At 45.0% G+C, this 144179-nt stretch overlaps 1 protein-coding gene and 2 pseudogenes across 1 annotated transcript; 2 read left to right on the top strand and 1 right to left on the bottom strand.

Moving 5' to 3' along the window:
• The first annotated feature begins 8998 nt into the window (after nucleotides 1-8998).
• On the top strand, nucleotides 8999-9924 carry LOC147965398 (uncharacterized; annotated as a pseudogene).
• A 9937-nt stretch (nucleotides 9925-19861) lies between these two features.
• Nucleotides 19862-72528, top strand: LOC147965399 (uncharacterized). The gene is made up of 4 exons (XM_087530443.1): nucleotides 19862-21110; nucleotides 21221-21320; nucleotides 28744-39150; nucleotides 72461-72528. Exons 3-4 carry the CDS (start codon nucleotides 37419-37421, stop codon nucleotides 72526-72528), a joined length of 1800 nt encoding a protein of 599 aa, XP_087386569.1. The 5' UTR covers nucleotides 19862-21110; nucleotides 21221-21320; nucleotides 28744-37418.
• Nucleotides 72529-74963: 2435 nt separating this feature from the next.
• On the bottom strand, nucleotides 74964-81662 carry LOC147965400 (uncharacterized; annotated as a pseudogene).
• Nucleotides 81663-144179: the final 62517 nt, after the last annotated feature.

Below are 144179 nucleotides of genomic sequence, written 5' to 3' on the forward strand. Positions count from 1 at the left end.
TCTCTTGTGTCCCCAACACACCCAATACAATGGTAAATTGTATAGGTGCACTAGTTCAGCGAAGAGATGGTGATACAACTGGTATATGGATAGTAGATAATAGTTTTTGTAATCTGAAAATATAAAAACAGCAAGGTAACTAATGATAAAAGTGAGCGTAAACGGTATTGCAATGCGTTGAAACAAGGCCTAGGGTTCATACTTTCACTAGTGCAAGTTCCCCCAACAATAATAACATAATTGGATCACATAACTATCCCTCAACATGCAACAAAGAGTCACTCCAAAGTCACTAATAGCGGATAACAAACGAAGAGATTATGATAGGGTACAAAACCACCTCAAAGTTATTCTTTCCAATCAATCCGTTGGGCTATTCCTATAAGTGTCACAAACAGCCCTAGAGTTCATACTAGAATAACACCTTAAGACACAAATCAACCAAAACCCTAATGTCACCTAGATACTCCAATGTCACCTCAAGTATCTGTGGGTATGATTATATAATATGCATCACAGAATCTCAGATTCATCTATTCAACCAACACATAGAACCTCAAAGAGTGCCCCAAAGTTTCTACCGGAGAATCACGACGAAAACGTGTGCCAACCCCTATGCATAGTTCATGGGCGGAACCCGCAAGTTGATCACCAAAACATACATCAAGTGTTCTCAAATCTTTAAAGACTCAATCCGATAAGATAACTTCAAAGGAGAAACTCAATCCATTACAAGAGAATAGAGGGGGGGAAGAAACATCATAAGATCCAACTATAATAGCAAAGCTCGCGATACATCAAGATTGTATCACCTCAAGAACACAAGAGAGAGAGAGAGATCAAACACATAGCTACTGGTACATACCCTCAGCCCCGAGGGAGAACTACTCCCTCCTCGTCATGGAGAGCACCGGGATGATGAAGATGGCCACCGGAGAGGGATTGCCCCCTCTGGCAGGGTGCCGGAACGGGTCTAGATTGGTTTTCGGTGGCTACGGAGGCTTCTGGCAGCGGAACTTCCAATATATTGTGGTCTTCGATAGTTTTAGGGTACGTGGGTATATATGGGTGAAAGAAGTACATCAGGGGAGCCACGAGGGGCCCATGAGGGTGGAGGGAACGCCCTAGGGGGGTGGACGCGCCCCCCTGCCTCGTGGCTCCCTCATTCCTTTCCTGACGTGCACTCCAACTTTTTCCGGTAGCTTTCCTTCCAAAAATAACTTCTCTAGTTGGTTTCATTCCGTTTCGGCTCCGTTTGATATTCCTTTTTCTTCGAAACACTGAAATAGGCAAAAAAACAACAATTCTGGGCTGGGCCTCCGGTTAATAGGTTAGTCCCAAAAATAATATAAAAGTGGATAATAAAGCCCAATATTGTCCAAAACAGTAGATAATATAGCATGGAGCAATCAAAAATTATAGATACGTTGGAGACGTATCAAGCATCCCCAAGCTTAATTCCTGCTCGTCCTCGAGTAGGTAAATGATAAAAAAGAATTTTTTTGATGCGGAGTGCTACTTGGCATAATTTCAATGTTATTTTTCTTAATTGTGGTATGAATGTTCAGATCCGAAAGATTCAAGACAAAAGTTCATATTGACATAAAAATAATAATACTTCAAGCATACTAACTAAGCAATTATGTCCTCTCAAAATAACATGGCCAAAGAAAGTTCATCCCTACAAAATCATATAGTTTAGTCATGCTCCATTTTCGTCACACAAGAATGCTCTCATCATGCACAAACCCGATGACAAGCCAAGCAATTGTTTCATACTTTAGTAATCTCAAACCTATAAACTTTCATGCAATATATGAACGCGAGCCATGGACATAGCACTATGGGTGGAATAGAATATAATGATGGGGGTTACGTGGAGAAGACAAAAAGGAGAAAGTTTCACATCAACGAGGCTAATCAATGAGCTATGGAGATGCCCATCGATTGATGTTAATGCAAGGAGTAGGGATTGCCATGCAATGGATGCGCTAGAGCTATAAATGTATGAAAGTTCAATAAAAGAAACTAAGTGGGTGTGCATCCAACTTGCTTGCTCACGAAGACCTAGGGCACTTGAGGAGGCCCATTGTTGGAATATACAAGCCAAGTTCTATAATGAAAATTTCCCACTAGTATATGAAAGTGATAAAACAAGAGACTCTCTATCATGAAGGTTATGGTGCTACTTTGAAGCACAAGTGTGGCAAAGGATAGTAGCATTGTCCCTTCTCTATTTTTCTCTCATTTTTTTGGGCCTTCTCTTTTTTATGGCCTTTCTCTTCTTCTTTTTTTATTCCTCACTTGGGACAATGCTCTAGAAAATGATGATCATCAAACTTCTATTTATTTACAACTCAATGATTACAACTCGATACTAGAACAAAAGATGACTCTATATGAATGCCTCCAGCGGTGTACCGGGATATGCAATGAATCAAGAGTGACATGTATGAAAAATTATGAATGGTGGCTTTGCCACAAATACGATGTCAAGTACATGATCATGCAAAGCAATATGACAATGATGAATGTGTCATGATAAACGGAATGGTGGAAAGTTGCATGGCAATATATCTCGGAATGGCTATGGAAATGCCATAATAGGTAGGTATGGTGGCTGCTTTGAGGAAGATATAAGGAGGTTTATGTTTGAAAGAGCGTATCATATCACGGGGTTTGGATGCACCGGTGAAGTTTGCACCAACTCTCAATGTGAGAAAGGGCAATGCACGGTACCGAAGAGGCTAGCAATGATGGAAGGGTGAGAGTGCGTATAATCCATGGACTCAACATTAGTCATAAAGAACTCACATACTTATTGCAAAAATATACAAGTCATCAAAAACCTCGGCACTACGTGCATGCTCCTAGGGGGATAGATTGGTAGGAAAAGACCATCGCTCGTCCTCGACCGCCACTCATAAGGAGGACAATCAAATAACACCTCATGTTTCAAATTTGTTACATAACATTTACCATACGTGCATGCTACGGGACTTGCAAACTTCAACACAAGCATTTCTCAAATTCACAACTACTCAACTATCACGACTTTGATATTATTACCTCCATATCTAAAAACAATCATCAAGCATCAAACTTCTCTTAGTATTCAATACTCTATATGAAAGTTTTTACTATTCTTGGATGCCTAGCATATTAGGATTATTTAATCAAATTGCCATGCTATTTAAGACTCTCAAAATAATATAAGTGAAACACAAGAGTTCATCTATTTCTATAAAATAAAACCATCACCGTGCTCTAAAAGGATATAAGTGAAGCACTAGAGCAAATGACAAACTACTCCGAAAGATATAAGTGAAGATCAATGAGTAGTCGAAGAATTATGCAACTATGTGAAGACTCTCTAACATTTAAGAATTTCAGATCTTGGTATTTTATTCAAACAGCAAACAAAACTAAATAAAATAGATTGACTCTCCAAGCAAAACACATATCATGTGGCGAATAAAAATATAGCTCCAAGTAAAGTTACCGATGAACGAAGATGAAAGAGGGGATGCCTTCCGGGGCATCCCCAAGCTTAGGATTTTGGTTGTCCTTGAATATTACCTTGGGGTGCCTTGGGCATCCCCAAGCTTAGGCTCTTGCCACTCCTTATTCCATAGTCCATCGAATCTTTACCCAAAACTTGAAAACTTCACAACACAAAACTTAAAGTAGAAAACTCGTAAGCTCCATTAGTATAAGAAAATAAAACACCACTTCAAGGTACTGTAATGAACTCATTATTTATTTATATTGGTGTTAAACCTACTGTATTCTAAATTCTCTATGGTTTATAAACTCTTTTACTAGCCATAGATTCATCAAAATAAGTAAACAACACATCGAAAACACAATCTGTCAAAAATAGAACAGTCTGTAGTAATCTGGATCAAACGTATAATTATGGAACTCATAAAATTCTCAAATAAATTGATGGTACTGAGGAATTTATCTATTAATCATCTTCAAAAATAATTAACTAAATAGCACTCTCCAAATAAAAATGGTAGCAATTCTCGTGAGCGCTAAAGTTTCTGTTTTTTACAGCATGATCATAAAGACTTCACCCAAGTCTACCCAAAGGTTCTACTTGGCAAAAACACTAATGAAAACATAAAAACTCAATAATAACAGAGGCTATATAAATTATTTATTACTAAACAGGAGCAAAAATTAAGGAACAAAAATAAAGTTGGCTTGCCTCCCAACAAGCGCTATCGTTTAACGCCCCTAGCTGGGCATGATGATTTCAACGATGCTCGCATAAAGGATAAGAATTGTAACATAAAGAGAGCATCATGAAGAATATGACTAGCACATTTAAGTCTAACCCACTTCCAATGCATAGGGATTTTGTGAGCAAACAACTTGTGGGAACAAGAATCAACTTGCATAGGAAGGTAAAACAAGCATAACTTCAAAACTTTAAGCATATAGAGAGGAAACTTGATATTATTGTAATTCCTACAAACATATGTTCCTCCCTCATAATAATTTTCAGTAGCATCATGAATGAATTCAACAATATAACTATCACATAAAGCATTCTTTTCATGATCTATAAGCATAGAATTTTTATTACTCTCCACACAAACAAAATTCTTCTCATGAATAATAGTGGGAGCAAACTCAACAAAATAATTATCATGTGAGGTATAATCCAATTGAAAACTAAAATCATGATGACAAGTTTCATGGATATCATTATTCTTTATAGCATACAAGTCATCACAATAATAATCATAGATAGCAACTTTGTTCTCATAATCAATTGGAACCTCTTCCGAAATAGTGGATTCATCACTAAATAAAGTCATGACCTCTCCAAATCCACTTTAATCAATATAATCATCATAAATAGGAGGCATGCTTTCATCATAATAAATTTGCTCATCAAAACTTGGGGGACAAAAAATATCATCTTCATCAAACATAGCTTCCCCAAGCTTGTGGCTTTGCATATCATTAGCATCACGGATATTCAAGGAATTCATACTATCAACATTGCAATCATGCTCATCATTCAAATATTTAGTCCCAAACATTCTAATGCATTCTTCCTCTAGCACTTGAGAACAATTGTCAGAATCCTTATTCTCATGAAAGACATTAAAAAAGATGAAGCATATGAGGCATCCATAATTCCATTTTTTTTGTAGTTTTCTTTTATAAACTAAACTAGTGATAAAAAAAGAAACTAAAAGACTCGATTGCAAGATCTAAAGATATACCTTCAAGCACTCACCTCCCCGGCAAAGGTGCCAGAAAAGAGCTTGATGTATACTACACAACCTTCTTCCTGTAGACGTTGTTGGGCCTCCAAGTGCAGAGATTTGTAGGACAGTAGAAAATTTCCCTCAAGTGGCTGACCTAAGGTTTATCAATCTGTAGGAGGCATAGGATGAAGAAGGTCTCTCTCAAGCAACCCTACAACCAAATAACAAAGAGTCTCTTGTGTCCCCAACACACCCAATGCAATGGTAAATTGTATAGGTGCACTAGTTCAGCGAAGAGATGGTGATACAAGTGGTATATGGATAGTAGATAATAGTTTTTGTAATCTGAAAATATAAAAACAGCAAGGTAACTAATGATAAAAGTGAGCGTAAACGGTATTGCAATGCGTTGAAACAAGGCCTAGGGTTCATACTTTCACTAGTGCAAGTTCCCTCAACAATAATAACATAATTGGATCACATAACTATCCCTCAACATGCAACAAAGAGTCACTCCAAAGTCACTAATAGCGGAGAACAAACAAAGAGATTATGGTAGGGTACGAAACCACCTCAAAGTTATTCTTTCCAATCAATCCGTTGGGCTATTCCTATAAGTGTCACAAATAGCCCTAGAGTTCGTACTAGAATAACACCTTAAGACACAAATCAACCAAAACCCTAATGTCACCTAGATACTCCAGTGTCACTTCAAGTATCCGTGGGTATGATTATACGATATGCATCACACAATCTCAGATTCATCTATTCAACCAACACATAGAACCTCAAAGAGTGCCCCAAAGTTTCTACAAGACAATCTCAGATTCATCAATACGCATGGCAAGACATACATCAAGTGTTCTCAAATCATTAAAGACTCAATCCGATAAGATAACTTCTAAGGGGAAACTCAATCCATTATAAGAGAGTAGAGGGGGAAGAAACATCATAAGATCCAACTATAATAGCAAAGCTCGCGATACATCAAGATCATATCACCTCAAGAACACAAGAGAGAGATCAAACACATAGCTACAGGTACATACCCTCAGCCCTAAGGGAGAACTACTCCCTCCTCGTCATGGAGAGCACCGGGATGATGAAGATGGCCACCGGAGAGGGATTGCCCCCTCCGGCAGGGTGCCGGAACGGGTCTAGATTGGTTTTCGGTGGCTACGGAGGCTTCTGGCGGCGGAACTCCCGATCTATTGTGCTCTTCGATAGTTTTAGGGTACTGGGTATATATGGGTGAAAGAAGTATGTCAGGGGAGCCACGAGGGGCCCACGAGGGTGGAGGGCGCGCCCTAGGGGGTGGGCGCGCCCCCTGCCTCGTGGCTCCCTCGTTCCTTTCCTGACATGCACTCCAAGTTTTTCCAGTAGCTTTCCTTCCAAAAATAACTTCTCCGGTTGGTTTCATTCCGTTTCGACTCCGTTTGATATTCCTTTTCTTCAAAACACTTAAATAGGCAAAAACAACAATTCTGGGTTGGGCCTCTGGTTAATAGGTTAGTCCCAAAAATAATATAAAAGTGGATAATAAAGCGCAATATTGTCCAAAACAGTAGATAATATAGCATGGAGCAATCAAAAATTATAGATACGTTGGAGATGTATCAACATGACATGACTGCACTTGTGTATCGCTATTTTCAAGATGTGATGATATTTGTGTTGAATGATGATGATGATGGTATGGCGAGACTACTGTATGTCTATGATATGATGAGAATAGTGCATGTTTAGTATGATCTGATGAAACTACTGCATATAGCATGTATAAATACATCACAAATACGTAGAGGGGGTGTAAATCTGTGAAAGCAGGAATACTAGCAGTAGCACTGGAAAGCATCTACTAGCAGCAGCGCTTCGTTTGTACAAGCGCTACAGTTAAGTTGTAGCAGTAGCGCTGGTCAGGGCAGCGCTACTGCTAACCATACTTACCAGTAGCGCTACCCATACCAGTGCTACTGCTACCACTTAGCTGTAGCGCGGTAGCTGTAGCGCAGGACCCAGCGCTACTGCTATGCATATTTAAGTGCTACTACTAGGGTTTTCCCTAGTAGTGCCTGCTTGCAATAATCACTATCCTTAGCCTTTCAACGCCGCTACCTTACATGGCAAGGACTCCTACCCTCTTTACAAAAGACGTGAAGATGTAGTAAAGTAATGGTTCGGAAGGAATGGCTTAATAATAGGTCGGTCATCCCATATAACCCACACCTCATGCGTCACTTCAATTGTCACATCAATGTTGAGGCATGTGGAAGCATATATAAAGGTTCTTAAGTACCTATTCAAGTACATATACAAGGGCCATGATCGGGCGTCTATTTCAACGAGCGAGGCTGCAAAGGCAGATAGCAATTGAGACATAGATGATATAAAACAATATAGAGATGCGAGGTGGGTGACTCCTTCGAAGGCCTTGTGGAGGATATACGGCTTTGAATTGAGTAAGAACTCACCACCTGTGATGCAACTACAACTCCATCTTCCAAACATGCACATGGTGTCGCTCAAAGAGGGCCAAGATATCCGACTAGTAGTTAACCATGAAGGTGCTTGGAAGTTAATGCTTACAGAGTACTTCGAGGTGAACAAGTTAAACGAGGAGGCCCGTTCTATCTTGTATAGGGACTTCCCTGAATGGTATACTAGCAAACACGTAAGAATAAATACTAGAAAAGAAGGTCACAAGACACAGGTGGACAACTTGGAAGAATTGTGTTCTCTCATCCGGCTGAGGGGGAACGCTATTACCCGCGGGTCCTTCTAAACCATGTCACCGGTGCCACCTCCTACGATGATCTAAGGACCATTAATGGCAAGATCCTGCCAACCTTTCGTGAAGCTGCAAAGAGAAGATGATTGGTCGAAGGGGTCAACACATTGGATGAGTCCCTTACTGAATCTACATTGTGTGAGATGACATCATCTCTACGAAGGCTCTTTGCAACAATATTGGTATTTTGCGAGCCAAGCGATGTACGCGGACTCTAGGAGAAGCACTTGGAGGCAATGTCAGAAGACTATTGGCACAACAATCCATCCAAAGTGGTAGTAGAGCAAATGGTTCTAATAGATATTAGGAATATGCTACAGTCAATGGGCAAGGACATAAAGTCATTTCATCTTCCTAATATCGATGAGGAATATGATAGTGCCACTGTGTTCCAAGGGAGATCTTCAAGGAGTCCACCATCGAGCTCAACCCCGAGGACACAAATATGTGAGACTCACTCAATATGGAACAGAGGGCCGCATATGGTGAAATTATGTCTACTATTGATGGTGATGAGGGTGGTGTGTTCTTTGTGGATGGACCTAGAGGCACCGGAAACACATATTTACAGAGCACTACTCGCAATGGTATGCATGCATAAAAAGATTGCTATGGCGACAACTACTTCCGGTGTTGCGACTTCCATAATGCCCGGAGGGAGAACAACTCATTCATGGTTCAAGATACCATTGAACATTGATGATGTGGGTTTTGTAGCTTCACGAAACAGAGCGAGACTACCAAGCTCCTAAAGTCAGCTTCTCTCATTATTTTGGATGAGGCTTCCATGACAAAGGGACAAGTAGTGGATGCTTTGGACAACAATATGCGTGATATAATGAGCTGACTAGACTTGCCATTCGGCGGAAAGACGGTTCGGTTTGGTGGAGATTTCAGGCGGGTCTTCCTTGTTGCCTGTAAGGGGTCAAGGGCTCAAATAATTGATTCATCACTACGTAGGTCTTACCTTTGGGATTGCATGCGTCACCTTAAGATGGTACGCAATATGAGGGCACATAGTGACCCGTTGTTTGCAGAATACCTATTGTGCATCGGTGTTGGTAAGGAGGAGACCAATGGTGATGGTGATGTTTGCCTTCCAAACGAGATATGTGTGCCATCTACTGGGAAAGACACCGACCTTAATAGACTAATAGGAAATATTTTTCCCAGTCTCGGTGCTAACATGTTAGACCCAAACTACATCACCTCCAGAGAAAACTTGTCGACACGGAATGCTTGTGTGGATAGGATTAATTTGAAGATGATCAATCGATTTGAGGGAGGTGAGATGGTGTACCATAGCTTTGATCATGCGGTGGACAACCCTCACAACTACTACCCCTCTGAGTTCCTTAACACACTAACCCCTAATGGGCTTCCCATACATGTGTTGAAGCTCAAAATTAATTGCCCTGTTATATTACTCAGAAACATTGACCCTGCAAACAAACTTTGCAATGGCACGAGGCTATTGGTTCGAGGATTCCAAAGGAATGTGATTGATGCCGAGATTGTGTTGGGCCAACATGTTGGAAAGAGGATATTCTTGCCAAGGACCCCCCCCCCCTTTGTCCCTCTGATGATGAGATGTTCCCTTTTCAGTTCAAGAGGAAACAATTTCCAATTAGGCTTAGCTTCGCCATGACAATTAACAAGGCACAGTGGCAGACTATACCAAACACGGGTATTTACTTGCCCGAGCCGTTGTTCTCCTATGAGTAATTGTATGTTGCGCTATCTAGATCCACAGCTAGAAGGAACATCAAGATTCTTGTCATTTTGGATGCTGGTAATAAGAAAAGGAGCTCAGATGATAGCAAAAAGAAGAGTTCAAATCACGGCATAAACAAGAACTCTGATTGTCCTATTGGTATGTACACGAAGAACATCGTATATAGATAGATCCTTACATCATTGGTGAGATATTTGACACTTATACTTTGAGTAATCGTATTTTATTTTTTTATAAATTATGTATACCTATATTTTGTAGAATGAAATTAGATAATTCTATATATTTTTAATTATGAGAGATTCGTTTGTTCAGGTCACCTCCATCATGCAGAATCATTTGTGTTTAACTTACAACTTGGCATTATGTTTACTGAGAAATCAAACCAGTTGGGATATCAAATAATTGTCCAATGATTGATCGATGAAATTGCTTAAATGTGATTTGCTGACATACAAGGACAATGAATGTATAGCTAAGATTCCACAAGTCACGCAAGATTTGCTCATGAAAATTGGGATAAATTATATTTAGTCGAAGTAACATTATTTTTTTATTACAACACTGTTAAACATATACAAAATGCAGTTTATACTATAACAATGTGAAGTTTGTATTTGAACAATCGTCTTGACTTATTTACATGTATTATCTCCCGCTTGCTGTTGTGAGTCCATATTTGTTTTTACTTGCCTTATGCTTTATCTCTTATTATTTGACAACTTTAACTTTACTTTTAGTTGTCAGTGCAGTGCTCAATAAGGTTGAGATATTTTGGACAATATAAAGACGATCCTACAAATATATGTTATACACAATTAATATTGAACTAATAGAATATGCATGTCCCGTGGCAACGCACAGTCATTTTACTTGTCTATTTGTAGAAACTTGAGCATCTCCAATTGGTCATGTAAAATAGGACTCCAAAAGTGGCTTGATGTAAAATATACAACACCAAAAACGTGCTTTTTAGGGCAACGAGAACAACCAACTCCAACAAGTGATGCAATTTAGCTCCGACGCGGAACCCTGAGCCTCCATCTGGCCATGTCGTAGGTGGGGGCGTCAATGTCAGCATTGTCGAATGTGATGTGCCAGTACCACACGCTGCCCCGCTGCATCTTGGCGGCGCACCGGCCGGACTTGTGCAGTCGGACCCCTTTGTAGCCGTTCTTGCTCTTGCACTTGTTCCTCTGTGCCATTGGTGGGCCGGAGGTAAGGGCGCGGCAGCAAGGCACGTCAACAGATGCAAGGGAATGGCGAGAAGGTGTGCCGGTGGCAGGGACGACTGTTGTTGGTCGTCGACGAGCAGGGCAGGGGGCGACTATTGGGGTAGATTAAGGCGAGGCGGCGGCGGCAATTCGGTGGCGATGGTGGGATTTGAGGAGGCGACGGCGGGATTAGGGCCGGTGGCGGCTGGACGGTGAGGGGAGGAGGTGGATGCGGCGGCAACAGAATTGTCTGAAATGGCGTCGGCGGTGGCTGCGGGCGAAGCGGCGGGAAGGGGAAGGAAATTTCGACACGGCAGTTTCACTGCGCACGCGGCATGTGCCTTTTGGGGCACGAGAAGGTGATGTATATTTACATCACCGGAGGTAAAATATACATCAGACCCTAATTTTTTTAATTTTTGCCAAATTTACATCACTGGCTGCAGTTGGAGAGCGTTTTTTGCTCCGTGGTGATGTAAAAAGTGGTTCATCCTTATTTTGCATCACCTATAGAAGATGCTCTTAGTAGGTACCAATGTCAATTACACCCAACAGGAGCTAGTCAATGGCTAAATTTTAGGTGATGATTGGATTTGCTCTAAAACCAGGAAATTTTATAAACTCGTTTATTAAAAAAAAAGGGGGGGGGGGAGGGGGGGGGGGCTATAGTGGAACCGTGCTTTACAAGTCCACTCTCACCAATAGGTTCTTCCCCGTGAGAAAGAAAAATGAGCATTATAAGATATCATTGCGACTGGCAGGACCATTTCAAAAAAGTTACTCCGTACTCAGCTGGACTAACATAAATTACCATGTCCATCCTTTTGACAATTCTAAATCTGAAAACCATAATAGTTCATGTCGACTGGATATTCCCTCACAGTGGCATACCACAACTACTCGTACTACTCAGTTCTTATAGCATTCAAGCTCATGCACAAGCCCGTCATGGTTACATTTTTGTAAGAGCGCTGCTATATGTATGATCAAACTTCATACGATTTTGCGTACGAGCAGACTGTTCTGGTGTAGTGGGCCTAAACGTTGGGAACGGGCCTGTGTCTTGTTGTATAAAATCGTATAAGAAAAATATCATACGCAAGGCAGTTTCGTTTTTGTAACCTCAGTTGGTGTTCATCATTAGTAGCATACACGCACGCATTGTTTTGGAAATGAAATGGGGCATCAATAATCCCGAAGACAGACGCACACATGAAATTTCTTGTGATCTATAATAAGTCCATAAAAATCACTTTAATCCCAGATTCGGCATGCACACCATGGCGATTCTTCATCTTTGTTCCTGTCGCAGTTTATATAGAATAATAACGAAACACTTTTTAAGTTTGAAAGCAACATGTGAAGAACAGGGCAAGTAGCATATATGCACCAACAAAAAAAATCGCACTACAAGATTTAGCGCTGCCGCTGTCCTTCTCCCGATGCTAGACATGTTATTGCGTGGTATAATTGAAGATATTGTTTTGTATTAAAAAAATTGTTAATTATATCTTATAAATATCAACTATGAGCACTAGTAGAAAAAGGGTCTATTGTCCCGGTTCGTAAGGGCCTTTTGTCCCGTTTCCTGAAGCGGGACTAAAGGGTCGGTACAAATGCCGTGTCCCTTTAGTCCCGGTTCAATCCAGAACCGGGACAGATGTGCCTCCACGTGACCTGTGCGCGGAGCCCAGGCAGGAGGGCCTTTGGTCCCGGTTGGTGGCACCAAGCGGGACCAATAGGCATCCACGCGTCAGTATTTCTGTGGCTGGAGTTTTTGTTTTTTGTTTTTGAAGGGAGGGGGGGGGTTTGGGGGTTTGTGGGGTTAATTTAGGTGTTTCATATATTGTGTTAGCTAGCTATAATTAATAGAGAAAAGTGTCCTCTCTTATGTCCGTGCTTGGTCAACACTACGTACTATACATACGTATAGAGAGGACTAGATACGCTAGCTAGCTAGTAAGCAAACAAAGGAAACAGAAGATCGTCATGAACATATATGTATACAGAGAGAAGTGATATCGACCACCTCTCCTTCTTCGAGAGATTGGTCGAACAACAAGTTCTCGTCTATCTATCCGACACTACCGACTACATATATACAATAATTATCTCTTACAAATATAATCTCCTAACATACGGACGCATGGTCCACATAGTATATATTCTCCGTCTTCAGCGATTACGTGGTCAAGAAAGAATGTCGCCAATTCCTCTTGAATTGCTCGCATGCGAGCTGGTGCTAGGAGTTCATCCCGCTTCTGAAACATCTAATTTGAAGAAGGGGGTCAATACATATATATATATATATATATATATATATATATATATATATGTATGAATGAAACTCAACACAAATGATGGTAATAAAATAAAATTGTGAATGTTGTTATTTACGCACTTCATATTGTTCGTCAGAGTAGCCCCGCTCACAAGTCGTGTGGCGGATGGACTCGCAAACGTAGTATCCACAGAAATCATTCCCTTGTTCCTGCCACAACCACTTTATAAGAAATAGAGGTCAATCAAACTGATAAGTAAGAATGCCAAATGGTATTGATGAAACTAGCGCTTGAATCACTAGGAGATGCGCGGAACATGCTACTATAGTACTTACTTTCGGGTATCTAAATTGCAGCTTCTTCGGGAGTCCCGGAGCTTTTTTTGGTGAATTTTTTCCAAACCCTGTCATACAAAGAAAACAATTACTTGATATATCAGAAAATGAACAAAGTTGCTGATATGGTGGATAATGATCGATTTAACTTACTTCTCGAGCATTTGAGTCATGTCCGCATAGTCCTGAGGATCTTTTTGTCTTGAGTCTAAGACGGTTACTAGTCCCTGCTCAAGCTTAATCTCTAAGAGAATATAGTAGAAACTGGACACGCATGCATAACTCATCAATTACATTACTATAACCTTGACTAATATATAAGGGAAACCAAATATGCACAAGACAGTAACACTCAATTGAAGTTGTAAGGAAAGAGTATTATATCTTTGTTTTCATTTATTACCAACGATCGTAGCAAGTTGGCCTCGGTATTTGCGGCATGAAATTTAACCTGAGTTGCATCTATGAGATTTGTGTTAATGAACCCAATATCACCGATTTGTCTTTTCTTCAATTCGACGATCTTCAATCTGCATAATATAGTGAGGATGATTATAAATACATGCAATGAAAGAGCTGAGCTATATAGAGAGACTTAATGACAGAAGTAGTACTACTTACAGACAGTAGCAGGTGACCGTTGCTTTATCGAGGGCCAATTGATTGAAAAAACTGAAAGAACTCCTCAAATGGAACAGGCAACAGTTCAATTCCAACGAGGTCATGCTCCTTTTTAACTCTCACATTCAAAGTACTCCTCCCCCCAGACTCTCTGCAGTTTTTCAAGTACCAATCATGCAATCTTCGCATCATCGTTGCTAGAGATGTTTCATCTTTGACGAGAGGCTTCCCGTACTCGTATCTTTGTATCTGCACCTCCATGAAATCATAATGTACATCGTCGGGCAGTAATCTCCAATATTGCTATAACCGGGCACCATCCTCGGATCATTAGCAACGATGTCGCTAGGCACCTTGAGCGGGGGGGCACGATTGCTTCGCTTGTTCGCCGAGATGGGCAATTTGTTTCCCAGCTCGTCGTTCTTTCAGCATTTGATCACTGACAGTACTTCCCGACCGCTCCGCTTCGGCAAATTCCTTTTCAATAATGCGATCATAGTGGCCTTTCGGCAGAGACTTGGATGGTTTGGTCAGGGCAGCCAGAGTGCACTTCGCTTTCACCGGATCCCTTCTCCTCTGGAGGTGGATGTTTCTTTGTTTTCACCCCTTCAAAGAAGTTCCTCACTTCTTCTCGCGCGATCTCGGCGTTCTCCTCCAGGGTCCTCTCGTATGGTAACTTCTTTGGAGTCTTCAGAGAAGGACCGAATCTGTATGTCCTCCCGCCTCTGGCTGTACTGCTAGACGCCGGCAGAGCAGACGGAGCGGTTGTCTTCTTTACTTGCTTACGAGGCGGAGGAGAAGGACTACGACACGCCGGAGTAGCCGGAGCGGCGGCGGGTCTCTTCCGCCCTTGCTGACGAGACGGAGAAGGAGGAGGCTGGCTGCTTGGGCGCGCCGGCGCAGGCGGAGAAGGAGGCGGAGTGCCGCCACGCGCCGAAGAAGGAGCCGGCCGAGTGCCCTGATCGTCACTCGCCGGAGGAGGAGGCGATGGAGGAGGCGGAGTGCCCTGACTCGCCGGAGGTGTGTCTGTCACCGTACATCCATTGCCGGTTCATCGGCGTGCATTATATATAATTAAGTATCCAAATTAATATAAGTTCATCATCACATTAAAACCAAAGTACATACATAGTTCTAATTTAACAACATATAGCTCTCCAGAGCATCTAATTAATTAAACCATACATTGAAACTATGTAAAACATTTCAATGCGATCATAATCGCAACCAAGGTAACAATTGATCCAACGGCATAATGATACCAAGCCTCTGTATGAATGGCATATTTTCTAATCTTTCTAATCTTCAAGCGCATTGCATCCATCTTGATCTTGTGATCATCGACGACATCCGCAACATGCAACTCCAATATCATCTTCTCCTCCTCAATTTTTTTATTTTTTTCCTTCAACAAATTGTTTTCTTCTTCAACTAAATTTAACCTCTCGACAATAGGGTCGGTTGGAATTTCTGATTCACATACATCCTACATAAATAAAATCTATGTCACTTTGGTCGGCATAATTTTTATAAACAATAAATGAACCAATAGTTATAAAGATAATATATATACAACATCCGAATCATAGACAGGACGAGGGCCGACGGGGGCGGATACCAAAACCATCGCACTATATAAGATGCAATAATAAAAGTAAGAAAATAATACAAATATCTATGTAAACATACAAGTAAGAATATTTTTTCCTTTCAGAAAGAAGATAAGAATAAGAGGCTCACCACGATGATGCCGGCGATGAGCTCGGCGCGGGTGATCGACGGCGGTGAAGACGGGGACGGAGCGTGACGGACCGCTAAACCTAGACAAATATTGAGGCAAATGGAGCTTGGAGAGGAGAAAGGTTAAGTAGTGTGGCTCGGGCATTCCATCGAACACCTTATATGCATAGAAGGTGAGTTAGAGCACCACCAAGCCCTCTTCCCTTCGGTCAGAAAAAAACAGAGCAGTGTGCTCTGCTCTTACGCGAGGGGGTATATATAGGCACTTCATTGGTCCCGGTTGGTGGCTTGAACCGGGACCAAAGGGGAGCCTGAACCGGGACCAAAGGGGAGCCTTTGGTCCCGGTTCAAGCCACCAACCGGGACCAATGGTGATGGGTCAGGAGTGAGACCCGTTGGTCCCGGTTCGTCCCACCAACCGGGACGAAAAGGTCCAGACGAACCGGGACCAATGGCCCACGTGGCCTGGCCGGCCCCCTGGGCTCATGAACCGGGTCCAATGCCCCCATTGGTCCCGGTTCTGAACTGAACCGGGACTAATGGGCTGACCCGGCCTGCACCGTTGCCCCCTTTTCAACTAGTGGAGGCATAATATATTTGTGTGGAAGCACAAAATCAGCAAATGTGGTTGATCCAATTTTAAACTGATGTTTGAACCATCCGCTCTCACTTCCCTACATCCTCCATCGCCATGCGGATCGGCAGTGACAAGCACCCGCCCGATTCGTCGAACCGGCAGCCAGATCTGTCGAGCCCGGACTAGGATTCGTCGGCCCCGACGTCCCCTACACCGCGTCCTCCGCATCTCCACAGCCGCGCCACCCTCGTCAACTTTCCATGGAAGATGCGAGAAGTGCCACACTAGCACATAAGAGCAGCAGTACGAGACACGCAGATTCATGAGCAAGCAGCGGGAGGAGCTTAGCGAGGTGGAACCATGGAAGTAGCAAAGGAAAGTATTAGTTGGTGGTTGAATTTTCATCGTAACTGGTGGCGTGGCTGACATCACCCTTTCTCGTGTTGGCTGGAGTCGATCTGAAGGTAGTCGCCACTGCTTATAAGAGACCGACTCGGTCGTCGCTCACAGCTCAAGTGGGAATTGGAACGGATGTGAGGTATCCTTGCCTCGTGAGTTAGGACTAATATTAAGAATGAGAGGCGTAAGGGCATCTCCAGCCGCGTCCCCAGGAAGACCTTCTCACACGATTTTTTCGCATCGGCGTCAAAAAAACGGCCCAGTCGCGTCCCCAGGAGTCCGATTTTCGCCGGCCTGGGCTGAAAACAGCGCCGACGGATTCAGGCCGAACCCGGCGCGCTGGGGGGCGCCCGGGGGCGCCGGGGCGAACTGTTTTGACTCGAAACAGCCACGGGCCCGCCGCGTCAGCGACACGGCGCCTCGTCTTCCCCCAACGGCCTCGGTTTCTGAGGAGAATCAATGGCAAGGCTGTCGCCGGTCAGCCTTGCCATTGATTCCTCACGGGCGGCGCGTCACGGGACGACGTGCCGACGCCTCCCCTCCCTCGCACGCGTACACACGGGTGCGGCGCGGCTATATAGCCGGTGGCCTACACGTGCCTGTGCCCACACCAGTCCCGCCCCTCGCCGCCGCCCAGCCCCTCCCTCTCCCTACCTCTCCCGAGCGCCGCCGCCCAACCCCTCCCTCTATCTCTCTACCTCTCCCGAGCCCGTCGCCATGGCAGAACGCTACCTCGGAGACGAGGCGGCCGCCGTTCGCTCCGCGAACAGGAGTCCTGGCTCCTGTTTCAGGCGAACATCCCAGCGCCGCCGGACATGCGCGCCGGGCCGACGGGGTGGAGGCTCAGCGCCGGGGGAGTGCCCATTCCCCCGTTGCCCGACGCCGTGGCGAAGCCGAAGTACTTCGCCAAGGAAGTCAAGGTCGTGCGCGCCTCCCTCACCGACGCCCAACTCTCCCTCCCCCAGTACGCCGCCGACAACCATGCGGCTTGGGCGGCGTATTTCAAGCGCCGCCAGCAGCAGCGCTTGGCGTCCACCAACGGCGCGCCGGTGGTCGGCGGCCGGCAGAACAGCGAGGGGCGCCAAGGAGGTTCGGGTCCTCCTCCTCTTCTTCCTCCTCCCGATCTTTATCCCACTCCTCCGGCACTCCGGCCCTGCTCGGCGTCAAGGCCGAGCCCGCGGCGGAGACTCCGCTCGGCCGGCGCACTCGCAGCGCCGGCGTCGTCATCAACGAGGGCGGCCGGCGCGCCTACTCGTCGGCTCCTCCTCCGCGCTTCGTCAAGCCAAAGACGGAGGCGGGGTTCGCGCCGGTGAAGACGGAGCCGGGGCTCGCGTCGGTGAAGACGGAGCCGGGGCTCGCGCCGGTGAAAAAGGAGCCGGCCGCGCTGGTGACGACGGAGCTCGAGGACGACGACGCGGCCCTGGAATGGGCGTGCAGGGACTCCATAGCGATGGAGAAGGAGCGCCTGGAGAAGGCGCAGGAGCGCCAGCGCGCCGCCCTGCTTCGCTTCGCGGAGCGCCGACGCGGCCGCGACGAAGGCGGAGTCGTCGTCATCTGCGACAGCGACGACGACGACGACGATGCGCCGCCACCAGTCCGCCATGGCGACGCCGGGCAGGGGTCCAGCAGGGGCGCCCGCGTCAAGGAGGAGAAGGCCGACAACGACGATGGCGGCGACGGCGGCGACTTCAGCCACTTTTTCCTTTAGATTAGTTTATGTATATGTGCTATGTAATGAAAATCCGTGAACTTCGCCGAAATGTGCCGAAATTTATCGTGTTTGGCCGAAATTTATCGTGTTTCACCGAATTTTATCGTGTTTAAGCCAAACTTCGCCGAACTTCTTTTATTTTAAAACGTGTCTGGGGGCGGCCCTGGGGCCGGCAGCTGGGGACCAACTCACCTCCAGGTCCAATTTTTGCGCTGGCTCACTCCCAGACGGCGATTTTAGGCGCCTCTGAGGGGCCAACGGCTGGAGATGCCCTAAGGGCTATGGATCGTAGAGAGCGGCTTTGGGCTGCTGGGTTTTTTTTCTCTGTTTTAGATTTTTGCATGACGCTAGAACTTTTAGGGACAAAATAGCGCACTATTACTCAACTAGGGCCGCAAGCAGCCATATTTGCTAGAACTTAGCGCCGGCTCTCCTAATACACTATAGCAACACTATAACATTCAAATAGCACTACCCACAAAAAAAACATTCAAATAGCACTCTATTTCTTTCATTGATACGCACATAAAGTCCATGCCTCTTTTCATTTGCCCTATTTTTGAAAGAACTTTCTTTACTTGTATATTTGTGCACAAATCAGTGGGTGTGTGTTTTGGTGACCGGGCTCCACTTTATTTCAAAATTTTCTAGTTTGAAAAATAGTGAAAAAATGTGCAAGTACGCAAGGACGAAATGTATGTGTCCGTGAAAATTCAGGATAAAATACCTTGAAATGTGACCCATAAAAAAACAAATTCATGAACTTTGAGAATGAATAGTGCCATGCGTAGAAAAGCCCTAGATTTGGTTTTTTTTTGCACAGCCCTCATTTCAACGTATTTCGTCTTGAAATTTTACACACATATACATTATGCCTCCATGTACATCTATATTTTATCAGATTATTTTGAAAAAAAAAATTGATGATTTTTTAATTTTGCAAACGTAAGCTCCATGGAGCTGCTCGTCCTCCAAAAGAAATTTTCGCACACAGATGGAGTATATGTACACATTCCGTTTCTCTCTCTCTCTCTCTCTGGTGGCTCGACAGTTGTCGGAGCAGCCATGTCACGTCGAACATGTGCGTGAAGCGATGGGAAGAAGGCGCGCTGCTCAAATTGCCACTTGTTGGCGCTCCAGCGACGCTCGGGACGGGCGGGCGGGCATCTCTGTGCTTCTGTTGTGGTCATCGATCGGCCGGTGAGTCAAAGCTGGTGGTAGAAGGAAAAAAGAAAAGGGTGGCAAGATTTGGAAAAATCTTATCGCGGGGTGGCCTCGCCTCTCGTGTCGTGTCGAGGGGCCACCGGCCCCGGCGCGGCTTTAATGCCCCAGCTTATCGCTTCGAGGAGATGAACCCCACACGCCTCCCCTCGCCTTCACTCACGGCGCCGCGCATGCCCGATTTTAGAAAGAGCCGAACACGATCGAGGAGGGGAGGCACGCCTGCCATCGATCCATCCATCCCAGCCTGGCCGCCGGGCGAGCGACGCCGCTGGCTAGCTCGATTCGATCTGGCGCGGCGCGGCGACAGCTAGCAGCTAGCTCGTTACCTAGCGCGGCCGCGTCCGCAGCGCCGGGCGCCATCGACCCGTCGCTCGATCGTGCCCTTGTTATGCGCTAGATCGATGCAACCAACCACCCCTCTCCCGCGCGGCGGGATCGGAGTAGGAAAACCCTAGCCAGCCAGCCAGCCAGCCAGCCGCGGAATGTTCCGGCGCTGCACGTTCTCCGCTCGTCGCTGCCATACCGCGGGCCCAACACGTGCGTGCCCGGCTACCTCCCCCAACCCCTCGGCCTATATATCCGGCTTCCCAACACCCGTCTCTCCCCACCTCTCCCATCTCCCCCATCGATCTCGCAAAAGAACGCCAGCGTCCGTGCCGCGTGCGGTGGCCGCGGCGGCGGTGTGCGTTGAAGGCGCGCGGCGCGGCTGCTTAGCTCGGCAAGGACCGGTACGGGCGCTGGGCGGTGACAGAAGAGAGTGAGCACACGGCCGGTCGTTACGGCACCGCCCGGGTGTGCCGTCGCGGCCGCGTGCTCACTGCTCTTCCTGTCATCCACTCTCCCGCTTCCCTTCCGGCCTTCGCCGTGGCTGGCTGCACGCGCTAGCACACCGCCGCCGCGTCCACAGCAGAGGCCGGCTGGCCGTCGTTTTTGCGTCATCGTATGCCGTACAGACTACCCCGCAATTTTGTGTTCATGGCGCTCTCTGCAAGTTTCCATTTCTGGGAGGCTAGAGCGTACGGCGCCGCGCGCGTGGGTACGCTTTCGCGCACGGATTCCCTCCCTTTTCTCTCGGTACGATACGAAGATGCTCCCTTTTGCTTTGATAAATTCTCTCATCTTTTCCAAGGGATTTTACCGTTAACCGCTGCTGCTCGCTCCGGCCTTGGGAAGGGAAAAAGGCATTTACTGCGGCGCCGCTGATTGATTCAGCTATAGCTGGTTCCAAGAATCTGGATCTTGGAGCAACCAAGGTAAAAATATACTCATGGATCTCCGTAAATTTTTGTCAGATCTACTACAGTATCGCATGTTTTGATTACGATTGCTTTCGGCTTATATTAGTCTGGAATGTTCATGGCAGATCAACCTACTGAGTAGGCCGGAGATGGACGATCTAGAGGCAAATGTGCGCATGGATCGATAGCTCAGATCTGCTTACCACTTGACTCTTTTCTTGCCAGGTAATTGCAGATTTCTTGCGCAGCGCTGCGCTGCATGCTGTCCCTATGTTCTTCAATTTCTTACACGTTGCGTCACTGTCGAAAGTAATTGCGTGGTGTAACATATATTTGTCTCCGATAGCCAGCTGCTTGCTGCTGGAGTAAAGGGTAGGGACTGCTACCTAGGTCATTGTCGGGCACGTCACTGTTCCATTGGTGACGTCTCGTACTTATCTCCAGGAAGAAAAGCGGCCGCGCCTAGTTATCTCTAGGATCGATTCTTCCTCTGAACACATGTGTGGAGTTAGATCCAGCGATCAGTTGATTTAGGCTCAGTTTACGGTTTGTTGCGCTATACTTCGTCGTGTTTAGTTCATAATTTGTTTAGGAAATTAGCCATGAAGTAGTCAAATGCGGATCAAACAAACATAATATAAGATTGCAAGAATTCGCAGCAATAGTAAACGGAGCCTTGGGATAGATCTAGATGTGCAACTCCTGTTGTTTCGTGTCTCTCTCTTGCTCAAGGATTTAGTTTTGCTTGCTGCCTCATTATAGACACGTACGATTAATTCAAAAAGGTGACCACACAAAAAATAGAGATCAATGGTAACGACATTAGATTACTCTTGAAAGGTGCTCCTCTCTCTTACAATATAGATCGGAGTGAACCATAAAATGTTCGTCTTTTTTCAACATAAAATGCATTACTCTCTATAAAGCGTGTTGTAAAAATAATAATAATTGTGCATCAATTTTTTTTTTGAGAAATGAGAAAAACAGTACAGATAAAGACACCCACAACATGTACGCATCCTCTACCCTTATGCATGAATGCCCAGTCCTGATGAGCACTCCAAGAGACTGAACTGAGATAACTTAAGATTAACAACGGGTTGGTCATACCAATAAGAAACAATATAGTTTGCCACCTCAAAAAAGAAACTACCTTTTTTCGAACAATCAGAAACTACCTTTTTCAGTTTGTTGAATGCAAGTTTTCTGTTAAAATGCATCATTTAACTCCTCTATTTCTTAGTTTCTCGTTAATTTATTAAGAACCATTCTGTGCTAGCATACTTGTGTATATGTTCCCAATATGCTATAGTTCTCACCTAATATGGAAGTTTGATTGCCGTTTCTATTCACTTTATTTTATATCTGTAGAATAATCCCTCCAAGTCGACATGTAATTAAGTCCTTGTGCACAAGATTTTTTTTTGAAAGCCTTGCGCCCAAGAGTTAGCTATGTCGGTAACATCCCAATATGACACCTTTGAATTATTCGCACAACTTTTTTTATCCTCACAAATACAACAAATATTCTTACGCATTGTCTTACGTCACATTATTTATAAACTATGGAGCCACCTCATGGTGGACGGTTGAGTTGTGCGACTTGACACTGCCCATGCTGCTGCTCACATTTACACACACGCCCACTCGCAGGTTTAACCCTGGTCTGCGTTATTCTAGTGTGACTAGGAGACACGGTAAGGGGCGTGTGTTTATTGTGCCGGCCAGCCCGGCCTGTGTAGTGGCGTTCTGTTTATACGTCTTTTTTTCTCTAAAGAATATCTGATATACTAGCACTCATGCACACAGGACAACATGCAAATTAAGAGCTTCTTTGATTTGTAAGATTCTAAAAGCATGGGAATAGAAAAAACATATGATTGAATTGAAATGGTCATCTCAATTCTACAATATTTTAGGCTTTTTGATTGCATTATATAGAACAGACAAATGATTTGTTTAAAAAGGTTTGAGCGGATGCTAGAAATCCTTTGGGAAGTAAACATAAATCCATCCAAAAAAGTTCTATAGGATTCAATCCTATGAATCAAACAACCAACATAGAAAAAAATTCCAAAAGAACTCTAGTCCTTCAAAATTTCTATGAAAATTCTTTGAATCAACCGAGCCTAATTGGTAATCCCTGTATAGGGACCACCAGTACGTATAGTAGAGCTTGGGTAGTGGAGGAGTTATGGACTTCTTAGAGTGAATAATCTCATAGGTTAGTATCATATATACGACATTAATGTATGTTATAGTAGTTTATGATACTTACTCTTAATTATATATTACCTCCGTCCAGAAAAAGCTTGTCTTACATTTATTAAGATATGGAAGTATCAAATAATAAAATGTCGAAAACACTAACGCCCATACGTGTGGGCGTCTGGCAACTCGCCCACATGCATGGATCCTCATCCAACTAATTCTACATGAATCTTGGTGCGTTCTAGCAGTTTTTGTGTGCCACGTAGGGCTAAGCTAGTGTGTGGGCATTCATCCGGTCGCTCACACGTCCTTTTTCACCACACGGGGGGCTGGTGTGTGGGTGTTTAGCAATTCGCTCACACACCAGCTTTCACGCACGCAGAGGGACGCACGCAGAGGGGGCTGGTGTGTGGACGTTTAGCAATTCGTCCACACGCCCATCTCCTCGCCTACACCCAAAGCTGGCAGTTGCCATGTGTTTCTGTAGGGTACATGGCAACTGCCCTACCTTTGCTTGTAAGCAGATGGCAATTCTCTTACCTGAGTTGCCATGTGTTTTCGCATGGTACATGGCAACTACCCTAGCGTGCACGTAAGCAGATGGCAACTTTTTTTCTTTACAAGGCAACTGCTCTAGCGTGCTTGTGAGCACATGGCAACTCTCTCTTTTACCCGAACATGTTTTTTGCCATGCCTTTTTGTAGTGCTACATGGCAACTGCCTAGTGTTAGTAGGTGGACACTTCTAAAGTTTTGAAATCATGGCAACTGCAGTAGACCAGACCATATATAACAACTGTAGTTGTCCGACATGGCAACAGAAGTTCAGCGACATGGCAACTGCAGTTAAACGAACATGGACGAGGGTCTGGACCATGGCAACTGCGGGGTGCGCGGTGACTGTCACGCGGGGCGTGCGGGACCACGAGGTATGAGGCCTGACGTATGGGGCGTGTTGGCGTTATCTATTTCGTCCACACGCACGCGTGTGAGAGGGACTGAGAGGGAAAAAAAGATGTGTGTGCATTACTTGTTTTGCCCACACGTAGGTGTGTGCGCTATTTCTCTTATACACCACACAAAATATGTGGGCAGATTCTCTAACGCCCACATGTGTGGCACTTATCAGCGTCCTAAAATGTTTCTAGACAGATCCGTATTTAGACAAATCTAAGAAAAACTATTTTGGGACGGAGGGAGTAGTATTATATTGGTTGTATTTTAGGGCATGCATGGCTAATAATAAACCGGCCACTGGCTTTATCTCATTGCATTGCATATCATTTGTAGTCAATCTAATAGTTCACTGATATCTATATCTATAACACTATATAGTGTATGAATAACTTTGAATGTCAGCTCTGGATGAAACCAGTTCAACTGTAGAGATGTGTCAAATTGGAGCGTTGTTGGTCATTCGATAACCTCTTCACTCTACCTAACTGCCACATGTACTATCTACAAGATTCCGTGGTTGATGAACGAACTTATAGAAAAAACAAGCACTTCTTTGTTTTGGAATGTTCTATATTTTAATTCTTCAATTTTTCCTTCTAAACAAATTACAATGTACAAACTTCAAATCATAAACACTTCTCTTTGTTCTAGACCCTTCTATGCACTTTCTTTTTAAAAAATTTCCATTAAATTTTAGTTTATGATTTTTTTTATGTCATGTCTATAATAGCGGTATATATATATTTTCTACAAGCAGTGGTAGTTACCACCACTTGCGTTTTGTATGTTGTATGTAGTATCTAACGAAACCGAGAGTATGTACGTGTAGTAGGTAGTATATAACAATGATTAGGTAGTATATATACTAATTTAATTTTTAGGTAGTATATACCTTGTTTTAAGTATACTCTTTTTTACATACAAATATGTATGTATTTCGCAAATATAACAAAAACTATGGGCTCATATGCAATTTTTTCATGTAACTTACTTTGAAATATCTTAGATAAGTATATGAACATATTTAAAATAATAAAATAATATATATAGTATCACGTGGTAATATATGAGACATGTGAGGTAACTACTCCAGGTGGTAGGATGGATTTTCCATATATATATGAAATACTGGCTAAGCCAGGGGCAACCCCGTGCATTCACAGTGCTATGATTCAAAGCTTATATGATTGCCACGTGCCCCTGGTTTGCATCTGCTTCAGGCAAGTTTTAGAGGGTCGCCTGCTGGTTTTTGATGGGTTAGTTCACCGCCTATATTTCACTCTGCAGTAGAAATATCTAGAGTCCGCTACCACCGCCACTGATTCCACCGCTAGCGAGGCCCTTTTTTTCCTTTTTGCTCACTGTAAAAAATAACGCCACGTTATAGCACGTATACCATTGTCTTATTAAATAAATTAGTGTACAATTTCTCACTAATAGAACAGTTCATTCTTGATTTTTAATGATTTTTTGGATTGCGCCGGTCTGTTCGGTCCACCAATCACTGTAATTTTAGGCTATGTATGGAGAACCAACCTTCTTAGGCTGACACACGTATTATTTTTTACCTGGTTCATTTCCGGCTTTTATTGATTTTTTTGTACTGCATTGATCTGCTATCAATTTTCCGACCAGTTGAAAGGATCGATATGATTGACTAAAGGAGGGTAAATAGGCAACTATCAATTTTTAGCTATTTTAAATAAATTAGGCTTGAAAATAAAAATAGGTTATACATGTAAAAAGTGTACACATCAAAGACAAGAGATAACTCTAGACTTGTGCAAAATTTCACGCTGAGATGACATCTAAAATTTTGCGTGAACAAATAATCACGGATGAACAAGAATTGAATGTGTTTAATCCAAACACACTTAAAGAATTTATTCTTACAATAATTACATGTTAACATTATTTTTCGTACATTTTTTTGAATAAATACAAATAAAAAATTTACACATCAAAGACAAGAGACCCTTCTAGATTTGTGCAAATTTCACGCTGAGATGACATCGAGAAGGTCGGTACAAAAGAGTCAAAACTAAAATTAGCTTCATCTTTTTAAGAAAATTCTCGGTGGTTACGTTTAGAACGACACGTGTTTATTCATTCAAATGGACACCACTTTCAATAGTATATCAGCTAACTCACTTTTATTAAAATGAATCTTAAGCCCAGATAGTTGTTTTAAAAGGAATAAAACTAATTTTATATTTCTCGCCTTTTCTAGATCATATTCCATGAAAATAATGGTGTCATCTGCGTATTGTAGAATGGACATCCCACCATCCACTAGATGCGGAATTAGACCACCTACACCTGGCCGTCCTCCTTAGCTCTATTAATGAAAACAGACAACATATGAGGAACAACATTAAAATAGGATAGGAGACATCAAATCCCCTTGATTCCTACGTTGCCTTTCTGTACAAAGGATTCGACATGCTTCGGCCGCACCAAAACCTTTCATACGCAAGGCTTGCTGTAAAAATCGTCACTTGACTTTATAATATGCCTTCTTGAAATCCACTTTGAAACCACAACATCAAGTTTCTTCGGATGGATTTCATGCAAGGTTTCATGTAGACCGACCACTCCCTCGAGGATGTGTTGCCCATGCATGAAATCCATTTTAAGTCGGATGAACCACAAAATGAACAATCTGTATTAGGTGATTTGTTCCAACTTTTGTAAATATTTAAAGCTACATTAGGCAGACATCAGTCTGAACTGCTGAATGCAAACTGCCTCTTCCTTCTTTGGTAACAATGTGATTGTCCCAAAGTTCAATTTTGATAATTGTAAATGGCCATTAAACAGATCATGGAACATTGCATGAAGTCACCTTTAATATTATCCCAACACTTCTTATAGAATTCTATTGGTAAACCATCTGTACCAGGTGCTTTGTTATTCTTCATTTGCGAAATTGCCTCAAACACTTCCTTCTCTATAAATGGAGCAGTAAGTACCTCATTCTCATCATCTCCCAGTTGTGCTATGTCCTCAACCATGTCCTTGTTGAGTGAGACATACTTCTCTACTAGGCCCCAAACAGCTTTCTACAAAAGCTGGAAATATGCATCTCTAGGTTCTCATGGCCTACAATTGTATCTTCATCGTGTTAAGTTGGATGAATTTTTTTCCTATGTTTGCCATTGGAATCATATGGAAAATTGTGTATTATTATCCCCTTAAACTACTTGACCCACTTTAGCTCTAAGGGCTCATTTGATTTCTTCTTCTCTAAGAAGTTTCACCAAACTGACCTCAACCACTCGTTTAGTTACCCGTTCATTTATGTCAAGCGAATTACACTAGTAGAAAAATGGTCTTCTGTCCCGGTTGGTAAGGGCCTTTTGTCCCGGTTTTTGAATCGGGACTAAAGGGTCGTTACTAATGCCCTGGCCCTTTAGTACCGGTTCAAACAGGAACCGGGACAGATGGGCCTCCACGTGGCCGGTGCGCCAAGCCCAGGCAGGAGGGCCTTTGGTCCCGGTTGGTGGCACCAACCGGGACCAATAGGCATCCATGCATCAGCATTTCAGGGGCTGAGATTTTTGTTTTTTTTCTTTTGGTCCCAGTTGGTGGCACCAACCGGGACCAATAGGCATCCACGCGTCAGCATTTCAGGGGCTGAGGTTTTTGGTTTTTTTGAAGGGGGGGTTGGGGGTTTTGGAAGGTTAATTTAGTGTTTCATATATTGTGTTAGCTAGCTAATTAATAGAGAGAAGTGTCCTCTCTTATGTCCGTGCTTGGTCGACGCTACGTACTATATATGTATAGAGAGGACTAGACACGCTAGCTAGCTAGTAAGCAAACGAAGAAAACAGAAGATCGTCATGAACATATATGCATACAGAGAGAAGTGATATCAACCACCTCTCCTTCTCGAAGAGATTGGTCGAACAACAAGTTCTCGTATATCTATCCGACACTACCGGCTACATATATACAATAATTATCTCTTACAATATAATCTCCTAATTATATACGAACACATGATCCATATAGTATTCTTCATCTTTAGCGATCACGTGGTCAAGGAAGAATGTCGTGAATTCCTCTTGAATTGCTCGCATACGATGTGGTGATGTGGTGCTAGGAGTTTATCCCGCATTCGAAAGATCAAATTTGAAGAAGGGGGTCAACACACACACATACATATATATATATGAATAAATGAAACTCAACACAAATGATGGTAATAAAATAAAATTGTGAATATTATTGCTTACACACTTCATATTGTTCGTTAGAGTACCCTCGTTCACAGGTTGTGTGGCGGATGGACTCGCAAACGTAGTATCCACAGAAATCATTCCCTTATTCCTGCCACAACCACTTTACAAGAAATAGAGGTCAATCAAACTGATAAGCAAGCATGTCAAATGGTATTGATGAAATTAGCGCTTGAATCACTAGGAGATGCGTGGAATATGTTACTATATAGTACTTACTTTCGGGTGTCTAAATTGCAGCTTCTTCGGCAGTCCCGGAGCTTTTTTGGTGAATTTTCTCCAAACCCAGCCAGACAAAGAAAACAATTACTTGATATATCAGGAAATGAACAAAGTTGCTGATATGGTGGATAATGATCAATTTAACTTACTTCTCGAGCATTTGAGTCATGTCCGCATAGTCCTGGGGATCTTTTCGTCTCGAGTCTAAGACGGTTACTAGTCCTGCTCAAGCTTAATCTCTAGGAGAATATAATGGAAGCTGCGCACGCATGCATAACTCATCAATTACATTACTATAACCTGAACTAATAAGGGAAACCGAATATGCACAAGACAGTAACACTCACTTGAAGTTGTAAGGAAAGAATATTGTATCTTTGTTTTCATTTATTACCAACGATTGTAGCAAGTTGGCCTCGGCATCGTCGGCACGATATTTAACCTCAATTGTATCTATGAGATTTGTGTTAATGAACCCAATATCATCGATTTGTCTTTTCTTCAATTCGGCGATCTTCAATCTGCATAATATAATAAGGATAATTATAAATACATGCAATGAAAGAGTTGACCTATATAGAGAGACTTAATGACAGAAGTAGTACTACTTACAAACAGTAGCAAGTGACCGTTGCTTTATCGAGGGCCTTTTGATTGAAAAACTGGAAGAACTCAAATGGAACATTCAACAGTTCAATTCCAACGAGATCATGCTCATCTCTAACTCTCAGCGGCAAAGTATTCCTCCCCCCAGACTCTCTGCAGGTTTTCATGTACCAATCATGGAATCTTCGCATCATCGTTGTTAGAGATCTTTCATCTTTGACGAGAGGCTTCCCGTACTCGTATCTTTGTATCTGCACCTCCACGAAATCATAATGTACATCGTCGGGCAGGTAATCTCCAAGATTGCTACAACCGGGCACCATCCTCGGATCATTAGCGACGATGTCGCTAGGCACCTTGAGCAGGGGGCATGATTGCTTCACTTGTTCGCCGAGATGGGCAATTTGTTTCCCAGCTCGTCGTTCTTTCAGCATTTGATCACTGACAGTACTTCCCGACCGCTCCGCTTCGGCAAATTCCTTTTCAATAATGCGATCATAGTTGCCTTTCGGCGGAGACTTGGTTGGTTTTGTCAGGGCAGCCAGAGTGCGCTTCGCGAGGCTTCCCGTACTCGTATCTGTGTTCCTCCACCTCCAATAACTCATAATGTACATTGTCAGGCAGGTAATCTCCAAGATTGCTATAACCGGGCACCATCCTCGGATCATTAATAGGCACCTTGAGTGGGGGGCACGCTTGGTTCGCTTGTTCGCCGAGCTGGGGAATTTTTTTCCCAGCTCATCGTTCTTTTAACCTTTGGTCACTGACAGTACTTCCCGACCGCTCCTCTTCGACAAATGACTTTTCAATAATGCGCTCATAGTTTCCTTTCGGCGGAGACTTTGCTGGTTTTTTCAGGGCAGCCAGAGTGCACTTCGCTTTCGGATCTACCTTCTCCTCCGGAGGTGGATGTTTCTTTGCTTTCACCTCTTCAAAGAAGTTCCTCACTTCGGCTCGCGCGATGTCGGCGTTCTCCTCTGGGGTAATCTCGTATGGCAACTTCTCTGGAGTCTTCAGAGAAGGACCGAATCTGTATTGCCTCCCGCCTCTGGTTGTACCGCTAGACGCCGGCAGAGCAGACGGAGCAGCTGCGACTGTCTTCTTTCCTTGCTTACGAGGCGGAGGAGAAGGACTACGACGCGCCGGAGCAGCCGGAGCGGCGGTGGGTCTCTTCCGCCCTTGCTGACGAGGCGGAGGAGGAGGCTGGCTGCCCGGGCGCGCCGGCGCAGGCGGAGAAGGAGGCGGAGTGCCGTCACGCGCTGGAGAAGGAGGCCGAGTGCCCTGATCGTCACTTGCCGGAGGAGGAGGCGGTGGAGGAGGCGGAGTGCCGCCACGTGCCGGAGAAGGAGGCCGAGTGCCCTGATCGTCACTCGCCGGAGGAGGAGGCGGTGGAGGAGGCGGAGTGCCCTGACTCGCCGGAGGAGGAGGAGGAGGAGGCAGAGGCGTCCAGTTCGGAAGGTTGATGAGCTCCTTCCGCCATAGGCATGGAGTCTTCAGAGCAGAACCCAGCCGAGTCTCCCCTTCACCGGTAAGTGGTCAAGCTAGAGGTCCTCAAATCCCTCCGTTATTTCATCCACCATCACCCTAGCATATCCTTCTGGAATCGGCCGGCAGTGAAAAGTTGCGTCGGGTTCAGTAGAAAAAACAGAGCCAACAGCCGCCTTGACCTTCAAATTCATCCATTGCGTCATAAGGTGACAATTTTGAGACTCCGTGATAGCATCCACGGGATAGCTGGCAGGAGCCGTCAAGACATGCTCCGGCTGAAGCAGCTCAGTGGAAGCCACACTGCTTCTGCGCTGAGATGGCGGGGTAGCTTCGGGGGAAGCTTCGGCAGTTCTTGCTGCGATTTGCTTCTCGTTCCTTTATCGCTTGTACCCTTGCGTGCCGCGCCTGCATTTGGGTCTGCTGCACTTTTTTCCCCTCTCCTGGCATTTGTAACCGCCTGCATCCAGAAACCCAGCCCTCCACGGAATGGAGCCTGGCGTGCCTCGTGTCCGTCCAGGGTGCTCATGATTCCCGAGGGCCATTGTGAGCTCGTCATTCTCTTTGTCTGGAACGAACGTCCCTTGCTGCGCTGCATCGATATAGTGCTTTAGCTTCTTGACTGGTATGTTCATTTGCTCGTTCATCCAAACACATTTCCCTGATACAGGGTCCACGGTTCCGCCAGCCCCGAAGAACCAAGTCCGGCAATGGTCTGGCCAGTTCATTGTCTCTGGTTCGATCCCTTTATCAAGCAGATCATTCTCAGCCTTGGCCCACTTAGGCCGGGCTTTGAGGTAGCCACCTGACCCCGTCCAATGATGAAGCTTCTTCTTTGCAGCATTTTTCTTGTTTGTCGCCGACATCTTCTTACTCTTTTCCGTTGTCTTGTAGGCCACAAATGTGGGCCAGTGAACTCTGATCTTCTCATATCTGCCGATGAATTCTGGTGTCTCTTCGTTGTCGACAAACGTTTTCAGCTCATTCTTTCACCTCCTGAATAGCTCTGCCATCTTCTTAAGAGCATGAGACTTGATTAATTGCTCTTTAACTGGCTTCTCTGGACCCTCCTCTGGCGGTAGGGTGAAATTTGCCTTCAGCTCAGTCCAAAGATCATTTTTCTGCATATCATTGACATAAGACACCTCAGGGTCTTCGTTCTTAGGCTTATACCATTGTTGGATGCTGATCGGACCCTGCACTGAGCAGAAAATGCTTCCTTTTGTCCGGATGGGTTCAATCGGCATGCCATTGCGCGCGATTTCTGTGATCTCAAACCTTTCATCCGAGCGCAACTTTTTCTTCATGCCTCGTCTCTTTACCGAAGTTGTGCTTGATCCGGAGGGCTAGAAAAAAGAAGAATTAGATGAGAGTTAATTAATATGTGTACATACCAAAACAATGAATGCATCAATTAGCTAGTCATCACAAGCTTAACTAATATATTTACCTGGCCGGACTCTGTTCGGTCACCGGAGCCGTCACCACGGGCTCCTTCTTGCACCAGCATTGGGTCACTGGAGCCATCATAATCATGTGTTTCCTCCTCCATTCTTCGATCACCGTAGCCTGCTTCTTCTTCACCCTGTTCTGCTTCCAGACCATCATTGTCGTTAAGATACGACATGACATCATGTCCGGCTAAGATTATGTCCCCCAACACCTGTTCTTGTTCCTCGTCTCATCCGAACTCCATTGTTTCTGCAAATATTACAACATGGAAATTATTACACAAACATGACAGCATGTGGATATATTAGTGGCAAACGTAGACCTAGCTTATTCCGGGTTTGGGGTGGCCTCGGCAACGCTTCAAGGGTATGGGCGCGGCGGGAGGGGGTAGGAGACCGACATCGTTTTTTCTAGGGTTTGGGTGTCCTTGAGAGTTTAGGTCGAGTGAGAGGGCCGGGGGGTGCTCCCGTGGTATAAGTCATCACGGTCGAAGTTATCCGGGAGGGGGTTATATCGACAACGATGACATACATACATGAGAAAATAATGTTATCGGGAAGGGGGTAGGTCAACCCCCCCACGTGTTGAAGTTATCGGGAGGGGGTATTGATGAAGACATGTACCTAGGGTAGGGACACGGGCCTGACCCAAGAGTCCTACTCTAGGACACCCCTGGGAGAAATCACCTTTCAATCGACTTGAAGGCATCCCACTCGACCAAGAAGCTATCACTCGACCAAGAAGCTATCACTTGACCGCCAGGAGATCAGCAGTCGCTCTGTAGGCAAACGGTCAGCCGTTAAGTAGTCTTCATGGTCATTATAGCACTTTATTAGAGGCGTTACCAGTAACGCCCAATATTAAATGTACTTTAAACCCTGCATTACTGAGGGCAGGAGGGGGCCGGCGAACTCTATATAAGCCACCCCCCTCCTCAGTAGGAAGGGTTCGCACCCCTGTAACCTATACACGCATAATCCAGTCGACCGCCTCCGGGCCCTGAGACGTAGGGCTATTACTTCCTCCGAGAAGGGCCTGAACTCGTAAACCTCGCGTGTAACAACTTCCCCATAGCTAGGATCTCGCCTCTCCATACTCACCCCCCTACATCACTATCAGAGTTAGAACCACGATAGTTGGCGCCCACCGTGGGGCAAGAATCTTAGCGCTTAGTTGGAGAAGTTGTGATTTTTCTTGATCCCTTTGATCATGTTTTCTTGCGGAGTTTTGGTGGAGGGCCGCGAGATCCGTCTCGGCGCGTTCACCTTCATCGTCGACGACTCTGCCTGGCTTCAGGAGGCGCCGCTCGACATCGACGCGCTCCCCGCCCGCGGTGCGACACATTTCCGCGCATGCGTTCGCGTCCTCCTCCTGCGGCAACCATCGACCCAATATGGGTCGGCCCCCGTATCGTCTCCCCACCATGTCTCCCACCAGCGCAAGCGCTCCGGTCGGTCAAGACTTCAGCGGTGGGTGAGGCACGCCGTGGCCAGCCAATCGGCAGCCCCGCAAGTCGCGGCCATCGAGCCCGTCGAATCCCTCTACGGCCTGTTCGATCTGTCGACTGGCTCCGTGGAGACCGCATCCGAGTGCGACAGCAGCGATACAGCGGCTGAGGTTCTGGCGGTCGATGGGACACACAGTCCCCCTGGTTTCCCTTGCACTGACGGAGGCGCGGGTGGTGGCGATCCGTCGCATCCCCACGACGAATATCACCCCGAACCTCTCACGTCATTGCAGCGAGAGGAGCCTCGCCGCCGGAACATGGACGCGCTCCGCACTCCTATCGTCGGAGAGACCCCCGAGGCCCGGGCCTTGGAGGACGCGCGTTTGGCCAACTTGGCCGAGCGCACTCGACTGGAGAATCTCCAGCGAGCACTCGACGAGCAAGCGCGTCAGCGGGCTCCCGAGTCTAGTCGACGCCAGCTCTTCCCGCCGACGCAGGTATATCGAACCCCAGTTCAGAATCTGGCCGCCGCGGCCCGTATAGCAGAATCGATTCAGCCCTCCCAGTCGGAGGCTGGCAGGGGCTTGTTACAGATCAGAGCATTGCTCCAGGCGGCGGGAGACCAGAATTCCGCTGTCTCTCAATCGCGGAATAGGATCCACAGTCGGCCTGTCGCAACAGATACAGTCGAGTCAGCTCACAGCCCGAGATCGCCCCCGAGGCGTGAGGGACGTGGTGGCCAGCATGATCAGTACAGGAGGAATGAGCAGTATGATCACCGATTCGACCGTGATGATCGACGTCGAGTGCCAACCCCTCCCCCGAGGAGTGGGTCATATGCACCTCAACGGTAAGATGACAGACGCCCTCATAGCGTTGGGCAGAGGATTCTAGTCGACCCCAGAGACCCAGGCTTTGATGCGAGATCCATCCTCGTTCAAGGTTTGGTTAACAGGAACAGAGCTCATCGAGAAGGCCACAACAGAGATGCTCCTGCCAGCAGTAGAGTACGCACTTCAGGGCCAGAGTGTTTCAGTCGAGCCATCAGAGCCGCAGTGATACCTCCCAATTTCAGGTTGGCGACTGGAATCGGCAAGTTCACCGGTGAATCTAAGCCTGACACCTGGCTCGAAGATTACCGAGTGGCTGTACAGATTGGCGGTGGCAATGACGAGGTGGCCATGAAGCATTTGCCTCTCATGTTAGAGGGCTCGGCCAGAGCATGGCTAAATCAGTTGGCACCCAGCAGCATTTACACTTGGGAGGACCTCTCCCGAGTGTTTATCACAACCTTTGAAGGAACATGCAAGCGACCCGCATGCCTAACCGAGCTGCGGTCTTGCGTGCAGAAGCCGAATGAAACTCTGAGGGAATACATCCAGAGGTGGATCACAGTGCATCACTCGGTTGAGAACGTGCCAGACCATCAAGCGGTTTGTGCCTTCAAGGAAGGTGTTAAATACAGAGAATTGAATCTGAAGTTCGGTCGAACTGGAGAGATGTCTCTGAATCGGATGATGGAGATTGCCACCAAGTATGCTAACGGAGAAGACGAAGATCGACTCCGGAGTGGCAAGCAGAAAGCAGTCGCCCAGGAAACTGGAGGCAATTCCAGTCGGAAGCAGAAGCGGAAGGCCGAACCGGCCGCTCCTGGGAAGGCCCTGGCCGTAGCCCAGGGAAGCTTCAAGGGAAAACCCAACGGCACCTGGAAGCCCAAAAAAGTCAAGGATCAAGATGGAAACGATGTTTTGGATCTGCCATGTCACATCCACACCAAGAAGGATGAAGAGGGTAATTTCATTTACCCAAAGCATACCACTCGACAGTGCCGGCTCCTGATCCAGCAGTTCCAAGGAAAACAGTCCAAGGACAAGGAAAAAGAGTCGGACAGAATCGAGGATAAGGAAGACAGTGACGATGGATACCCCCAAGTCAATTCCACCCTGATGATTTTTGCCGATGTCGAAAGCAAAAGTCGACTGAAAGTCATTAACCGAGAGGTGAACATGGTTGCCCCGGCAACACCCAGTTACCTGAAGTGGTCCCAGACTGCCATCACATTCGATCAGTCTGATCACCCGATGCACATTGCCACCCCTGGGAGGCAAGCTTTGGTGGTCGACCCAATTGTTGAAGGCACTCGACTGACTAAAGTCCTGATGGATGGAGGCAGTGGCCTGAACATACTATATGCTGAAACATTGAAAGGAATGGGCATTCCGATGTCCAGACTCAGCACCAGTAACATGAGTTTCCATGGAGTCATTCCTGGGAAGAAAGCCCAATCACTCGGCCAGATCGCTCTTGATGTGGTTTTCGGTGAATCAAAGAATTACCGCAAGGAAAAATTGACATTCGAGGTCGTGGACTTCCAAAGTGCTTATCACGCCATTTTGGGCAGGCCAGCTTACGCACGCTTCATGGCCCGGCCATGTTACGTGTACCTCAAACTGAAGATGCCTGGCCCCAAAGGTGTGATCACTATCACAGGCAATCGGAAGAAGGCGGAAGAGTGCTTTCAGAAGGGCTCAAAGATTGCAGATGCTCAGATGGCAGTGGTCGAGCTGCAAGAGTACCAAAAGACTGCCGACCCAAGCGAGTTGCTATGAGCCAAGAAGCCTACTTCAGAATCAACTTTTCAGTCGTCCGGTGAAACAAAAACAGTCAACGTTCACCTGACCGACCCCGATGCTGCCCCGACTCACATCTCAACGACGCTTGACTCCAAATAGGAGGAAGCACTCATCCAGCTCCTCCGTGAGAACTGGGACATCTTCGCATGGAAACCCTCCGACATGCCTGGAGTTCCCAGGGGGCTGGCTGAGCACCGTCTACGGGTCGACCCAAAATTCAAGCCTGTGAAGGAACATCTTCGGCGGTCCGCCGTCCAGAAGAAGCAAGCCATTGGCGAGGAGGTGGCTCGGCTCTTAGCAGCAGAGTTCATCCGAGAAATTTACCACTCCGAGTGGCTCGCCAATGTCGTCATGGTCCCCAAGAAGGACAAGTCACTTCGCATGTGCATTGATTTCAAACATATCAATCGGGCCTGCCCGAAAGATCATTTTCCTCTCCCTCGCATCGACCAAATAGTCGACTCGACTGCGGGGTGCGAGAGATTGTCTTTTCTAGATGCTTATTCCGGATACCATCAGATCCGTCTGTATGGACCCGACGAAATCAAAACAGCTTTCATCACCCCATTCGGATGCTTCTGTTATGTCACTATGCCGTTCGGCCTCAAAAACGCCGGAGCCACGTTCATGAGAATGATTCAAAAGTGTTTACTCACTCAAATCAGTCGGAATGTGGAGGCATACATGGATGATATTGTGGTCAAGTCACGCAAAGGTTCCGACCTGCGAGCTAACCTTGCCGAAACTTTTGCCAACCTCAGGAGGTATGATATCAAGCTCAATCCATCAAAATGCACATTCGGAGTTCCACGCGGAAAGTTACTCGGTTTTCTCGTTTCCGAACGAGGGATCGACGCCAATCCTGAGAAAATTGGCACCATACTTCGGATGAAGCGTCCTGTGCGCGTGCACGATGTCCAAAAGCTTACAGGTTGCTTGGCCGCTTTGAGTCGATTCATTTCTCGCCTCGGTGAAAAGGCATTGCCTCTCTACCGACTGATGAAGAAGTATTCCAAGGTGGATCTTCGTCCCGGACCACCCTGCCCAAGGGTTGGATTCAGGGTGATTGGATGCCATCGGTGCTCCGACACGAAGACCTCGACGACAAGTTCGAGTGGACTCCAGAAGCTGACGCAGCGTTTGCAGAACTCAAAGCTCTGCTCTCCACCCAGCCGGTGCTTGCTGCCCCAACCAGCAAAGAGCCTTTGCTGCTGTACATTGCGGCCACAGGACAAGTTGTCAGTACAGTACTCACGGTCGAGCGGGAAGAAGAAGGAAAGGCCTTTAGAGTTCAGCGCCCAGTCTATTATCTGTCTGAAGTTTTAACTCCTTCAAAACAAAGATACCCTCACTACCAGAAGCTTGTATATGGGATTTACATGACCACGAAGAAGGTTGCACATTACTTCTCTGACCACTCCATTACAGTCGTCAGCGACGCCCCACTGTCAGAGATACTGCATAACAGAGATGCAACTGGTCGAGTGGCCAAGTGGGCGATTGAACTCCTTCCCTTAGATATCAGGTTTGAAGCAAAGAAGGCTATTAATTCCCAAGCGATCGCAGATTTCGTCGCCGAGTGGATTGAACAGCAGCTTCCGACTCAAGTTCACTCGGAGCACTGGACCATGTTCTTCGATGGATCTAAGATGCTGAATGGTTCCGGTGCTGGGGTAGTTCTAGTCTCCCCCCGAGGAGATAAGCTCAGATATGTTCTCCAGATTCACTTCGATTCCTCCAAAAATGAAGCAGAGTATGAAGCACTTTTGTATGGGTTGCGCATGGCCATTTCACTCGGCGTCCGTCGCCTCATGGTCTATGGCGACTCAGATTTGGTGGTTAATCAGGTGATGAAGGAGTGGGACGTCAGAAGTCCAGCTATGACTGGTTATTGCAATGCAGTGAGAAAGCTAGAAAAGAAATTCGAGGGGTTAGAGCTTCATCACATCCCCCGACTCAAAAATCAAGCAGCCGATGATCTGGCAAAGATAGGCTCCAAGAGAGAAGCCATTCCCAGCAATGTGTTTTTGGAGCACATCCGCTCGCCGTCAGTCCAGGAGGATCCTTTCACAGAAGAAGCCCCACAACCGAAAAGTGCCACAGATCCGACTGAAGTCGAAGTTCCTGCTGTGGTCGACCTGATCATGGAAGTCTTGGCCATTACTCCCGACTGGACGATACCATACATCGCATATATCCTAAGGAAAGAGCTCCCAGAGGACGAGGAAGAGGCTCGACGGATCGTCCGCCGATCCAAGGCCTTCACGGTCATAAAGGGGCAGTTGTATAGAGAAAGCGCGACTAGAATCGGTCAGAAGTGCATAACTCCGGAAGAAGGTCAGATGATTCTTGATGAGATCCATTCGGGGACCTGCGGTCACCATGCGTCCTCCCGGACCATTGTAGCCAAAGCATACCGAGCGGGATTTTACTGGCCAAGAGCGAATGAGATGGCAAAGGAGATAGTTGACAAGTGTGAGGGATGTCAGTTCTACTCCAACATGTCCCACAAACCCGCATCAGCCCTGAAGACCATTCCACTCGTCTGGCCCTTCGCTGTCTGGGGACTGGATATGGTCGGCCCTCTGAGAACAGGCAGGAGCGGATTCACCCATGTGCTTGTGGCAGTCGACAAGTTTACCAAGTGGATTGAAGCTAAACCCATCAAGAACCTCGATGCTAGCACTGCTATTAGTTTCTTCAGAGGACTAACGTTCAGATATGGAGTCCCTCATAGAATCATCACTGACAATGGGTCAAACTTCGATTCAGACCAGTTCAGAGCCTTTTGCGCCTCTCAAGGCACTCGTGTCGACTATGCGTCAGTCGCCCACCCCCAGTCGAATGGACAAGCTGAAAGGGCAAATGGTTTGATCCTCAAAGGACTAAAGCCTCGGCTAATGCGTGATCTCAAGCACGCAGTAGGTGCCTGGGTCGACGAGCTTCCGTCAGTTTTGTGGGGATTAAGGACCACCCCTAACCGGTCGACTGGAAGAACCCCATTCTTTCTTGTTTATGGAGCCGAAGCCGTTCTGCCAAGTGATCTCCTTCACAACGCTCCCCGAGTCGAGCTTTACACCAAAGACGAAGCAGAACAGGCTCGGCAAGATGCAGTAGACCTCCTAGAAGAAGAAAGAGAGATGGCCATGATCAGATCGACCATTTATCAGCAAGACTTGCGTCGATTCCATGCCCGACATGTGAAGAGTCGAGCCTTCCAAGAAGGAGATTTGGTCCTCCGAGTGGATCAACAGAAACCTCACAAGCTTGCTCCTACTTGGGAAGGCCCCTTCATCATCACCAGAGTCCTCCACAATGGAGCGTATCACCTCTACAATGTTGATCGCCAGATCAACGAGCCGCGAGCTTGGAATGCGGAACTACTCCGCCCCTTTTACACTTAAGTTCCTTCCCATAAAGATGTAATAAGAGAAACTTCCGCAGTCCATTTTTATCAAAGTCAAGAGTGTTCCAATGATTGCTATCACTTCTGTTTACATACGAGAACCCCCAGTGGGCGACTTAGCCGCGAACCCGTTTCGCCTAAGTTTAAAAAATCCTACCGAGTGGAGAGCAAACCTCCCACTCGGGGGCTTAGCTACAGTCCAGCACTCGCCTAAGCTCTCCTACGAAGCGACTTAGCTGCGGTCAGCACTCGCCTAAGTTTAAAAAATCCTACCGAGTGGAGAGCAAACCTCCCACTCGGGGGCTTAGCTGCAGTCCAGCACTCGCCTAAGCTCTCCTACGAAGAGACTTAGCTGCGGTCAGCACTCGCCTAAGTTTAAAAAATCCTACCGTGTGGAGAGCAAACCTCCCACTCGGGGGCTTAGCTGCAGTCCAGCACTCGCCTAAGTTCTCCTACGCAGAGACTTAGCTGCGGTCAGCACTCGCCTAAGTTTAAAAAATCCTACCGAGTGGAGAGCAAACCTCCCACTCGGGGGCTTAGCTGCAGTCCAGCACTCGCCTAAGCTCTCCTACGAAGAGACTTAGCTGCGGTCAGCACTCGCCTATGTTTAAAAAATCCTACCGAGTGGAGAGCAAACCTCCCACTCGGGGGCTTAGCTGCAGTCCAGCACTGGCCTAAGCTCTCCTACGAAGAGACTTAGCTGCGGTCAACGCTCGCTTAAGTTTAAAAAATCCTACCGAGTGGAGAGCAAACCTCCCACTCGGGGGCTTAGCTGCAGTCCAGCACTCGCCTAAGCTCTCCTACGAAGAGACTTAGTTGCGGTCAGCACTCGCCTAAGTTTAAAAATCCTACCAAGTGGAGAGCAAACCTCCCACTCGACGGGTCATCCACAAAGAGATTCAACGACAAATCAAGTTCAAATAAAGCCTAAAAGATCCGAGAGACCTCAGATCAAAGTACTCGAGCCCACAGCTCGGCAGAGTTAAAACTGTTACACTTCCACTCGGCATTCCGAGGCGAATTTAAGGCAGAGTTCAACGGATTACAAAATACACTCGGCATCCCGAGGCAAGTTTTTTCATTCCTCAGGAGGAGGAGGACTGGCAGGGGCGACGAACTCATCCAAGTCGATCCCGTCTGCGATGCGGGTAGCAGCAATGAATGTCTCCATGAAGTCCTGGAAGTTGTGCTTCCTCGTGTTGGCGACTTGGATGGTGGCCAGCTTCTCCTCCCGCACCTCCTTACAGTGGACGCGGACCAGGGACAGAGCCACGTCAGCGCCACACCGAGCTGAAGACTTCTTCCACTCCTGCACTCGGTCAGAGATTCCATTGAGTCGAGTCATCAGAGACTCGAGATCATTCTGGAGCGTAGATTCTGGCCAAAGTGTCGGGTCGATCCGCGTCATGGCAACCTTCAGTCGAGCCAAGTAATCCACGACGCCGTCAACATGAGACTCCAGACGGAGCACGTTCATTGCGGCCTTGTCCTTCACAAGAGAGTTAACAGGGTCCAAGCTCGGCTCCACTCGACTGGTCTCCTCTTCAAAATTCTGGCAAAGCTCTGCATACAAGATTCAAGGATAAGACAATTTTCATAGAATGAGTCGACTCAAAAACCAGTCGGAACTGAATGCGCACCTTCAAGCTTGAGGTACAACTTCTTCGCGAGGTCCCCCAAGTAGCTCTCCAGGTCGTTTCTCCCGCGAGCGAGGCCTTCCAGCTTCTCGCTCAGGGTGAGGTTCTCCTTCTTCCAACGTGAACACTCCCTGTTGGCTTCATTCAGAGCAGTCTTGAGCTTGGTATTTTCTTGTTCTAAGTGGTCGACCGAAGATAGTTTCTGTGCGGCCAGAGCGGTCTTGTCTTCAGCCTCCTTGCGGGCAGCAGCCAAGTCCTGATCCTTCTTCGCCAGAGCTTCTTTCAGTGTTTCTACAAAAACGATGATTGAGTCGGAGAAAGCGAAGAAATACTAACCAGTTGACAAAGGCGTCTTACCTGCGGCGCCATCTCTGACCGTCTGCAGTTCTGTCCTGGCCAGCTCCAGATCAAGTTTCATTTGAATTTGCTGCTTCTCCAAGTCAGCCAAGTGGGCTCCAAGATCACAAGATTTCTGAAGCCAGAGAGGAGGAGTTACAATTTCAGTAAAAAGGAAAAAGCAACAAAGGCAGTAAACACTAAGACTACGGTCGACTGCCAGCAGTCCACCATAGTCTCGGGGACTACACCCAGTGGGTGCACTTAGCGTGCCCCCACCGGTTCCTATCCCACCCGACCGACCCCCGAAGTCGAGTCAAAGGCCACCCGACCGACCCCTGAAGTCGAGTCAAAGACAAGTTGCTTCCGAGCAGCTAAGAGATAATAAGCCTACACCTAGTAAAAAAAAGAAGAGAGAGAAAGCCGTCGACTGCCCGCAGTCGACTAGATACCGTTCCATTCGACATGGCCCGATCAGACAGAGCGAAGAAACTCAACTATGACTCAATTTAAAGACTACAGCCGACTGCCAGCAGCCGACCGTAGTCTTGGGGACTACACCTAGTGGGTGCACTTAGCGTGCCCCCACTCGTCAAAAACACACACACACACCCAGTGGGTGTACAAACTTAAAGACCTTCGGGAAAGAGAATCTTCAAAGGACATACCAAAACAGACCAAGTGTTGAAGTTGACTGACCTGGACATTGCTCTGAAGAGCCGAGCTTGCGTCGTAAGCTGCCTGGCAAGCCTCCCGAGCCACTTTTACCTGTTCCATCATGACTCCAGCCTGGCGTACAGCCTCCTTCACAGCAGCCGCTTGGTCCTCAGGGATGGGGTACGCAGCAAAAAGCAAAGACGGATCTGCAGTCGACGCTGAAGGCTGCGCACTCGTCAAAGGAACAACGAAGGTCACGGAAGCCCGAGTGGGTTCGCCATCATCCCGAACTGCAGCCTCAGGCGCGGGAGTGGATTGCGGAGTCTTGCCAGCCAACACCTTCTTCTTCCTCTTCACCCTCAATGGTGCGTTGTCGTCGTCGTCCGGGAGGTCGATAACATGAGGAGGAGCTGCAAGGATAACATTCAATCGACCAACACTTCAGTCGACTCGTAAGCAGGACGACAGTGATCGTACCAGGGTTGGAGGTGACAGCGTCCTCCATCTCTTGGTCGTCGTTCCTGGCAGAGACCTCAGAAGTTGCTCCACTACAAATCAGAAAAGATTAGTCAGTTGGCCCAGGGAATCGACCAAGGATCCGTCCACAGTCGACAAAGGAAAGCAAGTGTTGTGGTTACCCCGAAATGGTGGGAACAACTATCTTCATCTTGGGCAAGGCCTTGGGTGGCTTAGATGGCGCCGTTCGTGGGTGCTTGGGAGCCTTCCCGGTCGGCGGAGGAGAAAAAGTCCGAGGGCGTTTCGACGACTGCCCGACAGGAGCGGTTGCCTTGCCACGTTCCTGCGCTGGATCGTGGGCGAGCTTGGATCGTCCCTCCAGGCGGGAGGGTTCAGCTTCCTCCTCCTCTTCACTGGAGAAGATGTCGTCGCCCTCCTCTCCCTCACCGTCGGACTCCCACTCGACCTGGTCGTCCCCGCTCTCGCCTCCGCTCCCCTCGCCTTCCTCGGTCGGCCCTTGGGCTCCGTTGGGCGTCGAGTACATCTCAGTGGTAGCCTGGAAGACAACGGACAGGACGAAAGTCAGTCGACTTACACAAAGAAGACTAATACAGAAGATCAGATATCCGACACAAAAACATACCTGATCCACTTCATATGAGTGGTCGAGTGGAATCACCCTTCTGGCTCCTCGGGGGTTGTCTTTATTCCCCGTGATGCTTGACAACCACCCCTCCAGCATCTCATCGGTGACCTCCTCCGGGTGGATCCGAGTGGTGTCGTCAAGGCCAGAATACAGCCACAACGGATGGTCTCGCGCCTGGAGCAGTTGGATGCGCCTCTGGAGAAAGACCTCTAACAGGTCCATCCCAGTCACCCCCTCACGGACAAGTTCAACCAGTCGACCCGCCAATACCTTGACCTGGGCGCTTTCCTTCGGCGTGACCTTCAGAGAGATAGGCTTCTCGGCTCGGTCGAGTGAAAAAGGAGGAAGACCGGTCGACTGCCCGGGGGTCGCCTGGTCCTGGCAGTAGAACCAGGTCGACTGCCAGCCGCGGACCGACTCCGGGAAGGTGATAGAGGGGAAACAGCTCTTCCCCCTCGTCTGGATCGCCAGACCCCCGCACAACTGGATAACTTGCGTCTTCTCGTCACTCGACTTGGCCTTCTTCACCGACTGGGAGCGGCAAGTGAAGATATGCTTGAAAAGCCCCCAATGCGGACGGCAACCCAGGAAAGCCTCGCACATGGAAATGAACGCGGCAAGGTAGACTATGGAATTGGGGGTAAAGTGATGGAGCTGTGCTCCGAAGAAATTCAAGAAACTCCGGAAGAACGGATGGGGAGGCAGAGAAAACACTCGGTCGATGTGGGTGGCGAGGAGCACGCACTCACCGTCGCGGGGTTGCGGCTCGATCTCCCTCCCCGGGAGACGCGCGGCCTCGTGGGGAATGGCTCCTCCCTCGACCATGTCGTCGAGGTCTTCCTGTCGGAGCACCGATGGCATCCAATCACCCTGAATCCAACCCTTGGGCAGGGTGGTCCGGGACGAAGATCCACCTCGCGAAGACTTCTTCCCCTTCCCCGCCGCCGCCGCCTTCTTCGCGCGCTCCAAAGCAGTGGTCTTGCCCTTCACCATTGTCGCCGGGGAGATCTTGCACGGGCTCGCGGCGCTAGGGTACGGCCGAGGGTCGCAGGAGGGCTGGCGAAGGAAGAGAGGAAAAAAGAAAGAAGGAAGCAGAAGAGAGCGCACGGCTTAGAAACCCCGAGCCGGCAACTTATAAGGGGCCGCTCCCGAGTGGCTGGCCGGTAGGCCCAGGCCATCCAGTCAAATCCTGCAACAGACGCGCGCGCAGTATGTGGCGAAAAAGGCGACGCGGAGATCGAGGAACTTCCGCTTTATCGCTTCCGATTACTGCGGCCGCTCCCGTCCCGCGCGCTTCCCAAAATCGAAATCCCGCGACATCCACGGGCCGCAGAACAACTTGCTAAAAAACAGAAGCCGGCACTCGGTATGGCACAAACAAAGAAATTCACTCGACGGAAGGCCTGGAATGGATCAAGGCGACTGAAAAAGGTTGGCAACGTCATCCGTGACGATTGTCCCGAAACGAGGCGCTCACACAGCCCGAAGAACCAGTCGGAAAGATCTCCAACTCTTTCCCCACTCTAACCTCGATCCATTCGGGGGCTAATGATGAAGACATGTACCTAGGGTAGGGACACGGGCCTGACCCAAGAGTCCTACTCTAGGACCCCCTGGGAGAAATCACCTTTCAATCGACTTGAAGGCATCCCACTCGACCAAGAAGCTATCACTCGACCAAGAAGCTATCACTCGACCGCCAGGAGATCAGCAGTCGCTCTGTAGGCAAACGGTTAGCCGTTAAGTAGTCTTCATGGTCATTATAGCACTTTATTAGAGGCGTTACCAGTAACGCCCAATCTTAAATGTACTTTAAACCCTGCATTACTGAGGGCAGGAGGGGGCCGGCGAACTCTATATAAGCCACCCCCTCCTCAGTAGGAAGGGTTCGCACCCCTGTAACCTATACACGCATAATCCAGTCGACCCCCTCCGGGCCCCGAGACGTAGGGCTATTACTTCCTCCGAGAAGGGCCTGAACTCGTAAACCTCGCGTGTAACAACTTCCCCATAGCTAGGATCTCGCCTCTCCATACTCACCCCCCTACATCACTGTCAGAGTTAGAACCACGACAGGTATATCGACCCCCCTCGTGTTGAAGTTATCGGGAGGGGGTATATCGACCCCCCCCCATGTGTTGAAGTTATCGGGAGTTTATATCGACACGACATACGTACATGGAAAAATAATATTATCGGGGAGGGGGTATATCGACCCCCCCTCATGTTGAAGTTATCGGGAGGGGTATATCGACCCCCTTCATGTTGAAGTTATCGGGAGGGGGTATATCGACCCCCCCACGTGTTGACGTTATCGGGAGTTTATATCGACACGACATACGTACATGGGAAAATAATATTATCAGGGAGGGGGTATATCGACCCCCTCTCGTGTTGAAGTTATCAGGAGGGGTATATCGACGATGACAGACCCGATAAAACATAAGAAAACGAAGAAGAAATAAAAAGAGGAGAAGAAGAAAGGAATAGAGGAGAAGATCGAAGAAAAAAAGAAAAAAAAAGAGGAGAAGAAAAAAGGAATAGAGGAGAAGAAGAAAAAAAATAGATTTTTTATTTTTTTCTTCTTTTCCTCTATTCCTTTCTTCTTTTCCTCTTCTTTTTCTTTTTTTCCTCTTCTTATTTATTTCTCCTCTTCTTCCTCTCCTCTTCTTCTTTCTTTCTTCTTATTTTCTTCTTTCCTATCCTTCTTTTTCTTCTTCTTCCCTTCCTAGCTAGATTTATAAAACTTTTCTAAAATTGTAACTTTTGCATATATAAAACTTTTCTATGTATGAACAAAAAACTTTCTATGAACAAAAAAACATTTTTGACATATATATTTAGCATATTCAACATACACATATACATCACTTACACATATACATTATAGCCACATACACATATACATCACATATGAACAAAAAAATTAAACTAATAAAAATAAAAAAACATATAGCCACATATGAAAAAAAACATATAGCCACATACCACTAGTAGAAAAAGGGTCAAATGTGAAGCACATTAGTGCCGGTTTAAATTTGAGCCGGCACTAATGTGACCATTAGTGCCGGTTCCAACGGCTAGGCGGGCGGGCATCATTAGTACCGGTTCGTGGGCAACCTTTAGTACCGGTTCATGCCACGAACCGGTACTAATGAGGCCTGTGCGGCTGTGGTCAGGCTGGGGCCCTCACGAAGACCTTTAGTACCGGTTCATGGCATGAACCGGTACTAGAGTTTCTTAGTAAGCTGATTTTTAGTCCCACCTCGCCAAGAGAGAGGCAGTATGAGCGGTATATAAGCCGTGAGTGCAGAGACAATGACGAAGAGGCGCAATGCTCACCTGCACGTTGATTAGCTTCAAGCCTTTCGGAATAGCATAGATTGCACTGAGCTATGTGCAGTGCAGTCTACACTATTCCGAAAGGCTTGAAGCAAATTAACTAGCATTGCACCTCTTTTTTATTTTTAATAACTTATTTGAACTCCGGACTTCTTGTGTTCCGTATGCAGCATTCAAAGCGACGTCATCAATTTCCAACATGTTCTGACATCATTTGTTGTTTTTCAGTCATTTACCTAATTTTTTAGAGAGCTAAATGACCGTGAAATTAAAAATCACTACAAAATGAACTGTGAAAATGTTGAAATTTAGCATGGTATCATCATTTCACCCGCATAGCATGTGCGAAAGAGTAGATAGGGTCACGGCAAAAACTAGACGCACTTTGTGTATAAACTAGACAATCTCCTTCGGAGTATGAGGGTTTCGGACGAGAACTCATCTGTTACACGGGCACTTCAATGTTTTTTAAACTTATTTGAACTCCGGACTTCTTTTGTGTTCAGTATGCAGCATTCAAAGCGACGTCATCAATTTCCAACATGTTCTGACATCATTTGTTTTTCAGTCATTTACCGAATTGTTTAGAGAGCTAAATGACTGTGAAATTGAAAATCACTACAAAATTAACTCTAAAAATGTTGAAACTTGGTATGGTATCATCATTTCACCCGCATAGCATGTGCAAAAGAGTAGAGAGGGCCACGGCAAAAACTGGACGCACTTCGTGTGCAAACTGGACAAACTCTTTCGGAGTATCAGGGTTTCGGACGAGAACTCATCTGTTACACGAGCACTTCAATATTTTTTAAACTTATTTGAACTCCGAACTTCTTTTGTGTTCAGTATGCAGCATTCAAAGCAACGTCATCAATTTCCAACATGTTCTGACATCATTTGTTGTTTTTTAGTCATTTACCTAATTGTTTAGAGAGCTAAATGACCGTGAAATTGAAAATCACTACAAAATGAACTGTGAAAATGTTGAAATTTAGCATGGTATCATCATTTCACCCGCATAGCATGTGCGAAAGAGTAGAGAGGGTCACGGCAAAAACGGGATGCAGTTCATGTACAAACTAGACAATCTCTATCGGAGTATCAAGGTTTCGGACGAGAACTCATCTATTACACGGGCACTTCAATGTTTTTTAAACTTATTTGAACTACGGACTTCTTTTGTGTTCAGTATGCAGCATTCAAAGCGATGTCATCAATTTCCAACATGTTCTGACATCATTTGTTTTTCAGTCATTTACCGAATTGTTTAAAGAGCTAAATGACCGTGAAATTGAAAATCATTACAAAATGAACTGTGAAAATGTTGAAACTTGGCATGGTATCATTATTTCACCTGCATAGCATGTGCGAAAGAGTAGAGAGGGTCACAGCAAAATCTGGACGCACTTCGTGTACAAACTGGACAAACTCTTTCGGAGTATCAGGGTTTCGGACGAGAACTCATCTGTTACACGGGCACTTCAATGTTTTTTAAACTTATTTGAACTCCGGACTTCTTTTGTGTTCAGTATGCAGCATTCAAAGTGACATCATCAATTTCCAACATTTTCTGACATCATTTGTTGTTTTCAGTCATTTACCTAATTGTTTAGAGAGCTAAATGACCGTGCAATTGAAAATCACTACAAAATGAACTCTGAAAATGTTGAAACTTGGCATGGTATCATCATTTCACCCGCATAGCATGTGCGAAAGAGTAGAGAGGGTCACGGCAAAAACTTGACGCACTTCGTGTACAATCTGGACAATTTCTTTCGGAGTATCACTAGTAGAAAAAGGGTCAAATGTGAAGCACATTAGTGCCGGTTTGAATTTGAGCCGGCACTAATGTGACCATTAGTGCCGGTTCCAACGGCTAGGCTGGCGGGTATCATTAGTACCGGTTTGTGGGCAACTTTTAGTACCGGTTCATGTCAAGAACCGGTACTAATGAGGCTGTGTCAAGCTATGGTCAGGCTGGGGCCCCCACGAAGACCTTTAGTACCGGTTCATGCCATGAACCGGTAATAGAGTTTCTTAGTAAACTGATTTTTAGTCCCACCTCGCCAAGAGAGAGGCAGTATGAGCGGTTTATAAGCCGTGAGTGCATAGACAATGACGAAGAGTTGCAATGCTCACCTGCATGTTGATTAGCTTCAAGCCTTGCGGAATAGCATAGATTGTACTGAGCTATGTGAAGTGCAGTCTACACTATTCCGAAAGGCTTGAAGCAAATTAACCAGCATTGCACCTCTTTTTTTATTTTTAATAACTTACTTGAACTTCTGACTTCTTTTGTGTTCAGTATGCAGCATTCAAAGCGACGTCATCAATTTCCAACATGTTCTGACATCATTTGTTGTTTTTCGGTCATTTACCTAATTGTTTAGAGAGCTAAATGACCTTGAAATTGAAAATCACTACAAAATGAATCCTGAAAATGTTGAAACTTGGCATGGTATCATCATATCACCCGCATAGCAAGCGCGAAAGAGTAGAGAGGGTCACGGCAAAAACTGGACGCACTTCGTGTACAAACTGGACAAACTCTTTCGGAGTATCAGGGTTTCGGACGAGAACTCATCTGTTGCACGGCCACTTCAATGTTTTTTAAACTTATTTGAACTCCGGACTTCTTTTGTGTTCAGTATGCAGCATTCAAAGCGACGTCATCAATTTCCAACATGCTCTGACATCATTTGTTGTTTTTCGGTCATTTACCTAATTGTTTAGAGAGCTAAATGACCATGAAATTGAAAATCACTACAAAATGAATCCTGAAAATGTTGAAACTTGGCATGGTATCATCATATCACCCGCATAGCAAGCGCGAAAGAGTAGAGAGGGTCACGGCAAAAACTGGACGCACTTCGTGTACAAACTGGACAAACTCTTTCGGAGTATCAGGGTTTCGGGCGAGAACTCATCTGTTACACGGCCACTTCAATGTTTTTTAAACTTATTTCAACTCCGGACTTATTTTGTGTTCAGTATGCAGCATTCCAAGCGACGTCATCAATTTCCAACATGTTCTAACATCATTTGTTGTTTTTCGATCATTTACCTAATTGTTTAGAGAGCTAAATGACCGTGAAATTGAAAATCACTACAAAATGAATCCTGAAAATGTTAAAACTTGGCACGGTATCATCATATCACCCGCATAGCATGCGCGAAAGAGTAGAGAGGTCATGGCAAAAACTGGAGGCACTTCGTGTACAAACTGGACAAACTCTTTCGGAGTATCAGGGTTTCGGACGAGAACTCATCTGTTACACGGCCACTTCAATGTTTTTTAAACTTATTTGAACTCCGGACTTCTTTTGTGTTCAGTATGCAGCATTCAAAGCGACATCATCAATTTCCAATATGTTCTGACATCATTTGTTGTTTTTCGGTCATTTACCTAAATGACCGTGAAATTGAAAATCACTACAAAATGAATCCTGAAAATGTTAAAACTTGGCTTGGTATCATCATATCACCTGCATAGCATGCGCGAAAGAGTAGAGAGGGTCACGGCAAAAACTGGACGCACTTCGTGTACAAACTGGACAAACTCTTTCGGAGTATCAGGGTTTCGGACGAGAACTCATCTGTTACACGGCCACTTCAATGTTTTTTAAACTTATTTGAACTCCGGACTTCTTTTGTGTTCAGTATGCAGCATTCAAAGCGACGTCATCAATTTCCAACATGTTCTGACATCATTTGTTGTTTTTCCATCATTTACCTAATTGTTTAGAGAGCTAAATGACCGTGAAATTGAAAATCACTACAAAATGAATCCTGAAAATGTTGAAACTTGGCATGGTATCATCATATCACCCGCATAGAATGCACGAAAGAGTAGAGAGGGTCATGGCAAAAACTGGACGCACTTCGTGTACAAACTGGACAAACTCTTTCAGAGTATGAGGGTTTTGGACGAGAACTCATCTGTTACACGACCACTTCAAAGTTTTTTAAACTTATTTGAACTCCGGACTTCTTTTGTGTTCAGTATGCAGCATTCAAAGCGACGTCATCAATTTCCAACATGTTCTGACATTATTTGTTATTTTTCGATCATTTACCTAATTGTTTAGAGAGCTAAATGACCGTGAAATTGAAAATCACTACAAAATGAATCCTGAAAATGTTGAAACTTGGCATGGTATCATCATATCACCCGCATAGCATGCGCGAAAGAGTAGAGAGGGCATGACAAAAACTGGACGCACTTCGTGTACAAACTGGACAAACTCTTTCGGAGTATCAGGGTTTCGGACGAGAACTCCTCTGTTACACGGCCACTTCAGTGTCTTTTAATCTTATTTGAACTACGGACTTCTTTTGTGTTCAGTATGCAGCATTCCAAGCGACGTCATCAATTTCCAACATGTTCTAACATTATTTGTTGTTTTTCGATCATTTACCTAATTTTTTAGAGAGCTAAATGACCGTGAAATTGAAAATCACTACAAAATGAATCCTGAAAATGTTAAAACTTGGCACGGTATCATCATATCACCCGCATAGCATGCGCGAAAGGGTAGAGAGGGTCATGGCAAAAACTGGAGGCACTTCGTGTACAAACTGGACAAACTCTTTCGGAGTATCAGGGTTTCGGACGAGAACTCATCTGTTACACAGCCACTTCAATGTTTTTTAAACTTATTTGAACTCCGGACTTCTTTTGTGTTCAGTATGCAGCATTCAAAGCGACATCATCAATTTCCAATATGTTCTGACATCATTTGTTGTTTTTCGGTCATTTACCTAAATGACCGTGAAATTGAAAATCACTACAAAATGAATCCTGAAAATGTTAAAACTTGGCTTGGTATCATCATATCACCTGCATAGCATGCGCGAAAGAGTAGAGAGGGTCACGGCAAAAACTGGACGCACTTCGTGTACAAACTGGACAAACTCTTCCGGAGTATCAGGGTTTCGGACGAGAACTCATCTGTTACAGGGCCACTTCAATGTTTTTTAAACTTATTTGAATTCTGGACTTCTTTTGTGTTCAGTATGCAGCATTCAAAGCGACGTCATCAATTTCCAACATGTTCTGACATCATTTGTTGTTTTTCCATCATTTACCTAATTGTTTAGAGAGCTAAATGACCGTGAAATTGAAAATCACTACAAAATGAATCCTGAAAATGTTGAAACTTGGCATGGTATCATCATATCACCCGCATAGCATGCACGAAAGAGTAGAGAGGGTCATGGCAAAAACTGGACGCACTTCGTGTACAAACTGGACAAACTCTTTCGGAGTATGAGGGTTTCGGACGAGAACTCATCTGTTACACGACCACTTCAAAGTTTTTTAAACTTATTTGAACTCCGGACTTCTTTTGTGTTCAGTATGCAGCATTCAAAGCGACGTCATCAATTTCCAACATGTTCTGACATCATTTGTTATTTTTCGATCATTTACCTAATTGTTTAGAGAGCTAAATGACCGTGAAATTGAAAATCAGTACAAAATGAATCCTGAAAATGTTGAAACTTGGCATGGTATCATCATATCACCCGCATAGCATGCGTGAAAGAGTAGAGAGGGCATGACAAAAACTGGACGCACTTCGTGTACAAACTGGACAAACTCTTTCGGAGTATCAGGGTTTCGGACGAGAACTCCTCTGTTACACGGCCACTTCAGTGTCTTTTAATCTTATTTGAACTGCGGACTTCTTTTGTGTTCAGTATGCAGCATTCAAAGCGACGTCATCAATTTCCAACATGTTCTAACATCATTTGTTGTTTTTCGATCATTTACCTAATTGTTTAGAGAGCTAAATGACCGTGAAATTGAAAATCACTACAAAAGGAATCCTGAAAATGTTGAAACTTGGCATGGTATCATCATATCACCCGCATAGCAAGCGCGAAAGAGTAGAGAGGGTCACGGCAAAAACTGGACGCACTTCGTGTACAAACTGGACAAACTCTTTCGGAGTATCAGGGTTTCGGACGAGAACTCATCTGTTGCACGACCACTTCAATGTTTTTTAAACTTATTTGAACTCCGGACTTCTTTTGTGTTCAGTATGTAGCATTCAAAGCGACGTCATCAATTTCCAACATGTTCTGACATCATTTGTTGTTTTTCGGTCATTTACCTAATTGTTTAGAGAGCTAAATGACCATGAAATTGAAAATCACTACAAAATGAATCCTGAAAATGTTGAAACTTGGCATGGTATCATCATATCACCCGCATAGCAAGCGCGAAAGAGTAGAGAGGGTCACGGCAAAAACTGGACGCACTTCGTGTACAAACTGGATAAACTCTTTCGGAGTATCAGGGTTGCGGACGAGAACTCATCTGTTACACGGCCACTTCAATGTTTTTTAAACTTATTTCAACTCCGGACTTATTTTGTGTTCAGTATGCAGCATTCCAAGCGACGTCATCAATTTCCAACATGTTCTAACATCATTTGTTGTTTTTCGATCATTTACCTAATTGTTTAGAGAGCTAAATGACCGTGAAATTGAAAATCACTACAAAATGAATCCTGAAAATGTTAAAACTTGGCACGGTATCATCATATCACCCGCATAGCATGCGCGAAAGAGTAGAGAGGGTCACGGTAAAAACTGGAGGCACTTCGTGTACAAACTGGACAAACTCTTTCGGAGTATCAGGGTTTCGGACGAGAACTCATCTGTTACACGGCCACTTCAATGTTTTTTAAACTTATTTGAACTCCGGACTTCTTTTGTGTTCAGTATGCCGCATTCAAAGCGACATCATCAATTTCCAATATGTTCTGACATCATTTGTTGTTTTTCGGTCATTTACCTAAATGACCGTGAAATTGAAAATCACTACAAAATGAATCCTGAAAATGTTAAAACTTGGCTTGGTATCATCATATCACCTGCATAGCATGCGCGAAAGAGTAGAGAGGGTCACGGCAAAAACTGGAGGCACTTCGTGTACAAACTAGACAAACTCTTTCGGAGTATCAGGGTTTCGGACGAGAACTCATCTGTTACACGGCCACTTCAATGTTTTTTAAACTTATTTGAACTCCGGACTTCTTTTGTGTTCAGTATGCAGCATTCAAAGCGACATCATCAATTTCCAATATGTTCTGACATCATTTGTTGTTTTTCGGTCATTTACCTAAATGACCGTGAAATTGAAAATCACTACAAAATGAATCCTGAAAATGTTAAAACTTGGCTTGGTATCATCATATCACCTGGATAGCATGCGCGAAAGAGTAGAGAGGGTCACGGCAAAAACTGGACGCACTTCGTGTACAAACTGGACAAACTCTTTCGGAGTATCAGGGTTTCGGACGAGAACTCATCTGTTACACGGCCACTTCAATGTTTTTTAAACTTATTTGAACTCCGGACTTCTTTTGTGTTCAGTATGCAGCATTCAAAGCGACGTCATCAATTTCCAACATGTTCTGACATCATTTGTTGTTTTTCCATCATTTACCTAATTTTTTAGAGAGCTAAATGACCGTGAAATTGAAAATCACTACAAAATGAATCCTGAAAATGTTGAAACTTGGCATGGTATCATCATATCACCCGCATAGCATGCACGAAAGAGTAGAGACGGTCATGGCAAAAACTGGACGCACTTCGTGTACAAACTGGACAAACTCTTTCGGAGTATGAGGGTTTCAGACGAGAACTCATCTGTTACACGACCGCTTCAAAGTTTTTTAAACTTATTTGAACTCCGGACTTCTTTTGTGTTCAGTATGCAGCATTCAAAGCGACGTCATCAATTTCCAACATGTTCTGACATCATTTGTTATTTTTCGATCATTTACCTAATTGTTTAGAGAGCTAAATGACCGTGAAATTGAAAATCACTACAAAATGAATCCTGAAAATGTTGAAACTTGGCATGGTATCATCATATCACCCGCATAGCATGCGCGAAAGAGTAGAGAGGGCATGACAAAAACTGGACGCACTTCGTGTACAAACTGGACAAACTCTTTCGGAGTATCAGGGTTTCGGACGAGAACTCCTCTGTTACACGGCCACTTCAGTGTCTTTTAATCTTATTTGAACTACGAACTTCTTTTGTGTTCAGTATGCAGCATTCAAAGCGACGTCATCAATTTCCAACATGTTCTAACATCATTTGTTGTTTTTCGATCATTTACCTAATTGTTTAGAGAGCTAAATGACCGTGAAATTGAAAATCACTACAAAATGAATCCTGAAAATGTTGAAACTTGGCATGGTATCATCATATCACCCGCATAGCATGCGCGAAAGAGTAGAGAGGGTCACGACAAAAACTGGACGCACTTCGTGTACAAACTGGACAAACTCTTTCGGAGTATCAGGGTTTCGGACGAGAACTCATCTGTTACACGGCCACATCAATGTTTTTTAAACTTATTTGAACTCCGGACTTCTTTTGTGTTCAGTATGCAGCATTCAAAGCGACATCATAAATTTCCAACATGTTCTAATATCATTTGTTGTTTTTCGATCATTTACCTAAATGACCGTGAAATTGAAAATCACTACAAAATGAATCCTGAAAATGTTAAAACTTGGCTTGGTATCATCATATCACCTGCATAGCATGCGCGAAAGAGTAGAGAGGGTCACGGCAAAAACTGGACGCACTTCGTGTACAAACTGGATAAACTCTTTCGGAGTATCAGGGTTTCGGACGAGAACTCATCTGTTACACGGCCACTTCAATGTTTTTTAAACTTATTTGAACTCTGGACTTCTTTTGTGTTCAGTATGCAGCATTCAAAGCGACGTCATCAATTTCCAACATGTTCTGACATCATTTGTTGTTTTTCCATCATTTACCTAATTGTTTAGGGAGCTAAATGACCGTGAAATTGAAAATCACTACAAAATGAATCCTGAAAATGTTGAAACTTGGCATGGTATCATCATATCACCCGCATAGCATGCACGAAAGAGTAGAGAGGGTCATGGCAAAAACTGGACGCACTTCGTGTACAAACTGGACAAACTCTTTCGGAGTATGAGGGTTTCGGACGAGAACTCATCTGTTACACGACCACTTCAAAGTTTTTTAAACTTATTTGAACTCCGGACTTCTTTTGTGTTCAGCATGCAGCATTCAAAGCAATGCCATCGATTTCCAACATGTTCTGACATCATTTGTTATTTTTCGATCATTTACCCAATTGTTTAGAGAGCTAAATGACCGTGAAATTGAAAATCACTACAAAATGAATCCTGAAAATGTTGAAACTTGGCATGGTATCATCATATCACCCGCATAGCATGCGCGAAAGAGTAGAGAGGGCATGACAAAAACTGGACGCACTTCGTGTACAAACTGGACAAACTCTTTCGGAGTATCAGGGTTTCGGACGAGAACTCCTCTGTTACACGGCCACTTCAGTGTCTTTTAATCTTATTTGAACTGCGGACTTCTTTTGTGTTCAGTATGCCGCATTCAAAGCGACATCATCAATTTCCAATATGTTCTGACATCATTTGTTGTTTTTCGGTCATTTACCTAAATGACCGTGAAATTGAAAATCACTACAAAATGAATCCTGAAAATGTTAAAACTTGGCTTGGTATCATCATATCACCTGCATAGCATGCGCGAAAGAGTAGAGAGGGTCACGGCAAAAACTGGAGGCACTTCGTGTACAAACTGGACAAACTCTTTCGGAGTATCAGGGTTTCGGACGAGAACTCATCTGTTACACGGCCACTTCAATGTTTTTTAAACTTATTTGAACTCCGGACTTCTTTTGTGTTCAGTATGCAGCATTCAAAGCGACATCATCAATTTCCAATATGTTCTGACATCATTTGTTGTTTTTCGGTCATTTACCTAAATGACCGTGAAATTGAAAATCACTACAAAATGAATCCTGAAAATGTTAAAACTTGGCTTGGTATCATCATATCACCTGCATAGCATGCGCGAAATAGTAGAGAGGGTCACGGCAAAAACTGGACGCACTTCGTGTACAAACTGGACAAACTCTTTCGGAGTATCAGGGTTTCGGACGAGAACTCATCTGTTACACGGCCACTTCAATGTTTTTTAAACTTATTTGAACTCCGGACTTCTTTTGTGTTCAGTATGCAGCATTCAAAGCGACGTCATCAATTTCCAACATGTTCTGACATCATTTGTTGTTTTTCCATCATTTACCTAATTGTTTAGAGAGCTAAATGACCGTGAAATTGAAAATCACTACAAAATGAATCCTGAAAATGTTGAAACTTGGCATGGTATCATCATATCACCCGCATAGCATGCACGAAAGAGTAGAGAGGGTCATGGAAAAAACTGGACGCACTTCGTGTACAAACTGGACAAACTCTTTCGGAGTATGAGGGTTTCAGACGAGAACTCATCTGTTACACGACCGCTTCAAAGTTTTTTAAACTTATTTGAACTCCGGACTTCTTTTGTGTTCAGTATGCAGCATTCAAAGCGACGTCATCAATTTCCAACATGTTCTGACATCATTTGTTATTTTTCGATCATTTACCTAATTGTTTAGAGAGCTAAATGACCGTGAAATTGAAAATCACTACAAAATGAATCCTGAAAATGTTGAAACTTGGCATGGTATCATCATATCACCCGCATAGCATGCGCGAAAGAGTAGAGAGGGCATGACAAAAACTGGACGCACTTCGTGTACAAACTGGACAAACTCTTTCGGAGTATCAGGGTTTCGGACGAGAACTCCTCTGTTACACGGCCACTTCAGTGTCTTTTAATCTTATTTGAACTACGGACTTCTTTTGTGTTCAGTATGCAGCATTCAAAGCGACGTCATCAATTTCCAACATGTTCTAACATCATTTGTTGTTTTTCGATCATTTACCTAATTGTTTAGAGAGCTAAATGACCGTGAAATTGAAAATCACTACAAAATGAATCCTGAAAATGTTGAAACTTGGCATGGTATCATCATATCACCCGCATAGCATGCGCGAAAGAGTAGAGAGGGTCACGACAAAAACTGGACGCACTTCGTGTACAAACTGGACAAACTCTTTCGGAGTATCAGGGTTTCGGACGAGAACTCATCTGTTGCACGACCACTTCAATGTTTTTTAAACTTATTTGAACTCCGGACTTCTTTTGTGTTCAGTATGCAGCATTCAAAGCGACGTCATCAATTTCCAACATGTTCTGACATCATTTGTTGTTTTTCGGTCATTTACCTAATTGTTTAGAGAGCTAAATGACCATGAAATTGAAAATCACTACAAAATGAATCCTGAAAATGTTGAAACTTGGCATGGTATCATCATATCACCCGCATAGCAAGCGCGAAAGAGTAGAGAGGGTCACGGCAAAAACTGGACGCACTTCGTGTACAAACTGGATAAACTCTTTCGGAGTATCAGGGTTGCGGACGAGAACTCATCTGTTACACGGCCACTTCAATGTTTTTTAAACTTATTTCAACTCCGGACTTATTTTGTGTTCAGTATGCAGCATTCCAAGCGACGTCATCAATTTCCAACATGTTCTAACATCATTTGTTGTTTTTCGATCATTTACCTAATTGTTTAGAGAGCTAAATGACCGTGAAATTGAAAATCACTACAAAATGAATCCTGAAAATGTTAAAACTTGGCACGGTATCATCATATCACCCGCATAGCATGCGCGAAAGAGTAGAGAGGGTCACGGTAAAAACTGGAGGCACTTCGTGTACAAACTGGACAAACTCTTTCGGAGTATCAGGGTTTCGGACGAGAACTCATCTGTTACACGGCCACTTCAATGTTTTTTAAACTTATTTGAACTCCGGACTTCTTTTGTGTTCAGTATGCCGCATTCAAAGCGACATCATCAATTTCCAATATGTTCTGACATCATTTGTTGTTTTTCGGTCATTTACCTAAATGACCGTGAAATTGAAAATCACTACAAAATGAATCCTGAAAATGTTAAAACTTGGCTTGGTATCATCATATCACCTTCATAGCATGCGCGAAAGAGTAGAGAGGGTCACGGCAAAAACTGGACGCACTTCGTGTACAAACTGGACAAACTCTTTCGGAGTATCAGGGTTTCGGACGAGAACTCATCTGTTACACGGCCACTTCAATGTTTTTTAAACTTATTTGAACTCCGGACTTCTTTTGTGTTCAGTATGCAGCATTCAAAGCGACGTCATCAATTTCCAACATGTTCTGACATCATTTGTTGTTTTTCCATCATTTACCTAATTGTTTAGAGAGCTAAATGACCGTGAAATTGAAAATCACTACAAAATGAATCCTGAAAATGTTGAAACTTGGCATGGTATCATCATATCACCCGCATAGCATGCACGAAAGAGTAGAGAGGGTCATGGCAAAAACTGGACGCACTTCGTGTACAAACTGGACAAACTCTTTCGGAGTATGAGGGTTTCAAACGAGAACTCATCTGTTACACGACCGCTTCAAAGTTTTTTAAACTTATTTGAACTCCGGACTTCTTTTGTGTTCAGTATGCAGCATTCAAAGCGACGTCATCAATTTCCAACATGTTCTGACATCATTTGTTATTTTTCGATCATTTACCTAATTGTTTAGAGAGCTAAATGACCGTGAAATTGAAAATCACTACAAAATGAATCCTGAAAATGTTGAAACTTGGCATGGTATCATCATATCACCCGCATAGCATGCGCGAAAGAGTAGAGAGGGCATGACAAAAACTGGACGCACTTCGTGTACAAACTGGACAAACTCTTTCGGAGTATCAGGGTTTCGGACGAGAACTCCTCTGTTACACGGCCACTTCAGTGTCTTTTAATCTTATTTGAACTACGGACTTCTTTTGTGTTCAGTATGCAGCATTCAAAGCGACGTCATCAATTTCCAAAATGTTCTAACATCATTTGTTGTTTTTCGATCATTTACCTAATTGTTTAGAGAGCTAAATGACCGTGAAATTGAAAATCACTACAAAATGAATCCTGAAAATGTTGAAACTTGGCATGGTATCATCATATCACCCGCATAGCATGCGCGAAAGAGTAGAGAGGGTCACGACAAAAACTGGACGCACTTCGTGTACAAACTGGACAAACTCTTTCGGAGTATCAGGGTTTCGGACGAGAACTCATCTGTTACACGGCCACATCAATGTTTTTTAAACTTATTTGAACTCCGGACTTCTTTTGTGTTCAGTATGCAGCATTCAAAGCGACATCATAAATTTCCAACATGTTCTAATATCATTTGTTGTTTTTCGATCATTTACCTAAATGACCGTGAAATTGAAAATCACTACAAAATGAATCCTGAAAATGTTAAAACTTGGCTTGGTATCATCATATCACCTGCATAGCATGCGCGAAAGAGTAGAGAGGGTCACGGCAAAAACTGGACGCACTTCGTGTACAAACTGGATAAACTCTTTCAGAGTATCAGGGTTTCGGACGAGAACTCATCTGTTACACGGCCACTTCAATGTTTTTTAAACTTATTTGAACTCTGGACTTCTTTTGTGTTCAGTATGCAGCATTCAAAGCGACGTCATCAATTTCCAACATGTTCTGACATCATTTGTTGTTTTTCCATCATTTACCTAATTGTTTAGGGAGCTAAATGACCGTGAAATTGAAAATCACTACAAAATGAATCCTGAAAATGTTGAAACTTGGCATGGTATCATCATATCACCCGCATAGCATGCACGAAAGAGTAGAGAGGGTCATGGCAAAAACTGGACGCACTTCGTGTACAAACTGGACAAACTCTTTCGGAGTATGAGGGTTTCGGACGAGAACTCATCTGTTACACGACCACTTCAAAGTTTTTTAAACTTATTTGAACTCCGGACTTCTTTTGTGTTCAGTATGCAGCATTCAAAGCGATGTCATCGATTTCCAACATGTTCTGACATCATTTGTTATTTTTCGATCATTTACCCAATTGTTTAGAGAGCTAAATGACCGTGAAATTGAAAATCACTACAAAATGAATCCTGAAAATGTTGAAACTTGGCATGGTATCATCATATCACCCGCATAGCATGCGCGAAAGAGTAGAGAGGGCATGACAAAAACTGGACGCACTTCGTGTAAAACTGGACAAACTCTTTCGGAGTATCAGGGTTTCAGACGAGAACTCCTCTGTTACACGGCCACTTCAGTGTCTTTTAATCTTATTTGAACTACAGACTTCTTTTGTGTTCAGTATGCAGCATTCAAAGTGACGTCATCAATTTCCAACATGTTCTAACATCATTTGTTGTTTTTCGATCATTTACCTAATTGTTTAGAGAGCTAAATGACCGTGAAATTGAAAATCACTACAAAATGAATCCTGAAAATGTTGAAACTTGGCATGGTATCATCATATCACCCGCATAGCAAGCGCGAAAGAGTAGAGAGGGTCACGGCAAAAACTAGACGCACTTCGTGTACAAACTGGACAAACTCTTTCGGAGTATCAGGGTTTCGGACGAGAACTCATCTGTTGCACGGCCACTTCAATGTTTTTTATACTTATTTGAACTCCGGACTTCTTTTGTGTTCAGTATGCAGCATTCAAATCGACGTCATCAATTTCCAACATGTTCTGACATCATTTGTTGTTTTTCGGTCATTTACCTAATTGTTTAGAGAGCTAAATGACCATGAAATTGAAAATCACTACAAAATGAATCCTGAAAATGTTGAAACTTGGCATGGTATCATCATATCACCCGCATAGCAAGCGCGAAAGAGTAGAGAGGGTCACGGCAAAAACTGGACGCACTTCGTGTACAAACTGGATAAACTCTTTCGGAGTATGAGGTTTTCAGACGAGAACTCATCTGTTACACGACCGCTTCAAAGTTTTTTAAACTTATTTGAACTCCGGACTTCTTTTGTGTTCAGTATGCAGCATTCAAAGCGACATCATAAATTTCCAACATGTTCTAATATCATTTGTTGTTTTTCGATCATTTACCTAATTGTTTAGAGAGCTAAATGACCGTGAAATTGAAAATCACTACAAAATGAATCCTGAAAATGTTGAAACTTGGCATGGTATCATTATTTCACCCGCATAGCATGTGCGAAAGAGTAGAGAGGGTCACGGCAAAAACTGGACGCACTTCGTGTACAAACTGGAAATAGAAGAAAATAAATAGAAGAAAAGAAATAATGCAGAAAATAAAAAAACTATACAAAAAAATTACTCAAAAATAAATAGAAGAATATAAATAATGCAGAAAATTAAAAACTATATTAAAACTACCCAAAAATAAATAGAAGAAAATAAATAATGCAGAAAAGAAAAAACTATATAAAAAATTTGTTGGCGCGCTACCCAGTGGGCCTGCCAGACCTAGGGTGTGCAAATGCAGGCCCAGAAGGGCCAGCAGGCTCACAGGGCAGCGCGCCCTAGTTAATTAGGCCTAGAAGCCTGCTATATAGAGAAGCTCGAAGGAGCAGCCGTGGCTGGGTTTATAAACCAGTGCGGCTGCCCTTCGCTCGTCGAGGTGGGACTAAACATTGTGCAACGCCGGTGGCAGCGCACAACCTTTAGTACCGGTTGGTGGCTCCAACCGGTACTAAAGGGGGGTCTTTAGTACCGGTTCATGGCACGAACCGGTACTAAAGGGGTCGTTTCCTGCCCCTTGGCCTGGCGAAAATTGGCCTTTAGTACCGGTTGGTGGCTCCAACGGCACTAAAGACCCCTCCTATATATATGGAACCTACGAAAAAATCAGTTTCATCGACCACCAGTAGTTCTTCTCGATCCAACTTCTTCGCCGCGCCCGTTGCCCCATCACGCGCCGCCCCCGCCGCCCGTCGTCGCCGTCACCGCCGTCGCCCATGCCACCCGTCGTCGCCGTCACCGCCCGGCCCGTCGCCCCCGCCGCTCCCGTACGTCGCCGCCGCCTCTCGCCCGCCGCGTCCGTCCCCGTCGGCCCCCGCCGCCCCCCGTACGCTGCCGCCCCCCGGTCGTACACACACACATAGAGAGAGAGACACACACACACCACACACACACATTATTTGTACTTATTTTCTATTTTCTGTTGTTTAGATTAATGTTAGATAAATTACATAGATAATAATGTTAGAATGTTAATGTTAGATGAATTATATGGAAAAGATGTTAAATATTAATGTCAAATATATTTTACATGAATTAGAACAAGTTGAACTAGTTGAATTGGTATAGCTAGATATTAATTAGGTATATATATGAGATTTGAACTAGTTGAATTAATATAACTAGTTTATTTTTAGTATGAAAATTAATAGAACAAGTTTAATTTTAGTAAGAAAATTTAGGTATATGAGATTTGATGATCTAATCAAAACATTACTATATAGAACTACCTACTTTATTTTAGTAAGAAATTAATAGAACTAGTTTATTTTTAGTAAGTGCTTAGTTGAATTAATAGAACTAGTTTATTTAGTTGAATTAATAGAACTAGTAAGTGTTTAATGTTTCACCTATATATGAACATATATGTTAGATATTAGATATAAATTATATGTTAGATATATATTTAATTTAGTTATATGAGATTTCATTATCTAATTAACATTTTATTATATAGAACTAGCTACCTTATTTTTAGTAAGAAAATTAATAGAACTAGTTTAGTTGAATTAATTAGTTGAACTAGTTAGTTGAATTAGTTCAATTAATTAGGTATATTCTTCGTAAGTGCTTAGTTGAATTAGTTCAATTAATTAGTTGAACTAGTTGAATTAATAGAATTAGTTGAATTAATAGAACTAATAAGTGTTTAATGTTTCACCTATGAACATAGGAATGTCGTCTGACGACGAACACAATTTAATTATGTGCGAATACTGCGAAGACCAGCGCGGCCTGTGCGGCAGAAATTTTCTAGTTGATGATAGACGCTTCAACATCAAGCTGGATGAGAACTTCGAAGTGGATATAGTAAGTCACAACGACAAGTCCTTTTTCATAATTAAGCATGACTTATGCTTCATTTGCTTCAACTTTTAATTTTAATTTCTCACTATTCTACTAGCGTATCCCCTGCCATGCAAGAATTTTTGTCTTGGATAAGATAGGTTTCAGTCCTAACGAAACTATGGAGGTAAAAAGAGTTTACTTGAAGACCGAGCATGGTTATACCTTCAACGTCAAATTATACAATGTAGACACATACACCTATTTTGAATGCAAAACTTGGCAAGCACTATGCAAGGCTTATGCATTTGAGCCTGATATGGTTATCACTTTTGATATTCGTCCGGAAGATGATATTGAAGGTAATAGAGACATCTGGGTCGATGTGCAGATGCCTCCAGTTCTACCATTATGTGAGTTTCTCAACCATATTTATGTCTTCGATATGAGATTATTTGAACCAGTTGAATAATTAATAGATCTCAATTTATATTGACAGCTTACTTCCAATCAAGCAAACATGTCCGACGCTTGGTAGACAGGACCGTCCACTGTCCCGAGGCTGAACTAAACTGCGAGGAGACAAGTCATTATGTTTCATGGCTTGAGGATCTTGATGCTGTCAAGACAAATTTCTTTCCTGCACTTAGAAATGTTAGTACTCAAAACATGCGACCAATAGTGTTCGTATTGAACTACGGTCACATATATTTAGGAAAGATGGTAAGATTTCTACTATTTCTCCTCAGTGCATCTTTTGCATACATTGTTTTTTAAGCTAAACTTCATTGCTAAGTATGTTACTATACGATGTTCTTCAGCAGAGACTCCCGATGAATGTTGTGCCTGATTGGATCGAGACTAAAGGTACCATGAATATTGTTAGCTTACGGCCAAGATATCTACAATGCACTTTAGTGCATTCAAGATTTCTAATAGCGAGGAATGCTTAATAGTAAAAGACTGGAGCAAAATTGTGAACAATCACAGAGAAGTACTAGGGGGCAGCAATCAGAAGCGCAACCCACGATTAGGAGACAGGTTCATCTGCATGCTCCAATATGATGAATCAGCAAAGCTATACATGTTCTATGCTATTTTACCTGAGAGAGAGCAGCAGGAGTGATTAATTAGCTAGTTCATGCTCTTAGTACTTGTCCTTTCATGTCCGTGTTCTTCGTCCTGAACTTAATCTCAAACAGTGATTTGCTTTTGTGGTGTTATGAACGCTTATAATATCATTACCATGTTGAACTCGATGATATCTTTGCTATGAAAACCGTTGGTGATGATATATATGATGCAAGAGTTTTTATATTAATTAATATGATGATGATGATGATGATGACGAGTTATTATATCATTTATGAAAGAAATTGCATATTTGTTTCAACTGGATGGATTCTAACTAAATGATCAAGTATATGCCATATCCATATTACCTCGATCACTTAAGTAGGTGATCAAGTATATATAATATGGATATGACATATACTTGATGACTTAGCTAGGATCCACACGCATCCAGTCAAACTAATCACCTAATGATTTAACAACTCATTATAATGTAAAACAATCACTAAATTAAATTGAAAACACAAAACTAAAGTAAAAATAAAAATAAAACCAAAACACACCAAAACATTTAGTACCGGTTGGTGTTACGAACCGGTACTAATGTCCTACGCGCCCACGGAGCTGGCTCGTGCCACGTGGTTGACCTTTAGCACCGGTTCGTGCTGAACCGGTACTAAAGGGGGGGGGCTTTAGTGCCTACAATTTAGTGCCGGTTACCGAACCGGCACTAAAGGCCCTTACGAACCGGTGCTATTGCCCAGTTCTGCACTAGTGTATCAGGGTTTTGGATGAGAACTCATCTGTTACATGGGCACTTCAATGTTTTTTAAACTTATTTGAACTCCGGACTTCTTTTGTGTTCAGTATGCAGCATTCAAAGCGACATCATCAATTTCCAACATGTTCTGACATCATTTGTTGTTTTTCAGTCATTTACCTAATTGTTTAGAGAGCTAAATGACCGTGAAATTGAAAATCACTACAAAATGAACTATGAAAATGTTGAAATTTAGCATGGTATCATCATTTCACCCACATAGCATGTGCGAAAGAGTAGAGAGGGTCAGGAAAAACTGGACGCACTTCGTGTACAAACTGGACAATCTCTTTCGGAGTATCAGAGTTTCGGACGAGAACTCATCTGTTACACGGGCACTTCAATGTTTTTTAAACTTATTTGAACACCAGACTTCTTTTGTGTTCAGTATGCAGCATTCAAAGCGACGTCATCAATTTCCAACATGTTCTGACATCATTTGTTTTTCAGTCATTTACCGAATTGTTTAAAGAACTAAATGACCGTGAAATTGAAAATCACTTCAAAATGAATCCTGAAAATGTTGAAACTTGGCATGGTATCATCATATCACCCGCATAGCATGCGCGAAAGAGTAGAGAGGGTCACGACAAAAACTGGATGCACTTCGTGTACAAACTGGACAAACTCTTTCGGAGTATCAGGGTTTCGGACGAGAACTCATCTGTTACACGGCCACTTCAATGTTTTTTAAACTTATTTGAACTCCGGACTTCTTTTGTGTTCAGTATGCAGCATTCAAAGCGATGTCATCAATTTCTAACATGTTCTGACATCATTTGTTGTTTTTCAGTCATTTATCTAATTCTTTAGAGAGCTAAATGACCGTGTAATTGAAAATCACTACAAAATGAACTCTGAAAATGTTGAAACTTGGCATGGTATCATCATTTCACCCGCATAGCATGTGCGAAAGAGTAGAGAGAGTCACGGCAAAAACTGGACGCACTTCGTGTACAATCTGGACAATCTCTTTCGGAGTATCAGGGTTTCGGACGAGAACTCATCTGTTACACGGGCACTTCAATGTTTTTAAACTTATTTGAACTCCAGACTTCTTTTGTGTTCAGTATGCAGCATTCAAAGCGATGCCATCAATTTCCAACATGTTCTGACATCATTTGTTGTTTTCAGTCATTTACCTAATTGTTTAGAGATCTAAATGACCGTGAAATTGAAAATCACTACAAAATGAATTCTGAAAATGTTGAAACTTGCAATGGTATTATCATTTCACCTGCATAGCATGTGCGAACGAGTAGAGAGGGTCACAAAAAAACTACTCAGAAATAAATAGAAGAAAATAAATAAAGCAGAAAAGAAAAAAACTATATAAAAAATTATTCAAAAATAAATAGAGGAAAATAAATAATGCAGAAAAGAAAAAAAAACTATATAAAAAATTACTCAAAAATAAATAGAAGAAAATAAATAATGCAGAAAAGAAAAAAACTATATAAAAAATTTGTTGGGGCGCTGCCCAATGGGCCTGCCAGACCTAGGGTGTGCAAATGCAGGCTCAGAAGGGCCAGCAGACTCACAGGGCAGCGCACCCTAGTTAGGCCCAGAAGCCTGCTATATAGAGAAGTTCGAAGGAGCAGCCGCGGCTGGGTTTATAAACCAGTGCGGCTGCCCTTCGCTCGGCGAGGTGGGACTAAACATCATGCACCGCCGATGGCAGCGCACAACCATTAGTACCGGTTGGTGGCTCCAACCGGTACTAATGATTGGGCCTTTAGTACCAGTTCGTGGCACGAACTGGTACTAAAGGGACCGTTTCCCGCCCCTTGGCCTGGCGAAAATTGGCCTTTAGTACCGGTTGGTGGCTCCAACCGGTACTAAAGACCCCTCCTATATATATGGCACTTACAAAAATTCAGTTTCATCGACCACCACTTCTTCTCGATCCAACTTCTTCGCCGCGCCCGTCGCCCATTGCGCGCCGCCCTCGCCGCCCGTCGTCGCCTTCACCGCCGTCGCCCCCGCCACCCGTCGTCGCCGTCACCGCCGTCGCCCCCGCCACCCGTCGTCGCCGTCACCGCCGTCGCCCCCGCCACCCGTCGCCGCCGCCTGGCCCGCCGCCCGTCCCGTCGCATCGCCCGCCGCCGCCCGTACGCCGCTGCCCCCCGCTCGTACACACACACACATACACACACACAGACACACACACACACACATACACACACAGACACACACACACACACACATTGTTTTTACTTATTTTCTATCTTCTGTTGTTTAGATTAATGTTAGATAAATTACGTAGATAATAATGTTAGAATGTTAATGTTAGCTAGATGAATTATATGGAAAAGATGTTAAATATTAATGTCAATTTTAGATGAATTAGCTAGATATTAATTAGGTATATATATGAGATTTGAACTAGTTGAATTAATATAACTAGTTTATTTTTAGTATGAAAATAATAGAACAAGTTTATTTTTAGTAAGAAAATTTAGGTCTATGAGATTTGATGATCTAATCAAAATATTACTATATAGAACTACCTACTTTATTTTAGTAAGAAATTAATAGTACTAGTTTATTTTTAGTAAATGCTTAGTTGAATTAATAGAACTACTTTATTTAGTTGAATTAATAGAACTAGTAAGTGTTTAATGTTTCACCTATATATGAACATATGTTAGATATTAATGTCAAATGTTAGATGAATTAGATATAAATTATATGTTAGATATATATTTAATTTCGTTATATGAGATTTCATTATCTAATTAACATTTTATTGTATAGAACTAGCTACCTTATTTTTTGTAAGAAAATTAATACAACTAGTTTAGTTGAATTAGTTGAATTAATTAGTTGAACTAGTTAGTTGAATTAGTTCAATTAATTAGGTATATTTTTCGTAAGTGCTTAGTTGAATTAGTTTAATTAATTAGTTGAACTAGTTGAATTAACAAAATTAGTTGAATTAATAGAACTAATAAGTGTTTAATGTTTCACCTATGAACATAGGAATGTCGTCTGACGACGAACACGATTTCATTATGTGCGAATACTGCGAAGACCAGCGCGGCCTGTGCGGCAGAAATTTTCTAGTTGATGATAGGCGCTTCAGCATTAAGCTGGATGAGAACTTCGAAGTGGATACAGTAAGTCACAACGACAAGTCTTTTTTCATAATTAAGCATGACTTATGCTTCATTTGCTTCAACTTTTAATTTTAATTTCTCACTATTCTACTAGCGTATCCCCTGCCATGCAAGAATTTTTGTCTTGGATAAGATAGGTTTCAGTCCTAACGAAACTATGGAGGTAAAAAGAGTTTACTTGAAGACCAAGCATGGTTATACCTTCAACGTCAAATTATACAATGTAGACACATACATCTATTTTGAATGCAAAACTTGGCAAGCACTATGCAAGGCTTATGCATTTGAGCCTGATATGGTTATCACCTTTGATATTCGTCCGGAAGATGATATTGAAGGTAATAGAGACATCTGGGTCCATGTGCAGATGCCTCCAGTTCTACCATTATGTGAGTTTCTCAACCATATTTATGTCTTTGATATGAGATTATTTGAACCAGTTGAATAATTAATAGATCTCAATTTATATTGACAGCTTACTTCCAATCAAGCAAACATGTCCGGCGCTTGGTAGACAGGACCGTCCACTGTCCCGGGGCTTAACTAAACTGCGAGGAGACAATTCATTATGTTTCATGGCTTGAGGATCTTTTTTTGAGCTAGGAACACACGTTCCAAATTACTTAACCACGCGCAGTGTTGTCGCTAGCAAGCAAGTCAACAACACAGTCCGGGACATGCTCCATCCACCAGGAGTTAGACACGCCCACCCTGAATCCGAAAGCAGCCAAGCTATGGGCAACCCTATTACAGGAATGTTTACAAAACTTGAAATCAAAGGCGTCGAAGGACGCAAAGCAGATGCTTCGAGCTTCTCGTAGCAGGACTCCAATGGAGGACTTGTCATACTCGCCCGTCTTCAGAGCATTAACCAGCTGCAGCGAATCTGACTAAAAAGTAACTCGATGGATGCCCAGTTCGCTAGAAGCTTCAATGGCCTTGATGCATGCAGTAGCTTCTGCTTGAAGTGGTGAGGCAAGGAACTCAAGTTTTCCAGCACAAGCAGAGATAACCTCACCTTGGTCCGAGCGGGCAACACAGCCCCAAGCCCCGTGCCCCACAACCACGTGAAAAGCTGCATCAAAATTTATTTTAATGAATCCCTCCTCTGGTCTGCTCCAAGCTGCAGGGTCTGGTGTTACAACCTGCACCCTAGCCTTGCTTCCTAGTGCTGCAAGTTCAGTCACAAGCTTCGTGACAGTAAAACAAATTTCCTCGCATGTACGAGTCCTTTCCCCTGCATTTGTTTTATTTCGAACATTCCACCACTCCCACAACATGATGAGCGCTAGCTCACATCGTTCACTATCTAGAGCCCACAATTGGTCAAACATTGCCATGGGATTGTTTGACTGGAGGAGGTTCAACCTGATGTCCTCAATCGGTAAGGATCTCCAGACTTGTTTTACTTGTTTGCATTTAAGGAAGAGATGTCCGCCATCTTCGTCAAGACGCATGCACATCGGGCACCTAGTGTCCAGCTCAACATGCTTGCGTTTAATATTCATCCTCACAGGCAGGCTATTATACGCAAGTCTCCAAAGAAACATACAGATTTTGGAGGGAGGTTTAAGTTCCAAATCCTATTCCACTTCTGTGAATCCGCAGGTGCCGGTGCCGAGGGGCTCGCATCTCTGTTTTTCTTTGTCTCCCTGAGTTTGATCCCCAAGTGGTAGGCAGACTTAACAGAGAACACTCCTTTTGGGTCAAAATGCCATGCAACTTGGTCGTCCATGCCATGCTTCACTGGGATTGCCAATATCTCCTTTGCATCCTCCTGGCAGAACAACTCCTTGACTAGTTCTTCATCCCAAATTTCAGTGACTGGATCCATTAGATCGCTAGCTCAATCAATCAGCACACTGCCCCAATGAGTTCGCGGCCTCCTCGTCTCTCCCTCGGAATCCACGGATCGTCCCAGATTTTGACATTCTCACCAGACCCAATCCTCCAAACAATACCTTCCTTCAGCAGCTCGATCCCCTTTAATATGATGCGCCATGTATAGGACATATATGTTTTTTCCACAGCATCAAGTACCGAATAGTCTGGATAGTAGCGAGCCTTCAGGATTTGTGCACAAAGCGTATCCGGCTCCTGCAGGAGACGCCAACCTTGTCGTGCTAACATCGCGAGGTTAAAGATGTGCAGCTCTCGAAAGCCCAAGCCGCCCTCCTTCTTGGATTTCGTAAGCTTATCCCAACCTATCCAATGGCACTTGTCCATCTTGTCTTGCTGGCTCCACCAATATCGATTAATTAGGGTACCAATTTCCTCGCACAGCTTCTTTGTTAGATCAAAGCATGACATCGCGAAAGTAGGGATTGCCTGGGCTACCGATTTTACCAAGGTTTCTTTGCCCGGTTTAGATAGTAACCTCTCGATCCAGCCCTGCATTCTCTGCCATATCACTTGCTTGATGTATTCAAATTCCTTGCTTGGGGCAGCACCAACGTGAACCGGTAACCCCAAATATCTTTTACAACACGACTCGTGGGGGATACCGAGGATATGTAGGACCTCACTTTTAACTGCTGCTGTTGTGCCATTGCTGAAGGTTGCCGAGGACTTATTCTTGTTTATCATTTGACCTGATTGGGACTCGTATAAAGCCAAGATAGACTGCAGTCTAGCTGCACCTTGAGCAGTTGCCTTCATCACTATAAGGGAATCATCCGCAAAGAAGAGATGGTTTATCTTTGGCGCCCCATTACAGATTTGGATGACCTGAATAATATCATCTTCCTCCGGTTGTCGCAGCAGGGCTGAGAAGCCTTCAACACACATGATGAACAGATATGGGGACAGAGGATCCCCTTGGCGCAGCCCTCTCTCGGGCATGATTAGATCGGTGAGGTTTCTATTCACTTTCACTCTATATTTTACCGATCTAACGCACTTCATAATAGTGCCAATCCACACCTCTCCAAACCCCATCTTGCGCATCATGCACTCCAAGATTTCCCACTCAACACGGTCATATACTTTTCTCATGTCAAGCTTGACTGCCACAAAACCATCACGGCCCCCCTTCCTCTTATGCATCAAGTGGTTGATCTCATAAGCCAACAACACATTATCAGTAATCAACCTTCCCGGTACAAAGGCTGATTGGGTCGGTGAGATAATCTCTGGGAGCATTTCCTTCAGTCTATTTGCTAAGACCTTGGAGATCATCTTGTACAGAACGTTGCAAAGGCTGATCGGTCTGAACTCCGTTATCCTCTCAGGATTATTCTTCTTTGGTATTAAGACGATGGTGGTTTCATTCCAGGACTCGGGCATAGGATTACCATTAAGCACCCCCAACACCTCTTCTTGCACCTTCATTCCCACTAGCTCCTAGAACTTCTTATAAAACACAGCAGGCATACTGTCCGGTCCCGGTGCTTTCAGGTCTCCAATTGACTCAAGAGCTTTTTTTACCTCCTCTCCTGAATAAGGCCTGATGAGCTGGGCATTCATCTCAAGGGTGACCACGGTGGGAACCCTTGATAAGAGATCATTTGTGAGAATACCTGCAGAGGATGTGAACAAACTTTTGTAGTGGTTAGCAATATAATTCCCTAACGCCTCCTCTCCCTCCACTACACTCCCATCCTCCTTCCGCAGCCTTGTAATTATGTTTTTCCTTCTCCTCTACGATGCATAGGCTTGAAAGAACTTTGTGTTATGGTCTCCCTTCGTCAACCAATTAGCATGTGCACGCTGTCTCCAATACAGGTTATATTGATCTTCTAGTCTACTTAACTTGTATCGCAGCAAATGCTCTCGATTTACATGGTTCTGGCTCAAAGGACTCCTCCGACACCTCTCCAGATCCCTCCTAGCATTCCTTATACGGCCCTTCAACTCCCCAGCACCTCCCTATCCCATCTAGACAGCTCGGTCCCCACCCGCCTTAACCCTTCCATTACTGTTCGTCCTCCCTCCTGAAAAGCACTATTCCATGCCTCCTCTACAAACTTCCCACATTCTTCCTCTTGCAACTAGTGGGCTTCGAACCGGAATACATTTGGGCCTGCCATATGTTTATACCAATCAGACATACCATTCAGCTCTGCGATTATAGGCCGATGATCAGAGTGTCTTGGGTCCCCATTTATAATTTTGTGTGAAGGAAAGAGACCACGCCAACCCGCATTTGCTACTGCTCGATCCAGCCGCTCCCTAGTATACCCCTCCAGTGAGTGCCAATTGTTCCGCCATGTGAACGGGTCCCCAAAAAATCCCAAATCCTCGAGACCACAACCCTCCAAGGTGTTCCGAAAAGCATCCATACAAGGCTAGGCCCGGGCCGGTCCTCCCTCCTTCTCATTTGCGAACCAGATCTCATTAAAGTCTCCTAGGACAATCCATGGCAGATCTGCTTGTGCATGTAGATTTCGTAAGGCTTTCCATGTTTTCTCCTTCTCCCCCCATTTCGACTCCCCATACAGTCCCGTCAACCTCCACTTCACCCCATTTTCCTCCCATACCTCTGCATCAATGAAGTACTTGTCCTTCAACCTCAAGTTCACGTTCACTCCCCTGCGCCAGAACAGCGCGAGCCCGCCGCTCCGACCCACCGCATCTTTCACCACCATGTTTGGCATTCCCATTTTCCATCTCAGACTCTCCAATTCTCTCTCTGTCAGCTTTGTTTTAGAAACAAAGAGAATGTCAGGCTCTTCCGCCCCCCGGAGCTCCAGGAGGGCACGAACTGCCGGCGGGTTCCCAAGCCCCCGGCAGTTCCAAGCTACTAGCTTCATTGCTTCTCGCAGGGCTGATACGTCAGCCCCACTTCACTTGCTAAGGTGTCCTCTCCTATCCTCTTTGCTTTCTTAATAGCTTCTCCTTCAACTCCATCTACCTCCATATCCCCTCCATCTCTTTTGGTTCCCAGTTGTACGCCTAACTGGGTTTGATCTCCCTTCCCCCCTTGCCTATCCTTTGGCTTGAGGATCTTGATGCTGTCAAGACAAATTTCTTTCCTGCACTTAGAAATGTTAGTACTCAAAACGTGCGACCAATAGTGTTCATACTGAACTATGGTCACATATATTTAGGAAAGATGGTAAGATTTCTACTATTTTTCCTCAGTGCATCTTTTGCATACATTATTTTTTAAGCTAAACTTCATTGCTAAGTATGTTACTATACGATGTTCTTCAACAGGGACTCTCGATGAATGTTGTGCCTGATTGGATCGAGACTAAAGGTACCATGAATATTGTTAGCTTACGCCAAAGATATCCTACAATGCACTTTACTGCATTCAAGATTTCTAATAGTGAGGAATGCTTAATAGTAAAACACTGGAGCAAAATTGTGAACGATCACAGAGAAGTACTAGGGGGCAGCAATCAGAAGCGCAATCCACGATTAGGAGACAGGTTCATCTGCATGCTCCAATATGATGAATCAGCAAAGCTATACATGTTCTATGCTATTTTACCTGAGAGAGAGCAGCAGTAGTGATTAATTAGCTAGTTCATGCTCTTAGTACTTGTCCTCTCATGTCTGTGTTCTTCGTCCTGAACTTAATCCCAAAGAGTGATTTTCTTTTGTGGTGTTATGAACGCTTATAATATTATTACCATGTTGAACTCGATGATATCATTGCTATGAAAACTGTTGTTGGTGATGATATATATGATGCAAGAGTTTTTATATTAATATGATGATGATGAGTTATTATATCATTTATGAAAGAAACTGCATATTAGTTTCAACTGGATGGATTCTAGCTAAGTGATCAAGTATATGCCATATCCATATTACCTCGATCACTTAATTAGGTGATCAAGTATATATAATATGGATATGACATATACTTGATGATTTAGCTAGGATCCACGCATCCAGTCAAACTAATCTGCGGTACATTCACCTAATGATTTAACAACTCATTATAATGTAAAACAATCACTAAATTAAATTGAAAACACAAAATTAAAGTAAAAATAAAAAGTAAAACCAAAACACACCCAAACATTTAGTACCGGTTGGTGTTACCAACTGGTACTAATGTCCTACGTGCCCACGGAACTGGCTCGGGCCATGTGGTTGCCCTTTAGCACCGGTTCATGCTGAACCGGTACTAAAGGGGGGGGGGCTTTAGTGCCCACAATTTAGTGCCGGTTATCGAACCGGCACTAAAGGGCCTTACGAACCGATGCTATTGCCCGGTTCTGCACTAGTGTACATACGCATATACATTATATATATATGAACAAAGAAATTAAACTAATAGAAATAAAAAATACAGAGCCGGGGCGGCGGCTCACAGCGGGGGCAGGCGAGGGCGTCGGTGCGGGGGGGGGGGCAGGGGCAGGGCGACGGCGACGAGGAGCGGCCGCGACGACGGTGAGCATGTACGGGGCAGGGGCTCGGGGCGGGGGACGCGCGCGAGCAGGGGAGCTCGAGGCGACGGTGGGGTGGCGAGGGCGCAGGTGCGCGGGGGCGGGACGGGGCAGGGGCAGGGCGACGGCGACGAGGGGCGCAGGGCGACGGTGACAAGGAGCGGGCGGCGACGGCGAGCACGGGCTGCCTGGCGTCGTCGAGGAGGTCGATCGGCGTCGTCGGGGGCAACTGGCGAGGGAAATCTGAAAATTTCCCAAGTGTTGCTTATATAGAAAAGGCTTTGGTCCCAGTTCGTGGCATAAACCGGGACCAATGCCCCCCTTCAGTCCCGGTTGGTGCCACCAACTGGGACCAAAGGTCGACCTTTGGTCCCGGTTGGTGCCACCAGCCGGGACTAAAGGGGTGCATTGGTCTCGGTTCCTGGCACCAACCGGGTGCAATGGCCTTGCGCTGGCGCGGTGCGGTGGGAAGTTTAGTCCCACCTCGCTAGCTGAGAGAGCTCAGCACCTGTTTATAAGCTGTGTTGCGGCTCAGGTGCTGAGCTCCTCTCTAATATGCAGGAAGTACTTGCCTACCCTTGTCACTACCTTGTTGGGCCTATTGGGCCTGCGGGCCTGCATCCTGGCCCATGTACACATGAGTTTCTAGTCGTATGCAAGCCGTGTGGCCCAATAGGTGGCATTTTTATTTTTTCCGGTATTTGTTTTGTTTTTTGAATTATTTATTTTATTTTGATTCTTGCTTTATTTTTTTATTCTTTTTTCTTTTAGTTTTAGAAAAAATATAAACTTTCTCTTAGTGCCATTAGTTTTCAAATTTGAATAGTTAAAATTTGAATTCTTTGAAATTTATGTGAATCACAAGTTTATGATTAACTTTACTAGAAAAATAGTTTTTTTTTCCAGTTTTTTTGTTTTATTTTCTGCATTATTTATTTTATTTTGTTTTTTGCTTTATTTTTTAATTCTTTTTTCTTTTAGGTCAGCAAAATTATAAACTTTCTGTTAGTGCCATTAGTTTTCAAATTTGAATAGTTAAAATTTGATTTGTTTGAAATTTGTGTGAATCACAAGTTTGTGATTAACTTTACTATAAAAAAAGTTTTTTTTCCTGTTTTTTGTTTTGTTTTTTGCATTATTTATTTTCTTTTGTTTTTTTCTTTAATTTTTAATTCATTTTGCTTTTAGGTTAGCAAAATTATAAACTTTCTGTTAGTGCCATTAGTTTTAGAAAAATTATAAACTTTCTGTTAGTGCCATTAGTTTTCAAATTTGAATAGTTAAAATTTGAATTCTTTGAAATTTGTGTGAATCACAAGTTTGTGATTAACTTACTAAAAAAAAGAATAGATGCGCTTATAGAGAAAATTCAACCTAAATTCATAGTAAATTTCTATGAATTTCAGAGAAACTCATTCTTAATTTAGGTTAAACTTTTCTCTTTAAGGGCATCTATTTTCACTTTGAGAGGAGCTCAACAAGGCAGAGAGGGAAGGGCTTATAAACCGGTGTGATCCCCCTTCGGTTGGCGAGGTGGGACTAAACTCTGCCCGCAACGAGGACCAACCCTTTAGTCCCGGTTTGTGGCACAAACCGGGACTAATGGTCATGGGCCAGGGGCGAGGAGCATTGGTCCCGGTTGGTGCCATGAACCGGGACCAATGCCCCCTTTAGTCCCGATTGGTGGTACCAACCGGGACCAAAGGCCTTGTGCTGCTCACAGCCAAAAGTTTAGTCCCACCTCGCTAGTTGAGAGGGGCTCGGAGTGGTTTATAAGCCCCACTGCGGCTGCCCTCTCGAGCTCCTCTCAAATGCGGGCTTACGGGCCTAATCTCACACTATGCTGTCGGTGGGCCTATTGGGCCTTCTGCGGGCCTGAATCCTGGCCCAGGTTGGATTTCTAGTCGTATTCAGGCCGTGGTGGCCCAATAGGTGGCAGTTTTTTTTAATTTTTTTTCCTGTTTTTTGTTTTTTTGCATTATTTATTTTATTTTGTTTCTTGCTTTATTTTTTAATTATTTTTGCTTTTAGGTTAGAAAAATTGTAAACTTTCTGTTAGTGCCATTAGTTTTCAAATTGGAATAGTCAAAAGTTGAATTCTTTGAAATTTGTGTGAATCACAAGTTTGTGATTAACTTTACTATAAAAATAGTTTTTTTTCCATTTTTGTGTTTTGTTTTTTGCATTATTTATTTTCTTTATTTTTTGCTTTTTTTAATTCTTTTTGCTTTTAGGTCAGCAAAATTATAAACTTTCTATTGGTGCCATTAGTTTTAGAAAAATTATAAACTTTCTGTTAGTGCCATTAGTTTTCAAATTTGAATAGTTAAAAGTTGATATCTTTGAAATTTGTGTGAATCACAAGTTTGTGATTAACTTTACTATAAAAATAGTTTTTTTTTTCATTTTTTGTTTTGTTTTTTGCATTATTTATTTTCTTTTGTCTTTTTGCTTTTTAAATTCTTTTTGCTTTTAGGTCAGCAAAATTATAAACTTTCTGTTAGTGCCATTAGTTTTAGAAAAATTATGAACTTTCTGTTAGTGCCATTATTTTTCAAATTTGAATAGTTAAAATTTGAATTCTTTGAAATTTGTGTGAATCACAAGTTTGTGATTAACTTTACTATAAAAATAGTTTTTTTTCCAGTTTTTTGTTTTGTTTTTCGCATTATTTATTTTCTTTTGTTTTTTGCTTTATTTTTTAATTCCTTTTGCTTTTAGGTCAGAAAAATTATAAACTTTCTGTTAGTGCCATTAGTTTTAGAAAAAATTATAAACTTTCTGTTAGTGCCATTAGTTTTCAAATTTGAATAGTTAAAATTTGAATTCTTTGAAATTTGCGTGAATCACAAGTTTGTGATTAACTTTACTATAAAAATAGTTTTTTTCTTCAGTTTTTTTTGTTTTTTTGTTTATTTCTTTTATTTTTTGCTTTATTTTTTAATTCTTTTTGCTTTTAGGTCAGAAAAATTATAAACTTTCTGTTAGTGCCATTAGTTTTAGAAATTTTTTATAAACTTTCTGTTAGTGCCCTTAGTTTTCAAATTTGAATAGTTAAAATTTGAATAAATGGTATTACGAGGGCCGAACCATAAGACATTAAAGCATTCCAAATGAACTCTGAAAAAGTTGAAAGTTGGCATGATATCATAATTTCACCCACAAAGCATGTGCATGTACAAAACGGACAATGGTATCATACTCGTCTATTACAAAGTTGGCATGGTATCATCATAATAGTTGCGGGAGAAAGTCTTCACTTTTTCTTCGCTTGTGTCATTTGCTTATTGCGCCGTAACCATGGATAATTTTCATCGTTTATTAGGATGCTTGGGTCAGCCTTGAATTTGAAGGGAGGAATTTCATGAAACTTTTTATAATCTTCAGACATGTATGACTTGCCCTTCACTCCCACGATGTCCCTTTTTCCTGAAAGAACTATGTGGCGCTTTGGCTCATCGTATGATGTATTGGCTTCCTTATCTTTTCTTTTTCTCGGTTTGGTAGACATGTCCTTCACATAGATAACCTGTGCCACATCATTGGCTAGGACGAACGGTTCATCTACATACGCAAGATTGTTGAGATCCACTGTTGTCATTCTGTACTGTGGGTCTACCTGTACCCCGCCTCCTGACAGATTGACCCATTTGCACTTAAACAAAGGCCTTAAAATCATGTCTGTAGTCAAGTTCCCATATGTCCACTATGTAACCATAATATGTGTCCTTTCCCCTCTCGGTTGCTGCATCAAAGCGGACACCGCTGTTTTGGTTGGTGCTCTTTTGATCTTGGGCGATCGTGTAAAATGTATTCCCATTTATCTCGTATCCTTTGTAAGTCAATACAGTCAAAGATGGTCCCCTGGAAAACAAGTATAGCTCATCACAAACAGTGTTGTCACCTCTGAGACGTGTTTCCAACCAACTGCTGAAAGTCCTGATGTGTTCACATGTAATCCAGTCGTCGCACTGCTCTGGGTGTTTGGAGCGCAGACTATTCTTGTGTTCATTGACATACGGGGTCACCAAGGTAGAGTTCTGTAGAACTGTGTAGTGTGCTTGAGACCAAGAATATCCGTCCCTGCATATTATTGAGGCCCCTCCCAGCGTGCCTTTTCCAGCCAGTCTCCCCTCATACCACGATTTAGGGAGACCTATCTTCTTCAGGCCAGGAATGAAGTCAACACAAAACCCAATGACATCCTCTGTTTGATGGCCCAGGGAGATGCTTCCTTCTGGCCTAGCGCGGTTACAGACATATTTCTTTAGGACTCCCATGAACCTCTCAAAGGGGAACATATTGTGTAGAAATACGGGCCCCAGAATGACAATCTTGTCGACTAGATGAACTAGGATGTGCGTCATGATATTGAAGAAGGATGGTGGGAACACCAGCTCGAAACTGACAAGACATTGCGCCACATCACTCCTTAGCCTTGGTACGATTTCTGGATCGATCACCTTCTGAGAGATTGCATTGAGGAATGCACATAGCTTCACAATGGCTAATCGGACGTTTTCCGGTAGAAGCCCCCTCAATGCAACCGGAAGCAACTGCGTCATAATCACGTGGTAGTCATGAGACTTTAGGTTCTGTAACTTTTTCTCTTGCATATTTATTATTCCCTTTATATTCGACGAGAAGCCAGTCGTGACCTTCATACTGAGAAGGCATTCAAAGAAGATTTCTTTCTCTTCTTTTGTAAGAGCGTAGCTGGCAGGACCTTTATACTGCTTCGGAGGCATGCCGTCTTTTTCGTGCAAACGTTGCAGGTCCTCCCGTGTCTCAGGTGTATCTTTTGTCTTCCCATACACGCCCAAGAAGCGTAGCAAGTTCACGCAAAGGTTCTTCGTCACGTGCATCACGTCGATTGAAGAGCGGACCTCTAGGTCTTTCCAGTAGGGTAGGTCCCAAAATATAGATTTCTTCTTCCACATGGGTGCGTGTCCCTCAGCGTCATTCAGAATAGCTAGTCTGCCGGGACCCTTTCCAAAGATTACGTGTAAATCATTGACCATAGCAAGTACGTGATCACCGGTATGCATGGCGGGCTTCTTCCGGTGATCTGCCTTGCCTTTGAAATGCTTGCCATTCTTTCGACATTGATGGTTGGTCGGAAGAAATCGACGATGGCCCAGGTACACATTCTTCCTGCATTTGTCCAGGTATATACTTTCAGTTTCTTCTAAACAGTGCGTGCATGCGTGGTATCCCTTGTTTGTCTATCCTGAAAGGTTACTGAGAGCGGGCCAATCGTTGATGGTTACAAACAACAACGCGTGCAGGTTAAATTCCTCCTGTTTGTGCTCATCCCACGTACGTACACCGTTTCCATTCCACAGCTGTAAAAGTTCTTCAACTAATGGCCTTAGGAACACATCAATGTCGTTGCCGGGTTGCTTAGGGCCTTGGATGAGAATCGGCATCATAATGAACTTCCGCTTCATGCACATCCAAGGAGGAAGGTTATACATACATAGAGTCACGGGCCAGGTGCTGTGATGGCTGCTCTGCTCCCCGAAAGGATTAATGCCATCTACGCTTAAACCAAACCATACATTCCTTGGGTCACTTGCAAACTCATGCCAGTACTTTCTCTTGATTTTTCTCCACTTCGACCCGTCAGCTGGTGCTCTCAACTTCCCGTCTTTCTTATGGTCCTCACTGTGCCATCGCATCAACTTGGCATGCTCTTCGTTTTTGAACAGACGTTTCAACCGTGGTATTATAGGAGCATATCACATCACCTTCGCAGGAACCCTCTTCCTGGGGGGCTCGCCGTCAACATCATCAGGGTCATCTTATTTGATCTTATACCGCAATGCACCGCATAATGGGCATGCGTTCAGATCCTTGTACGCACCGCGGTAGAGGATGCAGCCATTAGGGCATTCATGTATCTTCCGCACCTCCAATCCTGGAGGGCATACGACCTTCTTTGCTGCGTATGTACTGTCGGGCAATTGGTTATCCTTTGGAAGCTTCTTCTTCAATATTTTCAGTAGCTTCTCAAATCCTTTGTCAGGCACAGCATTCTCTGCCTTCCACTGCAACAATTCCAGTACGGTACCGAGCTTTGTGTTGCCATCTTCGCAATTGGGGTACAACCCTTTTTTGTGATCCTCTAACACGCGATCGAACTTCAGCTTCTCCTTTTGACTTTCGCATTGCGTCCTTGCATCGACAATGACCCGGCGGAGATCATCATCATCGGGCACATCGTCTGGTTCCTCATGATCTTCAGCAGCTTCCCCCGTTGCAGCAGCATTGGGAACATCGTCTGGTTCCTCTTGATCTTCAGCAGCTTCCCCCGTTGCAGCATCACGGTATTCAGGGGGCACATAGTTGTCATCGTCCTCTTCTTCTTCACCGTCTTCCATAATAACCCCTATTTCTCCGTGCCTCGTCCAAACATTATAGTGTGGCATGAAACCATTGTAAAGCAGGTGGGTGTGAAGGATTTTCCGGTCAGAATAAGACTTCGTATTCCCACATTTAGGGCATGGCCAACACATAAAACCATTCTGCTTGTTTGCCTCAGCCACTTCGAGAAAATCATGCACGCCCTTAATGTACTCGGAGGTGTGTCTGCCACAGTACATCCATTGCCGGTTCATCTACGTGCATTATATATAATTAAGTGTGTCAAAAACCATTACAGAACATCATGAATAGATAATTAAGTGACCAAATTAATGGAAGTTCATCATCACATTAAAACCAAAGTACATACATAGTTCTCATCTAACAACATATAGCTCTCAAGAGCATCTAATTAATTAAATCATACATTGAAACTATGTAAAACATTTCAATGCGAAAACAAATGCGATCATAATCGCAACCAAGGTAACAATTGATCCAACGGCATAATGATACCAAGCCTCGATATGAATGGCATATTTTCTAATCTTTCTCATCTTCAACCACATTGCGTCCATCTTGATCTTGTGATCATCGACGACATCCGCAACATGCAACTCCAATATCATCTTCTCCTCTTCATTTTTTTATTTTTTCCTTCAAGTAATTGTTTTCTTCTTCAACTAAATTTAACCTCTCGACAATTGGGTCGGTTGGAATTTCCGGTTCAACTACCTCCTAGATAAATAAAATCTATGTCACGTTGATCGGCATAATTGTCATAAACAATAAATGAACCAAATAGTTACAAAAAGATAATATATACCACATCCGAATCATAGCCAGGACGAGGGCCGACGGGGGCGGATGCCAAAACCATTGCACTATATAATAACAAGCAATAATAAAAGTAAGAAAATTAGACAAGTATCTATCTAGCTAAAGTAAGAATTTTTTCTTTCAGAAAGAAGATAAGAATAAGAGGCTCACCACGGTGGTGCCGGTGACGAGATCGGTGCGGGCGATCGACGGCGGTGAAGACGGGAGTGGGACGTGACGGGCCACTAAACCTAGACAAATCTTGAGGAAAATGGAGCTTTGACGTCGAGCTTCGAGAGGAGAAAGCTTAACTAGTGTGGCTCGGGCATTTCATTGAACACCTCATGTGCATAGGAGGTGAGCTAGAGCACCACAAAGCCCTCCCCTCGCCGGCTAGAGAAAAACAGAGCACTGGCGTGCTCTGCTCGCGGGCGAGGGGTATATATAGGCACCTCATTGGTCCCAGTTCGTGGCATGAACCGGGACTAAAGGGAAGCCCGTGGTCCCGGTTCAAGCCACCAACCGGGACCAATGGTGGTGGGCCAGGAGCGAGGCCCATTGGTCCCGGTTCATCCCACCAACCGGGACCAAAGGGGCATGACGAACCGGGACCAATGCCCCCACGAGGCCTGGCAGGCCGCTGGCCTCATGAACCGGGACAGATGGCCCCATGGGTCCCGGTTCTAGACTAAACCGGGACTAATGGGCCACCTCGGCCTGGACCAAAGCCCTGTTTTCTACTAGTGTTAGTCTCAACTTTTAAATTGAGATCATTAATGATATTCAGAAACCTCTATTTTTGCTGCTTATATATACCACTATCGTGCTTAGCCCAACCCCTCAAGAACTGTCGGAGATGGTTGATCTTAAATTGCCATCTGTCAACATTTGAATCTCCCCTCTGCTCTGAGCCCCATTTCTTGGCTATCAAATGTAGGAAGTCCTCTCTCTTGAACCACGAAGTTTCAAAAGAGAAGATATCTTTTTTGCCGCAGTGAACTGCCTTCTCGGAATCAACAAGTAGTGTGTGTGATCAGAAATTCCTCTTTGTAACGCACGCACTGTTACCCAGGGGGACTTTTGCTCCCATTCTGTATTGGTTAGCACATGGTCTATATTGGTTAGCACATGGTCGAACTTCTCATACGTTGGATTCTCTAAATTATTTGCCCAAGTGTATTGCCTGCCCGTAAGGTCCATCTCTCTCAGGTCAAGACTCTCAATGATAGTTTTAAACATGAATGACCATCTCCCATCAAAGTTATGGTTATTCTTTTCTTCTCTCCCTCTAATAGTGTTGAAGTCTCCCGGACTAATATGGGTAATCTCCCTCCTCCCTCGCAAATCCTAACCAGGTCCACTAGGAAATCATATTTGAACTCTGGTTGTGCCGCCCCATACACAGTAACCAGTGCCCACCTGAAGCAGTCAACTTTTGACCACACATGAAATTTGACGGCATAATAACCTATAAACACGTTTATGACCGCAAGAGATTCGCAGTTGACCCCGAGAAAACTCGCGCTAGACATTCCTCAGGGTGGTAAACAATGCCAATCAAAATCCAAATCACCAGAAATAGTCCTATGAAACTATGAAGTGAAGTTATCATGCCCTGTCTCAAGCAACACAATAAAATCAAGCTTATAATCCTTCGAAGCCTCCGCCAAAAACCTAGGATTAGCCAAGTCCGCAAGACCTATGCTATTCCAAAATATTCCTTTCATGAATCATCATGAAATTTTTGTTTGAATTTAATTCTAGCACACTGACACATAGCAGAAAGGCCGTATACCTTCCTATTCCGTGTGCATTTGAGCTTATCCAGCGCGACCTCATAGTCCGCATGACTGAGATGATTACCTAAACCCTTGGCTGGTTGTAGAGGAGCTGCATGCTCCTCTACCTACAAGGTATCTGTATCCAAAATACTACTGGGTACCAGATCTTCGCACATGTATTCCATATCGCGAACACCCAACACATTTATCTCACTCTCTCCAATAGCTTTAACCGTCACAATATTTTTAAGCATATCCATAGCTCTATCTGCCTCTAGATCAAGTAACTCATTAATCAAAGTGGCAACTTCATGACTGTTCGCCTTGAAAGAGACCCTAAGAATATCAGCCCTATTAACTATATCATTTTTGGTGAAATGCAGAACTGAAAAACTAGTATTGACTAACATACCTGTAGTAGACTTGATGTCTTGTAACGTGGCCGCCCGCATGGCACGCCCCAGGTGCAGGTCGTCAGCACCTAGTTGAGCCTAAATACACAGACTTATCCGTCTATTGCCGGACATTGGGTTTGGGATCCCTCCAAAGGTCACCACCTCCTCCACAGAATGCCTGATCGTCGACCATCCACTTGAAGGCATCTCGATCGGTGACTTGGGCACTCCTGTCGCCAAGATGGGGTCGCGTTGGTCGGACTCATAAATCCGAACGAGAGGCTCCCCAGCTAGCACTAGTGGCGGAGCTGTTGCATGCTCCATAGTGGTCGTCACCACCGGTGACACCGGAGGCGTAGCCGTGGCCCCCTCACATGGTGTCGGTGATAAAGCAGTCGATGTTGAAGAAGGTGAGAGAGTTAAGGCTGCCAGTATTGGGCTCCGTCCTCTAGTCACTGACGAAGGAGAAACTTGTCCATCACCCCTTGCAGTCATGAGCACGCGCACATGGGAAAGCAGTGGTAGTTCCTGCTCCGTTGGATAACCTGTCTCGAGTCGGCCCCCCTAGAGGTGGCATGGCGTCAAGGCCGCCTCAAAGGATCTGAATCGAAGCCCTGACATGCGCATCGAAGAAGGTGATGTCCCCTTACTCACGGTGTCTCAAACGACTCACTTGTTCGGCCGGTGGAGGAAGGCCGATCCCCACGTTTATCGTGGTTCATCACCTTCCCACACGACCCAGAAACTTGTCCGTCACCACCGTCAGCCTTGTCATCATCACCTTTACCCTTGGTCGGGAAGGACTGCCTAGTATTCCACACATACTGAACTCAAGAAGCCTCTTGAGGTCAACCTTGGTCGGGAAGTCGACCTTGTCAAGCTGGTCCTCGATCCATACCAAAGACCACCGAAATGTCACCAAGACCAACCTCTTGAGCTGCTGAACCACTTGCTCCTTGATACGTCTCCGTCGTATCTACTTTTCCAAACACTTTTGCCCTTGTTTTGGACTCTAACTTGTATGATTTGAATGGAACTAACCCGGACTGACGCTGTTTTCAGCAGAATTGCCATGGTGTTGTTTTATGTGCAGAAAACAAATATTCTCGGAATGACCTGAAACTCCACGGAACATCTTAGCAAAAATTATAAAAAATCCTTGCCAAAGATGAAGACCAGGGGGCCCACACCCTGTCCACGAGGGTGGGGGGCGCCCCCCTAGGGTGCGCCCCCTACCTCGTGGGCCCCCTGGATGCCCTCCGACGCCAACTCCAACTCTATATATTTTCTTTCGGAGAGAAAAAAACCAGAGAGAAGAAATCATCGCGTTTTACGATACGGAGCCGCCGCCAAGCCCTAAAACCTCTTGGGAGGGCTGATCTGGAGTCCGTTCGGGGCTCCGGAGAGGGGGATTCGTCGCCGTCATCATCATCAACCATCCTCCATCACCAATTTCATGATGCTCACCGCTGTGAGTGAGTAATTCCATCGTAGGCTTGCTGGACGGTGATGGGTTGGATGAGATTTATCATGTAACCGAGTTAGTTTTGTTAGGGTTTGATCCCTAGTATCCACTATGTTCTAAGATTGATGTTGCTATGACTTTGCTATGCTTAATGCTTGTCACTAGGGCCCGAGTGCCATGATTTCAGATCTGAACCTATTATGTTTTCATGAATATATGTGAGTTCTTGATCCTATCTTGCAAGTCTATAGTGACCTACTATGTGTTATGATCCGGCAACCCCGAAGTGATAATAATCGGGACCACTCCTGGTGATGACCATAGTTTGAGGAGTTCATGTATTCACTATGTGCTAATGCTTTGTTCCGGTTCTCTATTAAAAGGAGGCCTTAATATCCCTTAGTTTCCAATAGGACCCCGCTGCCACGGGAGGGTAGGACAAAAGATGTCATGCAAGTTCTTTTCCATAAGCACGTATGACTATATACGGAATACATGCCTACATTACATTGATGAATTGGAGCTAGTTCTGTGTCACCCTATGTTATGACTGTTACATGATGAACCGCATTCGGCATAATTATCCATCACTGATCCGGTGCCTACGAGTTTTCCATATACTGGTTTACGCTTATTTACTTTCCCGCTGCTACTGTTACAATCACTACAAAATACCAAAAACATTACTTTTGCTGTCTTTACTTTTGTTGCCGCTACCACCACTATCATATTACTGTGCTACTAAACACTTTGCTGCAGATACTAAGTTTCCAGGTGTGGTTGAATTGAAAACTCAGCTGCTAATACTTGAGAATATTCTTTGGCTCCCCTTGTGTCGAATCAATAAATTTGGGTTGAATACTCTACCCTCGAAAGCTGTTGCGATCCCCTATACTTGTGGGTTATCAAGACAAATTTCTGGCGCCGTTGCCGGGGAGCATAGCTCTATTCTTTGAGTCACTTGGGATTTATATCTGCCTATCACTATGAAGAAATTGAGAGATCCAAAAACCAAGATCTATCCCTCAACTACGAGGGCAGGTAAGGAACTGCCATCTAGCTTTGCACTTGATTCACCTTCTGTTATGAGTACGTTTGCGACACCTACACCTTCTTCTGCTATTCGTTTTGATATGTCGCATGTTATTGATGATGCCACTAAAGCTATGCATGATACTTATGATGAAACTGCTTCTATGCCTGATACTACTGTGCCCCTTGGTGAATTTCTTGATGAACAAATTGCTAGGGCTAGAGAAAAAGAAATTATTGAATCTGAATATGATGATGATAGTGATGATGAAAATATGCCTGTTATCCCTAAGGGTTATCTTTTTGATATGGAATCTTCTGCCGCTATTTTAGCTTGCAGAGATAGATATGAGCTTAAGAGGTTATTAATTAAATGGAACAAAGAATCACTTAGAGATAAAATGAAACCCGACCCTCTTTTGCTACTTCACCTATTTGTGTTCCTGATAAGGATTATGAATTCTCTGTTGATCCTGATATAATTACTTTGGTGGAATCTTATCCGTTTTATGGCTATGAATCTGAAACTGTTGTGGCACATCTTACTAAGTTAAATGATATAGCTGCCCTGTTCACTAATGACGAGAGATCGCGTTACTTTTATATACTAAAAATATTTCCGTTCTCATTAAAGGGTGATGCTAAGATATGGTTTAATTCTCTTGATCCTGGTTGTGTGCGTAGTCCCCAGGATATGATTTATTACTTCTCTGCTAAATATTTCCCTCCTCATAAGAAACATGCTTCTATGGTTACCACTCATGTAGAACAAGTACTTAAGGCTCAAAAAGAAGTGCTTGATGAAATGAATAGTAAGAAAAATGATTATGTTGTTAGAGTGGCTACTAGAACTGGTAGAATGACTCAGGAACCTTTGTATCCTGAAGGCCACCCTAAGAGAATCGAGCAAGATTCTCAAAGAAATAATATTGATGTTCCTAGTTCTTCTAAAAAGAAGAAGAAGAAAAATGATAGAACTGTGCAAACTTCTAGTGAACCTATTGCTGAACCACCTGATAATCCAAATGATATCTCTATGTCTGATGCTGAAGCACAATCTGGTAATGAACATGAACCTAATGAAAATATTATTGATGATGTTCATGATGATGCTCAACCTAGTAATGATAATCATGTAGAAATTGAACCTGCTATTGATCTTGATAACCCACAATCAAAGAATCAACGTTATGATAAAAGAGACTTTGTTGCTAGGAAACATGGTAAAGAAAGGGAACCTTGGGTTCAGAAACCCATGCCTTTTCCTCCAAAACCATCCAAGAAAAAGGATGATGAGGATTTTGAGCACTTTGCTAAAATGATTAGGCCTATCTTTTTGCGTATGCGATTAACTGATGTGCTCAAAACAAATCCTTATGCTAAATATATGAAGGATATCATTACTAATAAAAGAAAGATACCGGAAGCTGAGATTTCCACCATGCTTGCTAATTATACTTTTAAGGGTGGAATACCAAAGTAACTTGGAGATCCCGGAGTACCTACTATACCTTGCTCCATTAAAAGAAATTATATTAAAATTGCTTTATGTGATCTTGGAGCAGGTGTTAGTGTTATGCCTCTCTCTTTATATCATAGACTTGACTTGAATAAGATGACACCTATTGAAATATCTTTGCAAATGGCTAATAAATCAACTGCTATTCCGGTCGGTATCTGTGAGGATGTGCCTGTTGTGGTTGCAAACGTTACTATTTTAACGGACTTTGTTATTCTTGATATTCCCGAGGATGATAGTATGTCTATTATTCTTGGAAGACCTTTTGTTAATACTGCAGGGGCTGTTATTGATTGCAACAAAGGCAATGTCACTTTTCATGTTAATGGTAATGAGCAGGTACACTTTCCGAGGAAACAACCTCAAGTTCATAGTATCAACTCCATTGGAAAAATTCCATCGATTATAATTGGAGGTTTTGAATTTCCTCTTCCTACTGTCAAAAACAAATATGATATACTTATTATTGGGGATGTGCATATCCCCATTGAGGTAACTTAGTGTTATTCGAAATTTCTCCGGTTTCATGATTATCGGAATGAGTTTGTTAACAATACTTGATCAACCTTGTTAGTGGATTCTTTTTGATGAGAATGAGATGGATGAAACTAGAAGCACAACCTTCTGTACCCTCTATATTTTCTGTTAATTAGTAGAAATAATGTAAAAATAGTATTTTTCTGCCTGTTGCATGACTTATCCATGCAATATAAAAATATCCCGAAAATAAAAGTCCTCAGAATGCCATGCCAATTTAATATGATTTTTTGGGAATATTTGAGGATTTCCTATGCAAAAATTACCGCGGGAGGAGCTGCCACCTGGCCACGAGGGTGGTGGGCGCCCCCCCTCTAGGGCACGCCCCCCTGCCTCGTGGGCCCATGGTGGCCCTCCTCCACTTATCCCAACACCCATCTTCTTTCTCTGTCTCACACAAACCCGAAAAACCAACTTAAGCACGAGTTCCAGCCATTTTTGCTGTGATTTTCGATCTCCTTGCTCAAAGCACCTCTCTCAAAACTGCTTGGGGAGAGTGTTCCTTGGTATGTGACTCCTCCATTGGTCCAATTAGTTCTTTTTCTAGTGCTTTATTCTTTGCAAATTTTTGCTTCTTAGGTGACCCTGTTCTTGAGCTTGCATGTCAAATTTATATGGTCAAAGGTAGTTTTGATGCATGATATAGGCCCTAGGCACTTGTAGGAGTAGTTGCTATCAATATTATTGAGTTTGGTTTACTTTTATTTTGAAGTTACTAAAAATTTCAGAATTTTTCAGAAAATGATGAGGAGATTATTGAGGGGATCATCGAGCGAAAGCTCGAAGGAAAAGGCACCGAAGCCTAAGTATAATTTGCTGCGCACCGCGGAGATTCGGGCGTGTCAATGGCCTTCTGATGATTTCTTGAGAGCAGCCGGTATCTATGAAGATTTTCATGAATTGGCTCACAATGCAGGCCTCACCGCTTTCCTCCACGACCAATGCGATCAGTATCTCTTACTCACAAATACCTTTGTGCAAAACTTTCATTTTCATTCTAGGAACTCACCACCTACGGTGGAGTTTCATTTATATGATGAGCACAAGGAGATGTCACTTTATGATTTTTGTCGGATTTTTTTATTCCCTTTTGAGGGCAAGACAGAAGAACCACATCATGATGATGTGGTTGGGTTTATTGATACTATCACTGTAGGAGAAACTAGGAAGGTTTCCGATGCACGAATCACTAGCATACATTTTCCTGTTTTACGTTACTTTGCATTATTTGCTAGTCGTTGTTTAATTGGACGCGAAAACTGTGGAAACCTTAGTATCCCTGATATAATTATTCTGCTCCACGGTTTATACAGTGATAACACTTTTAGTATGGGCGGTATTATTGCTAGACGGTTAAGTATGAACCGTACCAAAGGCCCCATCTTTGGAGGCATCTATGCTACACGCCTAGCCGTACATTTTAACATACCTATTAGGCATGCTGAGAAGGAAGAAAAGGTGCTTCCCCGTGTTTATCTAGATCATAAAAGTATGGTGGCACATGATTTTATTGTTAAGAATAGGGCAGGAGAGCTTAAATATCAATTGTTCTTTAACAAACATCATCCTGAGACTATTATCCTGCCTGCTCCTTCTTTGTTTGATTTGACTGTAGGCACATACCTTGTTCCGTTGATGGCTATTCACGCCTACCGGAACCCTGCACCAGTCGAGGAGACAGAACCGGAACCACAATTTGATCCTTCACGGCAGTCTAACTATCAGTGGGATCCGGAGATGATTGCCAGCCAGTGGCAATCGGAGCCTTCTTCTTCCTCATCACAGTACGACCCCAACAACTATTATTATGGATATCAGCCAGGCCAGCCGTGGCCATAGACCAACTAGGCCAAAAGCCTAAGCTTGGGGGAGTACGTATTTCTCGCCGACATTACATTTATGTTCACACACACTCGTTGCTAGATGTCGGTGCTCATACTCTTTCACTGTAATATCCATGCTAGTTTATTTTCTTTTTCCTGCTTTCTTCTTGTGTGTTTGTTAAACCTTAAGAAAAACCAAAAAAATTAGTAGTAGTTTATTTTTCTACTGTAGTAGTAATAATTAAAAATAAAACCCAAAAATATTTTCCGTTCTTCTTTTGCTTGTTGGTAGCTTTCCCGTGTAAATAGTTTTATTTCTTTTCTTTTCTTTGGGGGTCAGTAGGAGAAGACCATAATTAAATTATTGAAGTGGCTCTTATATGCATTATTATTGATTTAACCAAGAGCCCATATTGCCTTGTCTTCTCCTATTTATTGAATGCTCGCAGATTCCAGCTTAGTCCAATGCACGTGCACTCTTATTATTATTCACATCGTTCGGTCGTGCAAGTGAAAGGCAATTATGATGATATATGATGGACTGACTGAGATGAGAAAAGCTGGTATGAACTCGACCTCTTTTGTTTTTGTAAATATGATGAGTCCCTCGTTCTTGATTCAGCTTATTATGAATAAACATGTTTGCAATGACAATTAGAGATCGTAGTTGCTTGTGCCATGCTTGATTAGCTATGAGTTATAATGATTTACCTTGTGTGACCAACATGCTATTGCGATGATTATGATGTGGTATGATGGGGTGGTATCCTCCTTTGAATGATTTAAGTGACTTGACTTGGCGCATGTTCACGCATGTAGTTGAAACAAAAACAACATAGCTTTCACGATATTTATGTTCATGGTGGATTATATCATACTCATGCTTGCATCCAATGTTTAATAATTTTAATGCATGTACATGGCTGTTGTCGCTCTCTAGTTGGTCGCTTCCTAGTCTTTTGCTAGCCTTCACTTGTACTAAGCGGGAATACTGCTTGTGCATCCAATCCCTTAAACCCCAAAGTTATTCCACATGAGTCCACCATACCTTCCTATATGCGGTATCTACCTGCCATTCCAAGTAAATATGTATGTGCCAAACTCTAAACCTTCAAATAAACATTATTTTTGTATGATCGAATAGCTCATGTATCAACCAAGGCTGTCCTTATCTTCCGTGTTAGGTGGGTTATTCTCAAGAGGAGTGGACTCCGCTCCTCACTCACGAGAAAATGGCTGGTCATCGGGATGCCCAGTCCCATGCTTTATGCAAGCTAAATCAAAATTAATTGCAAACAAAACTCCCCCTGGGACCTGATGTATGTTGGAGGCACTCGTTGTTTCGAGCAAGCCATGGATTGATGCTTGTTGGTGGAGGGGGAGTATAAACTTTACCATTCTGTTTGGGAACCGCCTATAATGTGTTTAGCATGGAAGATATCGCCATCTCTTAGTTGTTACGTTGACAATGAAAGTATACCGCTCAAAATACAATTTATCTCTATTTCAAAACCGAGCTCTGGCACCTCTACAAATCCCTGCTTCCCTCTGCGAAGGGCCTATCCATTTACTTTTATGTTGAGTCATCACACTCTTGTTAAAAAGCACTAGTTGGAGAGCACAACTGTCATTTGGATTCATCACTATTAATCTATGTTGGTTGTGACTGTGATTGGATCTCTTTTACCATGAATTACAATGTCTAGTCCGTCCTTGATCTTTAAAGGTGCTCCGCATTTATGTTTTGCGGTCTCAGAAAGGGCTAGCGAGATACCATCTTGTTATATCATATTATGATTGCTTTGAGAAAGTGTTGTCATCCGAGATTTATTATTATGGCTTTCTAGTTGATCATGTTATTGATATGAGTAATTATAAGACCTAAGAATTATTGCAAATGTGGTTAGTTATGATCTATGCTGAAAACTTGAATGCTGGCTTGACATAGTTACAACAACAAGAGCAAACAAAGTTTGTAGAAGTTTTTCTTTCTTTCTTTCAGTTTGTCAACTGAATTGCTCGAGGACAAGCAAGGGTTTAAGCTTGGGGGAGTTGATACGTCTCCGTCGTATCTACTTTTCCAAACACTTTTGCCCTTGTTTTGGACTCTAACTTGTATGATTTGAATGGAACTAACCCGGACTGACGCTGTTTTCAGCAGAATTGCCATGGTGTTGTTTTATGTGCAGAAAACAAATATTCTTGGAATGACCTGAAACTCCATGGAACATCTTAGAAAAAATAATAAAAAAATCCTTGCCAAAGATGAAGACCAAGGGGCCCACACCCTGTCCATGAGGGTGGGGGGCGCGCCCCCCCTAGGGCGCGCCCCTACCTCATGGGCCCCCTGGATGCCCTCCGACGCCAACTCCAACTCTATATATTTGCTTCCAGAGAGAAAAAACCAGAGAGAAGAAATCATCGCATTTTACGATACGGAGCCGCCGCCAAGCCCTAAAACCTCTCGGGAGGGCTGATCTGGAGTCCGTTCGGGGCTCCGGAGAGGGGGATCCGTCGCCGTCGTCATCATCAACCATCCTCCATCACCAATTTCATGATGCTCACCACCGTGCGTGAGTAATTCCATCGCAGGCTTGCTGGATGGTGATGGGTTGGATGAGATTTATCATGTAATCGAGTTAGTTTTGTTAGGGTTTGATCCCTAGTATCCACTATGTTCTGAGATTGATGTTGCTATGACTTTTCTATGCTTAATGCTTGTCACTAGGGCCCGAGTGCCATGATTTCAGATCTGAACATATTATGTTTTCATGAATATATGTGAGTTCTTGATCCTATCTTGCAAGTCTATAGTGACCTACTATGTGTTATGATCCGACAACCCCGAAGTGACAATAATCGGGACCACTCCCGGTGATGACCATAGTTTGAGGAGTTCATGTATTCACTATGTGCTAATGCTTTGTTCCGGTTCTCTATTAAAAGGAGGCCTTAATATCCCTTAGTTTCCAATAGGACCCCGCTGCCACGGGAGGGTAGGACAAAAAATGTCATGCAAGTTCTTTTCCATAAGCACATATGACTATATACGGAATACATGCCTACATTACATTGATGAATTGGAGCTAGTTCTGTGTCACCCTATGTTATGACTGTTACATGATGAACTGCATCCGAGATAATTATCCATCACTGATCCGGTGCCTACGAGTTTTCCATATACTGGTTTACAAAATACCAAAAACATTACTTTTGCTGTCTTTACTTTTGTTGCCGCTACCACCACTATCATATTACTGTGCTACTAAACACTTTGCTGCAGATACTAAGTTTCCAGGTGTGGTTGAATTGTCAACTCAGCTGCTAATACTTGAGAATATTCTTTGGCTCCCCTTGTGTCAAATCAATAAATTTGGGTTGAATACTCTACCCTCGAAAGCTGTTGCGATCCCCTATACTTGTGGGTTATCACTCCTCCGTCACAGTACCATGTGTAACCTGATAACCCACAAGTATAGAGGATCGCAATAGTTTTCGAGGGTAGAGTATTCAACCCAAATTGATAGATTCGACACAAGGGGAGCCAAATAATATTTGAAGGTATTAGCAGCTGAGTTGTCCATTCAACCACATCTGGAGATTAATTATCTGCAGCAACGTGATCAGTAGCAAAGTAATATGATAGTTTTGATAATAGTAGCAGTAGAAATGGTAACGGTAATAGTGATAGCAGTAGTTTTGTGACAAGTTTAACAGTAAAAACAACAATAGTAACTTAGTAAGAACAATATAGGACAAATTCGTAGGCATTGGATCGGTGACTTGTTGGATGATATTCATCATCAGACAGTTATAACCTAGGGCGATACGGCACTACCTCCAGTTCATTAATACTCCCTTCGTCCGAAAATACTTGTCATCAAAATGGACAAAAAGGGGTGTATGTAGAACTAAAATACATCTAGATACATCCCCTTTTATTCATTTTGATGACAAGTATTTCCGGACGGAGGGAGTATTATGTAGGCATGTATTCCGTAAATAGTCATACGTGCTTATGGAAAGAACTTGCATGCACTAGTACAGTGAGGTGCTATACAAACAGTTTTTAACCCCTTTCCGCGACGACATATGTAACCATCCCCTAGTGAGTGACGGCGATAAGGGGGTCCTTCCCACACGACCCAGAAACCATCGGGGATATTTCCTCCTGGCACACACGCTCGGCAAAATGAGGTCGTGTGCGACCGACGAGCGCTCAAATACAGAAGTACGTATAGTAGAGCTAAAAAACTACAATTATACATGCGAAATTGTTTCCGGTCGCAAGTACATCCCACACAGTCAGTCCCCGCTAAACGTTTCTGTTCGTATGTACATCCCACACAGTCGCTCCAAGGAAAACGTTTCCGTTCACAGGTACATCACACACAATTTTTCCCGTTAAATCGTTTGTGATAGAGTTACCATTGCACACAATATTAATAATTTCATCGTTTGCGTTGTTGGATGCATCACACATGGTGCGTAGAAGAAACTGTGTGGCAAAAGTTGTCCATCACACACAACTTTTATGTGGTAAATGTTTGCGCCAGGTGGCCTAACGCAAACAATTTTAAAGAGGATGTCGTGTGTGACTGTTCATTAATCTAACATAGTTTATTGCTAGAAACTGTGTGCATTATTGAATGCATCATACACGGTGTTTTCTCAATAAATGTTTGCAATAGAAAAACCCAATTAGCAGGTTAATTATTCGATTATTAATAATCCATTTATTAATTTAATTGACATTTCATATTAAGCACACAATATATTTCATTTTCATAATTGAAATATATCAGAGTACAACATCATATAGCTTCAACACTCAGCTACCTCATTACAAAATTATACCAGCACCAAGTTTCACATGCAACATCTATAACCCTTCGAAATTAGCATCATAAATGGTACATGGACATATGTATCTCATCTGAAAAAGTGCTGAAGTAGAAGACGAATATTGAGCCTTCATTGATGTTGAAGGTCTTTGTAACTTTAGGCCAATGCCTGTGGATGATTGACCGTCCATCCTTCGTCCTTTTCAGGAATAGCTCAATATTGAACAGTGGGTGTTGTATGAATACCTTCCTCGCCTCCTGACCATACATGTGGTTTGAGAGGTAATCATTAGTGAACTGCTTTGGAAAGGCCTAAAAACAAGGATGTGCATAAATATCTTTTCTATATTGGAAATGGGGCAAAGGAATAAAAAAGGCAAGGTATAATAGTTAATACCATCTTGTAGTGAACTGATGTCTTCTTCATTGTACAGACAAAGATCTTGTTGTTTTTGTCGCTAATTTCTTCATCCTAACAATCTTTCTGAGTTTCTTGACTTGACTGATATTTATGGACAACTCATTTCTCCATATGCTAAAAGGGTCGAACAGTGGGTCAAAACCTCTGACAGCAGGACCTACATGTGCAAGATCAAATTGTTAAAAAGCTAAATATTAGAAAGGTTCCTGCAATTGTACACTAATGTGCTATTAGACAATGGATCATGCACATGCTAACCTCGATTCCTCAGTGCTTCCCATTGATTCCCTACAACACATATAAGGTAGTTAGTCATCGGGTTAAGTAAAGGTTCGCATGCTATCAGTAGAATATGTTGATGAATAATAAGCGCATTGCCAGATTAATTCAAGCCACATGGAAAACTATTTATCCAAACCAAGCATGATTAAGAACTAGGGAATTATAGCATGTGTATATGTTTCTCATGTATTAAGTGCAGCCAAATTTGATTTATTCCTCACATGCACAACAATACAAAATTCTACCCACGACAATTGGACATCGCATTCCAGAATTGAACCAAACAATTAACTAAACACCACAAAAAATAAACCGAACATTAACTGAGCACCACATTACACAATATAACATACTCCTAATAAAAGATCAGACAGTTAACCAAACCAAGCATGCTTAACAACTTGGAAATATAGAAATTGTATTTGTTTCTCACGTATTTAGTATAGCTAAATTCAATTTATTCATCATATGGTATAACAGAATGCACCCACAACAATTGAACATCGCATTGCAGAATTGAACCAAACAAAATAGTTAACTAAACACCACAACAAATGAACCAAACGTTAACTGAGCACCACATTGCACAATATAACACACTCCTAATAAAATATCAGATAGTTAACCAAACCAAGCATTCTTAACAACTTGGGAATATAGCAATTGTATTTGTTTCTCATGTATTTAGTACCGCCAAATTCGATTTATTTCTCACATGGTATACAATAACAGAATGCACCCACAACAATTAAACACCGCATTGCAGAATTGAACCAAACAACTCGTGTCGTCGGCGCGCGAGGCGTCGACGGTGGCCTCGACGGCGAGGTGCTCCTCCAACATCTGGGGGTCGACACGAATGGCAGCCATCGCGATCTCATCTGCACATGCAGCCGTGATTTGCTTCTCCGCTGCCAAATACTCCTTGAGATCCTGGCTATACTGCCCGCACCATGGCCTAGGGCGACACTTATTTGGTGGAGGGGTCGGTGATTTGGATGGAAGGTGTTGCGCCGGCGGTCGGGGCATGTGGGATGTGGAAGGAGGAGGATAATGGGGGCCGGGTGTGGATTACCTGCCTGGATAGGCGAGGCCGAGCAGCGTGAAGGAGGGTCACCGGTGAGGAGGCGGCGCTGCAAGCAAGGAGTGAAGGTTTCAACTTGGAAAGGAAGGCGGAAACAGGGGAAATGTGACTTTTGGCAAGTGGGAGGGGGCGGGGAGGTAGATATTTCCGCGGAAGCCGAAATTTTGGAATCGCTTCAGCGAAAAAACTAGCGCGCAAAGTGTCATCAAACACGGTCCCTTATTCAGAACTGTGTATGATATGTGAACATCACAAACGATTCAGATAGCTTGACCCGTGTGTGATGAGTTTGAACGTCAAAAATTTTGGTTTGAATTTCCGTGGTTACAGTGGCCATCCACGTCATTGCATAATTTGGGTACACAAAGGAGACTACATCATAACCACACTTCTTAATCGACCAAGTTCAGCAATTAAACAGAGCTAGCTGACCTAAACATTACTTTAACAAATTAAAGATCGACGCTCTTAATTAAACAAAATAAAGAGTACTACTACGGCTGGTGCTCGTCGATCTCCGCCGCCGCCTTCATGTCTAGTTCGCATCCGATGGTCTCCTGGGGAAGGGGCTCCATGACATCAATTGCACCATACTCGGCAAGCATCTCGCCATCCACATCCGCCATATCTTTGGAATAGGCCGCCACGAGATGGGTGTGGGCGGCCGCGATCTGGGCTTTGGCGGGCTCCGTCGTGGCAAGGTATGCCGCGCAGGAATGGACGGCTGCTCGAACTCTCTTGGTGATTGCCAACTCTTCGGCCGTGGGTTGCCGACCGTTGTCGGAGAAGTTTCGTTCGATTTGTGCAGTGACCGCCACGAGCTGGGCATGGACGGCCTCTACATGGTCGTGGGCGGCCTCCATCAGTGCTATGGCGTGCGGAACGGACAGCTGCGGTGCCGCTCTCGCCAGTTGCTATCCCTAAGGCAAATGATGCTGCCGCTGCCTGAGAAGCAACAACGGCCGTTGGGGCTGCCTTGGCCGCCTGGATGCAGATTGCGGTCGCCCTCACGAAGTTTGTTAGCACGCGCCTAGCGGCTGCGGCTGCGCTCTCGTCGGAGTGGGCCGCCGAAGTTTCCCTCACGATGCGGGTCCACGTCCCCATCTTTCACCAGTGACGATTGGACAGTGAAATGATATTTGAGGAGCGGGCTAGTGTGCTTGACACTCCGATGGTGCTCCAAGATATTTTGTGCTGCATCTCACACGGTTGGTGATAATAAACTGTGCGCGATCTACTTGATTTTTCATCTTGATTTGAATTGCATAATGGAGTCACAGCTGCGAAGGATGGTGTTTGAACATGCGGGTCCTCGTCAAAAAAATTGGAATTATCCAGGGTTCGTTTGGACGTTTTTATACATTAGCTGGGTTTTGTAGGCATTTTAGGTGTATAATGCAAATTTGAACTACATGTGCATGCTTCAGTGCATATAAATTGGTTGAAAAATCAAATCTGTGTCCTTGGTTGCATGCCTAGGTCACATGCAAGAAATGGAAATGAATGTCAAACACCCTGCCACCATCACTCGGCCGCAAACATTGATATACCCGATTTTTTAAATTCTAGTAAATCCAAAACTCATATGAAATTCATGAAACTTGGCATGCTATCATGGAGCGGCGTCAACATGTCGTGGTAAAAAAATTGTCCCATTTGAGGCAGGTTTGGGTATAAACTTCTCACAAACCAGAGCTTCTCACAATATGCGTGATGGTTTCTGCAGGGAACGTGCCACCTTTGGGGATGAAACAATATCCGTTGTCTCTTACTGCTTTCAAAAAATTTCTAGTGTCAACATAGAACAACAAGAGTGTTGTGTTTAATTTTGGAATTTTTCGGGGTTCGTTTGGACATTTTTGTACATTAACTTGGTTTTCCAGGCATTTCAGGTGCATAATTCAAATTTGAACTACATGCACATGCTCCAGTGCATATAAATTGGTTAAAAATCAAATTTGTGTCCTTCGGTGCATGCTTAGGTCCCATTCAAGAAATGAGAATGAATTTCAAACACCCTGCCGCCGTCACTCGACCGCAAACATTGAGATACTTGGTTTTTAAATTCTAGTAATCCAAAACTCGTATGAAATTCATGAAACTTGGCATGCTATCATGGAGAGGCATCAACATGCCGTGGTAATTTTTTTGTCCCATTTGGGGCAGGTTTGGGTATAAGCTTCTCACAAAACAGAGCTTCTCACAACAAGCGTGATGGTTTTGGTAGGGAACGTGCCATCTTTGGGGACGAAACGATATCCGTTGCCTCTTATTGCTTTCAAAAATTTGTAGTGTCAAGATAGAAAAATAGGAGTGTTGTGTTTAATTTTAGAATTTTTCGGGGTTCGTTTGGACATTTTTATACATTAACTAGGTTTTCCAAACATTTCAGAAGCATAATTGAAATTTGAACTACACGCACATGCTCCAGTGCATATAAATTGGTTGAAAAATCAAATTTGTGTCCATTGGTGCATGCTTAGGTCCTATGTAAGAAATGGGGATGAATTTCGAACACCCTACCACCATCACTCGACAACAAACATTGAGATACTTGGTTTTTAAGTTCTAGTAAATCCAAAACTCGTCTGAAATTCATGAAACTTGGCATGCTATCATGGAGCGGCATCAACATGCCGTGGTAAAATTTTTGTCCCATTTGAGGCAGGTTTGGGTATAAGCTTCTCACAAACCAGAGCTTCTCACAACAAGCGTGATGGTTTTGGTAGGGAACGTGTCACCTTTGGGGATGAAAGGATATCCGTTGCCTCTTATTGCTTTCAAAATTTTTCTAGTGTCAACATTGAACAACAGGAGTGTGGTGTTTAGATTTGGAACTTTTTGGAGTTCGTTTGGACATTTTTGTACATTAACTTGGTTTTCTAGGCATTTCAGGTGCATACTTCAAATTTAAACTACATGCACATGCTTCAGTGCATATAATTAGTTGAAAAAACAAATTTGTGTCCTTCAGTGCGTGCTTTGGTCCCATGCAAGAAATGGGAATTAATTTCAAACACCCTGCCACTGTCACTTGACCGCAAACATTGAGATACTTGGTTTTTAAATTCTAGTAAATCCATAACTCATATGAAATTCATGAAACTTGGCATGCTATCATGGAGCGTCATCAACATGCCGTGGTAAAAAATTTGTCCCATTTGGGGCAGGTTTGGGTATAAGCTTCTCACGAACCAGAGCTTCTCACAACAAGCATGATGGTTTCGATAGGGAACGTGTCACCTTTGGGGATGAAACGATATCCATTGCCTCTTATTGCTTTCAAAAAATTTCTAGTGTCAATATAGAACAACAGGAGTGTCGTGCTTAATTTTGGAAATTTTTAGGGTTTGTTTGGACATTTTTATACATTAACTTGGGTTTTTAGGCATTTCAGGTGCATAATTCAAATTTAAACTACATGCACATGCTCTAGTGCATATAAACTGGTTGAAAAATCAAATATGTGTCCTTCGGTGCATGCTGAGGTCCCATGCTAGAAATGAGAATGAATTTCAAACACCTACTACACTACTAGGAAAAGGCCTACTAATGGCGCACCTAATTTGGCCATTAATGGCGCATTAGTGGTGCGCCATTAGTAGCACGCCATTAGTATATTTTACTAATGGCGCACCACTGGTGCGCCATTAGTATCTGGTATACTAATGGCGCACCTCAGATGCGCCATTAGTATATACAATAGTGCGCCATTAGTATGCCTCCCAGGGGTCCATGTATACCCAGGTGCTTTGGCATACTAATGGCGCACGACAACAGGATGCACCATTAGTAACTTCGGCATACTAATGGCGCACTGTTTAATGATGCGCCATTAGTATCCTTTGGCATACTAATGGCGCACTATGATGTGATGCGCCATTAGTATGAATATTAGGTTTTTTTATTTTTTAATTTTCTGTTTTTTGCACAGGTTACAAAATGTATAATTGGACAAAATATAGACAGCACACATCAACAACAGATTCATCGAATACAATAGAAGATTAGTCTCTGAATACAATTCATCATTTTAGTCTTCGAATACAATTCATCATATTAGTCTCCGAATTGAAAAGACCGAACAAAGATAGAACATTATATTACAAGTCTCGAGACCGCGAGTTTGTCTTCACATTACAAGTCGATATCGATCATCTAAACTACCATCACATAGAAGAGAGCTGCGGTCATCACGATGAGCATCATCACGATGAGCATCATCACGATGAAACTCGTCTTCATCCGGTTCCTCCAACGCTCCCTCCCCTCTCCCGCTAGATAGCGGGCGTATCTAGATTCGGCCTCGGCCCTAGTGGCGTACCCTTTGTAACTGTTACCGCTGAATCGGTGAACCTGTCTCCGACACTCCTCCCAGTCGTCGTAGACTCCGGGAACCTTACCCTTGTACACGACATACCACGGCATCGCTATGCAGTAGCCAAATGAAACGCTAGTACCAATTCACAAACAATACATAAGCAATATATAAGTATGCAACAGAACGATTGGAAGAGAAAAGCAAGACATTAATAGCATCGATTACATCTAAGTTGAACGACTCTCGAAACCAAAGAGACATACTACAAGTTCATTAAAGTTTAATTACAACATGAGCCAATCGATGTTTCAGAACTAGACACAGCATCACTGCTTTCGACTCGACTCAAGGGACCGGAGCGTGGATGAAGCCGCCGTCTATCGTGGGAGTCATGAAACAACGGGCGTTGTCAGCCTGCATTTGTAGGATTGTGTCGATGTCACTGTTGGACGGTTGATTTCTGAGGTAGAACTGCCTCGCGGTACGAAGGACATCTTGATGGATGATTTCCGCAAAATCCGACTGGATGCGAAAGAATTCTTGTCTGATGTCCGCGTCCTGGATTGCCGACACGCTCGCGGCCCAATCTTTGAGTCTACTCGGTAGCAGAAGTTGATGATGGTCCCGTACGATCGCCCGCATGTGATGGATGGCGTAGTAGGCACCCTTCTAACCGCCAGGCGGCTGCTTGACGCAGCAGAACATCGTATTGTGGGAGAACACGTGCTTGCCGTACTTACGAATAGGCCTGGTGAAGGTGCCTCCAGATTTGACATAGCCGGGGAGAACATCATCAAGAACCTTCTTGACATTTGTGTAGTCTACGTTCGACTGACGGTCCGGGTCGAAATACGTGGCCATGGAATATTTGGGGCTTAGGAGGATGAGCGTGCAATGTGTGTCACTGCAGAAAACATGGAATGTTAAAAGAAAAACGATCGAAATCTAAGAATTCATATGTTACGGGGCGGTTGAGGGGAGGACTTAGTCGGGAAAGTAAGGCACGAGGAAGTTATCCTTATCTTGGTTTGCCAGAATGACGCCTTCGAGGTAAGAACTCGCGACTTGCCGGTCCCCAGCGCTGCCCAAGATCTTGGCACGCATGTAGAAGGGGTCGACTATCACGATGTCCGGGGTCTTGTCGCGAATGATCCGCATCTCCATACTCAGCGAAAATAGCCGAACGAAGGTGTAGTGCAGCGGATGAAGGTTCAACATAGCGTGGATGTCATCAAACCGCAGGACGATCGTACCCCCGATGGAGTTATCCACAAAGCCCTTGCCCTCTGGCACCTTGGCCGCGAAAACTGGGTATGCCACATCCTTCTCTCCGAGACGCCGCTTCTCCAAAGAAAGAACACTGTCATGCAGACTCCGCATAGCACCGGTTGCAGCATCGAGCATATTTCTCGGTAGCATCGGCCTACCCGCCACATGCACCCTCCTCGAGATATCCTCAGGTGAAGGTGGCCCGTCCTGAGCACGGATCGTACTCGGTGCCGGCTGGCCCGCACCCTTGTTAGTCTTTCTTTTGCGTGCCTTCTTCTTCTCCTGTAATGGGACCGAGTTCTGCTCACAGACCGCCTTCTTGAGTGTGTTGGGGCTGATCATATTTCGCACCTCGCCTATCTGAGGCTCGGTGAAGTCGGCAGCTGGAGGCGTCTCCTGAGAGCTGAACTGCAGACGACGCCTGTTGCAACTTGGCTTCTCCGCGGTACCAGCTAGATCGCGCACGTCTTTTGTTGGGTTGGGTTCTTGAGAAGGAGGCCCCATGAAGTCGTCACCGTACCCATGATCGGCAAAGTACTGATCGACGTTGGCAAATGTATCGTCGTCGTCGTCGTTCTGATCCTGTGCCACATGCATGTTTGGATCCTGTGGCATAGGGATGTCCGGCACCGTTGCGGCGGACTTGCCATGGGGCCGACTTGGCGCCGGCACGACTGGCGGTGTTGTCTTTGGGGTGGTGTCCCCCGCCCCCAAACGAATCTGGCTCTTCGGCCAAAGCAGGGGCCAGCTCAGGCAGGCGCTGAGGGTCATCACGTCATCATCGTCGGCCCCGACGGGTCGAATCGGAGGTAACAACTCGTCGCAGCCTGGCAGCACCCGAACCAGTTGAACCCTAAATAAGTTGGGTGGCATCTGGGTACCGTGGAACAAGGGGTTGCCCGGTTGAACGATTTTGCCCTTGGCGACATCGACCAACTCGTTGTTCACGAAGTGCAGGAGAGTGCACAGAACGACGGCGGCGCCCTGCGAAAACATGTAGGGCGTCAGGGATGCCCAGTCAAAGGCAAGGAGATGAAGTCCTTGGCCGAGAGAGGCTTAATTAGTTACCGTGATGATGGCATCGAGCTCGGCTAATGTCGAGGCACCGCCAACGGCAGGCGTGCAGTTGACGGAGGGGCCGCTTGATGCAGAGGTGCCGGCCGACGTACACCCGGGTGCATTAAGCTCCCGTGCCGGCGTCGGAGACACCAATGCCGCCTCCGCCGGAGACACCAATGGCCCGCCATCGCGTTCTGCGAGTTGCTAGACGTGAAGCTAGGAATCGGGGGCGGCCCCTGTTGGCCGCCCGCAATCCACGCACTAATCCCCTGGATCAAGGTGGGCACAATGGCGGTGATCGTCGCTCCGAGTTGTTCTTGCACTTGCTCTTGGACAATCTCCGGAATCCGCGCCACCTGTGCCCTGAGTTCTTGAACCTCGCGCGCCTGGCTTTCCGAGCTGGTCTTTTTCTCCTTTCGCCCACCAGTGTTATAGTATGACGACCATTTTGTCGACAAGCCTTTGCCGGCCACACGACCAGCTGACGTCGGCTTACTGAGCTTATCCTTGTTCTTCATTACATTCAACGCCCTATTTAGAGTGGTGTCCCAAGGGTTGCTCTTAGTCGACCCCGCGCTACTGCTTTCAGTCGCCTGCGGAAGGAATGTGAACCATTTAGAAATTTGGCTTCATTAATTAGAATGCAACCATATGGAGCTAATTACGCGGGGGTGTATTCCTTACCAGAACAAGCTCAAGCGCCCTGGTCTTCGGATCCGTGGTAAGCTCCTTTGTTTTCGGGTCCTTCTTGTACCGGGCCTTGACAAAGTTCCTGGTCTGCTTGTCACCGTATTTATCGAAGAGGGGCGGTAGGCCTTGCTCGGCACGGTCCGCCTCCTCCTTGTCCCATATAGGCTCCGCCACTCTGTAACCGCCGGGACCGAGTGTGTGTTCCCCTAAGTTCAGCTCCCGCATTTCTTTCCCCCACTTACTTGATTTGGAGTTTGCGGTGCTCGAGCAATTGATCTTGAAGTCGTTGTAGTCATCTTCGGTGATCGAACGATTTTTCTCCTTGATCTTCTCATAACTCTCACCTTTCTCGATCATTCTCTTCACATTGCTTTTCCAAGTAGACAGGGCCTTGCTCATCTTCATGAGGGCAGCATTGTTCACTTTATTCCCTTTGAGGCTTGTGTTTTCAAATTCAGCGGGGAACTTGTATCGTTCGTGCAGCTTTGTGAAGAGGAGGTTGCGCAAATTCCCTCGGTCAGGATGCCTCAGGTTCTCGGCATTGATCGAGACGGTGCTCCGGAGAATGCACCCGAGCTGAAGCGAGTACCCCTTGACTATTCGTTCGGGCGCCGTTGGATTCCCGTCGGAGTCCACTTCAGTAACTTCCTCCTTGAGGGTGCGGAGCACGGTCGGGCGCCGGTCCTTCCGTTGCCTCTTCGGTTGGCTGCCATCTGTGCGTGCGCCGCCATCATCAGTGGTGGCATCCTCGGCGGCACCATCAGTGGTGGCATCAGTGGGGTCATCCTCGGCGGTACCATCAGTGGTCTCAGGATCGGTGGGGAAGGCGGCGTCCTCATACAAGTGAGGTTGTTCCTCCATATCCTGGGACAGCTCCCAGAATTTCTTGCCGCCCGAACCCCCGGCCTCATCGTTGTTGGCCATGTTTCTCTATAAATAGGAACAAAGTTTGGTCAAAAAGTTGGTTATTGTCAAAGAACAAGATCATGGTCTCATCATTTAGGGTTTGTCGACACCGAGGCATCCTAAAAGCTAAGCTTTTATCATTGAGGGTTTTTCGACGCCGAGGCACCGTAAAAGCCTAAGCTTTCATCATTTCGGTTTTTATCGACACCGAGGCACCCTAAAAGCCATGCATTAGTCACAAGTACGCCGGGGCACTTGATCCTACGTAATTAACTACTAAGATACACCGGCCCATGCATTAGTCACAAGTACCCCATATGTCCTATTTTTAGCAAAGTCATGCTAAAATTCACGGAAAATTTCAGCATGACCTTTGCTAAAAATAGGACATATGGAGTACCCGAATTTGCCGGAACGGAAGTTAATCGACATTCCAGCAAACTCAAGGGCCTCTCGGGTGGACAAGGCAAAAAAGGCCTCCATCACAACATGGAAAATACATTGGCATGTGAAAAAAGGCCTCCATTGCTTAGGATGCACTGCCACTGAAGCATTGGGTACAAGACTGTTACATGAAAGTAAATGCAGCAGTTGAAGCAGAGATTGGTGTACAAGCAAGAACATAGCAAGTTCTTCTTATCCTCTGCAATTATAATTGGAGCAAGAACAGAGCAAGATCATCACGACACGATGGTCGGAGACATGACCTTTGCCTAACAGTTCTAAACTCCTGCCAAAACTGAACACAACACTGCAAAACAATTCCGAACTTCTGCCAAAGCATCTTGCCAGCTAGTAGACCAGCTAGTAGACCATCATTTGTCAGGCCAAATTGAGGCCAAATAGAAAACCAATGTGGCCATGGCACAAAGTCCATGACCCAGAACAGGAGACATCTGAAACTATACAACTATACAAGCCTACACTAGTATTACCACAATATATATATATATTGCTGTGAACAATCAGGCCAAAGCACATCCAAAGCACAATATGCAGGACAGATAGGCCATCAATATTTCCTCTATGCAAATACAATGGTAGCATCCAGAGGGCAACAACCTTGTACTACTACTTGACACAATCAGCACATCCATATCAAAATTAGTTCTAGCATATATAAGCAGTACCACATAGCAAATTCATAGGAAAACATCATACATTAGCAGCAGTTCATAGCAAAACTAGATGAATGTTTGGCCTCTTGATAAAAATCAGCTAGGTTTGCTCGGAATCAAAAAGCCCCAAAGTAGAACCCTCAGCATTATTAGATAGAACCAACAATTGAACCAGAGAACAGGTAATCTGTAGTGCAGTAGCACACCTTAGATGTGAGATAGCATAGATGTCTTGTTTTTGGCTACATTTGGTCTGCGTAGAGGCTCATGGAGTAAGATAGCATAGATGTCTGGGTTCTAGCTCATCGCATGCTTTTTAGAAATGAATGAGCTAGCTAGTCACTAACAAATCGAATTTCATCAACTTGCAATACAAGGCTCAAGCAATGGGTCGGGCGTCTTCTAACTATACCAGAAACTTGTTTTGGTCCAAAATGTCTTTTATACTACTCTAAGTAACAAGCAATACTTTCACCACTATTTTAATGGTAACATGCTAGTAAAAATAAAAAAATGGCATTATTCAGGAAAGGTAGTTTTTATAGTAAATCGAGTCATTTTTTTATCATGTGTTTTGTATGAAGTATTAAACATCAATAGTGGCCAAAACTGAAGAAAAAACTCCACACAAAGCATACTACGTATAGTTTTGAGCTGCCAAATTATAATAGTGGAGCAGCAAGTGAATCCCTCACATTAATCAACATCCTGATTCACTCACAGTTGACTGATCAGAACAAATTGCTTTACTTGTATTGGGCAGTCCTTGAAACATAGAAAAAGAGATCACACAATTGATTTAACACTGAAAATTGTATTGCTTTACTTGTATTGTGGCTTTTGATGGATGTACGGTATGCATCAGAAACTACATAGAGACCATCGAAACATGGAACTTCATCCGAGGACATGGAACAAACCTTTCTTTCTCTGCTTCCCCTTCTCACTCCAACTCCAGCCTACTTCTTCCGGTCTGGCTTCACCCGCTCCGCCTGCTTGTCCCCCTTCCAAGTTCCAAGTACCAACAAGATGGAAACAAGGCCGCGACCAGTGCTCTGCAATTATAGAAACTATCAGGGATCGCATGCCGAGCAGAGAGCCAAGAACCGAACACATAAAGCAGCAGTGGAGTATTTTTTCTTTGGGGACACACTGGAGTTTTCCCCTTGTAGTTTAAGACAACTATTTTGTCTCGGAGACACTAGAGTTTTCCTCTTGTAGTTGAAGACATCCAGGGTGGAAGTGGGAAAACATCAAAGCCTAACCTATCAGACCCTCTGACATAACAACTATTCCTAACCAATGGTTATGAGCAAAGAAACATAGGCAATATCAATTTACATCATCATAGTCGGCACTAGCTAGCAGAGGACTCTGGCAGCATGCAAACAACTTGATCAAACATTTCAGACAAATGACAGAAAATAAACTGCAGCACAGAGAAGAGCACTACTAAGCTTGCACGTTGATATAGAGTACTAAATGGCAGAATGATCAGCTAAAATGGCGGTAAATAATAAACCAATTCATTCTATTACATCGTGCAAGCTGCCTGCACCTCATCATAAAGCCCACTGGCGAATCTCAACTAGCAACGAAATCAATCACAGTAACTAAATCGATCCAGCATAGAAAACGAAGCCGACAGGTCCGTAGAGCCGGCCGTGAGGAGGCGTAGGGGAGGGGAGGGGAAGGGAAGGGCGGCGGTTGCTCACCTGCGCTTGGCGGCGGGAGGGGAGCGGCGATGAGGAGGACGACGAGAGGGAGCGGGAGCACGAGCGCGAGCGGGAGGAGCCCGAGGACGCGGAGCGGGAGGAGGAGCCGACGAGGTGGATGGGGCGGTGTGGACGGGGCGGCGTCCGGGCTGCCGGCGACGAGGGGGAGGAAGGGGAGAGGGAGGCGGCGGGGGTGCGTGGGCGGCTGCGGCGCAGTGGGTCAGGGCAGCTGCGGCGGCGGCACGGTGGAGGGAGGGAGAGGGAACTGGCGAGGGGGAGAGGGAAGGGGGGATCGGGCACAATACTAATGGCGCACCACCCCTCGGTGCGCCATAAGTACATCCATACTAATGGCGCACCTCACCGCGGTGCGCCATTAGTACTTTTTTTCTTATAGCAATGGCACAATACTAATGGCGCACCACTCCTCGGTGCGCCATAAGTACATCCATACTAATGGCGCACCTCACCGTGGTGCGCCATTAGTATTTTTTTTATAAGACAGTAATAATTTTTTAAACTTGTTTAAATCATAACAGTAATATTTTGTTTATAAGACAGTAACAGTAATATTTTTTTATAAGACAGTAATAATTTTTTAAAAAATATCATCAAACAGTAATGGCGGTGGAGCGGGGGAGGGTGCGCGGGGTGCGGGGGGTCGGCGGCGGCGGTTGAGTAGGGGAGGGGTGCGGGGGGTCGGCGGCGGCGGTTGAGTAGGGGAATCGAGGGTGCGGGGGGTCGGCGGCGGCGGCCGGTGGACTGGGGGGTGCTCGGCGGCGAGGGGGACTGGATCTGGCGAGGTGGGATAGCGATCGAGATGGAGGGGGATCGAGATCGAGTGTCCATGAAATTTAAAAATATTCATGATAGTTCAAAAAGTGCCCATGAAATACAATCGAGAAATGAAGGCTACGATTTAAATACAATCGATCTTAGCTAGCTATCTGTTCACAATCTTCTTGCCCTTGTTTTTCGCAAATGGAGTTCTTCTGTGGAACAGACGTCCTTTAGGTAGGGTGGTCCTACTTCTTCTTGTGGTGTATGCTGCTACTTCATCATTGTCGTCATGTTTGATCCTCGGGTCGCCATACTTGTCGAAGTCTTGCTCATTGGCTACTCCATCCATTCCGATGATCTTCCTTTTGCCTCTCCTCACGACAACACGACTGGGCTTTGACGGGTCGGTAATGAAGAAGCATTGGTCCACTTGGGAAGCCAGTACCCATGGCTCATTTTTCGCGGTGACGTTTGCGCCCGCGGTCTTGGATTTGGCTTCGGGTATAACCATGGTGGTGAAATACCGGTCTTCTTTTAGGACGCTCTTCGCCCATCTGACACGGAACATCGGGACCTTCTCTCCAGCGTAGCTCAGCTCCCAGATCTCCTTGATCCTTCCGTAGTATCTGTGCTTGTCGTTACCGGTGTAGGATTCCATCGTTACCCCGGAGTTCAGATAACCATCGCTCTTCATGTCCTTGGCCTCGGTGTAGAATGTGTAGCCGTTGATATCGTACGCCTCATAGGTCATCAGGTTGTGCTCGGCGCCCTGTGACAAGGCGAATATGAGTTGTTCTTCCGCGGAAGAATCCTCATGTAAAGGGTACGACAGAAGCTTCTGCTTGAACCAACGCGTGAAACATGAGTTGTGCTCTTTGAGTATATCTCCGCCGTCCTCTGTTGGCCTCGGTCATTGTACGTCTTCTTAATAAAGGTTTTGTGCTCTACCACCCAAGGATCGACCACGTCTATGTGTTGTAGCGTGACTAGGTTTGCTCTTTCAAAGTCGGCGAGTCGACCCTCGAAGTCGACATGCATTTCGCGGCGACCCTCACGGTGACCCCATCCAGCGAGCCTGCCGAGGTGCCTGTTGACGGGCAGACCAACGGGGTTCTCGATGCGTAGATAATTTTTGCAGTAGGAGATGCACTCTTCGGTCAGAAAGCCCCTGGCTATGCTTCCCTCTGGACGTGACATGTTGCGAACGTATCCTTTGATGACACCATTCATCCTTTTGAACGGCATCATGCTGTGCAGGAACGTCGGCCCGAGTTGGATGATATCGTCCACGATATGGACCAGCAGATGCACCATAACGTCGAAGAATGCGGGCGGGAAGTACATCTCAAGCTCGCATAGTATCACCACGATCTCTTCCTGTAGCCTTCTGAGTTGCCTCACGCCAACAGACTTCCGAGAGATGACGTCGAAAAAGTTGCATAGGCCAAATAGGGTTTCACGGACGTGCGCGTCCATGATCCCACGGATTGCAACTGGAAGTATCTGCGTCATCAGCACGTGACAGTCGTGAGACTTCATCCCGCTGAACTTCTGCTTCACTGGGTCTAGGTATCTGCTTATCTTCCCCGCGTAACCGTAAGGAAGTTTTACTCCTACGAGGCAGGTGAAAAACTGCTCGATCTCCTCCTGACTTAGAGTGAAGCACGCGGGAGGGTAGTCATTTCCGGTCTTCTTGGCCTTTTTGCCTTTGCGACGACTTTCCGTGTCCCGCCTCGCCTCATCATCATCATCATCATGATCATCATATATAGCGTGAAGCTCCTGCCTGATGCCCATTGATTTCAAGTCTGCCCTTGCTTTCGGCCCATCTTTGGTCCTCTCTGGCATGTTGAGCAGGGTACCAAGCAGACTCTCGCACACGTTCTTCATGATATGCATGACATCAAGGCTGTGAGGCACACGGTGGATCTTCCAGTACGGCAAGTCCCAGAAAACAGACCTCGTTTTCCAAACCTTCAGCAGCGGCTCTGGCGCCTTTCGCTTCTTTCCCGGCACTGGCGCTTTTTGCTTCTTTCCCGGCAGTGGGCAGTCTTTACAATTTTTCAACAGCTCGTCTATTTCCTCGCCGCTCCTCGTACGCGGGCGTCCTCGGGGTTCGGTTTCACCATCGAATAGATCCTTGCGTTTTCTCCACGGGTCATCATCGCGAAGCCACCTTCAATGTCCCATGAACACGGTTTTCGAAGACCCGGGATCTCTATCTAGCTGGCGATACGTTGTGTCATCCATGCACCTGAAGCATCCAGAAAATCCGTGGACCACCTGCCGCGCGACATATCCGTAACCGAGATAGTCGTGCACCGTCGTGAGCAGCGCGGCTCTCATAGGGAAATATTCTTTCTCTGCGGCGTCCCACGTATTGGCTGGCGTTTTCCACAGCGTGTCAAGCTCCTCTTTCAGCAGCCCTAGATACAGATTGATGTCGTTCCCTGGTTGTTTTGGTCCTTCAATTAGCATACTCATGTGAATGTACTTCCTCTTCATGCACAACCAGGGGGGAAGGTTGTACATCCACACAAACACAGGCCAGGTGCTATGTGTGCTTCTCTGGCTGCCAAACGGATTGACTCCATCGGTGCTCGCGCCCAGCACGATGTTCCTTGGATCGTTCCCAAATTCTAGGTCTTCGAAGTTCAACGCTTGCCACTGGCTCGCATCCTTAGGGTGACTCAGCATCTTGTCTTTTTTATCTATCTTCGGATCATTTGCGTCATCTTCTCGCTTCTTCTCCTCCCTATCCGCGTGCCAACGCAGGAGCTTTGCTACATTAGGGTCCACGAAATACCGCTGCAGACGAGGAGTGATCGGAAAGTACCACACCACTTTTCGAGGAGCTTTCTTCCTCTTCTTGTATCGAGTGACGCCGCACACAGGACATATGGAAGACTCCGCGTGCTCGTCCTGATAAATGATGCAATTGTTCATGCACACATGGTATTTCACGTGCGGTAAATCCAGAGGACACACGATTTTCTTCGCCTCCTCCAAACTAGTCGGGCACTTGTTCCCCTTGGGAAGACGTTCGTGCCAGAATGACATGTTCTCGTCGAAGCATGCGTCGGTCATTTTGTGTTTTACCTTCATCTCCAGAGCCATGAGCGTTACTTTCAGGCGGGTATCCTCGGGCCTGCATCCTTCATACAATGGAGTAACCGCGTCTAACTCAAGTTGATCCATCTTGGCTTTCTCTCGGGCGGCAGCTCTTGCGTTATCCATCTGCTTGAGAAGCAGCTCTTGAATATGAGGGTCCTGCACCTAGCCCATCGATGGTCCAACGTCGTCTACTCCGCCGGCATCATCATCTTCATGATCATGCCCGTCGTCTGCTCCGGCATCTTCCTCATCATCATGTCCTGCATCTTCTACATGATGACTGTGTACAGCATCACCGTCGTGATCATCTCCTGGGGATTCTTCGTCTTCTCGCCCGCCCGAGCCACGGTGGTTGTCTTGCTGCCCTTCCTCATTTCTTGCCCGGCCCCCATGGACGACTTCGTAGTCATCTTCATCACCTTGCCACCGATAGCCATCCATGAAACCACGCAAGAGCAGGTGGTCCCGCACCTGCCCGGATTCCGGGTCCGCAATAAGGCTCTTTAGCTTGCATCTTCGACATGGACATCTTATCTCCGTCTCGTTCTTTTGAAGCATCTCGGCCTTCGCGGACCTCAAAAACCTATTCACGATGCCTTCGGTCATCATGTGGACCATGGTCGCCTGCGGGGTAGAGCAAAACGATATTTTAGAACCAAGAAAATATTTGGCATGACTTTCCCTAAAAATAGGACCAAAAAGAATGCTTAATGCCAAAATTCTCGCCAAAACGGAAATGAATCAACATTCCGGCAAAATATTGGCAACTATCGCATTTCAAATACCGGTACACCTCCAAACACAAACACATATGCAACACCACAAACATATGCAACACCACGAACATACATAGAGCTAGCTAGGCCATAAAAAGTGCATGTGCACATTGTTGTAGGGAGAACAACATAAATATAGCTTCCCCCCTTACTTACCTATCAAAACAAGGTAATTTAACCACTTAAATTGAATGAATCTATGGTGGAAATGAGGTGAAAAAGAGGAGGCACCCGAGACAAGGAGGAGGTGGAGAGAATGAAGTGGGGAGAAAGTGAGTGTGGGTAGGAGAGGCTGTCCAAAATATCTTGTTGCTGCCCACTTACTAATGGCGCACCAACTCTAAATGCGCCATTAGTAATCCAGGTTACTAATGGCGCACCTTCTGGTGGTGCGCCATTAGTAGTTTTGCAAAAAAAACATACTAATGGCGCACTGTCCCACAGTGCGCCATTACTAGTTTAAACTAGTAATGGCGCACGGTGGAACAGTGCGCCATTAGTAGTTTTGCAAAAAAGGGAATAAAAAATATAATAAAAAAAACAACATTAGTGGCGCACTTTCCGGTAGGTGCGCCATTACTAGTTACAACTAGTAATGGCGCACTGTGTCTGGATGCGCCATTAGTATGTTTGGACAGGCGCACTAGTTAAATTTTTTTGATACTAATGGCGCACCCTGGGCCGGGTGCGCCATTAGTAGTTTCAACTCTAATGGCGTATCAGAAGGTGGTGCGCCAGTCTGGTGCGCCATTAGTGTCAATCCCATCTATAGCCCTTTTTCTAGTAGTGCTACCGTCACTCGGCCGCAAACATTGAGATACTTGGTTTTTAAATTCTAATAGATTCGAAACTCGTCTAAAATTCATGAAACCTGGAATGCTATCATGGAGTGGCATCAACATGCCGTAGTAAATTTTTTCCCATTTGGGACAATTTTGGGTATAAGCTTATCACAAATCACAGCTTCTCACAACAAGCGTGATGGTTTTGGTAGGGCACGTGCCATCTTTGGGGACAAAACGATATCTGTTGCCTCTTATTGCTTTCAAAAAAATTCTAGTGTCAACATAGAAAAACAGGAGTGTTGTGTTTAATTTTGGATTTTTTCGGGGTTCGTTTGAATATTTTTATATGTTAACTGGGTTTTCTAGGCATTTCAGGTGTATAATGCAAATTTGAACTACATGCACATGCTCCAGTGCATATAAACTAGTTGAAAAATCAAATATGTGTCCTTGGTTGCATGCTTAGGTCCCATGTAAGAAATGAGAATGAATTTCAAACACCCTACCACCGTCACTTGGCCACAAACATTGAGATAATTGGTTTTTAAATTCTAGTATATCCAAAAACTCGTCTGAAATTCATGAAACCTGACATGCTATCATGGGGTTGCATCAACGTGCCGTGGTAAATTTTTTGTCCCATTTGGGGCAGGTTTGGGTATAAGTTTCTCACAAACCAGAGCTTCTCACAAAAAGCATGATGGTTTCGGTAGGGAACGTGCCACCTTTGGGGACGAAACGATATCCATTGCCCCTTATTGCTTTCAAAAAATTCTAGTTTCAACATAGAACAACAGGAGTGTTGTGTTTAATTTTGGAATTTTTCGGGGTTTGTTTGGACATTTTATACATCAACTAGATTTTCTAGGCATTTTATGTGCATAATTCAAATTTGAACTACATGCACATGCTCCAGTGCATATAAATTGGTTGAAAAATCAAATATGTGTAGTTTGGTGCATGCTTAGGTCCCATGAAAGAAATGGGAATGAATTTTAAACACCAGGGCACTATTTATTGCCGGCAAAATGTTGATATACTTTGTTTTTAAATTCTAATAAATCCAAAACTCGTCTGAAATTCATGGAACTTGGCATGCTATAATGGAATGGCACCTGACATGATGTGGTATTTTTCATGTCCATTTTGAGAGAAGGCGCACTTGAACAACAACCAACAGAGGCATTTTGAAACAAATAACTGCCACTGTAACATCTCAAACGTTTTGTATAATTTAAATTGTGTGTGTTCTGTTAACCATTTATGTGACGCCACGCCTCACTCTTTTAATGGCTAGGAGGTCGTGAGGACCGGTGCTTGAGTGCTTAACTAAACGGGAGGCGTGCGAGCTGTACTCCAATGCGGAGGCTCTCCGGGAAGCGAGCCCTTTGACTTTCATGGCCGCCCGCCTTGCTCGCATCCTCTCCATTAATAGCGGCCAAACCATAGTTTAATATGATTTTTAAATATAAAACACTAATCGCAAATGTTTCAATTAGAACACCTGTATGCAAAACCGACAACTTCCCCAGAAAGCCAAGCAAAAATGTGCCTAACAGGATTTGTGCAGCTCTTGATCGCAAAAATTTTAGTTAGAACACTCGTATGCAAAACCGACAGCTTTCCCAGGAAGCCAAGAGAAAATGTGCTGAGCAGGATTTCTGCAGCTCTTGATCGCAAACGTTTTAGATAGAACACCCGTATGCAAAGTGAGAGCTACGGTCTTCCCCCTTAAGTCAAGGGAAAATTTGCAGCGAAGCATTTGTGCATCCCTTCAACGCAAACGGTTGTTTTGGATATCCCGTGTGCAACAAGAAGAGCAAGCGTCACAAGAGGTAGATGATGATCAGATGATCATTTATGCTAGTTAATCATGCATGTAATATATAGTTTACTTTATTGATGTGTGGAAATGTCATGTGTGTAGTATCCACCTATGTAATTATGCATGTGATAGTTTACTTTGGTGTGTGCAAATGCCACGGTTGTAGTAGCCACCTATGTAAGTGGATGTTTAATTTGGTTATGCAACCATGTACTTATAAGTGTGTGTGTGTGTGTGTCTATATATATTGTTGTTCTGTATGCAATCCCATCGCACAACACACACGTCTTATTAGCAGCAACCGTCTATGTTATTATCGGTCTTCGCACACATTTCTGATTACATACCTGTTTGCCGCGTATTACACACATCTTGTTAGATTGAATCGTTTCTGTTCTTTTGTCTCAATACAAATAGTCCATCCGAGTGAACCGCATGCCGTATATCGCACACACCTTGATCTGGCTGACTGTTTCTTTTTGTTGCCTAATCACAAACAGTTCATCCAAGTGAACCGTATACAGTATATTGCACACGCCTTCATATGGCTGCCCATTTCTTTTGTTCCGCCTCATCGCAAACAGTTCATTGAACTGAACCGTATGCCCTGCATCACACACGCAACTAAAATCTGAATCGTGTTTGATGCATCCTCCATCGCAAAGGGTTTGCACCTTTTTTGATAGTTCTTTTACACCACCGTTTGCGATTATTGCATCGCACACAGTTTCGTCGAAGGGTCTCTGATTGTGGTATTGCATTAGCAGCATCCTCCAGTAGTGATGACATCTTTTGTCCTACACTCCCATGGCAGCGGGGTCCCATTTGGAAACTAAGGGATATTAATGCCTCCTTTTAATAGAGAACCGGAACATAGCATTAATACACAGTGAATACATGAACTCCTCAAATTATGGTCATCACCGGGAGTGGTCCCAACTATTGTCACTCCGAGGTTGCCGGATCATAACACATAGTAGGTGATTATAACTTGGAAGATCGGATCTAGAACATGGATATAATGGTGATAACATAAACGGTTCAGATCTGAAATCATGGCACCCTGTAACACCCATGATGCGGCTATATCTCCCATGTGTCGAGGCACGACTTGGAGGCATAACCGCATGGTGGTTTTGTCGCAAGAGGGGTAATCTTCACACAATCCCATGTACTGAATAAGAAAGGGGTAAACAGTTGGCTTACAATCACCACTTCATACAAATAACAAGTTAAACATACATCATCCAGAATACAATCAAGGTCCGACTACGGAACCAAAATAATGGAAGACAACCCCAAATGCTAGATCCCCGATCGTCCCAACTGGGCTCCACTACTGATCATCCGGAAACGAAACATAGTGACGACCAAGGTCCTCGTTGAACTCCCACTTGAGTTCGGTAGCATCACCTGCACTGGTATCATCGGCACCTGCAACTGTTTGGAAGTATCTGTGAGTCACGAGGACTCAGAAATCTCACACCCGCGATATGAAGACTATTTAAGCTTATGAGTAGGATGAGGTAGTAAGGTGGAGTTGCAGCAAGGGCTAAGCAAATATGGTGGCTAACATACGCAAATGAGAGCGAGATGAGAAGCAACGCAACTTTCGTGAAGATAGAAGTGATCAAGAAGTGATCCTGAAACTACTTACGCACAAGAATAACACAAACCGCGTTCACTTCCCGGACTCTGCCGAGAAGAGACCATCACGGCTAGACACGCGGTTGATGTAATTTAATTAAGTCAAGTGTCAAGTTCTCTACAACCGGACATTAACAAATTACCATCTGCCACATAACTGCGGGCACAACTTTCCAAAGTTTATACCCTGCAGGCATGTCCCAACTTAGCCCATCACAAGCTCTCATGATCAACGAAGGATATTCCTTCTCTGGGAACAACCCGATCAGACTCGGAATCCCGGTTACAAGACGTTTCGACAATGGTAAAACAAGACCAGCAAAGCAGCCCGATGTGCCGACAAATCCCGATAGGAGTCGCACGTATCTCGTTCTCAGGGCACATCGGATGAGCCAGTCGCCGGGTTGGCATAGACCCTGGTTGCCCAGGGGCGCCGGACATCGCCCAGGTTGGACCAACACTCGGAGGAGCACTGGCCCCGGGGGGGGGGGGGGGGGGGTAAATAAGGATTACCCTCGGGCTTCAGAAACCCAAGGGAAAAAGGCTTAGGTTGTTAGGCAAATGTAAAACCAAGGTTGGGCCTTGCTGGAGGAGTTTTATTCAAAGCAAACTGTCAAGGGGGTCCCATAACACCAACCACGATAGGAACGCAAAATCAAGGAACAGAACACCGGTATGACTGAAGCTAGGGCGGCAAGAGTGGAACAAAACACTAGGCATTAGACCGAGCCTTCCACCCTTTACCAAGTATATAGATGCATTTATTAAAATAAGAGATATTGTGATATACCAACATAAACATGTTCCAACATGGAATATACTTCAACTTCACCTGCAACTAGCAAAGCTACAAGAGGGGTTGAGCAAAAGTGGTACATTGCCAAACAACGGTTTGCTACGAAGGTGGGTTAGAGGCTTGACATGACAATATGGGAGCCATGAAATAACAAGTGGTAGGTAGCAAGACATAGGGGTAGAACTAACAACTAGCAAAGCAAAGATAGAAGTGATATCAAGGGCATGGTCATCTTGCCTTAGATCCCACAAGGAAGAAGAAGGACCCCATGAAGACGACAAACGGACGTTGTTGAATGGATCCTCACAACTCCGGAATGAAACCGAAGCTAACGAGAGAAGCAACCCGGAAAGAAGCAAGCAACATAGTAAACAACCATCACATAAACATGGCATGATGCACAATCTAGTATGATGCATGTCCGGTTTAAATATGCATGGCATGGCAAAGTGCAACAAACAATACTACAAGTTAAGTGGAGCTCAATATGCAACGAGTTGCATACTGACGGAACTTCACAACAATTATTTAGTTCGCTCTCATTTATGTACCCAACAATATTAAATGTTGTTAAACATGGAAGGAGGTGAATCATAAGTAAACTAACTATTTAGGTAAGTTTAAATGAGGCCAGAAATAACAAACAACAATTCCAGAAAATCCCCACATGCAAATTTGAGAGTTGGTACTTTTCTGCCCTAAACCATATTTTAGAGTTGTTAAACATGCAAAGTAATGCCACCATGTTAAACTATGCATTTTTCTAAGCAAGTTACATATATAGTTTATTTAATTCGGAGCTACGGTTATTTAGTTATGAAATAAAGCATTTTAGCATGGCATATGAGCAAATTAATGCAAACAACAAGTTGGACATTTTTAACATGGATGAAAGTTGGATAATATGAACCTACAAAAAATTCTAAACATTTTACATATACAAGTTATTTACATAGGATGCACGGTTGTGGAGTTATTAAATGCATGATCTAGAGGGGCTTTTATGCAAAACTGGCGGTCTCTGCAATAATTAGCAAATTCATCCAGGGAATAAAGCATGTGTTGGGACGAAACTGAAAGGGGTGGGGGTGCTCACATTGGGTCAGGCCGGTCGGACGCAGAGAAGATGAGCTGAGGCAGCGGTTGGAGCCGGATCTAGTGGCGCTCACCATGGGCCATCGGGCCGGCTCGGAGCTGGGCTTGGAGACTGCTGGGCAGGGGCGAGGCCCATGATGCCAGGTCAACGGGCACAGAGGCCACACACGGGTGTTGACGAGATAACAAGGTGGATCGGGCGCGTCTCGTCGTCCTGCTCGAAGCAGAGGAGGAGGCGGTGGTTGACGATGTCGGGGACATCGACAGGGACGGCAGCGGACGAACAAGGCAAGGAGGAGGGCCGGTGGGAGCCACGACGAGGATCCGGTGCAGGTCGGGTCCCAGTGGCCAGATCCGGAGGTGGCCGGCGACGTTCAGCGCGGTCGACCCGAGCTGCAGGGGAGTGGGACGCGTGCTCGTCCTTGCACAAGCGCACGACGCAGGAGGAGGGAGGCGTCCATGGCAGGGAACGGTGATGACATCAGGCATCATAGGAGGTCCGGGACGAGGCACCGGCGAACTTGGGGATGGGGCGGACCCGGTGCATGGAGGCAGAGGAAGCAGAGGCGACCCGAGGTCGCAGGTGACCAAGGCGGCGTGGTGTGATTTCGTGAAGCAGAGGCAGCGGCGGACTGTAGGAGGCTGAAGAGGTCGGATCCAGGGCCGAGGCCGGAGGAACTTGATCCCGGTGACGACGGAGCTTCCACGGGCGGCCATGGCGTCTCCCACTCGTTCCGTGACAAGAGACAGAGAGGGTGAGACGAGAGAGATGAGAGATTTCGAGAGAGAGAGAGAGGAGCACGGGGAGCAAATCAAGAGAAGGTAGGGGCGCGGCAGGCTGGGGCCTCGGGCCCGAGGAGTGCCCTGCTCAAGGTGGTTGACGGGGAAGATGGCGCGTGGTCGAGGAGGTTGTGCCCATGGTCGCCAGCGTGGCGAACCACTACAAGAAATATGTCAACTAGTGACCTTCTGTCAGTGACCCTGGAAGAAATGGTCATAGATCTATGACCATTTCAGTCCAATTGGTCAAAAGCTGTTCGGGGGGCTCCAAACCCTAAACCATTGCGACCATTTTGGTTAGAAAGGTCGTAATTTCCTTACATGAAATGGTCATAAAGCAAACAACGCTAGTCCGCTGCCTTATTTCTAGTTGTTAACGGCCAATATAGATGGTCATAGCCTTGTAAATTGTGGTGGGTTGCTATGACTAGGCGCCACCTCATCAGTTTTGCCTATGTGTCATGTCCATGTGGCAGTTTTTGCCCTAGGTTGTGAAGCAACCTATATTTCTGTCATTCCCAAAATTCCCAAAAAAATCTCATAAATTCTTTGGGTCATATCTTCGTCAAATATGTAAAAACCTTCCTTGCCTAGTTCAAAAGTAATTCAAAAATATTCATTTTCCTATTCTGTTTAGAACAACAGTTTGTGAAGGAAGTACCACTTTGGCATGTCCAAATAGTATCCATTTTCTACAGTGCTTTCCTATGCCCAAATAACCATTCTCCACCAAATGCCAGCTCAATCCATTCATTATTTTGAGCCGAGCTTCAACATTCATATTTATGTCCAGTGTGGTAGTTTGCAAAGCAAGTACCACCTAGGCTCCTCCTTTTGAGCTGAAAATTTGTGAAGACGTTCTTCTTAGTAACTGATCATCCTCAGCCAAAACTCACGCCCATTAGCCATGTACATTTCCCGTACCGCTAATCAAACACTTGGTTGTTAATTCATGTTTGAGCATCGATCGGTCTCCTCGTGAGAATCTTATGTTGTAATTTTCTTCCTAGCACCTACCTGGGGAGTGTCCAACCCACTAGACATGCCTAGGCTGCCCAGAACACATGGCAACGCCACGGTCACGCGGTGACCACGCGGCGGGCATGCGAGTTTACGCGCTCTAGAGTTGGGGCCCTCGGATACCGCCCAAACCTCGATGTATCGCCACCAAACCATGTATTTATGATTAAATAGGTACTTATGTAACTAGAAATGATTTTTGGAAAAAATAAATAGCAAACTATGAGGCAGCTGCAGTTCAAATTTGACCCGCTTCCACCTGAATCGGCGGAAATTTGTCTTTTTCACGAGAGGTGGATCAAAACTTTTTGCACCCAACCATTTTGTGAAATGTGCATTAAATATGTCCTAGTATTTTAGAAAATTGATTTGGTCCAATTTTGCAACAATTATTTGGGAGGTCCTTCACAAAAAAACCTCCTTTTGGGCACTCGAAAAATGAAAAATTGTTTTTTCGTCCAAAGAAAATGAAAACTTCCTTAGGCAACATTGTTTTACATTCGAATATGCACCCTTGTGCACAATATGAGATCATTTGAACAAACTATGCCACGAATGTGGCCATAAGATTGATCATTTGGCTTGAAAGCCATTGATCTCCATACGTGATAGCTCGTTTCTGAGAACACTTTTTTAAAATAATTGTCATATTACAAGTTTGTTATTTTTCCTTGGAACTTGGCCACATATAATGACACAATGCGAAGGTTTCCCAATTTTTTAATTTTTTTAATTTTTTATGCCCGTTCCAAAATGCGGTCAAAACGGCGGGAATGACCGTTCCTAGCTAGTGGTTGAATCTTGGATTTTTTTTGTGTTTCTCTGATTAAATAGATACTGATGTACCTAGAAATGATTTTTGGAAAAAATAAATAGCAAACTATGAGGCAGGTGCAGTTCAAATTTGACCCGCTTCCAACTGAATCGGCGGAAATTTGTCTTTTTCACGAGAGGTGGATCAAAACTTTCTGCACCCAACTATTTGGTCAATTGTGCATTAAATATGCCCTAGTATTTTATAAAAATTATTTGGTCCAATTTTGCAACAATTATTTGGGAGGTCCTTCACAAAAAAACCTCCTTTTGGGCACTCGAAAAATGAAAAATGGTTTTTTCGTCCAAAGAAAATGAAAACTTCCTTAGGCAACATTGTTTGCCATTCCAATATGCACCCTTGTGCACAATATGAGATCATTTGAACAAACTATGCCACGAATGTGGCCATAAGATTGATCATTTGTCTTGAAAGCCATTGATCTCCATACGTGATAGCTCGTTTCTGAGAACACTTTTTTAAAATAATTGCTGTATTACAAGTTTGTTATTTTTCCTGGGAACTTGGCCACATGTAATGACACAATGCGAAGGTTTCCCAATTTTTTGATTTTTTTGAATTTTTTATGCCCGTTTCAAAATGCGGTCAAAACAGCGGGAATGACCGTTCCTGGCTAGTGGTTGAATCTTGGAATTTTTTTTTGGTATTTCTATGATTAAATAGATACTTACGTACCTACAAATGATTTTTGGAAAAAATAAAGAGCAAACTACAAGGTAGCTGTAGTTCAAATTTGACTCGCTTCCACCTGAATCAGCGGAAATTTGTCTTTTTCACGAGAGGTGGATCAAAACTTTTTGCACCCAACCATTTGGTCAATTGTGCATTAAATATGTCATAGTATTTTATAAAAATGATTTGGTCCAATTTTGCAACAATTATTTGGAAGGTCCTTCACAAATAAACCTCCTTTTGGGCACTCGAAAAATGAAAAATGGTTTTTTCGTCCAAAGAAAATGAAAACTTCCTTAGGCAACATTGTTTGCCATTCCAATATGCACCCTTGTGCACAATATAAGATCATTTGAACAAACTATGCCATGAATGTGGCCATAAGATTGATCATTTGGCTTGAAAGTCATTGATCTCCATACGTGATAGCTTGTTTCTGAGAACACTTTTTTAAAATAATTCCCATATTACAAGTTTATTATTTTTCCTAGGAAATTGGCCACATATAATGACACAATGCGAAGGTTTCCCAATTTTTTGATTTTTTGAATTTTTTATGCCCGTTTCAAAATGCGGTCAAAACGGCGGGAATGACCGTTCCTAGATAGTGGTTGAATCTTGGATTTTTTTGGTGTTTCTCTGATTAAATAGATACTTACGTACCTAGAAATGATTTTTGGAAAAAAATAAAGAGCAAACTACAAGGCATCTATAGTTCAAATTCGACCCGCTTCCAGCTGAATCGGCGGAAATTTGTCTCTTTCACGAGAGGTGGCTCAAAACTTTTTACACCCAACCATTTAGTCAATTGTGCATTAAATATGTCCTAGTATTTTAGAAAAATGATTTGGTCCAATTTTGCAACAATTATTTGGGTGGTCCTTCACAAAAAAACCTCCTTTTAGGCACTCGAAAAATGATTAAATATAGGTAGAAAGATCAGAAATGCATACAAATTGGTGCTCATCCATAAAATGTGGTATAAATCTAGTGAAAATTTGTGTGGTGCCCTTTTGCAAAATATTTTTGACAGCCGCTTCACAAAATCACTCTATTTTTAGCACTTGGAAACTATTTTAAATCACAGAATTTTCGAACCAATCAGGACTGTTCTCATGGATCACCCCCTTAGCCAATCTGGACCGTCCACACTTGACGAATTCAACGTCTCTCACTTGGTCTCAGCAGCCCAAACAAAACCCTAGCAACTCCCGGCCACCTCTCTCTCCCCCTCTCCCCGAGAACACACCTGCCGCCGCCTCTCTCTCTCCCCGATCCAGAATCCAGATCGACGACGATGTCCCTCCGTCGCCGCCTCTCTCTCCCTCTCTCCCCGATCCAGAATCCAGATCGACGACGACGTCCCTCCGTCGCCGGCCCCTCTTTCCCCATCCCAGTCGCAGCGCTCACCATCCCGCCCCCACCCTACCAAACTTCCTCCTCCTCCTCTCCCGATTCCCCAACCCAAGCCCCAGCCTCGCCGCCGACCAACTCCTCTCCCCCAACCCCGCCGCCGCCGTCCTCCTCTTCTCCAACCCCGGGCTCTCTCGAATCGACGCACCGCTGCCGCCTCCACCCTCTTCCCTTCCCAAGCTGCTCAGGCGGCGCCCAGATCCGCCACCACCGTCCTCTACAACCACGCCCATGCAGCGGCAGATGAAGGAGGAGTTAGGGGCGGAGCGGCAGGGCCCTTCCTCCGCCTCCGTGGTCCATGGCTTCTACGTGCCATTCCTCCGCCTCTACCTCGCCGGCACTCGCAGCCTCGGTCGCCGTCGCGTTCGCCACCGACCAGAGGAACGACACCTGCGGCACCGGGGGACCCTTCTTCACTGCGCCGATGCAGGACCTCCATGCCTCGGCCTGCCTGGAGGACCTCCGCCCCGGTGACCACTTCGAGATCCAGTGGCGGAAGAACAAGGATTTCCCCTACGATATGTATGCATTCTTGCTCTTGTTAATGGCTGCGCCATTGCGAAATTCCATCGGTGTAGAGTTCGGCACTTGGTAACGGATGATTTCTTGTGATGGATCACAGACTGGTGGTACGGCGTCGTGGGTCACCTGGAGCCGTGCAACGCGTACGAGCATCTCTGCCGCTGCCATGAAGACGGTTATTCATCCTCTAGTTGCATGTTTTTTGAGCCTCAGGGAAGATAAGAAGCATGTGAAATATATTCAGGAACATGTTGAGGGCATCAAAGATTCGTTATCCCATAGGATCATCGTCAACTTGCATGAAACGTCATGGCTACAGTCTGATCATTGCCCTCTCTCTCCCGTGATCTTGTGCTGTTCGTCCTATCCAGTATCCATAGTCTAGAGTGTGTTAATATATAGCATCTACTCTGTTCTTATCCATATCTATAGCATTTTCCACTTTTGTCATTGTGTGTGTGTGTGTTCTTATCTGAATTTTGTTGGGTGTGTGTGCTCTGTCAGATACAATCATGCTGGAGTTCAAGCACTACGCGACTGGGTCGAGGTGGAGGCAAACCACGGTGAGCAGGAAAGACCACCGGGAGAAAGGGGACGAGACGGGCGGCTTCTACGGCGGCATCAGGAAGCTGCAGACCAAAGATGAGATCTCCACGTGGCGGCGATTATGGCCGGTTGATGTGCTCAGCTTAACATTGAGATATCTGTCGCTCCGTTGTACAGCTGATTACCTACCAGTGGTTGCCGAGCTACGATGTTCCTATAAAGAATGCACCCACCTGGTGCTGCTGCTGACGCCGCCACCCTTCTGAATGTTTTTGGTACTACTGGAAAATTCAAATGGGTGCGTGGGATTTTAAAGTTCCAGCAGCAGAGAAGCAACGATAGGATTTTTATGTGAACGATGTTGTACAGCTTTACCAAGTCTTCAGTTTGCACCATGCTGCTGCCGCATCCTAGACTTGTAGATACTTGCCGCTTTATGATCTATGATAAGTTCACTTGTGTAAGAATAAGGCAACATTTAAGCAACGGGTAGCAGTATCAACAAAACTGAGTATTCTGTTCGTTTTCGTGTGTGCTTGACTGCTTGTGTATTGGTATAGGTGAGGAAGAACCGGCTAACGACGGGCAAGGGCATGGGGTACCTGGAGGCCAAGCACCACCTGCTGCTGAGCTACTGCCAGGGCCTCGTCTACTACCTGCTACGGAAGGCCAAGGGGCTGTCTATCGATGGCCACCCTGTTGCGTGCAGCCTTGTCGAGATCAGGTTGTTTCTTGAGAAGGTGTGTGTGTGCGTCAGGACCCCGATTCCAAGTCACATCGATCTAGCCGGTAACACCTCATATCACATTGCGGCCTCATGCACGGTATCCCCACGGGTGTCGCCTTACCATGGCCCGGGGCCGTTCGCGCCTTTTGGCTCAAGTATATGATAGTGTCACTAGCATCCATATGACAGAGAACCCGGGCCGACATGGCTAGTTGTGAACCCAAGGCGGCGCAGACCTATGGAGACAGGCATAAATGAATCACATCGAGCATGTCGGTCATCAGCGAGTGAATCTGAGCTGTAGCACTGGGCTAACAGGACTCCAGGGAACCCGGGCTGTAGCAGGCTAGGCAGGACTCCGGATGTCACCGCGTGACATTTCCCCGAAGGGACACTTGTTTTTTCATACATGAAACCATTACAAATGGATAGATTGAATTTTTCTGATCATTTTTCATATATAAATTGTTTGATTTGGAGCTATGGTTGATTTTCTATGATTTTTAGAAGTTTTGGCTATTTTCTGGAATTTCCTATTAAAGAATAAATCCAGAAAAGGATTTACTACATCAGCCTGACGTCAGAGTGACGTCAGCGGTCAATTGAGACGGTCTAGGTCAACCCTGACCTGTGGGTCCCATCTGTTAGTGTCAACTAACTAACTAAATTTAGTTAGTGTTAAACTAATACTAATCTAGTTTAATTAGTGGCCTCGGGCCCACACGTCAGTGAGTCAGGGGAATTCAAACTAGGGTCAACCCGGGTCAAACTCGCCAGAGTTGACCCGGGGCTCGTCGCCGGCAGGGCCAGGGACGGCGGAGGGGTGCGGGTTTTGCACTCCGGCGACCAAAAGGACGGCGGAGACCATCTACGTGATGCGGGGAGTGAGCCGCGTCGAGTGGTGGCAGTGGGTGGAGGTGGGGTGGCCGGAAACGTCGCCGGCATCGACCTTGGCGGTGGCCGGAGCTCGGGTGAGCTCGGAACCGAGGCTGCGGGGCACGGCGAGGCGCGTGGTAAGGCGCGTTAGACTCCTGGAAACGTGGTGAGGTTAGTGGACTAAGTGGCATGGCCATGGCATGGTCGGAGCCTCGTCGACGACGAGCTCCGCGGCGGCGCATTCGGGCGAACTCGTGGCGGCGCGTACGGTGCATGAGAGCTAGCACGGAGAGGGGGAGAAGGTCAGTAGCTCACTGCGGTTGCAGGGGAGCAAACGGTGAGCTCGGGGAAGAGCTGGAGCGAGCGGGGCGGCGAGGGAGATCTCCGGCGACCGAGGTTGAAGACGAGCTCGGTGCAGCGTCTCCGGGGCGAGCGAGCGCTCGGGGATGGGTCGAGGCGAAGCAGTGGTCGACGGCGGAGCTTCTTGGCATGGCGAGGCAATGAGTGGACGGCGGTGGCTGCGGTGGAGCTTGTTGGCGGCAACGGCTGCGCTTGGCAGGGAATGGGGAGAGTGCCAGAGAGGGGGAGAGGGCCACGGGGAGAGTTGGGAGAATGAGAGGGGGATGTGGGGGAGTGCGTGGCACTCGTAGGCGCGTCCGGGGCATCGGCAGAAGCAGGAGGTGGCCGGCGTGTGGCCGCGGGCGCCGGCCACGCGCTTCTTGTCGTCCTGGCGAGAGCAGGAGGACGACTGGCAGGAGCCAGTGGACTGGGCCGAGATGGTGGGCTAGGTGGGCTGCGCCAGGTAAGTCTCTGTTCTCTCTCTCCTTTTCTGTTTTGTCATTTATTCTATTATTTCTGTAACTTCAGGGCTTTATTAAAAATGCTAGGGCATTTCCATAAATCATAAAATTAATCATGGCTACTTCTTAGAATATATCCAACAACAAACATTTTAGTTTATGATTATTTGAGCATTTAAAATATTTTATAGCATTTAAATGCCCAAATGAAAATACTATAAGAATTAATCCAATGACCTTAAGATGTCCTAGAAAAATGTGCACCATTTTTGTCATAGATTTTAACCCAAAAGAAAAAGGGTGGGCTTTTTAGAAGGGCATTTCAGGTTCATTGAAAAAGTTTTTAGTAAACCCTAGTTGTTCCAGCGTGGGGGGGTGCTGGGGGTTCTGTAATCCCCATTTCAAATTTAAGATAAATTTAAACATGATGCACACTCTAATGCTTGAACTAGCTAGGGTGTGACAACTCACCCCCACTCAAAAGAATCTCGTCCCGAGATTTAGGATCCTGCGGGAAGAAGGTGGGGTACTTGAGTCGAAGACGATCCTCCATTTCCCAAGTGGCTTCTTTCTCGGAATGGTGTGACCATTGAACCTTGAGAAACTTGATATTATGGCGTCGAGTGGTACGCTCGGCTTGATCAAGGATACGAACGGGATATTTCCGATATGAGGGTTATCTTGTAGATCAAGCGTTTCGTGGGCCACTCCACGGATAGGATCCGCGAAGCAACGCCTGAGTTGAGAAACGTGGAAGACATCGTGAACTCTGGAAAGATGCGAAGGTAGTTCCAATTGGTAGGCAACTTCTCCTCGTTTGGCAAGAATGCGAAAGGGTCCGATGTAACGAGGAGCCAATTTTCCTTTGATACCAAAACGATGGGTTCCCTTTAACGGAGTAACCCGAAGGTAAGCCTTCTAGCCGACTTCATAAGTCATGAGCTTATGTTTACGATCATATTGGCTCTTTTGACGAGATTGGGCTGTTTTCAATTTCTCACGAATAACGCGAACCTGCTCTTCTGCTTCCTGAATCATATCCGGGCCAAAGAGTTGTCTTTCCCCGGTTTCTGACCAGTTAAGAGGCGTTCGACATTTTCGTCCATAGAGAACTTCGAAAGGAGCTTTGCCCAAGCTAGCTTGATAACTATTGTTATAAGGAAACTCCGCGAATGGAAAGCATTTCTCCCAACCCATTCGGAATGAGATGATAGAAGCTCGGAGCATATCTTCCAGAATTTGATTGACTCGCTCTACTTGACTGCTTGATTGAGGATGGAAGGCGGTGCTAAAGGAGAGACGAGTTCCCATAGCATTTTGGAAACTTTCCCAAAATCGAGAGGTGAAGAGACTCCCACGGTCTGAGTTAATTTCCAATGGGACACCATGAAGAGACACTATTCGGGAGATGTATAAGTCAGCTAGCTGGCTAGCGGTGATACTCTCACGAACAGGTAGGAAATGGGCTACGTTGGAAAGACGGTCGATCACGACGAAGATGGCATTATTCCCTCTCTTGGTCCTGGGAAACCCAGTGATGAAATCCATACTGATTTTATCCCATTTCCACTCAGGAATAGCCAAAGGTTGAAGGGTGCCAGCAGGCCGTTGATGCTCTGCTTTAACACAACGACAAACATCGCAATTAGCAATGTATTGAGCGATTTCTCTCTTCATCCTAGTCCACCAAAACCTCTGGCGTAGGTCTTGATACATTTTAGTACTACCGGGATGAATGGTGAGAGGGGATTCATGAGCTTCCTTAAGAATCAACTGGCGTAGATGTTGTTTCTTGGGAACCACCAAGCGGTTTTCGAAGAAGACAACACCTCGCTCATCCATGGAAAAACATTTAGCAACTCCGCTAGCAATGTTTTCCTTAATCTGGAATATGCCCTTATCACGCTTCTGGGCAGCTATGATTTGATCCGTAAGGTTAGGCTTCGCCACCAGGGTGGACAGGAATCCTTGAGGAACAATGTGTAGATTAAGCTTATGAAATTCCTCATGGATAAGTGGTTGACTTTGTTGTAACATCAGATTGTTACAATAGGACTTACGACTTAGTGCATCAGCCATGACATTGGCTTTCCCGGGGTATAAGTTATTCCTAAATCGTAATCCGAGATCAACTCGACCCAACGTCGTTACCTAAGATTCAAATCCGGTTGGGTGAAGATATATTTCAAACTTTGGTGATCGGTGAAGATCTCACAACGATTACCGAGGAGGTAATGTCGCCAAGTTTTGAGTGCATGGACTACAGCTGCAAGCTCTAGATCATGTGTGGGATACTTTTCCTCATGTGGGTGTAATTGCCGTGAAGCATAGGCAATTACCTGACGATCTTGCATGAGTATGCAACCTAGTCCTTGTCGGGAGGCATTGCAATAGATAATAAAGTCCTTGGAGAAATCTGGTGGTACCAGTACGGGAGCAGATGTCAGGCATCTATTCAGTTCCTGAAAGCTGAACTCGCACTGTGGGGTCCACTTGAACTTTTTATCTTTCTTGAGGAGTTCAGTTAGAGGTTTAGCAACCTTGGAGAAATTCTCGACGAAGCGGCGGCAATAGCTCGCTAAGCCAAGGAAGCTCCGAACTTGCTTGACCGTCTCAGGTGGAGTCCAATCAAGGACGGCTTGAACTCGCCCGAGATTGACAACAATACCCTTACCAGAGATTACATGGCCTAGATAGGTCACTTCTGGCAACCAAAATTCACGCTTGGAGAATTTGGCATAAAGGCGATGCTCTCGAAGTTTCGTCAATAGCAGCCTTAGATGTTCGGCATGTTCCTCTTCATTCTTGGAGTAGATGAGTATGTCATCGAGGTAAACTACTACAAATTTATCCAAATACTCCATGAAGACCGAGTTCATTAACCGTGAGAATGTGGCTGGGGTATTGGTTAAACCGAAAGACATAACGGTGTACTCGTATTGGCCATAATGAGTAACAAAGGCCGTTTTGGGAATGTCCATGTTTCTGATTTTGAGTTGATGGTAGCCCAACCTCAAATCCATCTTGGAAAAGACTGAGGATCCAGCGAGCTGGTCATACAGATCGTTGATCCTGGGAAGCGGATACTTGTTCTTGATGGTGACCAAGTTGACAGGTCGGTAATCTACAACCATCCGATCCGTTCCATCCTTCTTCTTGACGAAGAGGAGGGGGCAAGCCCAAGGAGAGGAACTAGGACGGATGAAACCCTTTTTCAAGGACTCATCGAGTTGGTTCTTAAGCTCGGCTAGTTCTAAGGGTGCCATCTTATAGGGTCTTCTAGAAATTGGAACGGTTCCTGGAACAAGGTCTATCACGAACTCGACATCCCTGTCAGGTGGAACACCTGGCAGTTCTTCTGGAAAGACATCCGGAAAGTCTCGGACTACCGGAATATCCTCAAGGTCTGGAAGGCGGTTGACATTTAGGGAGTAAAGCTGGCGCTTGGCCACTCGAGTTAAGACATTGACTGTCTTGCCCGATGGGTGAGTAAGTTGAACTGTTCTAGTGGCACAATCAATCTTAGCATAATGAGCTGACATCCAGTCCATACCCGAGATGATGTTAATGTCCGAGGACTTGAGAGCTATTAAAGATGCAAGAAAGACAAGTCTATCAACAAGAATTTCGTTCGCATGGCTTACTCTAGAAGTTTGCCATTTGGAACCTGGAGTTTGAATTACCATGGAAGTGGGCATGTCACAGAATGTCGTGTTATGCAATCGAGCATAGTTCTTGGATATGAATGAATGAGATGCTCCAGTATCAAAAAGAACAAATGCCGGATGGCAATTAATAAGGAGCGTACCAAGGACGACGTTACGATCCTCATGAGCCTCCTCGGCTGAGACATAGATGACATGGCCCCGTGCAGTGGTGACCGGCTTGGTGTAGAATGTCTTTCCCGCTGGCGTACCACGGCCAACGGACTTTCCAGACTGATTGGGGTTGTTGTTCTGGGGACACTCTCGGCTATAGTGACCCGGCTCTCCACACTTGAAACACGTCACAACATTGGGACATGGAGCAGCATTAGCAGCAGGGCCACCATAGGGCTTGGGCGGTGCAAACTGCTGGTTGGGACGAGGCGCCTCAAAGGATGGCCTCGGAATGAACCTGGGTGGCAGTGCCATGCTTGGAATCCACACCCGGCGCTTCTGAGATCTAGAGCCGGATGAAGAGCCAAAATCACGAGAGTGCTTGTGTGAAGCGTCATAGTCAGACTGGCCTGTCTCAGCACTCATGGCTTTATTGACCAACTTCTTAAAAGAGGTGCACTCGTGCAGACGAAGATCGCGGCGAAGCTCAGGGCTAAGTCCCTTGCGGAACCTTGCCTACTTCTTAGCGTCGGTGGATACCTCTTCAGGAGCATATTGTGCCAGATTCCCAAATTCACGACTATATGCATCCACAGTCAGTCTTCCTCGGGTGAAATTGCAGAACTCTTCCCTCTTGCGATCTAAGAGACCTTCCGGGATGTGATGCTCACGGAAAGCCTCACTGAATTTAGCCCAAGTAGTGATTTGGCCGACCAGACGCATAGCTTCAAAGTTTTCCCACCAAAGGCTAGCAGGGCCTTCGAGGTGATAGGCAGCATAAGTAACCTTATCGGCTTCGGCTATGTTGGCAGAACGTAGCTTGTGGGTGATGCTGCGAAGCCAGTCATCTGCATCAAGGGGCTCGACAGAATGGTTAAACTTTGGTGGGTACAGCTTGATAAAGTCATTGATTGACACCAAGTCATTTCGCTGATGGCGTGCAGTGTTCTACTCAATCCGCTCTAGCAGGCGGTTAGTCTCACACTTGTTTCTTTCCGCCTCCAGCATCCCTTCGGCCAGAGAAGGCGGGTGAGGCAGATTTTCACCCCTAGCTGCACTGGCTTCCCCTGCTCCGGGGCAGCAGGGTTGCTGCGGGTGTTGACCATCCTAGGAGAAAACAAGACAATGGTTTAGATAAGGATGGCACAAACTTAGCAAGGAAGTGCAGAATGTAATGGATAACATGGAATGCTAAGATGTTCATTGCACAACATGGTAATATCGAAACTGCCATATATATACCATTGGTCATACACACCATACATAGTTTAGTACAAGCCCAGGCTAGAGTACAACTACGGTGAAAGACATTACATCTCATCGAAGGCATTCCAAGATCCTATACATTATTTTTCTACACCTCCGGAATTGATTACTCCAAAGTCATATTCCACAAGTCAGGCAGGACAGTGGAGATACAACTACTACAATACTAGTGAAACTACTACTAGCTCAGACGGCTCCGTAGTAATCCTCATAGAATTCGCCACCAAAACCTGGAAGTGGAACATGATCATCTGGGAACAGACGGTCCTGCGGAATCTGCGGACCAAAGGGACTCGGATGTGGCCTTGGTCCCACAGGTGGTGGCAGACGGGGACCACGAGGAGGGGTGATGCCTCCCACATCGTGCCACTCCATACAATCTGGCAATCCAGATCGTACAGGGTACAGATCCCTCAGATCCATGTATCCTGCCTGTACCGCCGGTGCAAACCGAGTCAAAGTGGCCCAGTGATCAGCACGAGAGTTAAAAAGCTCCATACGCAAGGCCCGATTTTCGTGGTCCTTATCCTCGAGCATCTCGGCAGTGGTGCAGAGTAGTGACTCCTCATGTGTGGGGTCAGCATAGATAGCCTGGAGATACCCTTGTGCTCCCGGAAGTGAAGCTGGCATATAACGGAAGTCGGTGTTCCGAAGCAGGCCAGTCCGGACTCGCATGATGGTCGTCATGGAATAGGCAGCATCCTGCACAACCATCTCAACAGTAACCCCGAGTCCATAGGAACAGTGAAGGGGCTCAGTGGCGGCAGGATAAGAGGGATATATCCTGATGGTACAGAGGTACTGGCTCTGGTTGAAGTCTCTGAACTGCTCTTCGACAGTGTATTCAGGATACCAACGGTAACCCGTCTCGATCATTACCCGGACTAACATAGCAGTATGACCAGGCACATCGAGGCACCGGGTCAGGCGAACCACTTGGTTTTGAGCACGAGTGGCCATCTAAAAGCACAACCACAATGCAAAGGCATTAGAATTTCTAGGGAAAATTGGACAGCATAACAATTGTAAATGCTCAGAAAAAGATTTGAGACATCCACAACAGTTTGCAATACCACTCAACAACATCATATCAAGGATCTGATTCAACTGGCAACATACTAAAAGTAGTAGAAACTGTACTAAGGCTTGTAACAACAATCCTATAAGCTACTACGGATTAGTAACACGTGAACCTGATAGAAGAAGAGAGCCTAGTCCTTAACCCATATTGAATGAGAAGAGAATGACTCAGATCAAAGGGCATAAGGTAAGGAGTAAAAAGAGCTTTATGTTCCTTCCCACAATCAATTCCCTTACATATAACTAAAGCATTTCTAGACTCGACATTGACCAGTTTGGCTCAACGAACCAACGGGCAGTCCGGCTCTGATGCCAACGCTGTCAGGACCCCGATTCCAAGTCACATCGATCTAGCCGGTAACACATTGCGGCCTCATGCACGGTATCCCCACGGGTGTCGCCTTACCATGGTCCGGGACTGTTTGCGCCTTTTGGCTCACATATATGATAGTGTCACTAGCATCCATATGACAAAGAACCCGGGCCGACATGGCTAGTCATGAACCCAAAGCGGCGTAGACCTATGGAGACAGGCATACATGAATCACATCGAGCATGTCGGTCATCAGCGAGTGAATCCGGGCTGTAGCACTGGGCTAACAGGACTCCGGGGAACCCGGGCTGTAGCAGGCTAGGCAGGACTCTGGATGTCACCGCGTGACATTTCCCCGAAGGGACAGACATAGGAACAGAGTGAAACACATGCTGGCCAGTCAAGTGTCCTGAGCAGTAGTGCTGGGCTAGCAGGACTCCGATGAACCGGGCTGTAGCGGACTACTATGGCTCGAGGAACACTAGACTACATTTCCCCATAAGAAAGTGCCAAGGATAAACAACTAGATTGTCGGATCCCACTCATACCAAGCATTTCAATCATACACACAATATGCCCGATATGAGTACATACAACATGGCATCACAACAAAACTCTACAACTCAAGTACTTTATTTAAAGGCTCTAGAGAGCCATACATAACATGTTCATACAGATAGGGGTCACATGACCCGACACTCAAGTCATACAAGCATACAAGCACATGCGGAAGCAAATAGTCTGAGTACAGACACTAGAAAGCAAGAAGGCTTCTCGAAGCCTGTCTATCTACAAAGGGCCCTCCATGGCCAGGGTCACCACCTGGGTGGCGAGTTACTCATCGACGTCGAGGTCTACATAAAACCCATCGTAGGGGGCGGTATTGTTGTCTGAAAACAGTAATTAAGCAAACATGAGTACAAAGGTACTCAGCAAGTCTTACATCAGAACCTACTATACATGCTCATTCTCAAAAAGGTGGTGGGGTTATTGCAGCAAGCCAGCTTTGACTCTTGCCTAAGCTATCCTACGGAAATCCACTAGTAAAATTAGTTTTCGCACACGAGTCCACTACTCACCAACACAATACTCCACCGGGGATCCTCCCTCGTCATCCTACGAGAGGGCCATCCTCGGTACTCACACTTATCTTGAGTCTTTTAGTAGTATCCATTAGCTTGTCTATGAACTGTATAGGCAACCAAGTAGTCCTTTACCGCGGACATGGCTATTCGAATAGTTTTATACCCTGCAGGGGTGTACTTCGTCACACATGTTTCCACCACTTAGCGTCTACACACGACATGTGCTCGGCAGACTTCAAGCGAAAGCCGACGTGGGTGTAGACCACGACCTGACTAACCTCAGAAGTCTCTAGTCCAGGTTTATCGCCTATTCAGGTTCCATCCGCAAGGAGATCCGGCCGGGGTGTCCTCAACGGCCCCAAACGATGTGTGCAGGGTTCCCGAGACACCAAACGGGCGACTCGGTACACCATGCCACGGTGTATCTACCACATCATAGCCCACCCCTAGGGTCAGCGCTACGCACGGCCGCCAACACATAACCTACAAACACCAGAAACTAGTTGCAACTCCTGGACAGAGGACGAGAGGGGTCCATAAGTCGGGCGGGGTCATATTTCAGGGCTGAATCTTAAATCACGCATACAGATCTCAGTTCTTATGGACGGTCTCAATGAAACAACCCACCATGTACTCCTACATGGCCTCTCATCGATACCTTTACCAGATCATGTTCAACACATCCCTCACATTACCGACATAATCATTTCACTCTAGCCCATCACCCAGATGAATCAGACCTGACACAACTCTAAGCATAGCAGGCATAGCAAGGTAGGAAACACATACATGGCTCAATTAACTCCTACACATGCTAGTGGGTTTCATCTAGTTACTGTGGCAATGACAGGTCATCCAGAGGATAAGGGTTCAACTACCGTAGCACACAACAGTTTGAATCGCGTTGTCTTAATGCAGTAAACAAGAGCAGAAGTGAGAACATGGGTTTGTATCGGAATGATCAATGGCTGCTTGCCTGATGTAGTGGTAGTAGGGTACTGCCCTTTAGAAGGATACTCGGGGTTATCCTGGGAGGCAGAACCTACCACGAAAGACACACCGAACATAATCAACACATGATAATATGCAACAATATGATGCATGCTATGACATGGCAAAATGAAAGTGTCTTGGCCTAATGCAAGCTAAAACATAAAGGAATGAACTCATTTGAATCAAAGATTCAAATGTTAGCTCATTTAACATAGCCTTATTAGTGCATTATCTTATTTTGCTTAAACAGCAAGCTTAACTTGTTTTTTCATACATGAAACCATTATAAATGGATAGATTGAATTTTTCTGATCATTTTTCATATATAAATTGTTTGATTTGGAGCTATGGTTGATTTTCTATGATATTTAGAAGTTTTGGCTATTTTCTGGAATTTCCTATTAAAGAATAAATCCAGAAAAGGATTTACTGCGTCAGCCTGACGTCAGAGTGACGTCAGCGGTCAACTGAGACGGTCCAGGTCAACCTTGACCTGTGGGTCCCATCAGTCAGTCTCAACTAACTAACTAAATTTAGTGAGTGTTAAACTAATACTAATCTAGTTTAATTAGTGGCCTCGGGCCCACACGTCAGTGAGTCAGGGGAATTCAAACTGGGGTCAACCCGGGTCAAACTCGCCGGAGTTGACCCGGGGCTCGTCGCTGGCAGGGCCAGGGACGGCGGAGGGGTGCGGGTTTTGCACTCCGGCGACCAAAAGGACGGCGGAGACCATCTACGTGATGCGGGGAGTGAGCCGCGTTGAGTGGTGGCAGTGGGTGGAGCTGGGGTGGCCGGAAACGTTGTCGACGTCGACCTTGGCAGCGTCCGGAGCTCGGGTGAGCTCAGAACCGAGGCTGCGGGGCACGGCGAGTCATGTGGTACGATGCGTTAGACTCCTGGAAACGTGGTGATGTTAGTGGACTAAGTGGCGTGGCCGTGGCATGGCCGGAGCCTCATCGACGACGAGCTCCGCGGCGGCGCGTTTGGGCGAACTCGAGGCGGCGTGTACGGTGCATGAGAGTTAGCACGAAGAGGGGGAGAAGGTCAGTAGCTCACTGCGGTTGCAGGGGAGCGAACGGCGAGCTCAGGGAAGAGCTGGAGCGAGCGGGGCGGTGAGGGGGGGTCTCCGGCGACCGAGGTTGAAGACGAGCTCGGTGCAGCGTCTCCGGGGCGAGCGAGCGCTCGGGGATGGGTCGAGGCGAAGCAGTGGACGACGGCGGAGCTTCTTGGCACGGCGAGGCAACGAGTGGACGGCGGTGGCTGCGGTGGAGCTTGTCGGTGGTGACGGCTGCGCTCGGCAGTGAATGGGGAGAGAGCCAGAGAGGGGGAGAGGGCCACAGGGATAGTGGGGAGAATGAGAGGGGGACGTGGGGGAGTGCGTGGCACTCGTAGGCGCGTCCGGGGCGTCGGCGGAAGCAGGAGGTGGCCGGCGTGTGCCCGCGGGCGCCGGCCACGCGCTTCTCATCCTCCTGGCGAGAGGAGGAGGACGACTGGCAGGAGCTAGTGGACTGGGCCGAGCTGTGGGCTAGGTGGGCTGCGCCAGGTAAGTCTCTGTTCTCTCTCTCCTTTTCTGTTTTTTCATTTATTCTATTATTTCTGTAACTTCATGGCTTTATTAAAAATGCTAGGGCATTTCCATAAATCATAAAATTAATCATGGCTACTGCTTAGAAAATATCCAACAACAAACATTTTAGTTTATGATTATTTGAGCATTTAAAATATTTTATAGCATTTAAATGCCCAAATGCAAATACTATAAGAATTAATCCAATGACCTTAAGATGTCCTAGAAAAATGTGCACCATTTTTGTCATAGGTTTTAACCCAAAACAAAAAGGGTGGGCTTTTTAGAAGGGCATTTCAGGTTCATTGAAAAAGTTTTTAGTAAACCCTAGTTGTTCCAGCGTGGGGGGGGTGCTGGGGGTTCTGTCATCCCCATTTCAAATTTAAGATAAATTTAAACATGATGCACACTCTAATGCTTGAACTAGCTAGGGTGTGACAGTGTGCCCTCAGGTGTTGTTGATTGCTAAGTTGCCAGTCTCCATTTTTGCAGCTGTCTAATAGTAGATTGTCTTATGTTGAATTCTCTATGCTAGATTCGCCCAATAGACAAGAAGATGGAGACTAGATCTAGAAGCTCACCAATGCTGCAGATGGTGCGGCAGCCCAGGATAAGGCGCCAGGCGCCAAGGTCAATGGGAAGGGCAGGAAACAAGGCGAGGGCGACCGGTTGGGGTACCGGCCAAACCCGGATATGATGGATATCAAAATTTCTCCTAAAGGACACGTGAAATTCTCACTTACTAACTGATGTTTTCTCTTATATGTGTTAAGGTGATAATGTTCTGACTATTTGTCACACTCTTCACACAAACACACACACTAATCAGTTACCATCAAAATTTGTGCATTGAATTTACCAGCTTTTTTAGTCCAAACACTAATCAATAAATCTTATATATATTTGTATGACATCAAATCTACCCATCCTTACTGAGGTGTTCTCTGTAATATAGTTGTCAATTGGATGAGAAATCAATATTTCTAGTGCAGTGTCTTGTAGAATCTAATTAAGTTGGCTACTTAAAAACTTCTGTTGAATTAGAGATTATTACTCCATAACTTGGTTTATATGCCTGGTTTCAAGTGAACTTATCATAGCTTATATTGTTGCTTTTGTGGATACTGCTACCCGTTGCTTAAATGCTGCCTTAACTTGTTAGCATGTTCATGTGAATTGGCTAACTACTGCCTATTAATTACTACTACTCACTGCTGCTGTGTTCTATTAGCACAAACTCTGCTGCCTGTGTATTATATTGGTGCAATGTACTTGTTTTCCTTGAAAGTTTTCTTGATTATTATTCTTTTTATGTGCAATTTATCTTACACAACGTATTCATGTAAATTCTGTCAAGCGTGTTAATGTCTTCTTGGATTTAAATGTTATGATAAAAAATCTGAACTTAAGCACGCTGAAACTGGGTTACTTGCGTTGAGTACTTGTATTCTCAGTACCATGCTACTTATTTTGCCTCCTGAGGTTTCTAGTCTGCTATTTCTTGTCACACCATGAACATATACTGGTTAGTGTTAGTCATACTATTTATCTACATGGCATTTGCTGTCAATTTTTGCTTATAAGTTATTGGATTCCTCATTGGCTATTGTTTGATGTTCTGTACACATTCTTATTCTTATATTTTCATTCTTATTCTTTGCACATGTGAAGTGTGAATCAAAGTCTGAAGTTGTGAAGCATATCAACAAACAGTAGCATATTATGTGTTGTAAATGTAGGCAGTAGTAGGCATATCTGGCTTGTAGTATATTGTAATGATTGTAATAGACCAATGTAGTGTTGTTTTGGATGAATTTCGTTTGCTCTCTGGTCTGATAATTATTGTGTATGTGATTTGAATACCTGTGAAATGATATAATGGTTGTTTGGCAAAGTTCGAAATTTTTGATGTGTGGGACCAATTTTGGGATAAGCATGACAAGTGGGACAAATCTGTGGTAGGACCAGCTGCAAAATAAAATGGTTGAAAATAGAAAATCAATAGAATATCGGAACGATCCCAAGATACCCGCGTGATCCTAATTTTTTTAGTGAAATTTGAGGATAGGAAAGACAAAACATCTACGTTAGGATGCCTCACCAGAGCGATGAAAGGACTGAGGAGTAAAAATAATCCTACTCCCCGATATATATAATCCTAAGACTCAAAACATTTTTGTTGTAGACTCAACAACGTCAGCGATTCGATCAAGCAGGGGGCTCCTAAGTCGGGAATGGCTCTGATTACCAACTTGTAACGCCCATGATGCAGCTATATCTCCCACGTGTCGAGGCACGACATGGAGGCACAACCGCATGGTGGTTTTGTCGCAAGAGGGGTAATCTTCACACAATCCCATGTACTAAATAAGAAAGGGGAAAAGAGTTGGCTTACAATCACCACTTCACACAAATAACAAGTTAAACATACATCATCCAGAATACAATCAAGGTCCGACTACGGAACCAAAATAAAGAAAGACAACCCCAAATGCTAGATCCCCCACTACTAGGAAAAGGCCTACTAATGGCGCACCTAATTTGGCCATTAATGGCGCATTAGTGGTGCGCCATTAGTAGCACGCCATTAGTATATTTTACTAATGGCGCACCACAGGTGCGCCATTAGTATCTGGTATACTAATGGCGCACCCCAGATGCGCCATTAGTATATACAACAGTGCACCATTAGTATGCCTCCCAGGGGGGCATGTATACCCAGGTGCTTTGGCATACTAATGGCGCACGACAGCAAGATGCGCCATTAGTAACTTCGGCATACTAATGGCGCACTCTTTAATGATGCGCCATTAGTATCCTTTGGCATACTAATGGCGCACTATGATGTGATGCGCCATTAGTATGAATATTAGGTTTTTTTTATTTTTTTTGTTTTTTGCACAGGTTACAAAATGTATAATTGGACAAAATATAGACAGCACACATCAACAACAGATTCATCGAATACAATAGAAGATTAGTCTCTGAATACAATTCATCATTTTAGTCTCCGAATACAAGTCATCATATTAGTCTCCGAATTGAAAAGATCGAACAAAGATAGAACATTATATTACAAGTCTCAAGACCGCGAGTTTGTCTTCACATTACAAGTCGATATCGATCATCTAAACTACCATCACATAGAAGAGAGCTGCGGTCATCACGATGAGCATCATCACGATGAAACTCGTCTTCATCCGGTTCCTCCAACGCTCCCTCCCCTCTCCCGCTAGATAGCGGGCGTATCTAGATTTGGCCTCGGCCCTAGTGGCGTACCCTTTGTAACTGTTACCGATGAATCGGTGAACCTGTCTCCGACACTCCTCCCAGTCGTCGTAGACTCCGGGAACTTTACCCTTGTACACGACATACCACGGCATCGCTATGCAGTAGCCAAACGAAACGTTAGTACCAATTCACAGACAATACATAAGCAATATATAAGTATGCAACAGAACGATCGGAAGAGAAAAGCAAGACATTAATAGCATCGATTACATCTTAAGTTGAACGACTCTCGAAACCAAAGAGACATACTACAAGTTCATTAAGGTTTAATTACTGCTTTCGACTCAAGGGACCGGAGCGTGGATGAAGCCACCGTCTATCGTGGGAGTCATGAAAGAACGGGCGTTGTCAGCCTGCATTTGTAGGATTGTGTCGATGTCACTGTTGGATGGTTGATTTCTGAGGTAGAACTGCCCCGCGGTACGAAGGACATCTTGATGGATGATTTCCGCAAACTCCAACTGGATGCGAAAGAATTCTTGTCTGATGTCCGCGTCCTGGATTGCCGACACGCTCGCGGCCCAATCTTTGAGTCTACTCGGTAGCAGAAGTTGATGATGGTCCCGTACGATCGCCCGCATGTGATGGATGGCGTAGTAGGCACCCTTCTGACCGCCAGGCGGCTGCTTGACGCAGCAGAACATCGTATTGTGGGAGAACACGTGCTTGCCGTACTTACGAATAGGCCTGGTGAAGGTGCCTCCAGATTTGACATAGCCGGGGAGAACATCATCAAGAACCTTCTTGACATTTGTGTAGTCTACGTTCGACTGACGGTCCGGGTCGAAATACGTGGCCATGGAATATTTGGGGCTTAGGAGGATGAGCGTGCAACGTGTGTCACTGCAGAAAACACGGAATGTTAAAAGAAAAACGATCGAAATCTAAGAATTCATATGTTACGGGGCGGTTGAGGGGAGGACTTACTCGGGAAAGTAAGGCATGAGGAAGTTATCCTTATCTTGGTTTGCCAGAATGACGCCTTCGAGGTAAGAACTCGCGACTTGCCGGTCCCCAGCGCTGCCCAAGATCTTGGCACGCATGTAGAAGGGGTCGACTATCACGATGTCCGGGGTCTTGTCGCGAATGATCCGCATCTCCATACTCAGCGAAAATAGCCGAACGAAGGTGTAGTGCAGCGGATGAAGGTTCAACATAGCGTGGATGTCATCAAACCGCAGGACGATCGTACCCCCGATGGAGTTATCCACAAAGCCCTTGCCCTCTGGCACCTTGGCCGCGAAAACTGGGTATGCCACATCCTTCTCTCCGAGACGCAGCTTCTCCAAAGAAAGAACACTGTCATGCAGACTCCGCATAGCACCGGTTGCAGCATCGAGCATATTTCTCGGTAGCATCGGCCTACCCGCCACATGCACCCTCCTCGAGATATCCTCAGGTGAAGGTGGCCCGTCCTGAGCACGGATCGTACTCGGTGCCGGCTGGCCCGCACCCTTGTTAGTCTTTCTTTTGCGTGCCTTCTTCTTCTCCTGTAATGGGACCGCGTTCTGCTCACAGACCGCCTTCTTGAGTGTGTTGGGGCTGATCATATTTCGCACCTCGCCTATCTGAGGCTCGGTGAAGTCGGCAGCTGGAGGCGTCTCCTGAGAGCTGAACTGCAGACGACGCCTGTTGCAACTTGGCTTCTCCGCGGTACCAGCTAGATCGCGCACGTCTTTTGTTGGGTTGGGTTCTTGAGAAGGAGGCCCCATGAAGTCGCCACCGTACCCATGATCGGCAAAGTACTGATTGACGTTGGCAAATGTATCATCGTCGTCATCGTTCTGATCGTGTGCCATATGCATGTTTGGATCCAGTGGCATAGGGATGTCCGGCACCGTTGCGGCGGTCTTGCCATGGGGCCGACTTGGCGCCAGCACGACTGGCGGTGTTGTCTTTGGGGTGGTGTCCCCCGCCCCCAAATGAATCTGGCTCTTCGGCCAAAGCAGGGGCCAGCTCAGGCAGGTGCTGAGGGTCATCACGTCATCATCGTCGGCCCCGGCGGGTCGAATCAGAGGTAACAACTCGTCGCAGCCTGGCAGCACCCGAACCAGTTGAACCCTAAACAAGTTGGGTGGCATCTGGGTACCGTGGAACAAGGGGTTTCCCGGTGGAACGATTTTGCCCTTGGCGACATAGACCAACTCGTTGTTCACGAAGTGCAGGAGAGTGCACGGAACGTCGGCGGCGCCCGAAAACATGTAGGGCGTCAGGGATGCCCAGTCAAAGGCAAGGAGATGAAGTCCTTGGCCGAGAGAGGCTTAATTAGTTACCGTGATGATGGCATCGAGCTCGGCTAATGTCGAGGCACCGCCAACGGCAGGCGTGCAGTTGACGGAGGGGCCGCTTGCTGCAGAGGTGCCGGCCGACGTACACCCGGGTGCATTAAGCTCCCGTGCCGGCGTCGGAGACACCAATGCCGCCTCTGCCGGAGACACCAATGGCCCGCCATCGCGTTCTGCGAGTTGCTGGCCGTGAAGCTAGGAATCGGGGGCGGCCCCTGTTGGCCGCCCGCAATCCACGCACTAATCCCCTGGATCAAGGTGGGCACAATGGCGGTGATCGTCGCTCCAAGTTGTTCTTGCACTTGCTCTTGGACAATCTCCGGAATCCGCGCCACCTGTGCCCTGAGTTCTTGAACCTCGCGCGCCTGGCTTTCCGAGCTGGTCTTTTTCTCCTTTCGCCCACCAGTGTTATAGTATGACGACCATTTTGTCGACAAGCCTTTGCCGGCCACACGACCAGCTGACGTCGGCTTACTGAGCTTATCCTTGTTCTTCATTACATTCAACGCCCTATTTAGAGTGGTGTCCCAAGGGTTGCTCTTAGTCGACCCCGCGCTACTGCTTTCAGTCGCCTGCGGAAGGAATGTGAACCATTTAGAAATTTGGCTTCATTAATTAGAATGCAACCATATGGAGCTAATTACGCGGGGGTGTATTCCTTACCAGAACAAGCTCAAGCGCCCTGGTCTTCGGATCCGTGGTAAGCTCCTTTGTTTTCGGGTCCTTCTTGTACCGGGCCCTGACAAAGTTCCTGGTCTGCTTGTCACCGTATTTATCGAAGAGGGGCGGTAGGCCTTGCTCGGCACGGTCCGCCTCCTCCTTGTCCCATATAGGCTCCGCCACTCTGTAACCGCCGGGACCGAGTGTCTGTTCCCCTAAGTTCAGCTCCCGCATTGCTTTCCCCCACTTACTTGATTCGGAGCTTGCGGTGCTCGAGCAATTGATCTTGAAGTCGTTGTAGTCATCTTCGGTGATCGAAGGATT

The sequence above is a fragment of the Triticum urartu genome, chromosome 6A (assembly GCF_056163025.1).
Source record: "Triticum urartu cultivar PI428250 chromosome 6A, HENAU_Tu73, whole genome shotgun sequence".
NCBI lineage: Eukaryota > Viridiplantae > Streptophyta > Magnoliopsida > Poales > Poaceae > Triticum > Triticum urartu.

Coding starts and splice junctions, on each gene's coding strand:
- LOC147965399 (XM_087530443.1), top strand. CDS start 37,419: ATGCCATCGGTGCTCCGACACGAAGACCTCGACGACAAGTTCGAGTGG. Junction 39,151..72,460: donor AGCCTTTTGCGCCTCTCAAG/GCACTCGTGTCG, acceptor CTTGTATCGCAG/CAAATGCTCTCGATTTACAT.